The following is a 128,274-nucleotide window of genomic DNA, read 5'->3' as shown; positions in this document are numbered from 1 at the left end:
GTTGCTTATTTAACCTACTTCTAACATGGCCTGTCCTTAGTTTTTTTCAGTATCTATTGATTTGTTGAGGGGTGAGGGGTTAAATAACTTCAGTCAAGGCTGTGATTCTCCAGATTGTTATTGTGGGCTTAGAGGTTTTTTTAAACTTTTCACTTAAATCTCACTCCCCAGGACATAAACAGGTCACTGATGAGAAATGCACCATGTCTCCATTTTTAAGGCACCTAAATGCAAAGCAACGCATATGGACTGCTGCTGATACTGATTTTGCAGCATGTATAATTGGCTGGGTCAGCTATTCACTAGGTTTTGAAGAATCAGCTTGTGCCTACTGGTCATTTCATCTGCCATGACAAGGTAGCTACCTCCAGGATGAGAGCGAACAGCCTAAATATGCAATACTCCACAAATACATGAAGGCTGCAAAGATTTGCTGAAGGCAGAAGAGAGGAAATATGTACTTACCCAAGTCAGAATTTGGTAGGGATACCAGCCTCAGCAGGCTCATGTATTTATTTTGTGTTTCATTACATAATTTCTTTTCTGAAGAAATAAAGAATAGCATCTATGATTCAACTAACATTTAAGTACTTGTTTATATGTACTAAGTGTTTAAGCTTAGATCAGTTTCTATTTGGAAGGCGTTTAAGCAACACAGTTTCATTATTGCTCCCACTGAAGTAAAAACTAATCACGTGATAAGCTTTTGCTAGACTGTGGAATTTAAAGGATTTCACTACTCTGGCTTATTCTTACCCTGCCCTTAAGTGTCTGCCTGCCCCACCTTTCATATTTTGATCCTTATATTTCATGTTATTAGAATATGTCTTCCTAAAAGTAGGTCATATCAATTTTTTGTCTTGTGATCTAAAAACTGTATAATATGATCATCCCTCTGATTCCTGAACAACACAGAAGTGCAGTAGAATTGTCTGTCCCCTGCACCAAGCAGCAACGATATCATAGCAGGACCCCGTGCACAAGCCCATCTCTTGCTATCCTGTCCTCAGCTTATGTTGGCAGAGCTACAAACAAGAGGATCCTAAATCTCAGCCTGCATTCACTATTAAAGAGCAGAAGAACTGGAAGTAGCCTTCTGGCAAAACCACATTGTCAGTAAAAGAAACTGGGCTAAAAGTGATGATGGCAGGAAGAGTAAAACACGATACTGAGTTACTCTAGCTTTTGTTTCATGTGAGACTAATAGAGGCTGTTGACTACTGGGCTGGCGAATGAGCATGTCTATGGCACATCCTCAGGTGAGTATGTAGCTGTGTTTGGGCCCCATAGACTGCACCCTTTGTCTTTTCTAAAGCTGTGCAATCCCATGTGATTGCTAAAGTGTTCCCCTCAGGAACATCAGTTTTGTTGGTGGTTAACTGATGATTAATACATATCAGCATTCACATCTAACTTAACACCCATGACAATGGCATGCATGAGTTTTTAAATTAGTTACAGCAGGGAAACAAGTTGTCTTTCAGCATGTAAATATAAATCTAGCATTAAACACGGCTTTTCATAACTCTGCTGAAGGCTAATTTTATGATATGTCAAGTGCCCTGAACTCCTGACTCAAGGCTTTCCTCTTTAGATAAACAGCACGCTTGTCTCAAGGACAATCCATTCATACATGCTGTAGTGCATGGAAATATGTGAGGAGGAAAAAGAAACAATGCCACTCTGTACTTCTTTAATCAGGTAGATGCGTTAGCAGAAAGCACGTATCCTCTTGCAGTGTCTGGCTATATTATGCTTTTTGGAAACAAGCCATTACTTTGGCCTTGACATGGTGTTAATATGTGTTAGTAGAAGGCAGTAAAGGAACTTTAGGAATTATTACTCACCGCAATCAGCTAATGTGAGGCAGAGGGTCATAAATGATGGAGTTTAAACTTCTTTTCTTAGAAGATCCTATTCTCCCCTACAGAACAGCCTATGCCACTGATGCCAACCACAGGCCCTAAGCCATCTATTTTGGATCACTTGGAAGTGACAGGTAGCAGCCAGGTGGCCAGTCAAAGGACATGTGCTCTTGGTGGTCTAAGCAGTCAGGATGAAGGCTATCCCTGCGCAAGGCAGTGGCAGTATAGAAACTGGAGGGAGATAAAGGTTTCTGCGGTACATAGTTAAAGATGTGGCATACTAACATGGAAGGGACAGTATGGAGGAGTGGTGATATTGCAACAGGTGGTTGTGAGAAACTTTAAGCTGGGGTAGAAAAGGTAACAGAGTCTGCTTTTTGTTGCAGCTCATTCTCTTGACTTGGCAGCCCGTGCTGAGGAGATGCTTCTTGCTTTTTCTACTGCCTCACCTGCATATGCATACTCAAAAGGTAACTCAGGATTGCAAACATAGCTATGATCAGGTTTTTTGCTCAGTGTTTTTGTTTGTTTTGTTTTTTTTTTTTTCCTCAAAAAAGAGCTTCTTTGGGCTTTTCAGACCATTGTCTGGAAAATGGCTGTGTATAGAGCAGAAGGGAATGGAACAGTCTCAGTCAAAGGGAGCTGTTGCTTTCCTGTCTTCCTTGCTAGTGAAATGAAAGGGAATTTACTACAATGGAATTAAACACAGGATCTCTTGGGAGTCTCAGGTTTCTCTCAAGGGGAAACTTAAGCTGATGAAACAACAGTACTTTAGGGCCTCTGTATCCGTAAAGTCATCGTGAAGGATATTAGGCTGTTTGACTAAGGTCTATACTCTGGAAACTTTTACTTTGTGAGGCACTTGTATGTTGCTGAAATAGGCTTTATGTAGATTTTAGAATGGCCTGTTATCAGCAGAAGGACAAAAAATAATTCTTGTTTCCCAATTCTTTGCTGACAAAAGGGACCTAGATAATTTTAAAATATGCTTAGAGAAAGAAAGTGTGAGAAGTGAAGAGCCAGCAATGGTGATGACCACTGATGATATCAAACACTTATATGAAGTCACTTGAGTGAGAAGTAAGCAAGCTAGTGATATCCTACTTATTTTGTGTGAAAAGGACAAAACTGCATCCTTGTTGTCATTGCTTTTTGAGCCCATTGCTTTCCTACTTTAGAGCATGTCTGCTCTGATTTTTAAAAGATCTGCTGAAATGGGTGATTCTGAACACATGCTAAATTAACCCCAAATCAAGCTTTTTATTCCTCTGCCAAGATTGGATCAGATTCTGGGAGCACAAACATTAAGTGATGTTAATACTCCTGCTGCCTCAAAGTCAAAAGAAGTCTGGAGATGAATGCGATTCTCCAGCCTGAAAGAGGTGTCACCCAGGAGGTAAGCAGAGCTCATAGAGAAGCTACAAAGTTCACAGTTTTTCTCCTCTGTTCTGTTACTGCTTTTATACTTAATTTTTCTACAATACATTTTGAGGGACGAATGAATCTGTGTATTTATGTTTAATGGTAACAACTGTATATCCAAATGTCTTTAAGATATTAACATTGAGTCATCCCAAATGATGTGCAGCAATAAAATATGACTGCCTAAAGTAGCCCGGCATTAATGAGGTAAATTTCATATCTGTGCAATTTGGAGAGATAAAGACTAATTGCATAAGCCACTGAATGCACATGAAGTTTGCAGATCTGACTATTGCTTCCAAGGACCAGGAAATGGGTCATGCTAATTAGATCTCAGGGTTAGTGTTTTCATCCATTAAGGTTACAAAAATTCATTCTCAAAATCCTGTTTACAGGACCCACTATCTTCCACTGAATTAATCTCACACTGTTAATGTGATTCTAATGATAATTTTTATTTGATGATTGCCTTATTTAACTTTATTTAACCTTGACCAGCATTCAACAAGCGTAACTTAATGACAAATTTGCTATGTAGCTGACTCTGCTTTCAAATTTATGTCACACTGGGATTGGCTAAAATCTTGTACTGATACAGGAGCGCCACATGCGTGCTGCTGGTGAGCTGCAGTGTAACAGTTCCTTCTCTTGAATGCTCCAGCTTTAACTTCAGTCTTCTCTCTGTGTAAGAGAAAGATTGCTAAATGGCAATTTTTTTTGAGAGTTTGAACAATATAATTTTAGCAATTGTCGAAATATGGAAGTGTGAAAGACATGCATGTCTCATCTTAAGGTGAGAAGTTAAAATGTAGATTTGCATATAGGTAATGAACTTCAGTACCTTTCAGCTCAATAATCCTAAAAAATTATTAAATACAGCAAACTTGAACACAAATCCAAGGCATTAAACACCCCCTCTTTATTTCATTTGGAAGAAAAAGAAGGAACAGGAAGGATACTGAAAATTTGAAGGCTTTATTTGGAATTTTGTCTCTCATGCATAACTGTTGGGATGACTGATACTATTAATAATTTCTGCTATAATCATTATTTTGTTTTTCTTTTTCTTTCTAATTTTCAGCGGTGCTGAGTTCCTCCTACCCCACTTGAAACAGTATTTGTGGGCAAACTCGTGTTGTATGTTGGAGACAGAGGTCTTGCATCTTAGTCATCTTTTGCTGCACAGCAGAAACATTGGGCCTGATCCAAAGATACCCATGCTCAGTGAATCAAGCTCAGTCACTTTAAGTGAATGTAGCTTTCAAGGAACTAGCTTTACAAGAGGAAACAAGAGCAGATCATTTTACATTTCTGGCTCATTTTTTTTTTTTTAAATGTGGGAGGCTTCCTCCATTTCACACATTTGGCATCTTGTCCAGTTAGTCCTCCTTCCTGAAAGGAGAACCTGCAAGTGTAGACTGTAAGGCAGTGCAAGGAACATTTCTTCCTCTGCTCCAAACTTCTGCCAATCCCAACAAATGATTGATCAAAGATGGGATTTGAATTCAGATCATCTCTGCAATTAGGAAATGCTTAAAGGCTTCCTTCCTATTTACCCAAGAAGAAGAAGATTACATCTATTTTGTTTGGGAGTAACTCAGTTCCCCTTGCCAGTGATTACCCTGCATTTCTCAGCATTGCTCTGGCTGGAGTTGTCACCTACAATATATATAGTGTTCAGCGAGTATTCACTGTCATGCAGGTGTTCAAATGAACTCCGATTTTATAATCTCTTTCAGAATCCGAGGGGTTTTTTTTTGCGCTCCAGACAATTGCCATATCCACCCCACCCAGATGCCTTATCACTATGAGACATGTTTCCAAGGAGTTCACTCAAAGCAGATACTTTGCAGAATAGTTATAAAGTAAGCATTTAATACCTTTCTCCTCAAACTAAGATATTTTTATGGCTAGTGCCTCATCATAAGGTCTGCCTTATGCCTTGTATTTTTGTTTTACACTTGCAGCTGAAAAATAGAAGTATACTGAAAGACTTTACTACTACTTCACTTTGGAAACATAGCCTTCTGATTGTGAAACAGCACATGCCAGCACTAAGAAGCATTAACATTAACTAATGTCGTCAGGCAGAAAGAACTAAAAAGAATCTCAGTGTTCTGTCTGTCTGGAATTGCTCACAGGAATGCTGCATGTTGTCTTCTTAGCTCACTAATGCAAGGAAAAAAATCAAGTTATTGTGAAAGAAAAGTGAGGTTTTTTGATCACAATGAAAATCAGTGAAGGTAAGATGAAGCAGGAAGATCAACAAGAGCATTAATTCTTGACTGCAGCAAAAATACAGTTTGCCTGGAGATATGATGATATCCCTGAAGACAGTTGAAGAACGTTGGTGCAGTGTCATGCCATCATGAGCTGGGAATATGGACAGTCATTCCGACGCTCATCCTCATGCAAAGCACAAACATAACATAGAAATAACAGACCCTTCAGTTGAAGATTTTGAAACTGAAATGCTTATTTCTGTGCAGTGTGCCAGTGAAGTGGGATTTGGAGTGACAGACACTGTCAAACCCGGTATCCTAACGCCTCAGTGGCATCTTCCTGGAGAAGGATCAGGTTAGGGAACTTTTAAACAAACTAGACATATGTAAGTCCATGGGGCTTGTTGGGATGCACCCACATGTGCAGAAGGATCTGGCTGATGGCATTGCAAGGCTGTTCTCAATTATCTTTTTTTTCATGGTGATAGGGAGAAGCTTCCGAAGACTGAAAGAAAGAAAATGTCACTCCTATCTTCAGGAAGAACAAGAAGAGTGAGCCAGGAAACTACAGGCCGGTCAGCCTCAACCTGATCCCTTGGAAGGTGATGGAGCAACTTATACTGGAAACCATTTCCAGACACATGAAGGATGGGAAGGTGATCGTGAGTAGATAGTACAGATTTATGAAGGGGAAATTATGCCTAACCAACCCGACAGTCTTCCACAAAGAGGTAACTAATTCAGTGAGCAAGGAGAGAGGTGTGGATGTTGTTTACCTCAACATTAGCAAAGCGTTTGACATAGTTTCCCATAAATCCTCATAGATAAGCTGACAAAGTACAGGTTAGGTAAGCGAACAGTGAGGTGGACTGAAAACTGGCTTGTGTGATCAGTGGCCCGAAGTCCAGCTGGAGGCCAGTCAGTAGTGGTGTACCCCAAGGGTACTCATGCCAATACTGTTTAATCTTTTCACTAATGACCTGGATGCTGGGTCAGAGTGCACACTCAAGAAGTTTGCAGATGATACAAAGCTGGGAGTAGCAGCTGCTGTACCAGATGGGTGCACCGCTGTTCAGAGGGACCTCAAGAGGCTGAAGAAACAGGCAGACAGGAATCTCACGAAGTTCCACAAAGGTACATGCACAGTCCTGCCCCTGGGGAGGAACAACCCAGGCACCCATACACACTGGGGCTGAATAGCTGGAAAGCAACGTGGCTGAGAAGGACCTTGGGGTCCTTCCTGGTGGACACTAAGCTGACCATGAGCCCACAATGCACAGAAAAAAAGGCCAACAGTATGCTGGGGTGCATAGAGCATTGGCAGCAGGCTGAGGGAGGTGATCTTTACCTCTACTCAGCCCTAGTGAGACAGGTGAGCAGAAAAGGCTTCAAATTTCTCTACCCCATAGATGCTGCCACTTAATTAATGTCGTCACAGTTTGAAGTCATAGCATAAAATGCATAAAGATTGCCTGGGTAGACAGACCTGTGTTACTGAATTAGTGTCTTGATATACATGCAGGAGTTTTGGTGAAAAATTGCTGTGTGTCTGGTACTTAAACATTTATTAAAAAAAAAAAAGAAGATAAAAAGAGTTAAAGAAAATGTTATTTTCACTGAGACTTTAGGAGCTAGATATGGATACGATTTACTCATCTCTCTACTGGGAATGAGTTATTAATCTCCTAGAGGAAGATTAAACTCCTGCTGCATAGCTCACCATTTAGAATCCATACAGCTCTTTTCAGCCATGGGTACTACGACCAAGACCCAGGACCATAAGGATGAACTGTTAGAAGAAGGAATGATTGACAAGATTCTCAGACAGAAACAGGTAATCTCAAGAACCTTCAACAGAACAAGGAAAAGAACAGCATGCCAGAGAGAGGGCTTTTATGACAGGCATCTCCTGGGGAACACAACAAAAACTTGTAAACTTTACCATGCGATCGTACAGGATCACTACCAAGGAATAAAACCATCCCCTGCCCTGAGTGAAAGCGAATTTAAAGCAGTCTGTTTATTCGGTCTGCAGCTTTTTTCCATTGTTCATTAAAATATGTTATTGTAGCTAGCACAAGTGGAATCCAGGAGGCGATCTCTCTGGCTGATGGTTTGATTGGCGAGAATATTAGACTTCAACTTTATCTCAGCAAATAATGGGCTCTCTCTGGAATAGCTGAAACTTTGACAGGAAGGAAGAGACATTAGTGGGAACTTCCCTTAGATAACAGTCCTTGGTTTATAGAAATCCTGTTCCATTATCTCTAAATATTATACGAACATAAATATACAGAGCAACAGCATTTACTGTGCTGAATTTGGAAACATAGTGCTCTCTGAAAGAATCTTCCATATTTTTGTTTTACATCCGCTTTATACTCAAAATGACAATCATAGATTTGGAGAAGTTTAGTGACAAAAATACACAACTTCTATTTTAATGGACTCAGTGCATTTTGTAATTCTTTGTCTACTCCAGTTCTATAAAGTGAAGCATATAGTCTACTTCTTTTTCGGAAAATTTTTTTCTAAGAGAGCAGAACAACTATAAACCCAGACCCCACTGTTTTTATTGTTTTTTGTAAGAGACTAGATTACTGTCTGGCTAAGATTCCTATCTATAGTCAACTGTGCTTTTTTCTCTTTGATCAGGACTAGCTTACAATACACCAGTTGGAGGAAATTACCAATAGGTAGTTTATAATTACATTACATGTAGAATGTGAGGGAAATATATACATGGAAATTTTGTTTTATGTAAACATTTTCTGAAATTTCTGTATCATAAAGCACACTGTTATTTCTGTATCAGTCCTGTTTTTGTTCTATGACATTACAGCTTGAAACCTGAGGGAAAATAAGCGTTGCAGAAAATACAAATAATTTTCCCTGTTATTTCCTTTATTGGTGAATATTACAAAAGTAAAATGCTCCGCACAAGGTCAGTATTAGCTATGCTTCACTAATTTTTATTACAGTTCTCTCCTTATAATTACATTAAAAATATAAAATAAGGAAGTTAATCAGTTCTCCATTGGGAAATGAAAATTTGCTGACAGATCCAAAGCACATTTGCTTTTATTATAAGACTTTACACTATGAAGCAATTCTGACTCAAAAGGACGCTTGTCACCCTTAGATGTTTTCCTTACTTGTTATAAATTGCTGTTTAAATAGGGATGGTATGCTGATATTACCATTTATCTTATTACACACTTCATTTAAGATAACGTGTATGAGAGCCTGTTAAGCAGTCCTTATTCAGGGAAAACTCCTAATCTGACAGGACTACAAGACAATTTGAGATTCACTGTGTAAAGCAGACTGAAGTTTGACATTTGAGATGCAATCCAGCAATGGGCCTCAGTAAAATGTTCTGATGATTTTACATTCATTGTACAGTATTTCCTTTATATTTCTACAAGTTTCTAAAATTAAGAAGTTTATTTCTAAAATTTTATAATGTTGCAAAAGGAGGGATACTATTAAAGCCCATGACTTCCAAAAACCTGGAAAAATACTTTTTAAGAATATCTGTTGCCGTAATGGTGAGTGAATGAGCTCAGTACTCCAGCTTTCCATGCTGCCTGTGCACATCTCTCATTGTTGGTCCACTGGGGCAGGAAGGAAGTGCCTGGGTTCAGTTCTTCGTGTTCTGTAAAGCTTCTATGAGAGCTTTGTTGTATTCTGTGACCAGCTTTCTCACGTTCTTCATTATTGGCTGGTAGTCACTCTCCTGACTTTTTGTGGCTATGACTGATTAAAAGAATTAAGGAAAAAACCTGCCAGTATAAATACTAGCATAATTAGAGATCATAAGGGAACCACAATACAGTAAGTTTCCTTCTGTGAAAACTGTCAAGGTTGCAAATAACGGAAAAAACTCAAATTGGGCCTAAAAGATTTACACCAATTTACTAGCTGCCATCTCATGACAAGCGTGGTAAAAAAAAAAAAAAAAAAGAGAGATTACATGCCTAAGTCAGTTTTGTTTTCACATATATAGGCAATAGGTCCCTTGTGGAAGACTCTGCCCATTGTTACACTGCAAACAAAACCATTTCAAGGCACTCAGCTACTTAGAGCCATACAGTTTTGCACTGTAGAATGCCGGCTATAAAAGTCCCAGTTGAACAAAGCCGGACCTTTCTTTCCACTAGCTCAAGCAGACATAAAACTCTGTACAAGTGTCTGCACTTGGACAGGTAGTACATTGTAGCAAGGTAGGAGTCGCTTTTAGTATCTTGATCAACTTTTTCTCTTGGTTTGTTTTAGTTTTTTCTGTTAGAAAAAATAGGATCTAAGATTCTTGCCTTAATAAAATATTCCCGTAGAGCCTTCTTCATAGAGGAGGTGGCTCCAATTGCATTACGTTGTCCAAGGCTTTTTTCATATTTTTTCTAAGAATTAGAGCACTTACCATATAGGACAAATGGCATATTTGGTATATGAAAAAGATAACGCTATATGCAGATCCTATATTATTATTTTTTTTCCCTTGATGGCTAGGCTGTTACAGAATTGCCTGAAATATGTTCTTGTGCCATTTTCTGAGACATGTAGCAATGTCTGTTGTCCAACACACAACACTGGATGATACTGTCTAGTTTTGCTGTTACTCTTTACCAATTACATTTGTACTATAACCATATAATAGCAATTCTATGCATCTTTGAGATTTCAGATTTTTTGTTTCCTAAATAATTTTAAAGAAGTGAATTTATTGCAGTGAAGTCAAAGTCCCTAGAATACAAAATAAAAGTGCAACTATGCTCTACTCAGATCTCTACAATAACTATGGAGAACAGTACAAGATAACAAGAACCATCAATTCTAATTAAAAAAACTTCAGTGCTTTTGTTCATTTCAAAAACTACCTTATGAAAGTCACTTGCAGCAGATAAGATTTTGCTGATGTTTTGGAAGCTCTTATATGATTAGTGGAATGTATCTCTTTAATTAGCATCACATAATGAGAGAGCTACAGTGCAGTTCCCCCATCCCACCCCATTTTGCAGCTAAGGCATCTCCTTGTCATATCTTACCACATTTATCTGATTTTTTTCCCTCTAATATGCCATTCTTCTTTTATTTGATAAGAAATACATTAAATGCATACAATTTGTTGTTTACTTTTTCATCATTGATATTTATGGTGTTTCAAAACTGCAAAATACCAAGCAAAGTCATCATGCTATACAGATTTTCAAACAATGCTACACTTGCTGGATAATTTCATATAAGACCGGACAGATGTGAAGATGATCTTCATATGAAACTGATCCAACAGGAAAAAGTCCAGACTGCAAGACAAATCTTATGCTTTAGGACCCTGTAAAATTGTTTCAGACACCACCTGCAAGTTTTGCTATATATAATATCTATCAGCTAACCAGACATTTGCAAAGCATCGCCTTTCCCCTCCTCCCCTGTCTCCTGCTCCCCATTCCGTCCTGTCTTATTCTGCTGGAGGAAACAGACTTCTTCCTCAATTAATACAGTGCATGAATTTTACTGTATTTCTTAAAGAAAAGGATACATTCCTTCATCATAAAGTTATTTTGCTCATGGTGCTGCCACTTCCTCTCCAAATTTGTAAGCTGAAAACACAAAAAGAGCCAAAAATGAAAACGATAATTACACATGTACTTTACACAAAGAATCTCCCGAAAATGTTGTATCAATACTGTGTACTCTATCACCTGATAAGATCAAAGTTATTTCACAAAAAAACCCACAGACATGAGAAACAATGGCAAAATGATTTTTAAAGCTGCCAATTATTAACCTGTATAGAATTTAGCACTTCATACCTCTATTTATATAAAAGCACTGCATGCAACTGCAGTGGTAGATGGAAAAAATCAGACTGAGAATTCAAGACTTGTCATATAGGGAAATGTGTAAGCAAGTCAGAAGTAAAAAGGTGGAACACTGCAGGGAGACACTAATTCTCATTATACTTCATATCATTTAAATGATCTCTTCTTAAAATCAGTAAGATCTAAAATCACCAAAGATACAATATTTCCTGACACTGTCTTGCACTTTGAGCTATACAGAAGAAACTTCCTTACTTCCATAGTTAAGTTTCCTGTCTGATGCCAGAAACTGTGATAAGAACAGAGCTGCAGCGAGAAGATTGTAGGAGTGTGGGTTAAGTGCTGGCACTTCTTCAATACTTTCAGCATCAACAGGAAACTAATGTGGACATTATATCGATGGCTGCTTCCTTACAATACAATTTTATAATATTTGTTTTTCTGATGGTACTGTTCAAAGTTCTGCATTTCAAGATATGCAGATGTTATTTTTAAATGCAAACACTAAAAATCATTCTGAGACTAAACTTTCAGTGGAAACTAAGGTAAAAAATTAGGAAAATACTGCAACGTTTTACTTAAAAGTTTGTTCTTAAGCTAGAAGATATGAAAATAGTTGCTATATTACTCAAAATAAACCTTACAGTGAAGAATCAGTTATCTAGTGTACTGGTTCACAGCAAACATGGCAGTCATTTATTTCCACAATACGATACTTCTGACCAATTATAATTTTTACTGCCCCTTAGTAGATGTTGCTACATGCAATAGAGCCAGTAAAGGCACCTAGGTTTAAAATACTGTCCGATATATACCAAAGGAAATATTCAGTGCATTTTTATAGTAACTCCTCGAATGCCACAGCTCATACACTTGACTGCTGCAAAATTGCCCAAACTCTCAAGATATGTAAACGCTATTTGTACTTCAAAATGCTCGATGCATGTCAACTCATCAGCTATTTTAAGATATACCTTTATTCATCCTCATGACATTTACACTCATGACATAAAAAGTAAAGAAACAGATCCTTTTTGCACACATTGAAATAGAACTGCCACAGCTTAATGAACTGAAGAAATGCCGTGCAACTACCATTTTGTATAAAATTTTTAGCATCATTATGCAATGATTTTAACACTGGCTAGGTATCCATTTCTGATTTACATCATCTCTAGGAATGAGAATCTGATCTTGGCATAAAAAAATATACAATATCTGAAGTCTTCCAGACTTTGGCATGCAGCTTTGGGGATTTATATCATCACCCTAGAGTTAGCCCACAAGGATCACATGCTATGAGTGTATATGTATATCTCCTCATTTAGAACTATGCCCTCTCATCCACTCCATAAAGTTCACTTCAGAAGAAGGTTAACTTAAACATGTACAAATATCACCTTCAGCTTTTGACTGAATTAGAAAAAAGTAACAGTTCTAAAGGACAAAGATCTCAACAACCTGAAACAATAAAAAACAGTGAAACGCAGAGAAAATAATCAATTTCCATTTTCAGCTTATTTTTAGGTTATCCATTTCCCTTCTGTGCATTCAAACCTATATGCCAGTAAAGTTATGTTGCCAAAATGACAGCAATTTATGGTTGTTTCTAACGGAAGAATCAAAGCTGCTCAAGAATTTATAAACATCTTCTTTCCTGATTCACTTTTGAAAGGTAATTGTAAATATACTCATATACAAAAGTTCCTTGGGTTTAAAGAAGTCTGAGCAAACCCTGAAACTTCAGTGGTCTGCAAGGAGCAGAAGGATTGGAAAAAGGGAAATGGAATTAATAGTACAGGTTGCAAGAAAAAACTTACCACCATAACTCTAAAAGCAAAAGGGATCTTAACTAATTGGTGACTTTTTTTTCCTGTAGTTTCTTTCTAAGTTGGTTCTCAAAACTCCTCAAGCAAAGGAAGGGCAAAAGGGGGAGAGTTCTGAGCAAGATTAACAAACAAAGATTCAGACACTTTTTAAGCTCAGATGGACCTCTGCCTAGTAGCTTTGAAATCCAAAGCTCACAAAACATTTATTGGCACAATATTAACTTTTGTTTGAACACAGAAAATATGGCTATGCATTTGCAACACATAACTTTGAAAACTCCCTAAGAAGGAATAAACTGATTCTGTCCATATAATGCTTCATGTGTGTGAGAAAACCGCAACTGCAACAGAAACAACTGAATAGATAATATGTAGCTTGAGCTATACCTGAGAATGTGTCTCATTCTCTTGCAGCTCTCTCTTTAGTGTCTCATATTCTGTATTCAAGTGTTCCATTATTTTCTTGAAAGCATGGCTACGTTTTGTTAATTTTTCTTTGTCATCCTGGAGTCTCTAGTTGAAAAAAAAATGACAAAAAACTGATCAATGGATGAGTTCATTTGCTGTGGGCTACAGACAAATTATTTTAATTCAGCTTTCAAGATGCTACCTTTTCTTCCTTTCAGAACATGATCATATGCATGAAGAACTCATAAGGTTTTTCTCCAGCAACGCATGCTCTATTGTAAAGATAAGATTCCGTGGTTATGACCAAGTTGTAGGCTTAGACCATACTGTATCAGCACAAGTGGGAACGCTGAAGTTTTTAACAACTAAGAACGTTCTTAACAACGTTAAGAAGTTGTAGGAAATTTATCACGAAAATTTATCACGAAATGCGAAATGGGAGAGTGCTCTAGATGGAGTTTGTCTTAGAGGAAATACATGCAGGATAGATTTTTCTTTCTTGCTTGGGTTCTGTGGTTAGACTGCTAAATTCAAACTTATGGGTAGTCCTAAGTTACAGCAGAAAAGTTCAGACGAATCACTAAAATAAATGGGAAATTTTGTGGAAGGAAGTTATCAAAAGGTATCCAGCTGACAGCCTGCTACGTGTACCCAGTTAGTAAGTCACATATATAAGCAGAGAAGCATAGACCTGGACTTCCCTCCACTAGGTGCTCAAAACCATGCAAATTCTGTATAATCCAAGGTGTCGTTCCTTTCATTACCTTTTTCTTCTCTTCTCCTGATGCTTTCAGCGCTGGCAAATTATTATAGACCTCCAATTCTGTTTTTGTTTGTTCAATTCGGTCTTTAAGAGAAGCCAGTTCATCAACCATCTTGCCCTCCAAGAGTTCCATCTTCTGTAGGTCCATCTGCAATTTCTGACTCTCTAGATCACCAGATACACAATCACTAATTAACAGTACTTTTTAGTTCATAATACATTGCCCAGTATATGAAGGTTTATGCTACACTTAAGCAATACAAACAGCTCCTGCATATCTTTCAAATTTTGATATTCATGGGAATGTTACTGTGAATGAAAGAAAAAAATTTGATCTTCACAATCATCCCATAAGTCAGACTCCTATATTACAATTACTTTATTATACTCCATAAGTGAAAAGCAAGAAAATATGGTGATTTTCTGTATCACAGTGTGGTATTTCTATTGATAAAGTTGTTTATAACATCAGTCAATTTCAAGTTCTAAAGCAGTGCTGATACCTTACAAAAAGTTGACTGCAATAATGCAGACAATTTAAAAAAAATTATTTTTGTTATTTAGTATCATGTTGGTTTTATTTGTATTGATTGTATATGATAAGACTTAGTTTTATGAGAGTAAATAGCCAAATTTGCTTTAAACAATCACTCTGTACAGGAAAACACCTCCATATCTCCACAGAATCATAATTGTCATAGCTTATAAAATAAGCATGTGCTACAATATAGAGCATTTACTTCTGACAATCCTTTAAAAAGAAACAACAGAGATACAGGTAATTAAAGGAGTTTGAAGTATGGATGGATTCCTGTATGAAGACAGATGTAAAGAGTGAAACTGTTCAGGCATGAGATGCTTAAGGGAAGACACAATAAAGATACACAAAATAAAAAACATACTCTGATCCATTTCTGGGGATAAGTTATGCACCCTGATTGTGGAAGGACTAAATGTGGCTAGACTTGTTTTGGACGGTTTTCTGACCTGCAGCCTTGTCATTCATGTTCCTGAACATTTAAACACATGGCTACATAATCTTATGTTTCAGAGCTGTGTCTAACTCAGAAGAATGATACAAATAATGCTGGGTTTTTTTTCTACATTCTAAAATATCAGGTAAAGTGGGCTATTGGAAGGGACGAGACAGCACAAAGAAACTTCTCTCAGCATAGACTGTATATTTTGCTCACACACTCAGATTTGTGCTGATCACCTAGAAAAAGGGTAGGAAAATTTCCCCCCAACTTAACCAAGGCAGTATAGATCTTTATGGCAGAAGGGAGTGGATGTGCATACGTGACAGAGGGAGAGTTCACCTTTCCAAAAACTGTGGATATGGTTTCCTTAGTGGAATTATTTTGGAAAATCTCATCTGATTAAAACCCTGTCATAGCAAGATTTTGGTACTCATCTCTCCTCTTGTGTATTTATGCCAAATACTCATTTTTTAGAGTGAAACACTGGCTTTAATCAACACTTCTGGCTTATTACAGAGTGCTTTGGTGATTTCTTTAGGAACCTCAAAATAAAAAAAAAGATAAGCCAAGAGTTTTGTGTACAATATGTAATTATCCTGAGGAACACACTTCTATAAGGTAAGATTGTATGTGGAAAGAGCATTTATATAAATACAAAAAACTTCCATACCGGTAAAAAGAAGGGTTTAAAAATAAAAGGTTTGGAACTGCATTGCATGTCTGTGATTCAATGTTTGTGCTTCCTTCCACCCTAAAGGTCTTAAGAAAACACTTTCCCTGTGTCTAGAATATTTCATAACTGCCCATAGTTTCACTTTGAAGTTCCTGGTATTGGTCAATGTCAGATCTTAAAACACGACTGAACAGACCACAGCTCTGCCTCTCTCGTTCCTACAGCACTGTGGTTTAAAGACAGACAAATGCTTAATGACCTCAGTAAATTAGAGCTTTAACATTAAAAACAGTGAAAAATAGAATTATAAAATAAAAATAATTCAAATTGGAGAAAAAGAGCAGAAAACAACTTTAGATTTTCTTAAGGATTTATTTAGGCCTAATCACAGCATTTTTGCTTTTTATACACTTGTTCTAATACTTATATTTTGTTATTTTAAAATAACACATAGTTGACTAATTGGGATTTATTTTACATGTAAAGAGTAATAAAAACATAAATGCCAAAAAGTCAGAAAGGATTCTTAGGCTGTTCTATCTATACACTGATAAAAACTATGGTGAGATAGCAATTGGTTATCGCTATCCATTCACACTTTCTGGAGAAAAGGGAAGAAACTGGAAGGGGTGAATTTTATCCTTATCCAGCAACAGCCTCAATGAAAAAAACTCAAAACTGAAAAACCTCAGAACTTCTCTAGGGGAAGAGACAGGAAGAGGATGCAGCCCAGTTCCTTCTGATACGCCATGAAGTTGCAGCGTCTAGCAGGCAGTGTGTACACAGTAGCAAACTCTCAGACCAAACTACAGTGACCCAGGGAAATGTTTTTGGGAAACTATGCCATCAGCACTTTTGTTTACTCTTCATGGTTTCCTTTTCTTTTTTTTTTAAGGGTTCTGCTGGTGAACTTTTTATATCTTTGTTACAGCAAGAAAATTTGGAAATCTAGATTTTAATCACAACAAAAGAATCCTGAAGATGACTGTGCTGTAATTCAAGGGTTAGGAAGAACTTTGTGCAAACGGAACATTCACTGTATTTTTGAAATAATCTTAAGTTGTTCATTACAGTATCTGTGACTCCTTGCTTTCAGAAGTTTATTTATGAATCATTTAAATGATCTGCTGAAAATTATGTGCTGTAACTTCCTTCTCCTCGCCTTATGAAGAAAGAAATATGACTTTCAATAATGTTTCTACAGTGCTGTGTGCTTCTGGAACATGCTTATATTGTAAGGTAATAAGAACTGATGCTTACACGAAAGAACAAAAAGCTATATTTGAAATTGTTATGTATGGTCCAGCTTTTTACACTACGCCAGAACTGCAAAATGAGTATTTGCAAAATGTTCAAACATACACAAAACAATGAATTTCTGTAACAATTTGTGCATGACAACTTCTTATTTGCACATAACTACTTTGAAGTTACAACACAGGCTTCCATTTTGAAAATTACTACCAAGTACAGCACGTAATACCCTTCTAACAAAATGATTTATGTTTCTTAATTCCTGCCCCTTCCTTTCAGCCAAACAAACAAGGAAAGGCTTGCTGAACCAATAATGATATTGGCAAAGGCTTAGAATTATGAGAACAATTCAACTATGAACAGTGCAAATAAAGACCTAAATAGATACTTGTTATGGAAATGAAAGAAAAATACTGTCTGCTTTTTGAAATTACAGGCAAGATACTGCAGATTCTTACACTTAATTTTAAGTATTTGGGTATTTCCAAAATGAAGTCAAAATGAATATTCACTTTGCAGAATCAAAGCCTGAGAATTTGAGAGCTATTCATTGTTGTTGCCAGTTATTCTCCCATGGTACATACCCCTTTAGAAAAGCACAAACCGTAAGTAAGTGATACTAAGAACTACATTTACAAATAATACATGGTTATATAACTGTGGAAGTCTCTACTTCAATTTATTAAACACTATTTTAAGATTGTGAAAAACATTTATTTCGACGTGATTATTAGTAAAGTAAAACTTCTAGCTCAAAGAACTTCGTACCCCCTGTATAAAAATGTATCTGTTTAATGTATATCTGTGCAAGTAAGCTGATCGTTTACTGATAATACTAAGTGAAATACTCCTGAGGAATATAAATAACTTGTTACCCACAAGAGTTTCAATTTGTCAACTTGCCACTGTATTTTAATATTTGGAGATCACTGATCTTGTACTTTTTATTAGTGTAGTAACTCTAGTAATTTTAATTTTTTTAAGGAATGAATTTGAAAATGAATTGCTCATCTCACCTGTAATCAGATTCTTGGCAGTGCTCTGTGATTTCTGCATTTCATTTGATTTGAAAGTGAGGTCTTCCTGCATAATCTTCAGCTCTTGATTGGTAACAGATGAAATTTGTTTCATACGATTCACATTCTGTGTCACCAATAACAATAATGAGAACATGCTGTACCTTTGAAACAATAAATGGTAACTGGACAAATCAAAAGCTCTCCTGTCCTAGTACATTGGCTATTATTTGGCTTTTCTACTACAAAGACTGAAAATACTGAAAATAATCTGAATTGATTTAAATGTGAATGATTTTCATTTTGCCAGCTTTTGATAAAAGATATACTGATAGGCCAGTGAAGATGAAACAAAAATGCAGCAAGTATAAACTGTGTGGCCATATCAATCTCTCTTAAACTAAGTGTTGTTGCCTAAAATGTACCTTATGGTATACCACACTGAAAGAGCTGGAAGACAATTAAAAGTGATGATATAATCAAAGTATTACTCAGCTGAAAGATTTCTATAAGGTAAAAAAATCCATGGGAACCAAAAGTGTTAAAAGAAAAAAATTTTTTGAAAGTGAAAAAAAAAAGTCAGACTGCAAATGGGAACAACTTCTGAAGTGTTTACATTAAGTATTACACAGCAGGGTATTCCAGACACAATTTCAGTAGATCAGAGGGATGACTAGAATATCGTCAGTTACTTAATAGTAGTGATAGAATACCCATGAACTGAGATGTGCAGACTTTAGGTAAACAAAATGTTGCAGTAGTTTTATTTGCAGCATTCTGAAACGTTTATTGTGAATGGAATAATGTTGATTATAGCAGTGATGGTGAGTTATGGCAATTATGCAAACTTTTGTTTTATTCTGGGCACAAGTATTATCTAATATTCAAAATTCTTTCCCCAGAAATGAAGGGAAACTAAACATTTTTTTTTTTTAAACTACAGCTGTACATGGTTTAATGTTTAATCCTCTTAAGAGATTATTACGCAGCTACTGCCTGGATAATGTATAAAACCCACAATCCTTCTTTATCCATTCATTCTCCCGTTCTGCGCTTCTAATCCACTAGCTTGCCACAGGAGGAGGGAAATGCACTTACCCTGCTTGAGTGCTCCAGTAGTGCAACAATGTTGGCTTCTATTTGGGCCTTTCGTTCCAATTCCTGATTCTTCACCTCTTCAAAAGTCTCAAGAAAATCTAGAGATCAACAAACATTAGATAAAGAAGGCTGCTATTTGCATGGGTACAGCATAAGCCTTTGCTGTTTCCAGTCAAAACTTTGTATTAAATTGATAAGCTGTACAATTTCAGACAGGTTACTTTAAGATTAATAGTTTAATTAAGAGGCAGGTGGTAGAGTCCTTGGAACTTATCAACTTATGGGTTGACATGAAAAAGAGGACAATTTTTCCAGAGGCACATATTTGACTGATTAATGACATGAGGTCACCATCTTCTTGAACTCCGTTTAGGTCAGGGTTGCCACCCAACGGGAAAGGAGTTTCACCACCATCTTTTCTGACACCCTTCTGAATGGTGGTATACACTCTGTACTCCTGTACACAGGAGCACTCAGGAAACGTAAGAGTTTACAAACCTTCTAGCTGGATGAAAAAGGGGAGAAGTGCTTGTTTGAGCAAAAAGGATTAGATAATAGTAAATTAAAGATGGATTATTTGGGAAGAGAGAAAGAAGACAGGAGGAACCACTTAATGGAAATACTGACAAATCCTGAAGAGATGAGGACTGACTAGAGAATTGTGGATCCCAGAGCATCCAGGATTTTTTAAAAATACCTAACTTTTAAATTCTTTACTGATAAAACATTTATGGATAAGAAAACTATTGTAATATCTGACATCATCTGCAATGCTGTCCATGAAAGAGTTAACAGAGAGGCTTCACAGAGTACAGCTTCTAAAACTTTCAGAGGGGAAAATGTGCATTATTGGAGCCAGGGGACAGTACTAAGATACTACAAAGACTATCTCCGAGGCACAGGTTTCAGGATGAAAGACACTTGGAATTCTTAGAGGTCAATGAATGGCAATAGAGAACACATTCCTAATATGCACAGCTGATTGCTAAAAATAATGACTAGTTCTGATGCAGATTCAGTTGGCTCAAAAAGTTGAAATAAAGTTTTGGTCCACCTGACACTGACTAGTAACTGCAGAGAACAGCACTGGGCAAGAATGTAAGAAGGTTTACCTTTTGCCAACACTGCTGTGAACCAGTAACCGGACACACAGTTAAAATCAAAGCTTAAACAGCCTGCAACTGAAAAAAGCTAGTCAAGTCCCAGCTGCTGAATAAGACCATTGCCAGGTCTGTTTTTCTCCAGTACTCAGGCTGCAAATGAAGCTACCCTTAGAACGGGAAGTTTTATTTTCTCTCTGTGATGTTCTTTTCTTTCAGGATGAACTTGTCTTGTTTTATCTTAAAGATAGCACAATTATACTTTAATAAGAGGAGTAACAACGACAGCTCCAAAAAGAGCTCCTTCCTCAAAGGGAACTTACTGGATATTTCATACTACCTGTTGCTGTGAAATACAGAGAGCAATTTTCTATGCTAAGAAAATACCTGAGCACAACAGAAATAAGGAAAAGGCAGTAAGGAAAGTACTAGTATTGAAATTCTCAATGTTTTGTGTTTAAAACATTGGAGCTGTTCTTTCCTTTTTGGTTTAAAAAATTAAGTGGGTAATTTTACAAAGAGAATCACTCAGATAACCTAACACAAAACTTTCAATCACACTTAACTGTTTAGTGCTCTAGTAGTGAGCAAAGGCTTCATTAACATCTGTCTCTTATGGGGGTCTGAGCCACTTCTTTTCAACATAACAGATGATGCCATGGCCTTTGACACATCTTAGCAAGAGGTCTTAAATAAGTTGATTGCAGTATCTTGACAAACCTATTTATTTGCTTCTAAGGAAGCTGTAGTCAATTAGGATATTGAATCTTCCAAAGCATGTATGTAGGGAAGGCACAGGAGTGAAATAAAAGCACCATCATGAAAGAAAAGCATTCTCACACATTCAAAAATATGAAACAAGAGAGCAAAACTAAAGCACTTTACATCCACAAATACATAATTTTATAAAACTGAGCCCGGAACAGTGGAATTAGGACCTAAGAATTGTATCTATATGATTTGACTAATGTTTTTCTCTTTTTGCATTCTGGACCTTTTTAGGTGTTTTTTTTCAAACCTTCTCTGAATTTATTTAGAAACAATAAGTAAGGTCCATATTTACATCTCATCTCATTGCCTTTCTGCAAGCAGCTCTCCTTTTCATCACACCTTTCTGACCTTGTTTCATTTGAGTGCTATGCATTTCACAGATTCATAAAAAATTGAATGGAAGAGACTGCAAGAGGTCATCTAATTAATTCACTTGCTCCAGGACAAAAACAACTGTAGTATGTCAGTAATTCAAATGTTTCTCTATACTCTTCTTACAGACAGCTCATGATAGATACTCCACAATCCTCCTGAACAATCTATTCCAATGCTTGGTGAGTTTTAATGTTAGGAGTTTTTTTCTAATATCCAATCTGAAATCTGCCTGCAATTATTTGTGTATTACTCCTTTTCTGTCCCCCGTGTATATGCAGAGATGGATTATTTGCTTACTATTTGAAACAGCTTTTTTACACATTTGTCGACTCATAAATTCTCTAAAATAAAAGACTTGTTCTTTAGTATTTCCTTGCAGGTCATGGTTTTCATGCCCCTCATCAGTCTCTCTTCAGGACTGCCAACCTCTTTCTTTATGTGCAGAACTCCTCCTTAATGCACAGAGAACAAGATTACTTCATGTGTCTGACAAATTACACTCCTATGTATACTTACTGCTGTGGTATTTTCTCTTCCATGCTAGTGTGATACTGCTGAGCCATGTTCACTTTCTCTTTCACTATAACTCTGAGCCATATCACAGAGCTGTGCCTAATGAACTGCTCCCTATTCTGTATTTTTGCTTTTGATTACTCTGCCCAAGTGTATAAACTTACACTTAATCCTTTTTGAACTTTTTGTACTTCGTTTCTAATCTGCCATAAGTATTTTCAATTCTAACCCTGTCCTCCAACATGATTTCAGCTTTTCCAATGTAGCATTTTCTCTGAAACTACATATTTACTCTCTCTCCTGTCATCCAACTGATTAATAAAAATATTGACTAACTTGAACATCCAACACACTGCAAACTCTACTCAATACATCCTTCCGTCTTGACAGTGAATGCTTCATAATTAATAATTTTTTAATCAAATGCACAGTATAGATTAATAATGGACAATATTTCCCTAGCTTGCTTCTAAGAACACCAAGAGAGAGCAGTAGAAGATCTACTGAAGTCAAAGTACATATCATCTGCTGCTCCGCCCTTATTTTGCAATATTTTTCTGTCAAAGAAGAAAATTAGTTGTTTGCTCTTGACAAATCATTACTACTGTTATTCATATTCCTGTTTCTGTAACGTTTACAAATTTTTTGCTTGCTTATTTTTTCCACAATCTTTCTGGAAATTGATACTAAGCTGACTGGTCTAAACTTCCCTGGCTCCTCTTCTTCAAGACAGGTACCATATTTACTCTTTTTCCATCTTTAAGATTCCTGCATGTTCCCCCAAACCTCTCAGTTAATCTCAAACACCTCTGCAACTGCATCAATATCCTCTGATGAAGGGCAGAAGCAGAACCAAACCCCAAAAAGTCAGAAGGACCATGAGGCCCTGTTTTCGCAGTCTGTATTCGTTCTGAAAATCAAGATCAAGCAAGCTTTTGCCCTTCTGCTTCTCAGGAAATCAGATAATGTGAAAATGCAGAAATTAAGTAAATAAACTAATAAAGATAAGACGTTTAATGTTTGATGAAAAGCCTTGAAAGATGCTCCAAATATTTGTGACTGTCCTATAAGTCCTAAGATAAATCCTAAGATATAAATTATCTTGTCCTGAGGTAGATCACAGAAACTTTATGCAAAGATCAGGACATCAGTTCTTTTCAGCTCTAAATTAACTGAGTGTTAACAATAACAAGAACACATGTATTTTAGTGGAATTAGGCCTAATTAAAGTATATTAGACAACTTACTGTCCATGCTTTCTTCCCTCTTCTTCAGCTCCTTGTATTTCCAATTTTCCTCTCCTGCAAGAGATGTAACATTGATTTAATTTTATGTTGTCTCAGTCCTGGATTCCTTTAGGTAGGCAAAATGTCAGTTATAAAAATTCTACATGCCTAGAAACTACAGGACTCATCCCATGTCATTTAATGTAGTCACTTCAACTGACTATATCATATACAATTCTGTATTAAAAAAAATAAAATTAGCTTAATAAAGCAGCCTCAATGCAATTGTTAGAACCTTTTAGAGGTTAGAATTTTCAATAAATAAGAGTGGGATAAATACTTGGTTTGAACAAAGGAAGTTCATACGATTTTTCTGAAGTCAGGTGAATTTCAATAATAGGGAACAAATGCTTTTGTGTATTTGGGCACCATGGTTGGTTAAAACTTTCTGCAGCTCTGTTTAACATATGGGCCATTTCAATGGCACTTTCACATATTAGAATGGACTTCCATAAGGATACACAGCTTCTAAGCAACAGTGTGACAATCTCAGGGAAATAAACAGGAAAACTGTAAAAGCAATGGTATAGGAAAATAAAATGCACAGAAACTTTCTACAATTAATTTTAAAAGAACATTTCCATACACATTCTTTATAGTGGTATTAGGAGCAATGAATAACACACAATACATAATTCACTTCATTTTTAAATCCAGCTACTGACTATAAATAGCTCTTAATTAAAATGTACTAGTAAAGTGGGAGACCTGATATATTTTTCACAAGTTTCAAGAAGATGAGATGTTTCAACTCCTAAGAATAATTTTAAGTTTCAAACATTTACATTGTTAATTGTTTGAGTCTTGGTCATTGATTACTTTTCAGCATAATTTTTTAAGTTTAAAGACTACAAAGCAAAAGAATGAAGTAGATACAGATATAACCAAGCAAGCAAATTTCTCCAGGTCTTTTTACATGTACACCCCCATGCTTTCCTTTTTATCTAGTATATACAAACAATAAGAACATCCGTGGGCCCCTAAGGGACTGTGATTCTGCTTCAGCTTCCTTGCAGCTGTGGCTTTGTTCCTTGCTGGACTCCCTCTTTCACTTTGCAAGGCAAGTCTCCAATACTTAACAACTCAGTCTGTTCTACTCTCAAAAAGTCTAGTTACAGTGAGCCATGAAGCAGAGAGGTACATGAGCTGCCAAGTGTTTAAAGAAAAAAAAAATGAAATAAAGACCACAACCTTTAAAATGTCTTTACAGAGAAGTTTTCTTTAAAATATGGCATTATTACATCAATATCTTAACACCTCATAAATTGCATGAGAGGCTAAGGCTATTCCATTATAAGTTGATGTTGATTTTGACTCATCAGTTAAAGGTAATGGCTAATATATGGAACATATAATAAGTGGGTGAAATTTTTACTTATTTAGATTTTCTTAAGTGAAAACTAAAAATAGTTATTTCTATTTATGGTCTGTTTATTTTGGTTTTCATGCTCAAAAATGTTCCTAGCACTGAAATATTTTCCTGAAACATTAAAAAAATCCTTATTTGTGATTTTTTTTTACTAGCTATTTTACCTTAAATTTAACCAAAAAACTTTACCAGCTGAAGTTTTGGGAATGCTTTGTAATAAGAAGTTTAAATACTGAGCCAGAATTAAGCTGACTAGGGAAGGAGGGAGGACAGGAATCTTGGGTACACACACCAAGATGCTGATTTAGAGCAGAAGTATGAATGGCCCCCAGGGATTCTCTCTCCATTCACTAGAGAAGAGGGCATTGGGAGTTTAGATTGCTGTTTCTTAAACCTGCTCCCTATGAATATCTTCTTTATTACTTCTACGTTATACCAACAGATATCATTCCCTCTACGTTATACCAGAAGGTAACTTTATTCTGAATATCCTGACTATTCCTGATATATTGACAGAGAGCGTGTGCTTTCTCCCACATATGCTTTAAACCCTCTTCTTCAACAAAGGTCTTCTTCTAAAACAGCGAAAGGCATACAGTCCAGCAATGAATGACTGTGTGTGCAAACCTAACTATAAAATCCGAAAAGCAACTCACTTCTTACCTTCTGCATTTCTCCAAAGATAGAAAAAAAGAGTTGCAAGCGAAACAAAAAGGAAAAATTAAAGCAGAATAGTGAAGTTGGCAATGATATTAACTGGAAACAAGAAAGGTAATATAAGAGTCTTAAATTATTTGCACAAAAATAATGAAATATCTGGAGAAATATGAAATATTTTGTAACGCAAAAGATAAGAAACAGATGTATCAAATTTAGAAATATTTGTTCACCTTGAAGAAATTTACACCTAAATTTTACACTGATCGCCCAAGAAAAGGTATAAAGTAAAAAGGACACAAACACATCAAGTCTCAGTCCTACAGAATTTAAATAACTTGTTACAAAGTTATCCAGGATGTATGCACATATTTATGTAATCCCTACCTAAACAAGATTCCTTTTAATTAGAAGAAGGTTTTCCATGGGATGAATTTCCATTTTAAGGAAGATCTTCCACAGCTGTTGAGGGCCTATGCTCAAACTAAGTTACTTCCTCCAGAACCATAACTTCTAGTGCTAGGACAAATCCCAACCTAACGTAGCCTAATGTATGACAGCAGGTGTTTGCTGGAGGTAAGTTTCTAAGCTAATGCCATTTCTAGGCAGCTCCCAAAATCTTCCTGGAAACATAAACCCAAGAAGTTTCAAAGAGATAAAAAATAGTACTGCACGCTGTCTGCTTTACACATTAATATTAAACATTCTCAATTCCACATTCACTGACAGTCTATCAGATCACGTAAAAGGTAAAATAAATAAAAGCTTTTCTAAAGATGAGCTTGTTCTGCAGTCTGCCAGTAAGACAAACTTCCATTGCTCAGGTAGTCCTAAAAATAAAATTGGGACACAAAACCAGACAGCTGTACTATTATTTTATATGTTAGTTTTACTACTCAATATGAACTTGATGAATGTGCCACTAAGGGTGGGTACTCCTCATTTCTCACATTTGACAAAAGCGCCTGCACACTTAGATGCAAAACTTTCTTCTGATGGTGAATAATGGACATTTGCATAAGCCTAAAACTTTCAAGCAACTAATGTGCATAACAATATGTGTTATAATACGAACAGATGCAGCTCCACATAGTCTGCTACAACTCTAGTCATATTACCTTGATGATTCTCCAGATCCATATCAAGTCGTTGAATAACCTTTTTAAAATGGTTTGTTTTTTCTTTTACTTCTGTCAGCCTGACAAATAGATAATGAAATCCAAGGTTAAAAATGTGTTGTAAAATACCTACTTTTTTTTAGACAAAAATGGAGAGAAAAATCAAAAATAAAAATAGCAAACTTAAGTTTATCAAAACCAAAAGAATATCAGGAGGATTCTGTTATTATAAAAGGTATATGTAAAGCACCTGTCACTTTAGTCTCTATTAAATATAAGCACTGCTGCTCTTTTTTATTAAATCATTTTTTCTTTTGAACTACTGAGTCATCAGTAGTTCTTGACTTACTCAACTGGTCCCTCTGCTGGTTACTATGCAGCTTTGCAGACATACAACATAACTGGTAAACTGCAACAAGGAACTGTATTTCTTAAAAATTACCTATGTGTTCACTAGAATCCATTAAGAAATTGCCAAGTAAAACAATGTATTACATAATCAATCGAAGTGAGAAAGGAAACTACCTTAAAAAAACTTCCATGTAAATTCTCAAATATAATTATCTGTTATTGTTTCTTTCCAAAAATTCCATTGATCAAATTATTATCCAGTCAAAGGTGTCAATGCATTTGAAATTAGCCAATGATTACAGTTGAGAATACTGCTTAAAAGAATTTAAAATTATTTCTAGGAGATTTCAGGAATTATCTCAATTTTTCTGTGAGGAGAGAAAAATCAAAAGGCTCAAAATCACAAAAATACTGTACTGTTTTATCTGCCCTCACCAATACATTACTATTTATTATAACATTTACCAGAGTTTCTGGCAAATCTTCAGAAAGGTCCAGTACCCAAGAATCAAGATGCAATGCCCTATTACTCTTCAGAATTAAACTTTCTGTAAGCAACTTTGTAACTCTTAGGTTTTAAGAGCACCTAACAAACAAACTCTTCAAAATGTGACTGCAGCGTAATGTAGGCTCAACTTCATAGATGTCCCAGATGAGTAGCTCTTATGGTTGAATGTCTTCTTCAGCCTTAAAGAAGTTTATGTCAGTGCTATTACCAATTTATATTCTCAAGGCGTGTTCATAAGGATAGGAACTATCTCATGATGCAGCCTGAAATGTCCTATCACTATAAAAGTTGTTTAGCTGAAACAAGGATATATTCTGTTCTCTGTGGAAGGTTAACACTAGCAGAGGCTCAAAAATGCGGTGAGTTCTAAAAGTCCGCAGAAGTATGTGATGGAATTCAACTATCTGTCTTTAGGGTCTAAATGCAATTTGTAGCAACAGTATAATGGGATTACTCACTGTCTTTCCATGCTTGCTATTTCTTGACTATCGTCCTTAACCTATAAAAAAGCATAACAACTTTAACATATGAAATAAAGTCTACAAATGAAAAAAGGAAAATAAAAAATGATTTCTTAATTCAGTATACAGGGAATAGAAAGTCAGCGTATGAAATCACAAACTTGCTGTCACATTGTCCAACAATGGCTCTTCACTGAAGAGAAGTAGTGATGTGATTTAAGTGTTATATCTTCCAAATGTTCTCCTGCTAAGATGCACTTAGCACTGTCATTCAGTCTAATAATCCATCTACTATATAGGTATAGTTACACAACACAGCATAGACCCTTAACTAAATTGTTCCTGGATTAGTATGTCTGCTCAGTAGCCCATAAGGATACCATCTGGAGTTACGTTATAAAACTGTTCAATAGGATCAGTTTTCCCCTACCAACATGACTGATGAATTGGAACAAGTCAACCAGTTGAAAAGCTGACTGTGCCAATTTTGCTTTGGCTGAACTTGAAACATGCCATCCAATTCATTAACTGTTCTTAATTTCAGATCATTTGTACTACTTAAAGAGCAAATAAAGGCAAGATTCAAAACCAAGTGTTTTCAAATATTATCATCCCTTAAAATACTGACTGAGAGAAGCTTTTACATGATAACATTTTATGTTCTTGCCTGCTTTAGTAATCTCTCTCTTTCCTCCTGTGGAGATTCCATGTTCTTATCCTCAGCAATCATTTGATCTCGACGTTCCTCGAGCTCATGAAGCTTTGCATACAGCTGCACAGCCTCCTGTTTCACCTGGGAGTGTGCTATTTCCTGTTGGGAAAAGCAAACACCTACTAGCTATTTTCAGGTGGCAAGAAAGCATTGCAGAAATTGTGTTTTAGTTAAACAACACATATCTACACATTGAAAGTGAAGCTTATTTGTTACAAACAGTACAGAGACACTATAAACAATAAACTTTATAATCCATATTCTCAATATTGCATTTTTTGGAATGGAATATCCCAGTCAGCTACTTCTTGCTTTATGAGTTCATTCTCACGCCAATTTTCTGAGCAGATTTACTACTTCATCATTTCTAGGGGATCACAAACCATACACAGTATTCAAAATGACTTGAAAAATGTCTAATAGTATTTGAAAATTATACTTTCTGAATATATACATGACTATATGTTTCAGCTCATAGATCCTTTTATCCATGAAAGGCCCATTATGAGAAAATTCTCCTCAATCTAGCAATACGACAGTGTATTAGAAGTGTGTGTTTATGCATGTATGTGGAATAAAAACTATCTTAGCAGGTAACACTTTGCGCTTCAAATGCCAGTTGGTTTTGCAATTGAATGTAGAACAAGAAAATCATTCTCACACATGCTGAAAGTTGAAAACATATTGAAAAATTAGGTCTCACAAATCCTTAAGAAGGATGTGAATGATAATTTCATGTTTATCTTCAGAGAGCAATTGCAAAACAATCAAATGTCACACAAAACATTTGAAACCACGTAAATAACTAAAAGTAGGAAACCTCTCTATTGCTATAAAAATTTTGTACTTGGCATCTAACAAAAAGAATTTTTACCCACAACTGATTAGAAATTATTGGTGGAAAACAGAAAAGCAGCTTTGCCTTTCCATTCTAGGGCATGATCCTACAGTATCTGAAAATTTAAGGAGAAAGATTATAGGTATTTTTCTACTGTATTATTTTTTACACTAGAGTTCAGTGAACATTGGTACAGAGATCACTTGTTATCATACATACAGCTCTTAAAGCCTCCTCCTTTACATTTAGTGCATCCAATTCCTGCTGTTGAACAACCAATTCCTAAAGAGGAAAAAAATGCAAAGTAAAAATTACTACTTGATGAGATTACTTTTTTGTTCTGCAACTCGGTATCATAAAATGCTGTAAAACATCTCATTGCTGCTCTCAAAAATTTAAAAGACAAAACTGTGTCCTGCTTCTCCAAGTAACTCAGATGTAATATCCACTTACTTTCAGCATCCAACTTTTCCAATAAACTTGTTATTTGCAGTTAGGCTATAACCAAAAAATTGCTTGCCCTTTTTCCACTGCTTTTCTTAAATTCAGTACTGAGTGTGGAATTTATCATTTCTACTTCAGAAGTTTAAAGTCAGATTTTAAAATCTGAACTAGCCACGACAGTTTCTTCATAGTCGAGAAAGAGACAGGTAGGTCCTGACTAGTGATTCAGCTCATCCTAAGACAGCTGTGAGGCACTGGCCTCAAAAGATGCCTGTCTCTCTGTACAGACTATACAGAGAAACTTTCTAAGACTGTATGCCTGGAACCAGATGATCCCAGAGAACCTAGAAATCTTATTGCTTCTGTTAACTTTAGGATTAGTGAACAAAAATTTTACAAAGCCCAGTTCATTTTTCTGATACATTCAGATGTACAACAAGAACAAAAACCCCAGTCAGATTCAGTTTTGCACACAGGAAGAAAACTTTCTACTCAAGTGAATTAAAAGAATTGCTGGGGTTGTTTTTCCCTTTTGCTTGCTTTTTACACATGATGAAAGATCTAAGTGCTACAGTGGCTTTTAAAATCTGCATGTCAGTCCCCAGATTTAAAAGGAAAACTATTATCATCATTTGTTCTTAAAATAAGAAATACAAAAAGACAAAGTATTTGGTTTGAGTCAGTTGCTCTATTTATTTTTCAGACACTTCTACAATTGATTAAGGTACCAGCAAGCTTTTTTATTCTTATTACTCTGTTCTCAAGCTCTTTAATATTTAAATTGTATCTGGAACCAATGGATCCAGATTGAGAAACATTTTAGGTAAGTACAATCAAACAAACCAACCTGGGAGAGTTTTTCATTGGCAGCCTTCATCTCCATATATTTAGCTTGATTTTCCTGCGACATGTCTTTTATTATGTCATCTGCTACAACCTTTTCACGTTCGATATCTTCTTCTACACCTTGAATTAACTTTTCTGTGCTGTAAAAATAGAATGTTTTTGTAACTTTTACTAGTCAATGTTTATTTTAAGCACCCATTAAGTACCCATACCAAAACTCTGGTATTCTTTCAGCCTCACTGAAATGGTCCTTTAACACAATGTGCTTGGACACATTACAGAGCAGCCTCTTTACCTGAGGCACGACTCTTTTTCTTATGTGATAGGGACTCCTGGCTAACTACTTCAAGGTCATCCAGTATGTCCTTGAGACTAGAAATGTCTGACTTAGCTGTGATGCATCTTCTCTGGCAGCAACCTTTTGACAGAAGGTTAAAACTCAGTGATTTTCTAGGAGGCAATAAAAATATGAGCAATGGCTGTCACAGGAAGACAATTCATTACCGCAAGTAATTTCAAGACTACTGATGAAGCTGAATCAGGGATGATGCTTGGAAAAGTTGCAGAATGTTCTCAGATATTAAGCAAAAAATCAAAGTGGCAATAACATCAAAGAGGGATAGTGAAGTAAAATGGTTTCTACAGCCACGTATTTGAGAGCAACAGAGAATGAGAGGAGACTGAACCATTTTGTAGTTTGATGCTGTGCATTGGACAGAATGAAGCTTAGAGAATGAGCACCAAAGCAAGAAAACATTTAGTGGAAATAGTGTTTGTGTATCAACACAATCCCTTTTTCAACCCGCATATAGACATACTCTCAAATCAGAGCAAGTAGCATTTGTTTTTAGAATTTCTTCCTGAAATATAGCCTATATATAGATGTCCTTAAGTGCCTGTAATTCTTTGTAAATAATGATATATTATTTATAAATTATATATCACACCCTGCAGCTCCTCTGATGCTGACATTTCCAAAACACAAGAATTTAACACAGATTTAACTATTAGAGATCTTTAGTATGGAAATATCTTGATGTTTTCTTCGTTTGATGACTGATCACCTAAAAAATCAAATCTTTTTCTGTCTCCAGCATTTCTTTAATTGATTATAACCCAACCTGCTTGTAAATTCCTGGTGGCATTTTAACTCAGTGCTTCCTATGTGATCTGGAACTTGATACTTGAGCATACTACTATTAGACTTCCCTATTGGGTGCAGATCCAATTAAACCCAAGACGATTATAAGTTGCTCAACCTAGTCAATCTTTTGCTAAGGGTTTTCTAGGTTTATTATTTTTTTTTTTACACTGCCTGCTTATTCATCAGGTACAAAGGTTGAACAAAAACAAAGTGCTGTTGCACCATATTATTTCTTGTCAGTGCACTGAAAAGTCTACACATGTGTACATATGCTGCCTCTAAGAAGCAACAGAAAGGTAAGACGCTTGGCACATCTTTTTCAAAATGTAGGCAAAGATTTTTTAGTATAACTTTGTTTCTAGACTGGAACCAAATACATCCTGAGATACATTAAAAGTTCAGGAATTACCATGAACCTTGGACATGCCAAGCTGTTAAGTAAATTGTACTTCAGTAGAAAGCCAGGGAGCAGTCTGTTTCTTCTCTGAAAAGCAGACTTACCTGATTATATAAACTCCATTACCTCCACAAATCTGCCGCCTTCTTTACAAATTCAAGAAAAACAGTAGGAATTACATTACTATTAAATGATAAAATCTTTAAAAGTTCTCAGAGGAAAACTTTTTAAGAAAACACTTCTAATTACACGGAAATGTCAAGGTATTACCAATGTATTGCCACGCTCAGTTTCTTTCCAAAGCAATTACTTTAAACAGCAATTCTTAAACTCTGGTTCTAATAAAAAGCTAAACTACAATTAAAATCATAGATCCTTTCCTGGTCTTCTACTGATTATACGGGTTCCCACACACACAATGCAGGAAATCAAATTTGTAAGAAAATCCCTAAATTTTCAGTAGAAACTAAAGTAAAAAATAGGAAGTATGTTTTTGACTTAGACATATGTAGAGTGAATTTTTAGACAGGAAAAGGAGTTTTCAAGTTAATGGCATTCCCTTCATTCAGACATGTTAACTTTTTGCTTGAAGTTTTGAAAAACTTTTAAATTAACTTTCATTTTCAACGTGATTGCTATTGATTAACTTATAGACTAACTTTTAAAATAACATTTTAATATATTTTTCCCACTCTATTAAAGACAGTATTTTTCTTGAAATCTGCAAACTACAATAATACTATTAACCTGTGTTTCTGGACTGCCTGGTTAAGGCCTGCTCTGTTTCTGAACATCTTGGAAGCGGTATCTTTAAGGTCCAACTGTTAACATAGTCTATATTGGGAGTTCTCAAACTGTATCATGCTTTCCACTAGCAACATACAAACTGGTTCCAAAACATATGCAGGCCACCAGTACCATCACTGACAAAAACAATACCTAATACAGAACATAGTATCACAGTGGCTGCCCACTATCTTTTCTCTTCAGACACTTAAGAAAAAGTATAAAAATGAAGGGATAATCTATCTTTTACGTAACATTTTAATTCAAGTCTGGCATAAACAGGGACTGATTTAACATCTGACAGAGATGGTTTAACATTCCTGTTCAAAATGAGTAGATCTTGCAAATAACACCTGATTCAAAGGGGATGGATAAGTGACACTTTCTCTGAGAGAAGTTGATGTCATAGTGAATACTATTTGTCAGAAAAGCTTTCCTGACTCTCAAAAAATAAGGTTCAGATCTGTACAAAAACTCCAGCACAAGAGATTGAACCATGTTTACTTAGTTCCAAAGATCAGACCAAGAACTACACCTTCATAATACAGAGGTCCAGGTTTATGTCATATATGTTATATTATAGATAATAAAGAGATTACAAGATCAATCTACTAATTAAAAATTCACAAAAACTGCTTAATAACTTATGTAAGAACTTAAGAGAAATCTGACTGGATAAATCAATGATCGATCTAGAACAGTATTCTGCCTCTGTCAGTGGCAACAAGACAAATTATTTAGGGAGAGCATGCAAGCCTGAGTACTTTCTGCAGTTCACTCCTATCATAGTCCTCCAGTACCCATAACTGCTTTAACAGGGATATTAATGAGTACACCCCTACCTACGCATTTTATCCATTTATGAAACTGTTGTCTATTAACACATCTGATCAATCCCTTTTCTATTTGCTGACACAGTCTGCCCACTGGATTTCAGGTTTGGGTCAATTAAGTGAAAGCTGAATGCATTAATTCTGATAATCTATGCTTTTTCTCTTAATTTTACATTTTGTAGTATCTATGTGGAACAAAATTTATTATTGAATTGTGGAACAAAATTATCATTGAAATAACTATATCTATTGATTTGTTAAACTACCACTACAGAAGACACTGGTATTCTCCTCTTGGTATACAAAAGTGTTGTTTTTTGCTAGGCTCTAAACATGAAACTCCCTTGGCTTGTGATCTGGGCTGGAACACTGTTGTTGAATCTAGTCACTGCTGACTGCAACGTTACTTCTCAAACTGTAAGTTTTATATGTATGTAAATTATCCTTATTTTTGAAAGATACACTAGAAGCTAAAGGCATTTAAAGGCATTTAAAAAACTACCTTGTAAAAAAATTCCTGAAGAAAGAAGCACATAGACACAAATAAGATGTGGTTTCCTGCAAAATGGACAACTTGCTGCTGGCAGTCATTGTAAGTGGGTGAATAACACTGAAATATATTTGAGATGGTTTTATTTCTCAGTCAAATCTCTCTGCAGACAACAGAAGTGCCTCCTTTACCTTTTTGGAATAGACCTAAAAAGCAACAGTTATTTGGATGAGGCCAACTACTGCTCAAGTTAGACAGATTTATTGAGTCAGCACTTGCCCAAGTCAGGTCCAAATGTATATAAGAAATTTAAAAGGTTTTTTTCAGAGATTAATTTAATGGATTTTGTATTTATTGGGTGTCATGGTTGTGCCCCCTTCCAGCTTCTTGTGCACCTGGCAGAGCATGGGAAGCTAAAAAGTCTTTGACTGGTGTAAGCACTGCTCAGCAGTAACTAAAACATCAGCGTGTTATCAACATTATTCTCATACTAAATTCAAAACACAGCACTATACCAGCTACTAGGAAGAAAATTAACTCTATCCCAGCCGAAACCAGGACACTGGGGAACGAAGGGGAAGGAAGAAGTCTTGATTAACAGTCAAGTGATGAAACTGGTATTGCACTATTTGCACTGACTCACTGCCTACAGGTCCAGTACTGTATCTACTGCTTGTTTGTCTTTGGGACAAACATGAAGAACAAAAAAATCCACACAATGGGTATATACAGTGTAGAAAAGGCACTTCACCTACGTATGTTTTTGAATAAGCTAACTAGACTCAATCTGGTCATAGCAATAACAAGCTGAACACAGGCTACTTATTTAAGAAGATGGATAACACAACCAATCTGCTTCCAGTACGTAGAACCTCCTTTAAAGCCAGTTCAACTATCTTGACACTAAACTGTAGTCTGCAGTGATGCATACGTATACATATAAAGAAATCTACTCTTTTCAGAAAACAAAAATGTTTCAAGGTATTGACAGTAAACACGCTCAAACCTGAAAAGACTGCAGCTATGCTAAACTTCCAACCCTGAATACCAAAATGAATTTAAGTGCTATGTTTATAACAAAAATATATACTAAATGTTTTGTTGAAGGTCTTCTCCAAAGATGTTTTAAAAAGTAAACATAGCTGTTTTTAAAACAAAACATTTGAAAAAGCATATTTGAATTAATTTTCAGCCTTGAATCCACTTCCTCTATGACACCTTCTTTCCAGATTATGTGGGAAAGGAATCCTTCTTCTACCCAGCCAACTTTCACATAGAATTCTAAAACAGACAGCCCTACTAATTCCAAAATAGCATGCCAAACTGGTTATATTTTGAATGATCATCACATAAGAGCCTTGCATCTCACACAGAGTTTAAGCACTAGGTGATCTGGAACTTCAGGGCTCTATACACCAGAAGGATTCACTCCCTTGTACCACACACCACGAGTATATTAAGAAAAACATAACGTAAAATTGCATGAAGAGCAGTAGAACTCTTCTTTTAAAGTGCCGGCATTAAAAAATACAAGAAAGATTTTTCATGCCCTTAATAGTCACCACTGAGATACCTTCATCACCAGACTTCCCTACAGTATTTAATTGTTGTCATTCTCTTTTTTCCCAACAGGTCACTTGTGAGGAGTCTGCAAAGAATCTCTTTAATATCCCCACTAACCTTTTCCAAAATGTTACTAAATTAAGCCTCAAAAATAATAAAATCACTTTAAAAGATAGTGACAAAGAGATTCTCCAAAGCTTTATTAACCTCACTGAACTTTATCTGAATGAAAATATGATTACTGTACTGCATAATAACAGCTTCTACAATCTGACAAAACTTGTAATCCTGGATATCAGCAACAATCATATTAGCACAGTTCATAAAGCAGCATTTGCAGGATTAAATCAACTGTCAATGTTGAATCTATCCTATAACATGATTACTCAACTAGATTCAGATGTATTTACTTCTCTAAAAAGTCTGACAATTTTAAATCTACAGCACAACTTTCTGAAATCTTTTCACATAAAATCACCTTTTAAATTGACTAAAATTGTTTTAACTGGAAACCCATGGACCTGTTCCTGTGACCTCCTTGATTTACAGATATGGCTAACTGCCTCCAATGTGACAATGGGTAAGTTTTGGTAAGAGCAGCATTTCATACTTGTTTACATTGAACAGCCTTATCTTGTTTTTTCCTGATATGGATAATATCCACCATCAACTTATCTGTACTTTGCAGTAATACATTAGTTATCCATGAAAATTTTTTAGATTAGAGTGCCAATTAATTATTAATATCTCATAGCCTTTCCACTACTCACATTCACAGAAAATGAAAACAGCACTACATGTACATTCCCAAACACCAAGAAAAAATTCTCCATCAAGACAGCAGATATCCAACCAGCTGACTGCAAAACTGAAAAAGCTTCTTTAGAAAACACTATAACTTCCACTTCTGCCATTAAGCTTAAAAGTAGTGCCTTACTAACACCTCTGACTCCAAACAACATCACTGGAAACAATGGAACACATGCAGGTAATACACTGATGTTTCACTTTACTGCTTACAAGCTGTTTGATTTGCTGTTCCATGATTTCATACTGTTTTGTATTCCTAGCACACTGTAACTCTTCCATAAAAGCCAGGGCTACAGAACAAACATACTTCCAGGTTTTGGTAGACTGTACACACATTATGGTGAATGTTAAGCTCTGCTGAGTAAGTGTTCAAAATGGATAAATGACACTTGAATTCTCAAATGATACTACATACTGATGATGAAATTTCAAAGGCTTGAAGTTCAGGTAATTGTCCAGGTCTCTGCCTAACAGAACTAGGGAAGCATCTTTAAAAAAATTCAATTACGTTTTCCAAACTCACTGCTTTCTAGATGTAGCTGTCTTCTTAAAATGTGAAAGAGTGAGCCTATTAATTTTACTCCTCCCCTTGACTGTGTTCAGTCTAGAGGACACAGATGTGCTCATCCCATATTCTTTGAAAATTTCAGTGATAGTCTCCTTACTTTTCTGTACCTTTTGATGTTAATTCTATCATCACTCTGTAATACTCTAGCTTTTCTTTTGGTAAGGTACTTTTTTTTTTTCTTAAATGCAAATGAATGTTGTTCTCCACTCTTCCATACTGAAATGCTTTACTTCTTGCTTCTGGCTAAAGCAGAATATCAGTCACCAGATACATACACAAATTGTAAGCCACCACTGCCACAGACTTCTTTTGCTGTAGCAGCTCTAATCTATTTTAGGACAGTGGCCAGCACACAAAACCATCTTCTAAATAAAGACTACTGGCGACTACAGGCTATTGGAATTTTTATTATCAAAGAAATACAATTGAAAGGATATGCCAAACAAAAGATGGAATATTTTAGGGTGCAGACATCATCGCCATGCAGAAATTCAAGCCTGGGAAATAGAATTTGAAGTCAATTACTGATTTTTTTTTTCCAAAGCCCAATTTTGGAATTTAAATTTTGAAAAAGTGATCATTTTATCATTTATGTGTCCCCAGAACTTTATCTGACTTTGAAACTACTATTTAATTTTGATAAATATGCATGGTGGATTTATATTGCAAGGAAATAAGAGATGTACGTGCATTTTTGATCTGAGTGATGTTACTGACTCCCTAACAACATAGCAATAATATTCCTCTAAAGCTTTGGAGACACTCAGTAATTCCCCTATCATTGTTTACTTTGTGCGCTCTCAACCTAACTATGAAAAAATTGATACTAGAGTTCTTGCTGGTATTCCTCATGAGGATGACTTTTTTTCTTTTCTGTTTTAAAGAGTTACCACTGCTTGGCAAAAGTTGGACCTTCCTAGCGGGTGTCCTAGGGTTTGTCCTAAGCACTACACTCCTGATTTTTACTGCTATAAAATGCCCGACATGGTATCGCTACTTGATCAGCTACAGTCACCGTCGTCTGGAAGAAAATGACTCAGAGATGTTTCAACAGGAGTTCTCAGCTGACATAAGTTCTTTTTCTACGGTATCGGGTACAAACAATGATGATCCCATAGTAATATTTGAGAAAATTCATGCATTTGCGCCTGGGGAAGATGGATTTATTGAGGATAAATACATAGATTCTTATGTAACTGAGGAGAGTTAACGTCTTAAACAATGGATGATGAGCTGACTTTTCAAAACTGTAGTACACTTGTACTTCCATATTACGCTACTTATGTACAATACACAATGAAGCTAAGCAGTCCATCTCCTTTCATCTCATCAAATCCATAACAAGGTATAGCTGCATGAATCATGAAGCTAAAAAATGTGGTGATGTGCATGCATTAGTATCACGACAAGTATTTCATAACATGCAAAAACCCCTCATAATCCACCTTTTACAAAAAGGTTATTTATGGCAGTGGGGGGAGAGCTTACTGTATATTGCTTAACATGAGCAAATCTTTACAAAGCAGCTTGTAAAGCTGGCATAATCACTAATGCTTTATATGTGAAGAAGTCCAGAAAGGAAAAATAATTTCTCTAAAATGTTGAAGCAGACCACAGCCAGCCTGGGGACTGAATCTGAATCCATGGTATCACAGCTCAGTAATCTATTAGGTAAAACTAACACAATCAGAGAACAGAGCATTTGTTTTTTTTTTTTTTTTACCCAAATTAGCAGAGCAAGACAGACCAACTGCTCCATTCCCTTAAATGTGTCTACATACAGTACAACGATAAATTATCGTTACTGCGTATCTTATGCCTTTATGCCTTAGTTCGCTACTGAACCAAGTTTTTTCTCTTCATATTTTCTTAACACCTAAAAATGCATTCAGGAGTAAAATAGACACATTTGTGAGCTGTTGAAAACTGAAGTATTATCAAAAAATGACTTATTATTAAACGGTAAATTGTTTTTTAAAAGTGCTTATTTATACATAAAACCTCATCATTGAGATTGCTCTTAGTGGCAACAAGCAGGATTATATCTCTTTCTCTTGCACATCTCATGTCCCTAAATTAAACATCTCAGAAACTCACCCTCTCAGCCTATCACTACACAAGCCATTCTCATGGCTTACAAATTCTTACTGCAAGCATCTCACTGTCCTCATCTTCCCCTCCACACACCCTTACCTTACCAGACGGGAATCTCAGTTCTAGTTCCCACTTCTGCTTGCTTGCCCCACTCTGCTACTCCACAACACAACCTTCAAAACTCAGGAACTTGACAGCAGGTAGCCAAAAGACAGGAGTCTCCACTGCCACCTAGCTCCTCCTAGATGATACTAGATGGTAAGTATCTCCACAGCAGTTACTCAGAAGAGTTTAAAGCTGGGAACTCCAGCTGCAGCCTGGCACTGATGTATCGTCTTGAAATTGCTCAGGTATCACTTGTGGCATGCATTGCACTGTTAAGGAACTTCTGAATTAGATAACACCTCGATTTTGCCAAGTTTAGTTATGATTTTGACAGCTTTGGAGAGGCATACACTTCATGTACTTACGCTTGTCTTTCTGTGAAAATTTTATCCACACTCTGAGCATCTCGGTCATTCTGAACCTTTAACTTAAAAAAAAAAAAAAAAGATATTTTGATATAATATATAATAATAAAGATACACATTTTATACACAAATTCAAAGTTTCCTTTAAATGAGCAAGAAGCTGCTCAGAATGTAGTAGAGGAGGAAGCAGCAGAGGCTGCTTGCTCCAGAGGTTTTTCGCAGTTGATACTGAAGAAAGACCTCCTGAGATAGCAGTCTCCCACTGGAAACCAAAGGACATAAGAAGGCATCTCTATGTTTGAAAAAGAAATACAATCAAGTTTGTAACAAATCAATTCACTTACTATTACTGTGGGACCTACTCCTGGAACAGCTAGTAAAATACTGTCTAAGCCTATAAACAAAATGAAAATGTAACACTTGGAAAGCATTCTTCTCTTTATGATACAGACATTGTGACTTTATTTTTCAATCAAATGCAGGGGAAAAAAATGTTTTGACCAAGAAATACTCAGGAGGTTTTTCAAGCTACCAAAATAACCTTTTCTATAAGTAGTTTCTCTTGCTTATGGACAAAGTGACCATAAGAAATTGAACATGGTTAATGTCACTCATGCCTTAATACTTAGAGGAACACCCTAACTGTGTTAGAAAATAAAGAAAGAAAGTAAAGGAAGAATAAAGCTCATTGATTTTGTGGTTGGCCATGTCAAAGACCTGTTTAATATTTATTACACCGGAGTAATTTAAAAGGCAGAAGACAAAAGAGAACTAAATTTCCAGAAGACCAGGCAGCTTTACAAGGCAGTGTAGTCTAGTGAATTTGCCTTTTCTAAGACATTTGTGTTCTATGTTTCCAAGTAGAACAAAGAATATATTTTAACACTCATAATTTGGGTGGGGCTATTAATGCACCACTTCAGAGAACGGTATCACTACAAACACATTGCCAATATTATGGTTAATTTAACTGGAAAAAAATGGGTAAGTTTTAAATTAGTGATATTGTTTTTTATATATGTCATACGTTCGAAGCACCAAGAATGTAACACACACCATTTCACTATTCAAACATAGCAAATATCTCAATTCATACCATATTGTAATCTCGAATCACTTCTGCCATATCTGTATTGGTGTTAAGCATATCCACAACCTGAAATGAGACAGAATTCCAACCTGTTATTGCTCTCCTTTTTTTTAATTACACACAAAAAAACCCACATAAATAGGTAGCAACTCACAAAGTGCTCATGAAAACACAGCAATTTTCTGTTATTGCAAATGAAAAAAGCATGATTTGGGAATCTTAATAGATTACATGCAGTTTTCAGAAGTAATCATCATTATATGTAGCTGTACAAAACCCACAAATATTACACAGCAGTAATTTCTTAAATCCATATGCAACTGCTTCTCCTAATGTATAGTACACTTTTTTTTTAATGTTTTCCTTAGTTTCCATCTTTTTCCTTTCCAATAACTGAATAAAAGGCAGTATTAACCAGTATATTTTTACAGAGAAATATCAATAAAAGAGATGCTGAAGTAAAGCAAAAGCAGTACAAAGTAAATGAGAGAAGGGACAGCATTCGGTATCAAAAGCTAACACCAGCATACCATGTTGTAGTCTGCTAGTTGACCTTGAAATTCTTTGATTTCACCAGCTAAAGCCTCAGCCCTAAATACAAAACAAAAAGCCAAACTTAATATGGGAAGATTCATATACATAAAAACACAATAATGAAAGAAAAGAATTATTTAATGGTTCCTTGAAGCCTGCACAATACCCGAGGATACTCTTGTGACTGAGAAAGTTAGCACTTTATTAGTTGCAATACATCTCACCTTTTTTCATATGACAAATAGACAGATTTCTCTTGCTTGTACATTTCTACTTCTTCCTGCAGCTTGTTAATTTCTGTTGTGAGTTCATTTGTCTTGCTTCTGCAAAAAAATAAACAAAAAAGAATCATTAACATTTGAATGTACAACTAAAACACAGATAGAACAGACATTATATTTTACTACAAGGGATGTGCAAACAGTATCTCTTTATCACACTGCACCGTGTTTCAAATCAGTATTTCAAAGAAGAGCTCGATGAGTGAGGAAAAAAGCAGAGTGGTTCTATCAGATAAAATCATATGTAGGTGTTAGAAAATATAGATATGAAAGAAAATGTTTCAATTAGCTTTTTGCCCCCTCTGATGAAACAGATGTGAATTATTCTCAAATGGACTGGAAAAAAGATCATAGTATCATTTCGCAGAATGTGGATATCATCCATATTTAAGATGACATCTTTTTGGACTGATTATTCAATACTGCGATATGATCAACTGACAAAGTAGCGTACACAATACAGTTACCAAAAGGGCTTGCCTGTGTCAGTGTTAGCTCCATATATAATCCAAGAAAACCACCTGAAACGTACACTAAAAAGTGCTTAGTTTGTGATGCTACTTCTTACAAATGGAGCTATCAGACCTATCAAGCGTTATGGGTGGAAGCTCAAAACCACTGACTCTCCTTTGGAGCTATCAGACCCATCAAGTGTTACAGGTGGAAGCTCAAAACCACTGGCCCTCCTTTTACTAATGCTGTGGGAGTGCATTTAACTTAGCAAGCCTAATAACAAAATGTCAAAGGAATCTACTTGTACTTAGACATAAGCATAAAATTACTTTCCTCCTACAAAGTATATGCAAAACAACCGTAACTCTCATAACAGGACATATTTCATTTTATGTGAACACCACTTATTCCACACTATTGTTAAGCACAACAAACTTCATGTCAGAAAGGAAACAGAGCATTAAACCTTCTACAGTTTGAATGTGTTGTTAAGACATACCTCAGCAGTCCAAGGTAATATGTTTTATCCATTATCTGTCTCTGAGGACCTGACAATGGAGAATAAGATGAAATTTTGTTAGAAAACAACTAATTTTGATGAACTGTAAAATATGAAAACACTCTGCAGAATTCACAGGTAGAAAACTCCCATCTTCTCAGTGTTCTTAAATAGATTTTACCTCATTAAAACAAACGAAGGAAGAAATTCATTTCAGAATGTTGTGAAGATAAATATTACTTTTTTCAGTCTCTGACTGCCAAGAGCAAAGCAAATAAAAGAGGAATGCTTTAATCTTCCTTTCCTTTCTCCTACTCCTATTAATCATAGCTATTCACTCTGCAATTTATACAGCGATGAAAAGTTTTCCTTTAAAAACCTAAATATTTCCTTAAAATGTTTGCAGACACCTTGATAGCTATTTTCAGTGAAAAATACCTTTCATTGCAGTTTTCATTCCACTTAATCCCTGTTGAGTCACTGGACGGTCTGCAACTTTAATCTGAGATGATAAGACTCCTCCAGTAGTCGATGAACCACCACGAGAACTGGGTCTTGATGTACTAGGAGGCATCTATAAAAAAGCAAAACACAAACCTCCCAACTCTGAGTTATGAATTTATTATCCTTATGCAACTGCCAAAGCAATTAAAAACTTAAGTTAGTCTCTATACTGTTCCTATAAGAATCTTTCAGCATTTACATCTCTTCAGGTAAACAAACCTTCAGTCAAATGTCCGCTGCAGAAGGGTAAGAGATTACCTTTGAGCAGCTTTCATTGTTCCCTCTGTCTGCAACATTAATGCTATTAAGGTCTTCCAGGTGAACTATTGATGCAAGACCTCCTTGACCCCTTTCAGTCAAAATTAGAAAATAAAACCCTCTACAAAATTAAAATCTTAAAATTCTTCCTGAGAAACTATCACTCCAGTCATGGTACTAAAAAAAAATTACCAAATAATGGATAAAAATCTAAATACATCAAAGTCAATGTTCAAATTTTTTAATGTACCCCTGTTCCTATTCTGGTTGCTGATGGAGTCCTTGATGAAGAGGTAGGCCTTGCGGTCAGCCCTATTCCTGCTCTTGAAGAAGGACGAGCTATCGGAGGTCTGTGACTGCTGGCCATATTTGTTCCCTTTTGAACTTCTCCCTGGAAAGAAGGATAGGAAATAGTCCTTGAATTTGCACAAGTTCTTAAAAACTACCACAGATCAACTCTTTAAAGCTTAATTCTTCCCCCTATTAAAAGGAGTTTAGTTTTCTTTAGAAACTGCAAAGCACTTTCTTACTGGAAAAGCATGGTACAAGACAGAGACAGTGCTCAGAAAAGACCACAGAAAGTCCATCAGTAAATTGAGACAGCAGTCCCTCTTCAGTGCTTACCCAGTCCTCAGTTTATATTGTCAAACAGCTAACTCCTGCTAATTCTTGTGGCATTTATTGTTTCAACATCTGCCCACAGGATTCAAGTCTCTCATGAAACAAACTGGAAGTGAACAGCTGTTGTAAATATCAATTTAGGTTATGCGGAGACTCCTTCAGGCATCACCAGTCACCAATGCAAACCCAGAGTGTGCGGCCCCTGATAAATCCTGGTAGCCTTCAGCAGCCTCTTGAGGAGCTCCTCCTCAGCCCTAGCATACAGGGACAGCTTTCCGATCGCTGAAGCTGCCAGGAGGGGCCTGTGAGATAGTGGTACCGTTGGCCATGACCCAAACAGGCAGGAAGCCCCCCTGTTCCCCCGGAGCGATAAAAACCCGCCCTCAGACAGGCTGAGGGCCTCTGGAGCCAGGGAGGAGCGGATGTCGCGGCACTAACGGCCCCTGCTATAGAACTGGGAAACGCCGCAGACCCCGGTTCCCGGGCGGCAGCAGCCCCTTCTCTCACCAGACTCCCGAACCGCCATTAAGCCTCCGCAGACAACGGAGACGGTATCGCAGCAACCACCCGGCCAAACAGCGCAGCGCCCAGCTATCGCGACATTCAGAAATCCCGTTCCGGACGCCTGTGGTCCATGAAGACTACACCTCCCAGAGTGCCTCGCGACGGAAGTGTGGTCGTCCTGCCCCTGTTCTGGAGCGCGGTGCCTGCCGGGACATGGAGTCTCGCTGCGGCTGGACGGCGTGCCCTGTGACACCTCTTCCGGCGCGGCGCTTGGCGGTTTCCGGTAGCGGCGGCGGCCGCGGCGGGGAGGATAGTTGCTGTGTCAGGACGGCTCGGCGGCCTCTCGCCATGGCGGGCGAGGGCGGCGCGTACCGGCTTCGCTGCTCCCTGATGGGGCACGGGCAGGACGTGCGGGGCCTGACCCGCGGCCTCTTCCCCCAGGGCGGTTTCGTGTCCGTCTCCCGGGACCGAACTGCGCGGCTCTGGGCTCCTGACGGGTGAGTGCCGGGCCGCGGCAGAGCTGCCGGCGCTGGGCGGGCCTGGGCGGCCGCTCCGCGTTGCGCTTGTGGAAGGGTGCGGAGCTGCAGCCGCTGGGGGTGCCCCGCCGGGTTGGTCCCCGCCGCCGTGTTCTCTCTTGGAACTCGCGGCTGAGCCGGCGGGGGCCTGGGGCGGTGCCGGGCTTGTGGCCGGCGGGGGGAGTCTCTTCGCTGGAGGCGTTGTGATGAGTTTGCGAATGGCTAAGGTATTACCGCTTGCATGCCTGCCGTTGGGGAAGGTTGTATTTGCTCAAACAGTTAACTGCATGTCGATATTTTTAGCGTGCTTTGCAGACACTAATAGTGTCTATAAATATGGGTGTCTTTTTTCCAGGTGGTATTAATGTTATTTCCACCTCTTGGTATTCAGTACCAAAGTACAATGCTGCATTTTGACAGTAAAGCCATATGCTTTGAATATTTTTTAAAAACTCTTTTCTCGCCCTTGCTGAGCAGAGTTCTTTGAACACAAAATGGAATATAAACCAAAAACTGCACAGAAAAGAAATACACAAAGACATTAGAAAAGGAAAAAAACCCAACATTATTTTCTCTGATGTTTGTGTTGTATGGGGTTGTCTCCTACTGGATTTGTCTTGCTGAATTCACTCAGTGAATTTTTCAGCATATCATTATGACCAGAAGAGGTACTGCTAAGTGATGTGAATAGGAGATGATGGAGATGTAAGGTATTGCAGGAGGCCACAGGACATATTTCCTCACCTGTCTATACTTTCAAATTGTGAACCACATTCTGAAGTTGCCAGGCATGGATATTCTTTCCACTGGCTTCCAGTGAAACAGATAATTGGCAAATTTGCCTGAATGCTCACATGCGTGTTTAAGCTGATCTCTGTAGCTCTGCAGCTGAGATGGAGGAAGACTAATCTCATTAAGTGTGTCTTATTAAGTCTCTCATCACAAGGGAAAGAACTTGTTAAATGGCATAGAAATTTATTGCAGGAAAGGAAGTCTAATTCTAACCTATAATTTTTGAGGGCTGGTGAGGAACACATTGGTAACTTATGCAGAGCCATAGCATTGCTAATGATTATCTCTCTCTGCTTTGAAGACTCTGGGATTACAGTAGGCAGGGTTCAGTGGGTAAGCAAACTCCTGTATGTTATTTTTGTTATTTAAATTTTGCAGGAAGGTATGTTACCTTCATTTGTTCTCTGTACCTTCAGCAGAGAAGACGTTTTAGAATTTAGAAGAGCATCATGATTTCCCTACATATACCAAGCTTTCCAAGCATTAGAGTATGAAGGATGACAGTGTGATATGATATGGGTTTTTTGAGGGGAAAAAACCCCAAACCCAAACACCACCACAATGCACACATTTATTCTGCAGGGATAAGTAGCTTTTTCCAGTTAGTGCTATAACTATTGAGGCTGGATCATGATGAAGAAATAAGGGTGCTGCTTGAATCAGTTGTAATGTATTTAACTATTAAACCTCTACAGTGCTCCTAATTAAGAACCAGTGAGTAGATCTGGCAGGCAGTATACTTTATTTGCTTATGTGCTCCATTATTTTAGGGTGTACTGGGTACCTATTTGAGTCTTGAGACAGCAAAAGATTTCATAAAGGCAAACTGCAGCTACTTCTGATCAAATTGAGCACAGTGTTTGCCAACGAGCAGGTGAAAACAAAACTAAGTCCTTCCAGGCCTGCCATTACTGAAAAATTAGTGGAAAGCTTTAAGTATTTCTTACTGGGTTGGAATGCTGGGATATAATTTTTCTCTTAAGTTTCTCATTCTTTCTAGGAAATCCATAGTATTTATTCAGTACAATGCAAGCATAGTTATTAGTTCAAGAATTGGAGTATAAAACACGTGTTGTAATTCAGTACCTCAAATAAGTACTGTTTCTGTCATGACTCTGAACTGATTATCCTATATGTTCAGTCCTAACAGGGGTTTTACTGAAATGCACTGTATGAGTGGCCACTCAAATTTTGTATCTTGTGTGTGCATCATACCTCCAAGTGACCTCTATCCTCGTGGGCTGATTGCAACTGGTGGCAATGATCATAATATTTGCATTTTCACAGTTGACAACCCAGCTCCTCTTTATGTCCTTAAGGGTCATAAGAACACAGGTATGTAGTAATTTTATTTTGGCGTTTGTTGCATAAAAGTTAATGTGATTTGTTATAGAGGAAATTAAGTTGAAGTTATAAAACTCAAGTTTGATTTCTTTGGTATTTAATGTAGAAAATTCTTAATTATGGCCTCTGCAAGTAGGATTTTATAGTCTCAATTCATGCAGTGACTTCATTGCACAGCATTCCAAGTTTACACTGATGAATGGTTGAGCTTTTACTGTGTATGTGAACACATGGCAATTTACAGAATAATTACCCTTTTTCCAAGAGTTGCATTTTTAAGAAGCAATTAATTTAGTTCTCCATGTATTAAGCTTAATTTTTATATCAAAGTCGATAGCAGTAGAAAAAGTGAGCTTCCTAAGTAAACAAACTCACTGCCTATTTTGTTACCTGGATGGGGAATCTAATATTAATTGGTGCTTTAAATACATAGTGAAGACTAAAAGCTCACTGCAGAAATTTCACCTCTCTTTGGTCAGGTCAGTGCAACATGTGACATGTTAAACCAACTTTGTGTACCTTTTCTTGAGCTATATAATAAAAGATTCAGCAATTTTCTTATTAGCATACGAAGTTTGTCTTTTCATGAGCTGATTTAGTATTTAACAGACCTTTGAACAGTCTAATTGTTTAATTATAGGGTGTCAAAAATAAACATTTCAAGTCTTGGAGGCTTTGGGGCTTTCTTTAAACTGTGTTAAAGAATATTTGTGGAGCCCAGTTTGAAAATACTCTGAACTGCTAAGCAGTACCAAAACTTTATTTTTGTATTAAAACCTCTTGGCTTTCTATGAGAAAGAAAGAAGATAATGTCATTGTATAAGGAGGCATGGAGTAGCTTACATACTTCATCAGAAACCTGGGATGGATGAGTAGTTAAAATAACATGTGACATGCTCCCTCCAGAGAGGTAAAAAGGAATGAGGTGTTCTAGGCAAGTTATAGATTCCTCTACAAAAAGGTATTTGTAGCCATTTTTACAGTAATGTAAAACATGAAGAAAAGTAAAATTACATTAATTGTAAAGTCTGTTTTAAAGTGGAGAAAAAGTAGGACAGGACAAGTGACAGGGTAGAATACTGTCCAGTTGCCACTGTCGAGTCACAGGAGCAAGAAACATAAGGCCATACTTTGCTTTTATGAATGATTAGATGAACAGGGTATTCTCTGTTTATGACTTAGCTCTTTCTATAAACTTACTAGTATAACTGTATTAGCACCATGTGTCTTCAGTTTTATTACCTGTGTATTACTGGAGCATTTGCAGATTAACATTTTGCTAAATCTTTAAATGTTACCACAATTTCTTGGTGGTAGTATTATTTTGCCTTCCAAGAAGATGAGCTAAGTACTTTTGGTAAGAAATATTGCTTCTTGAGGATGTACATTAATACATGTTGATGAAATCTTGGCTTTCTCTGTAATCTTAAAACTAAACCTTTGCATTAATTCTGTGTCTTGACTAGTTATCTAACCTGCTTGTCAACATATTCTAGTCTAAGGAGACAAGATCTGGTACTAAGAGAAATTTAAAAATATGAATGTCGAAAAGATGTGAAAGTTTTGTAATCTAAGGTGAAGAGATTTTTAAGCAGCTCCTTTCTAGGTTGCAGTGCAACTACAGTTCTACTTAATTCTTCCTCAAACTCCTCAACACTAAATATGCTCCTAATACGAAGTAAATCTCCTTAAATACATCTCTCTAAATTGCTGGCATAAGATTGGTGGGAATGCAGGAAACTTGTCAGTGCTGATTTGAATGTTCATTCCAGTTTGCAGCCTTTCATCTGGGAAATTTGGCACATTATTAAGTGGATCATGGGACATGACAGCCAAGGTCTGGTTGAATGACAGATGTATGATGACATTACAGGTATGAAGTTCCTCTACATGAATATAAAATAGGTACTCCGAATTTGATTCTGACAAGTCTAACTATTGTTTGTTTTTTTTTTTTTTTTGCAGGGTCACACAGCTGCAATATGGGCAGTGAAAATACTGCCTGAACAGGGATTAATGTTGACTGGTTCAGCTGACAAAACTATTAAACTGTGGAAGGCAGGCAGATGTGAAAGAACATTCACTGGTAAATGTTGCTGCAGTTGGTAATTTCATCAGGGTCATTGCTCTTTTAAAAATAAAAAAAAAAATTAAAACCCTACAAAACCATAGATAAACTGAACAGGTTTTAGGCAGGATTTCTTAAGTTTCTCAAGTTGTATGCCCAGAAATCACATCACTTTTAAAAGAATTAGATTTTTTTCAGAAAGTAATGAGCAATGAACTGCTTTTTTTTAAACTGCTCCCATAATGAAGATTGATTGCCAGGATTTAGATGTGAGCTAAATAGAAATGGTATATTGCTGCTAATGGAAAGAAAAGCTGCATTAAAAGTTTTCCTTTCTTTTATAAAGGACATGAAGATTGTGTGAGAGGTTTAGCTATTCTCAGTGAAATGGAATTCCTTTCCTGTGCTAATGATGCTAGTGTTCGAAGATGGCAGATCTCTGGCAAGTGTCTGCAGGTGTATTATGGACATACAAATTATATATACAGCATCTCTGTCTTCCCTCAATGTAAAGGTAAGATGATTTTTCTGACTATTACCCAAAATTCTTCCAAAATGAAATTATAAAGTAGGCATTCTGTAGTTCTGTGGAGCTGCCACAACTAAAGAACTCAGATAGCATTTAATTTACTTCTTTCCTTTAGCATAAATAATTTTAAAAAATACCATGATTGACTCCAAATCACACCTCTGGCAGTAGGTGAGATGAAAGGTCCTGAGTTAGGCCTAATTGTAAGGCTTAAGTGAAACTTTAGCGAAACAATAGGCAAAACTATCATCTAGATTGCCACCTGTATTTCAGCACCACTGCGGAGTACTGAAATGGGTAACACATGGCTTACCAGTTTGAGGTGATGTAAATTTAGATACTTCCACAGAAAGTTTTCAAAGTATATTATAAATCATTTAGGTTAAGAATTTTATGTGCAGGGCTTAATTGCATTTGTTTTCAGAGCTAGAGGTTCAGAGGTTCAGAACTAACTGTTGCAGACAGTTGCAGTAGAAACTCCAAGTCAGTGACCTTTGTGTGGATTATGGGACACTTGTGCATTTGTTCAGCAGGTAAAGTGCATGTATACTAGTGGCTGTCATAAACCTGTTATGCCTTAAAATTCCTCATGGAGGAGTTTGTAGACTTTTGAGTGCTTTATACATGTTTCCTGAAAAAGCAGACCTACCTTGCAAAAAATCTGAATTTAAAACAAATGTGAAACTATGCAAGTATAGTGTAAGATAAAACAGTGATAGTTACAAAATTGTTCAAAGTTCTTTGTTTAAACTCTTGGAAGGAGGAAAGAATCTTTTGTTTGTCTTGAGCATAATTTCATTCCCTGTCTGGCTGCTTAGTCTGTAATTTATGCACTGCATTTTTTTTTGAGAAGACAACTATGTGGTGCCTTTCTTTTAGCTCTCTTCTTGCAATTGAGAGAAGTATTAAATTGTAGAAAGGTTCTTTTACTGTTCTAATTTTTAGATACCCAGTTGCAGAATAGCATCTAGTATCACAGTACACTAAAAATATGCTTTAAAAGTTTTTATATTTTTTTTCTTTTCAGATTTTGTAACTACTGGAGAGGATAGATCTCTTAGAATCTGGAAACAAGGGGAATGTGCTCAAACAATCAGACTCCCAGCTCAGTCTGTATGGTGCTGCTGTGTGTTAGACAATGGTGACATCGTAGTTGGTGCAAGGTATCCAGGTTTTACTCTCAGTGTATTTTTAGATCTAAATCTGCAAACCCTTGATGAAATTGCAAGCATCACTTTAGATATCAGTTTCATCTATATTTAAAAATACAGCCATCAAAGTGTCTATGGGGATTTAAACACGTGAAGTATACTTCATCCAAAAAGTCATTCATTTGTTATGTGGATCACAAAGGTAGAGTGAGTTCTTTGAGAATGTAAACCATGAATAGACTGAAAATGGACTTACAAGTACTGTATAAAGAACCCTTTTGATAGGCATATCCTGTGGGAATAAATGAGATAGTGTTTTGCTTTGACGAGATGCAGCTGTGCCCTTTGGGCTTGTTACAAACAGGTTCACAGGAATGCAGCTGTGGCCTTGAGGCTTGTTACAAACAAGTTTGTGAAACTTAGAGGCAGAAAAATAAGGATGAGATTGGATACATCCCTGAAAGAGGAATTCACATGCACCAGCTTGAAGAACCAATAAGTAACGCTGAAGAGACACGTGGATGCAAGACAGTAGCCAGTGAAATGGGTTTTGCTTGCTCGTGAACGCTAGATCATATTATAAAAGGGATAGATTGTAAAAATAAAGTGTCGTCGTCATTTTCGCTTGTCTTCGCTTGCCTTCGCCTAAACTCATATGTGGAGTCCGTGTTTAATTGCCACGGTATCCTACCTTGATTTTAAAATTATACTACAGATAGGATTACCTGCTGAAATCCTTCTCTGGGTGTTTTTAGCATCAGAGCGAATTCCTTTCATAAAAATAATTGGGAGGGGTTGTTAGAAATAACGATGGTTTCTCATGACATAGAAATCACCATTAGAATGTATGTAATCATTTTGACATTCAAAATAGTATTTCTGTTTGAATGTTTTCTCTCCATTCAGTGATGGAATTATAAGAGTGTTTACAGAGTCTTTGGAACGTACAGCAAGTGCCGAGGAGATTCAGGCTTTTGAAAATGAGCTTTCTCAAGCATCCATTGACCCTAAAACTGGTGATTTAGGAGATATTAATGCTGATGACCTTCCTGGAAGAGAACATCTTAAGGATCCTGGTAAGTTATTGTACTTTTGTGATGTTAGAGATGCCTCCAAATCTTGGTTTGAGATACTGAAACTCTCCATAGTTTCTAAAATTAAGGCTTTGATCACTTACAATAGAGTTGCTGAAGAAAACAGCTTAATTTTCCTCTACTATCCTTTCATTGATTCTTTTGGAGGCAAGACTCTAGTTTAAATATATAAGTGTTTTTGTAGACTAAAATGGTAAAAAATATTTGTTATGAGATAATTTAGAAGAAGGTGGAATTCAGGATGCTGCAGCATGTTCAGGATGTTTTGGATCTGTTATGCCAGCTGTGCCAATAGTATACGAGACAGTTACGTAGTGTGCAAAAGGACTACTGAATGTGGAGTTTTCTTCCTAAAAGAAAAGTAGATGCAAATTTTCTGCTTTAGCTTTCCGCTTGAAAAATAGTTTGTCTTGACTCAGTTTACACTTTCCAGGTACTCGGGAGATTACTGAGAATACAGTGGAAACAGTGGTAGTTAATCATAGAATCATAGAATCATTAAGGTTGGAAAAGACCCTTAAGGTCATTGAATCCAACCGTTAAATTTACTCATAAATAGACAAATTACTCATAAATAGACAAATTACTCATAAATAGACAAATTACTCATAAATAGACAAATTACTCATAAATAGACAAATTACTCATAAATAGACAAATTACTCATAAATAGACAAATTACTCATAAATAGACAAATACTTTTTCCCAAGGTGAAGTAACCAGTGACCTCAGCCCTTGGCTCTGATCAGCAAGTGGCATAAATCTTACAGTCGTATGAAGCTTCCCATCTTGTTAGACCATGGGAGAATATCACCCTTGATTGCCATCTCCCTGGGAAAATGGTAAACTTTTGAAATACTTAAGGATTGCTTTTGCAACTTAGTCCAGTGACAGATACCATTACTCTAATAGTAGAATGCTGTTGTCAAGATTTCTGCTATTCTTGTTGCAACATGTAGTATCTAGTTACTTTCTGTGCTGTGAGTTTAAATGTGGGTGAACTATGTTTTCATCTTTAAATTGAGCGCTATTTGAAGACTTCTTTCTCTCCTAAAGTAAATTGTATTCTTGAATTTGTTCAAACTCTTAAACACTCCTGTCTACAGGAACAAGAGATGGACAGACACGGCTTATTAAAGATAATGGGAAAGTAGAAGCATATCAGTGGAGTGTCAGTGAAGGAAGATGGATAAAGATTGGTGATGTTGTTGGTTCTTCTGGAGCCACGCAACAAACATCTGGAAAGGTTTTATTTGAAGGAAAGGTATATGCAAACTTTAATTAGTTTTATTCGTTCCTAAGTAAAATGCTTAATTTTCCATTAAAAATTTATTCCAGTCTTTGCTTAGATAAAATATAATTTAGAAAGTAGATATTTGTTGGTACTTCTTTGTTGTCTTTGATCTATTAAAACTCCGAGGTAGAAGTATAAGTAAGTACTACTTGCTTTATGATTTTTGAAACACATTTTGTAAAATGAGTAAGCCAATGGAGACAAATTATTTTGGAGAATTGTAAACTATTAGTAGAGAAGTGATCAAGTTCTCTAGTATTTATTGCTAATACCTTGAAAAGTTAGTTTTAACCTCCTTTCCAAAGGAGGTGAACTGTACAATATATAATGCAAGGCTTACCTAAAATATTAGGTACCAGACTTTCTGTACCCCTTTTCTGTAGTAACTTTTGAACCTAAAGACAGATAAGCTGAAAAATGTTTCCTTTACTGAAATACACATAGAAAAGTCTGTGTCTAGTGCCACCACAGAAGAAATGCCTTTGACATACTAATTTTCTCTCTCGCATGGTTTACAGAAACCTTAGGAATTTGTTGTTTTCTAGTATTAGAAGTGTGCTTTTAAGACAAGTTTTTTGAGGCATCTGACTGCCCTATAGCTTTGCAGGCAGCCAGAGCTGTCCATGAGAGTTACCTGATGTGTCTGTTATTTTGTAATATATCTGCGCACACATTATCATGATATGTGTTGTTCTAGCCCGCTCTTCTTGAGACAGAGAATTCTGGCACAGGACATGCCTTAAGTATTTTTTACTTGCAGCCTGTGTAGGAGAGTGTTATTGATACAATCTGCAAGTAGCAGTATTCAAGTTTTTAGGCTTAGCCCTGGGCCATTATTAGTCTGCATTTGATACATCTTTATGTAAAAAGTGCTGACAAACTTCTAATTGTTTTTATTTTTATTCTGCTTAAAGGAGTATGACTATGTTTTCACTATTGATGTAAATGAAAGTGGGCCTTCCTTCAAACTGCCGTATAACATCACTGATGATCCTTGGCTGACTGCATACAACTTCCTGCAAAAGAATGATCTGAATCCTATGTTTCTGGATCAGGTGGCCAAGTTTATTATGGACAACACTAAGGGGCAAACACTGTTGAGTACAAGTGCTCAATTTTCAGATCCATTTACAGGTAAAAATTTTAAACTTAAATGATGACATCAGTCACTCCTCCCAGTTTTGCGTCATCAGCAAACTCGCTGGCGGTGCACTCTGACCCATCTTCCAGATCATTAATGAAGATGTTGAACAGGACTGGATACAGTACTGACCCCTGGGGTACACCACCAGTGACTGGCCTCCAACTAGATATTGTGCCACTGATCACCACCCTCTGGGCCTGGCTGTGCAGCTCCTTTTCAATCCACCTCACTGTCTGCTCAGGCAGACTTCAGTGTCATAGCTCCTGCACTTCTTGTACAGGACTTTCATGTCCTCAAATGAAGAGGGCAAGGCACAGATACATCTGACAAGAAAAATATGAAAACTCGACAAACTTGTGAAGTATTTGTCAGAACAAATCTTCAACAAAATTTTAATCAAGCCAGATGTATTTTTCAGTCTAGTCTTTTTTTCCAGTGGAAGAAAACTCTGCTTTTCATATTAGTCCAAGAAGTGGCCAGGTGCTGTTAATACAATTAATAAAATACAAAAATTTAGCTAGAGAATGAACTGAAACTAGGTGAAATACATAAATGACCCTTTTTCAGGCAGGAAATGGAACTAGAACAAGTTAATTATTCATAAGCTGAACCGTGTTAATCAATGACGTCTTGCTTATCACATTTACAAAATAAACCAGTCTTATTTCAACTGATTTCACAAAGGTCAAGTTAGGAGTAAAATGTCATCAAAATAATTGAGCTAAATCTTTTTCTTGCAATGAACTAGAAGCGAGAATACAGGCTGTTAATCAGGTTCAGATGTAACTCAGAGCCGCAGTCATCTGAACTTACGCACATACTTTTGATCTGGCTGTGTCCAAATGTGTAATGCATATGCTCAGAAAACAAATTTCTGACCCTCAAATAATTAGGAAGAATTTGTTCAGCATCAGGAGACTTCTGTGTGGATAGGATCAGATTTCTTACAATGCCACAAGAAACAATAAGACGTATTTGATATTTGGCTTTATTTTTGAGCTGCTTCTGTCTGAAAAGCATTGAAATTTAAAAACATCAAGCTGTGTACAGTAGTCATTGCTTTTCTTATGGTTTTACTAGGTGCTGGACGTTATGTTCCAGGCTCTTCCTCTGGATCAAGTACAATACCTGCGGCAGATCCATTTACTGGTAATGTGAAATTTATAATCTGTCTTGCTAGCATTTAAGATGTGTATTTTATTGTGTTCAGTTGCATTCAGTGTTTGGCTCCAGAACACTGTTTTTTGCAGTTCTGCATTTGGGGCAGTAGTGTGGGACAGACTGCTAAAGTGGACTCTGCCACTGTCAAAGCATGTCCAGATCTGTTCAGTAGAGAAGAGCCCTCTGCTCTCTGGTCTGCCTCTTGTCACTGTCCTCTACAGCAGAGGAGTAGGTCTTAACCTCATGTTTTGTCAAACTCTCATAGGCATGGCCAACATGGGAATGGGTATATTCATTGAAATAGTTTTCTTTTTTCCTTATTATTCCTTTTTTCTTATTACATGACTTTTGTTGGTGCCTTCTGCCCTAAATTTCAGATTCTAACCCTCCCTGGTATAGCTAGTTTAAAGTCCTCCTCTCTAGTTTAGCAAGCCTGTTTGCAAAGACATTCCAGCCCTGATTTGTCAGTCTTATCCCATCCTTGATCGGTAGCTCTTGCTCCTCAGAGAGGGTCCTGTAGTCAATAGATGCCAAAGTCCTGCTTGCAAAACCAGCCATGCAGTGAGTTGCTGACCCACTTGATGAGTCTGTTTCTACTCAAGTGTGTTTGCTTTGCTGGCAGCATCAAAGAAACACCACCTGGGCCCTTCACCCTTGCTGCCAGAGGCCTCTAATCACTCTTGATACTCTCCAGGACTTCCTTGGCAGTATCACTGATGCCAATATGGAAGAGTAACAGGGTAGTAGTCTGAAGGCCAGGCAAGCTGTGGCAGTTTCTCTGCAGCATCCTGGCCTCCAGCAGACACAAACCTCCCAAGATACTGTGTCATGTCAGTAGATGGGTGCCTCCATACCTTGCAGGAGGAAGCCTCCCATTACTGCTGCTTGCCTTTCGCCTTTTTGCAGGCCCGAGGTGCAGTCTCAGCTGGCTCTGATGCATCTCCTGTTGGGTGTTTGTCCTCACCACTGCCAGGGCACTGTTCCTGTTCCACAGTTGCAGATCTCCAGGTGGAGCAGAAGCCTTTGCTGTTGCCAAAAGCCACAGCCTTCAGCCTTCCCTATCTTGAGAGTCTTTCTCAGTTCCTATTCTGCTGTCTCCAGCTATGTCTCCTCCCTTGCTTTGGTGGCTCTGGCTGTGGTATCTGCAGATGCCAAGACACTGCAGTTCCTTCATCTGAGGCCTCAGTGTGACAGAGTCCACTTCCCATAGGAGAGGCCACTGCTGCCCCCAGGCACAGAGAGAGACCAGGCGCGGGCAGCGTTGTCCTCCCCCTGGAGCTTGTCATGGATAAGGTATCTGCTGTGCTGAGGGCCTTTGCGCCAGTGGGTGCCGGAGACCATGCCAGAATGTCTCCCAGCTGTGGGTCACTTAGCTTGCCAATGCCATCATCACCACCAGCACCACCCTCATGCATCTGCATAGATTTAATCCTTAAATTTCACGAAGTGTTGAAGACTTCTTAATTCCTTTAGTGCAAAATAACACCTTTAATAGTGATGTTTGAAAGTTAGTAACTAAATACAGGTATACATTAGTGTTTAAAAAGCCTAATGTCTCCAATCAGGTGCTGGTCGCTATGTTCCTGGTTCAGCATCAAATGCAGTGGGTGGGGTTGATCCATATACAGGTAAGACATGATGCCTGCCAACAAAAAGCATTGCTGATCTTTTGCTTCAGTTTTTCCTTTGACAAGGATTCTATATTGATGCAAATTTACACTTGATTAAAAATAATGAGCTGATTGAAGCTGCTTATACTCTGGAAATTATTCAGAAAATAGGGATAACAGAGCCTTCCTTTACACACAGGAATCATGCACAGAAACTTTAAGATATACGATAGTAATCTGTTTTTCAGAGGATTTTTGTTTTACTAGTAGTTGTGTTGTTGATCAAAGAAACTGGTAGAGGTACTTAATGGAAATTAGAGTATCAGCCACTAATTCACCTATAATTCTAGGAAATCATTATAGATCATAGATTAAAGCTTTTCATTACTCTTTCTAAAGAGATTTCAGGCTACTATTGCATGTGACTTAACTTGTTCATATCTGCAAATCTTCCAATATATAAAAACTTTGCATATTCATTATGAAAATAATCAAAAGATAAGATTGCAGGGGCAGAAGGCATCTTTGTTCTAAAATGACCCTTGCCATTTTCATGTCTTAACGTTCCTATGAATGACTATCTATTTAGGTCATGTAATTCAGAAATCACAGTTGATAATTTACAGTTGTATAGTGCATTTTACATTGGGGAGAACAGTTTGTGAAGGTATTACTTTTAAGCTTTAACCCTTGAATATAAAAATAACATAAGGAATGAAGCTATTTGCATAATTATTCAATTTTTTTTTTAAGATATTTTTCTGAGTAATGTCCAGCAGGAGGGACTTACTAATAGAATATTGTTCTGTGTCAGACACTTTGGTACATTGTTGAACTTCTCATATTTCTTTTGTGTAGGAATGGGTGCCTACCAATCAGCTGCAGCAAAAGTTGAAAATATTTATTTTCCGAAGAAGGATGCTGTCACCTTTGACCAGGCCAATCCTACACAGATACTGGGTCAGTGTTTTAATTTCAAGGATGGTTTTATTTTTCATCTGTCTGAAGTAACTTCACTTTTGATCTTTTCAAAAAGCTAAGTGATTGTCCATAGCTTCCCTACTATTTCTTGGTTTTGACCTTTTAAAATTGCATTCATCACTTTAATGATGCATGTATTTGAAGGCTTATGAGTATGAGTAAATTTCACAAGAACTCTTATCTAATATGGGATATCCATTTTTTTTCCCCTTGGCTTGTGTCTACTGTTGTTCAGCATCTTTTTAATCAAGCTGGTACATTTGAATACCGTACTTTTTTTCACCTAGCTGCTGGGTATGTAGCTCATGTGCAATCCCTTTCTGATTTTGCTCATGAAAGTTTTAGTTCATCAGATAGCCATACAGTATAATCTATGAAGTTTTAAAGTAAGGCACTCTGCAATGTCGTGGGTTGTAATAGTCACTTCTATATTTGAGCAGAAGTCTCTGCATAACAGAAAAAGAAAACAGTGTACAATATTTAGTAATTATACCCATTTTTGGTAAATGTTATTATTGGCTTGTTATTGCCTTTCTTTTCCCATGTTTTCTACTCTCTTCTATATTTTTCTGTAAACGTTCCAAAGAATCTCTACCCTATTTGTCACTGATTTATTTCAGTATGTTTTCGTAGAATGCCTTAGTACATTTATGGGTTTTGTAAAACTAGTTTATATTCACAATGTACCTGCCTTGAAGATCTCAAAAATAAAATTCTCTCACTTCCTTCCCTCCCCTTTTTATACAGAGCTTAAAAATATTGTAGTCTTCTGACAAGAAAACTTAAAATGAGAGATTCTACTTTTCAGAAAAAGCATACCTTCACATTTATTCAGCTTCTTGAAGAGAAGAGGCCTTATAGTCATGGAATCACAGAATGGTTTGGGTTGGAAGGGACCTTTTGAAGGTCATCTCATCCAAACCCCCTGCCATGGGCAGGGAGATCTTGGTGAAAGCCCCATCCAACCTGACCTCAAACACTTCCAGGGATGGGACATCCACAACTTCTCTGAGCAACCTATTCCAGTGTCTCTTTTGGTTTAAAACCAATGCCCCTTGTTCTGTCAATACAGGCCCTGGTAAAAAATCTCCCTCCATCTTTCTTACGAGCCCCCTTTACATATTGAAAAGCCTCAATAAGGTCTCCCCGGAGGCGTCTCTTCTCCGGGCTGAATAACCCCAGCTCTCTCAGCCTTTCCTCATAGGAGAGGTTTTCTAGTCTCTGATCATTTTTGTGGCCCTCCTGTGGACCCATTCCAACAGGTCCATTTATTTCTTGTGCTGGGGACCCCAGAGCTGGATACAGTACTCCCGGTGGGGTCTCATGAGAGTGAACAATTACCTCCCTCGACCTGCTGGCCACACTTGTTTTTCATGCAGCCCAGGATACAGTCAGCTTTCTGGGTTGCAAGCGCATATTACCGGCTCGTGTCCAGTTTTTAATCCACCAGTATTCCCAAGTCCTCTGCAGGGCTGCTCTCAATCCCTTCATCACCCAGTCTGTACCAATACTGGGGATTGCCTCGACCCAGGGGCAGGACCCCTTGCACTTGGCCTTCTTGAACTTCATGAAGTTTGCATGGTTCCACTTCTCAAGCCTGTCAAGATCTCTCTGGGGCCTTCTGTCTGCAGTATTGCTCTTCTACATATTGTTCAGGTTTCATTTGCTGTTTAAAAATATCAGTCAGAATCTTCAGTCAGCCTCATCCTGTTTCCCTGAATTTTCTTGCGCTCTGCTATTTGTTCAGGGAGAAGATAAAGGATTCACAAACTAGAAATTTTTTTTCTGGAGGTTGTCACTAGTGAATAGATTTAGCCTCCTCTTAGTTTTGCACAGATTTTACGGTAAAATTTTGTCCAGAACTTACTGAGAGAGAGAACAGCAAGACTGGCTGACTTTCATTCTGCTATGTTACAGCAAAGTAGAGACTTTTACTTAGTCTTAAAAACATACTTCGTCAGTTTATTTTTGTCCAGTATTCTTGAAGGATAACTGTACTAGCCACAGTTTTAGTGGCTTGTTTGGTTTTTGAAGCTTAGAATCTGATAACTAGGTTTACTGAGTTTCCTGCAGTTTTGTAACAGTGCATGGTTAAATACACTTGCAAATATTATGACTGGACTGCGATAGATTTAATAGCTGTATGTTTTTTTTCATAAGAGGCCCACAGTTGATTTTTGTGCATACTGTAAAACTCATAAGGGTGTACTGATGCAATGCTGCCTGCTTGTGTGCTTATTGACGTGGCCCTCATCAATTCTGGAAGAACTATGATTGACAGGTGCTTAATGCTAGATCCATTTTAAGCAAAATGCTGTACATGAAAATAATTTTTCCAATACTTTGATTTTTCAGTCATATTGAAATTTTAATATAGGACGTGGTGCAATCATATTTTCCTTATAACACTTAAATAATAAAAATACAAAAACTGTGATCACACTAAGAACATACAGTTTCTTTATTGTTTTTACTACCTAGTAATAGAAAAGACCAAAAAAGGAATCATGTTTCAGTTATGAAAACTAATGGTCTTGTGATCCTTTCCTGCATTTTTGTTTGCATGTAGGCTAAGATGTGAATTCTGAATCACTGTGTTGCAGTATTAGAGGGAGACTTAATAGTAGCAATCATTGTGATGATTAGAAACTTAAAATTAGAAAGATGATGAAACTAGGAAAATTAATGTTTAAAAATTTGAAACCTCCTAAAACAATTACAATAGTTGTAACTTGTTTGTAAAGTGTTTTTGTAGTATTTCATTCAAGATCTGGATTTGTGAAGTTCTGATGTTGGAAAGCCATGCCTCTTCTGTTGGTCTTACAGGCAAATTAAAGGAACTTAATGGCAGTGCAACTGAAGAACATAAGCTTACAGAAGATGACTTGATAATCCTAGAAAAGTTATTGTCTGCAACATGCAACACCTCTGCAGAAACACCTACAGCACAGCAACTCCAGACTTTATGGAGAGCAGTTAACTGGCCAGAAGGTAGACGCAATTATTTTTTGTACCATTATCTCACCAATACTTCACCATGAGCCAGAAGTCTTGTTATGCTGGCTGTTACACAGTCTGTCCCAAAGAGTTTATAACCCAAGTAGAAATCAGAATATGATAAACAGATGCTAATAGCACTCATCAGTGGCAGGGGCAGTGGCCTGAATTGCAAAATTGGGAATCGGTTGTCAGGTTTTGTTGTTGGCACAACAATAGAGGAGAAACTTGATATAAACATCAGTCATGGTTATTTCATTAGCAGAAGCATCCTCAAGAGCTTTGAGGCTTGTTTGGAAATAGAGCAAAGAAGTGTGAGGTTGAAGTCCTAAGTTGTTATCAAATGAGAGATGAAATTATGGAGCTAAATTATTAAAAAAAATCTCAAAAGTAGCTCCTGTGTAATATGGTAGAAGTTACTGAAGCTAGGTTGCGTGGTTAGAACTGCGTTAGTGAAATAACATTCTGAATGAATGCAAGTGGAGGTGATACAATTTCATTTGATAATGTATCATTGTCAGCACTGATGGATTGGAAAGGCTGGTTTGGTTGTTACTGTACATTCTGGAAAAATGGATACATTGCATATACCGATATCTAAATGTGCAGTTAAAATGAACTGCTTTCTTGAAGTTGCAGTTAAAGATTTATTAACAGGAAGAATATTTTGGTATTAAAAATTCATACTTGTTATATAACATCACTTAATCAAACTATGCTTTGCACAGCTGGGAGCTGGTGATGGCTAGTGTCTTCATACCTTTCAGACTCTGTATTGTACAAAGTGTTAATTCTCAAGATTCTGTGTATCTGCAGGAAAAACTGCTCAATAAGTAGCTAAGCCGGTTTAGCTTTGATTTAGTTATAAGCGTGAGGTACTGATAGTAGACCCAAGGAGACAGATACATTTGACATTTGGTAAAGTAGGGGGGAACTACTGAACAAACTCTTGAGTTCAGTTTCCTTACAATGATTTCCAGCTGATCAGTTGAGGACAGCTTTTTTTTTTTCTTTGCAAATTATGTCTGAGAGTTGAAGGTAGTCTAAAATTTTTTTCTCATTTTTCTTTCTGTAAGCAGTTTTGTAGCTATACTAAACTGTAAGGTATGTAATGAGGACAAAGGGAGATGCTGCCTGTGTAGGGGTGTTCAGTCACTGGGAAGCTTTCAGAGGCCTTTTTTGGATTAGTTACACTTTGTGCTTGGCTTCAGTGTTAGCAATTAGAGCTTTTAGGAAAGATTTTAAGATTTTTTGCAAAGCACTGTGTTTATCCTAAACGAAGGAGCATGTTTTTCGTGATTAATTGAAGTGTTACTAGAATGGGTTTGTCAATACTTGTCTTTATGAATTTCAAGCAACTTGTGCTTTACCTAAATCTCTTCCTGCATGAAACTGTTACTGTTTCCAAAGCTAGGGGTTCAGGAATGTCCGTATCTGGAAGAAACTCACCAGCACATTTGCACATAATGCAATATTAACACTAAAATATTTTTTGTTTTGTTTCTTAGATATTGTCTTTCCAGCCCTAGACATTCTTAGATTGTCTCTCAGGCATCCCACTGTGAATGACAACTTCTGCAGTGAAAAGGATCACGTACAATTTATCGTCCTTCTCCTTAAATTTCTGAACCCTAAAGGAAAGCAAGCAAACCAGCTGTTGGCACTTAGAGCTCTTTCCAATTGTTTTGTCAGCCAGGCAGGCCAGAAGCTCATGATGGAACGGAGAGATGAAATAATGACACAAGCAATAGAAACAAAATCAGGCAATAATAAGAACATCCACATTGCGCTTGCCACACTGACGTTGAACTATGCTGTATGCTTACATAAAGTCAACAACATTGAGGGCAAAGCTCAATGTTTATCAGTAATCAGCACAGTTATGGAAGTTGTTCAAGATTGTGAAGCCATTTTTAGACTGCTTGTGGCTCTTGGGACGCTAATCAGTGATGATACAAATGCTGTGCAATTAGCTAAGTCTCTTGGAGTTGACTCTCAAATAAAAAAGTATGCCTCTGTATCAGAACCGGCTAAAGTAAAGGAATGCTGTAGGTTTGTTCTTAATCTGCTATAATTGTTTGTTTTTCTTAGCACTTGGGAGAGACAGTGTATGCAGAAAAAAAAAAAAGACGCTTTTGTTCATATTTTGTGACAGACTATGAGAAAATACTGTGGATTAATTACACTTGATTTGTTGCAAGACACAGAGCAAATAAAACTTTTTACACTGTTTGTCATTTGACTGCTTTTCTGAAGTCTAGCGCGCAGGATCTTCAGAGGAAGTCCTTCTGATGTAGCTCAGATCAGAACAGATCACCAAGAAGTCAAACCATCTCAGTACTTAAAGGTCACCTAGGTGGAAACTTAGGAAATGGCAGTGATTCAGTAACTGTCAACTCCAACACCCACCCCAACGGCACAGTGAGTGTTTCTTGACTGTGCTTTTTGTCAGCAGAGAAGGTGCCCTGAGAACTGTTAAGGTCAATGGGGTTTCTCACAAGCCTATTGGTTAATGGTAATCCTGGTCAAATATCCTGGTAAGGAAATGGCATGTACCTAATTTTCCGTCAGCTTTTTTCTATTTCCTTTTAGAAACCTAGCTGTTTTATGGCTCCTTATGTTTTTAACCTAGAACTGTGTGACTTTTTGAGGGGTAGAATCTTTAACTGACATATAGATGTCATGCTTCACTGGTAAGTGAGTATGTTGTAGCTTGTAAAATGGCTTGAACTTCTATAAAAGCTTTTACATGACTTTTAATGACAGGAATACTCCACCAGTTGATAGCAAGTATCTTACTGTAAAGTATGTTGTAAAATATTAGATGATTTAAAAAAAAAAAAAGGTATCCTGAAGAGTGGGAGAGAAATTTAGGTGCAGAGAACAGATTGAGCAGCAGAAACTGGAAGAGGCTTCCTAGAGGTGGTCGATGCCCCAACCTGTCAGTGTTTAAGAGGCCATTTGGACAATGCTGTTAACAATTTGCTTTAACTTTTGCTAAGCCCTGAAGTGGTCAGGCAGTTGACTAGATATCATTGTAGGTCCTTACAACTGAAATATTCTATTCTGAACTGTACAAATGTAAAGTCAAGTTTTACGAAGTAGCTTTAAGATAATAACTGTGGTAACTGTAAAAAGGGAAAACAATACTTTACAGCTATTCCAGCAGATCCAAGATGTTCAGCTCAAAAGGGGAATGTTATTTCCTACTAGTCCTGCAGATGTTACACGTTGGTCTAGAATTAAGATGAAGTCAAGATGGTCAATGTTCAAGTTAGATTTTTCATTAGACTAATAGAATGGAAAACATGAAAAAAATGGGCATCACATGATACCTGTCTGCCTCACCTGTGCCAGGTGTGAAGGATCTTGTGACCAAGAGCTCTGACTTTTTTTGCTCAGTTTACCTGAACTGTCTGAATTACTGCATTACCTCCAGCAAACCTTGCGTCTCAGATCCTTAGTTGCACACTTGTACTGTTAAACTTCTGATGAATTTCCAGATATGTATCCTCACAAACAGTCTTGATCATGGCCTCAGTCACAGGTTTTCTCATTTGGTCCATTGCAGGTTCATGTATAAGGCAGTCCAAGTGATTATTCGGTATTCACAGTGCTTAACAATGGATCATCCCCTTCCTGGGAAAACATCGAAGAAGTTACCTTTAGGAAACATGTCTGTGAAATAATGTGCCTGTCTGTTGAATTTTGGTTGCCTACTATACTGTTCTTGAAGCTTTAGCTTTTTAATGTTGTACTCTTTAACTCTGTTTGTACATGTGCTATTTTAAGAAATCTATACTCATCTAACATTTTGGTTTTGTTATTGTGGGATTGCTCTGTTACAGATTACCTCTTTATGTGAAACTTGTCATGAACTTCCCAGACCAAAAATTAATGTTTATATTAATAAACATACTCTGGCAACTCCAAGAAATGGTATATTAAGAGATACTACAAAATTCACTTAAATTTGCAGGGAAGTGATGGGGCATAGCAAAAAATCCTTCATCTGGGGACGTCAGTGCTACATGTTAGGCAAGATATACAAAGCAGGCCAGGAATATGTGGATAGAAGGACAGCTGCTGCTACAGGGTACTGTGATACCTGAGCGTTCCATGAGGTAGCATTGTCTGAGGGAACAGAGGGAGTGCAGGACGTTGGATCCCATCCCCACAGGAATTGTCCTTGGAGTGTCTGTCTCCACAGAGACATGCGGTGGCAGCATAGGCAATGGAGGTAACGTGCAAAGGAGGTAACGGGGGGAAAAAAAAAGTTACAACACAGAGCAAGATCTTACAGTCTGTTGTAAGATCTTACAACGAGGGTTTTGGGTTTTTTAATTGACACAGAAACATGTTGGCATTCTTATGCTTTCATGCATTTGTACAGTAGCTTTCAGTGACGATTCTCGCAAGCTAGCAACACAGAGTGAGTGCAAAAAAGGGAGAAATTCACATCTCTTACAAAGCTGTGGATGTTTTTTTCTGTAAAAATATGTTTGTGAGATTTCAAGGGCCCCTTGATGAGAAATGGTGTCTTCTGCTAAGAATTCAAAGCTTCCCGGTGGATGATATAATTCTGTTTGCATCTTTTTCGAAGCTACAATGGAAGCTCTTAGAAAGAACAGCAAACAGCATGTCGTAGCACTTCACAGTGAACCTTTGTTGTTAGGCCTGCCTTGGGTTTTAGGAAGTGGGAGTACCTGGGATCTACTTAGGCCAGATCTCAGCATACAATATAGAATGCCTTACTAGGGAACTGAATGAGGAATCAAAACTGACTTAGGTCAGCACCAACTGCTGTATGTGCCAAGACAAATGGTGACTATAGTCACATAGCCTGGGATACATGAATCACAAGATTTCTGTAATGATTATTATTATGATGCACCTTGCTCTCATCAGGGCCTAATCTTGTCTGAGATGTCCGAGTAAGACATGTAAGTAAACATGGCTGAGTAAGACATGTTCAGGTTGCAGACAGAAATAGACTAACTTCAGTCTGCAAACCTATTTCATTAAAAAGCACTATATATTGAACTATACATTCATGAATTGTTGAATGCAGTCACTTCTCTATAATGTAATATGCTAAAGTTACCTACTATAGAAGAGTAGTACCATAGATCAGTTCTAAAAGACGTAACTGTAAATGCTTTAGGAAATGTTGTAACCTGCTGGTTCCAATCGTGTGAAGTTTTTTGTTTAAAAATATTTAGTTAAACTGTCTTAGCTGAATTTGATCCATTACTGTATGCTGTGATCGCTTTCCTTTTTTATTCTCCCTCTCTTTAAACTATCAACAAATCCAAAGTCTAGGAACAGTGGACATTTCCCACCTTTTCAAAATGTGTAGTGAATAGACTGATATTAAATGTTCAGCAACAAGATGCCATACGTGACTGTTGAAAACCTAGAGAAGTATCTGGGCATTTTCAGATTTCCTGTTCTTCCAATGGATTTTTGATGTTTATTGACCATAGAGATTGACCTTTCCATTTTGGTAAGAATTTTTTTTTTTTCTAGACTTTCCAATTGCAAAGATGAATTTGCAAATGTGGACCAAGTCACTGTTGATCTGTATCAAACACATGGAAAAAAGAAGTGTTAAGTATGAGCTACCCCTTTTTGAAAGTAAATTTTAAGCCTGACTGTGACCACATAAATGCCAATATTGTTAGAAATCGTTTTATCAACACATCCAGTTAGCTTCTGTACTCTGTGTGAATAGATGCTGCATTCATTGAAAACATAGTCCACACAAATAAAGGTGCAGGTTTTGTACAAAAATAACAGCTCAGGCAGTTATTAGGTATTTGATTATTCCTAATTCATCTTTAACACTTGTCCTTTTTGCATGCGTAAGCATATACTGCTTAACCTTTTATTTTCCGTATAGTTGCTCAAGGGATCTCATTTTCATGTCAAACTTGTACACCCCTCATCAACATTTCCTAATTACATTACCTCTGACACCTTCAGAGTACACTAAGGCTGTCATTTTGTGATGATAAATATTAAGATCTATTCCCACCCATCCAGGTAATCTAACAACACAGACTAACCAGGATCAACTCTGACCCTGTGAATGCACATTATCTGACTCTGCAAGGACTCATGCTTACTGAACAAAGAACAGATGACACTTAATAAATTCTTCCAACCCTTTTGAAAACACAATGTCAAGCACTGTATTACCTGTATTGGTTTATTTCTTTTTATCATCTGGCCGCAATGCTTTTGATCACCGCTAGCTTTGTACAACTTGCATTTGGTGGACCTTGACCTAAATGGGGCAGTAGCACCAATGCTGTTTGAAGATCCAACACAACATGGAATGTATCAAACTGGAAGCAATGTGTTTGAATCTGGGAAAAAACAGACCTGGAAGAAAAACAAATGGACACTCTGGTGCATTAAATAAAGAAGGAAATTGTTGCACATCTCTGCACAGAAAAGGAGGTTCTGAATACAAATTCTTTCTGTGTCATGATGGACATTTGTCTACCCCGGTCTTTATGTCAAGTTAACTATCCTCTTTAACTGGCATTTCCCTCTATGGCCAATCTTGGGGCTGGTGGCTGAAGGCTGACCATTCTCTTACTGAATTGCACAGAGTGGTCATCTGCCTTCAGTGGGCTTCTCTGCCATGATTCCCACTTGTTTGCATCCCATGAAAAATTGTCACGCTTCTGTGATACTCATGAAATAACACAGAAAAACTAAATTTATTGTTGACATTAGCATTTACTGGGATATGCATATTTGATTGTTTATTATGGCTATTTCCATGCTTGAACCATTTTTAGTGGAGCATATCTCAGTAGAACTTAGCAATACATCAACCACATCGGTAAGAACAAGTTTCTGGGGACAAAAGGTTACATGAGAACCAAGTTAAGGTGATTACTGTGATGTGTAACCTGTTGCTTAAAGCTTCATACCAGGGGCTCAGAAGAGCAGCTCTAACAATTTTTAAGCAAGTCTGAGATGTGACTCTCCAGAACAACAGAGAATTAAGTCGAATGTACCTCTGCTGGGCAGACTATATGGACTATAGCAAAGACTAGAACCAGACTAGGCAAATCAGCATTAAACATTGTTTTTTTCCCCAGGCAGAACATCTTCGCTGAGTAAAAAAACAGATGGATGGCTGGGCCCAAAGAGTTGTGGTGGAGTTAAATCCAGGTGGCAGCCAGTCACAAGCGGTGCTCCCCAGGGCTCAGTGTTGGGACCAGATCTGTTTAATATCTTTATCAACGATCTGGATGAGGGGATTGAGTGCACCCCCACTAAGTTTGCAGATGACACCAAGTTGGGTGGGAGTGTTGATGTGCTGGAGGGTAGGAAGGCCCTACAGAGGGACCTGGACAGGCTGGATTGATGGGCTAAGGCCAACTGTATGCGATTCCACAAGGCTCAGTGCTGGGTCCTGCACTTGGGTCACAACAACGCCATGCAACGCTGCAGGCTTGGGGAAGAGTGGCTGGAGAGCTGCCTGGCAGAAAAGGACCTGGGGGTGTTGGTGGACAGCCGCCTGAACATGAGCCAGCAGTGTGCTCAGGTGGCCAAGAGGGCCAATGGCATCCTGGCTTGCATCAGACATGGCGTGGCCAGCAGGACTAGGGGAGTGATCGTCCCCCTGTACTCAGCACTGGTGAAAGACATCGAAGTGCTGAAGTGTGTCCAAAGAAGAGCAACAAGGCTGGTGACGGGCCTAGAGCACAAGTCTTATGAGGAGCAGCTGAGAGAACTGGGGTTGTTTAGTCTGAAGAAAAGGAGGCTGAGGGGAGACCTTATTGCTCTCTACAACTACCTGAAAAGAGGAACTACCTCCCAAGTGAGGAAATGGCCTCAAGTTGCACCAGGGAAGGTTTAAATTGGAAATCAGGAAAAATTTCTTCACCAAAAGGGTTATCAAGCACTGGAACAGGCTGCCCAGCGAAGTGGTTGAATCTCCATCCCTGGAGGTATTTAAAAGACGTTTAGATGTGGTGCTTAGGGACATGGTTTAGTGGTGGACTTGGCAGTGATAGGTTAACGGTTGGACTTGATGATCTTAAAGGTCTTTTCCAACCTAAACGATTATATCCTACAAATGTATTCAGATGTTTTGCAGGTGCTGCTGAGCACAAAGACAACGTTACCTGGATAATGTAGCTTGCTTGGATTTTAGGTCATCTACTTGGGTTTGCAAAAGGCTTCGGACAGGATTTTTGGTTCCAAAGAGCTGCCAAGGGAAGAATGGTGGGCCACACATTGTTGAAACAGGTTGAAAGCCAGGGAAAAGCAGTCAGATTAAGTAGTAATTACTGAGGACCAAAGATAATTGTATAAATGGGTGGCTTGCCCACGTTTGGAAAGTTTTATTCCCACCCCTCTACTCGACAAAAAACACGCAACAAAATTAAAGCATCCCAAGACCGCTTCCCACCCGGGCGGGCGGAAAGCCGAGATGCGGGGCAGCTGCCGCCGACAGCCGCGCCCGCGGCACAGGCGTGAAGCAGCGGCCCCGGCCGGAGCCCGAGGCGTGCGGGGGCTCGGCAGAGAGCCGCCAGGAAGGGCGCCAGGCAAAACTCCCGGGGAAGCGAGTCCGGCGGCCGACTGCTATCCGCCCGGGGGCGGCGGAGCTCCCCCGCGGCCGGGCCCACCCGCCCCACCGCTACCGGCCTGCCGCCGCGGCTCCCCGCCGGAAAGGCCGCGGTCGCCTCGCGAGGCGGCCTATCAGGGCCTGCCGGAAGCACGCCTCGCCCTGGGCGCGGGCCTGCCCGGCGCGGCGGCGCGGATGTGAGGGTTGCGGGGAGCGGCGGGCCCCGGCGGGGCCATGCCGGGCAGGCGGTCTGCGAAGGAGAAGAAGCGGCGCCGCTCGCGTTCCTGCTGTCCGGAAGGAGCCTCGGGGCCGGCTGGCAGCGAGAGGAAGCGGCGGAGCACGGAGTCCAGCCACGGTGCCCTGGAGGTAGCGCGGGAAGGAGGGGCGGGCGGTCGCTTCGCGGCTCTGGCCGCTGCTTTCCCCTCTCAGCCTCGGCGCGACGGGGCTCAGGCCCGCCCGGGCCTTCTGGGGCGCCACCCGCCTCTCACCGCCGCCCCCCCTGCCTTCGGCGGTGCCCCGGCGGGCGAGGCCTGGCCCTTGCCGCTGCCGTGAGCTGGCTGCGGGAGGGGTGGGGAGGCAGGCGGCTGCTCCCTCTTCTCGGCCGGAGGGCTGCGGCTGGCTCCTCGCCGGACCTGTGGGACAAGCAGAGGGCCGATTGCGTTCAGGCAGGACTTGTCGGCGTGCAGCTGCATAGAGGAGAAAACTCGGACGGCGAGCGCGGGGGGCGCAGGGCACAGGCACCCAGGGCGAGGGCGGGCAGTGCCCAGGTGCTCCCTGTGCACGTCCCGGGGAGACCGGTCTGGGCTTTCCCGGGCGTACGGGGTGAGGGGCACGGGCTCAGAGGTGACCCTAGTCGTGGTGCTTGTGCTTGCAGGGTTGTGAGTCTGTTCTAGGCGGTGTTGGTGCACGAGTACAAAAATTTGCACAATGTGCACTCCTGACTGAATTGTGGGGCTGTCAAAATGTATTTCTAGCTAGTTTTTTTTTTTTTTAACTGTAGAGGTCTTCCACTGATGTATGGAAGATGTATTTTCTGATACGAAGCCCACTTCTGTTCTCAGAAGACTGTGCCATGCAGTGAATTATATGCCAATTTCCTTCTTAGCAGGGTAGCCGTAAATTATGAGATTAGTGATCTAATTGTACATCAAATCAGAGAGATGGACTTCTTCTGCCTTAAAGCATGCCTTCATGTATAAGCAACAGCTAGGTATTTGCAGATAATATTTTCCAGTTAATATGTAAAGTACTTTTTGCCTCTTGAAGCATTTAAAATTTCCCCTAGCATAAGAATGGTTTCAGTAACCAAAAATGTAGCTTCTGTAATGCAGCTACCTTGCAAACTAAAACACTATTTCAAAGCTCAGAAGTCTACCTTAAGATGTACCTTGCAATTATGAAGGGAAAATTATTGCAAGCACAAATGAAGCTGTAAGTTTCCTTTTTTAGCTCACTACAAAATGTGAAATTTGTAATTCTTTTCCTTGATTTTAGGAAGACAAGTGCAATGTACCATCTGGAGAAAAAGTAGAAGAAGCTGAACAGCCCAGTGATATAGAAGAAGGAGGATTAGATCTCAGCGTGTCGCTCAAACCAGTCAGTTTCTACATTGCAGACAAAAAAGAAATGCTTCAACAGTGTTTCTGTGTCATAGGGGAGAAAAAGCTACAGAAGATGCTGCCTGATATTTTAAAGGTACTGAAATACACTTACATTTATATACTTTTTATGAGCTTGAATGTTTGTGTAACAAAGCACGTTTATCTCTCAAGCCTAGTAGACTTCCAGCTTAAAAGCTGCCTGTATATGTCTTAAATAAAGTTTATATCAAGTCTCTGAAAGTGAGACTTTTTTAAGATTTCATGTAGTTATTCCAGCTTACTCCTTTTTCCACTGCTCAGCCACTGCTGAACTGCAGGCTGCTTATTTTCATACCATCTGTACTGGCTAGTTAAATGCAGAAAGAGTTTCATAATTGCATGGAGTAAATTCAGTAGTGTTGTTCACTAATAAATATGCTGATTTGTTAATAGAAGTTTGATTTCTGTTCATGTCAGCTGAATTTCTTTGTATGGTATTAAATTAATGTCTGAAATAAGGCAATAAAATGCCTTCTTGATAACAGCTTCTGAAGCTGTAACTTCTGTGGACTTTAGTGGTAGTATTACTAGAGTTTTACTGGCTTAGAACGTATGCTTTTTGAGTCTTGTGAACTGCAGGACTTGGTAATAATAAATTAGGCTAGCAGCCTGTGCAGAAGAAGAGGTTGCAGGTGAAATGCCATTTGTATGATGTTTGTTAAGAGTTTTAAAATTTTTGTCTTTAATTTTTATCTTTATGAGTCATGTTATTCATATAAGTGAGGCAGGACTTCTTCATTTTAAGCATGTAATGAATTGCATACAGTCTCATCCATTTCTCATCTCTGGGAGAAGTCTGGTGTGGCTGGAGGCAATGACATTACTGAGTTTGAAAGGAAATTGCCTGATGGTGTAGAAACAAACCTACACTGGGGTCATGAATGTTACAATATACTCAGCACTTTCTAATTTTGGTACTTGTACGTGGTATCGTAGTTCATTTGAAAGCGTGAAATTATCACTTTATTTCACCAAGAGGACACCAAGTAGTATGAAAGATGTAAACGTAACTGGAATACCCATAAAATCTTTGGCAATGTGTGGTAGTATCAAGCATGAGAAATGGATCACAATTTACATATTTCTTATGTTTTCTTTATTATGATATACAACTGTTGGTGTGTTATCAATAGCAGTGTTTGCTTCAGTTGTGAACTTGGATTCAACAGCTGGCTCTGGTCTTTGCAGACTCAATTATGCAATCCACTTGCTCCTGAGTGATGGAGAATTAGGAGTAATCAGGGCTATGGTGGTTGTTCCGTGCTTCACACATACATCTCAGTATTTCTACTGCTCAGTGTTGCAGCTGCAGTGAAAACACCAAGCCATAGGTTAAGTAACTGATAGTGTGTATTGCTTAATTTTTCAGAAAAAGTGACACACATGCTGTTTCTAGTAGTTGTCAAAACTGAAACACCTACCAGGTGTTCTTCAATAGTTGCATCAATGCAGGTCACAATAGGGAAGGGACTTGCAATCTAAGTTAGCTCTTCAGTCAGCATAGTTGGAGTACTAACCATTCATAATTATTCTGTCATCAGAAATTTTCAGTAGCTTGTGGTCTGTCTTATCTGTCTTCTTAGAACTGTTCCATGGACGAAATCAAAAGGCTTTGCTTGGAGCAGTTGGAGATGTTATCTGAAAAAAAACTGTTGAAGATACTTGAAGGTATGAATGAAACTAGGCATGGCTGTACACCAAAGAACAGTCTGCCTCTAAACTGGACTTTCACTCTTTCACTCCGTTTCTAGCTACTTATATATACACACACACACACAAAAAAAGTATATATTAGTGTGTTTTTATATATATATGTGTATATATATGCTGGTTTTTGATCTTTTAAGCTTGGATGAAATTGACCATTGATTTAGAAGCTATTAGGGACACATTCAGAAAACAGTAGTATAAGCTTCTTTTCATTAGTACCCAAACTAAGAACAAAACTTTTGACTTGGTGGAAAAAACAAAGCTAGGAGTGTAGAAGTATTGTTTGAAATCCATTATTTCAGGTAAACTGACATTAAGTTGCCTCCTGGTTCTCTGCAGGGGAAATCTGACATCCTGCAATACCAGGTCAATTGTATTAGCAATTGCACTAGAGTATTTGGTTTAGTTAAAGGATTCTTGGTGGATCCCTCTGCTCTGCTGAGACACACGGTTCATGTACTTTGATTAAGGGTGTGATATTCCAGCTTTTCAGTATCTTATTGAACTTCCACTTGATATTTAAGGGCTATAGAATATATTTGTAAACGTATTACTCTCTTCTCAATTAAGTGGAACTCTTTGAATCTTGGATGCCGCGAAGTACCTTCTATTAATCCTGTCTCCTGTGCTTTATTTTTAGTGCCTATAGTATTGTACTAGCAATAGCTATTCTGGTTTTTTTGTAATACAGTGTAACTGAAATGAGGTTCTGGGTTTTGAGTAAGTCCAATTTTTGAACATCTACTTTAACTGGGAAAAAATCCACTTCTGCTGATTATTGCAATAGAGTTAACATTAAGAGTAAGCCTAACTATACAACATTAATTACATTACCTGCCTAAATTTTCATGTTTGAAACTGTGTATATCTAGGCAAGATTGGAGCTGATTCTGATACTGACGAGGAGGCAGATGGAGGAGACAAGACTGGAGGTGAATCAGTCAGTCAGTGAGTAAAAGACAAAACACTTAAAAACTTAATTTAAGAATACTGAACAATGCTGGGATTTTTCATGAGAAATGATCATACTTAATAAACCTGTGAGACAATTCAAGACAATACACCAGTGTTGGGCAGATTAAAGTACCTCTTAGTTGCTGGTTTGGTTAGTTCATCTAGATTAACTAAATAGGAACAAATGGATGGGAAAGGTAGTGATAGTAATCCAAATTTCACATTCTGGTCAGTATTTTTGATTTAAGAGAGACCCAGTTTCTGATCCTGTCTTTGATTCAGAACAACTTATGAAGTTATTGAATGAAGTAATTTTCTTTGATCACATCTCATCGTATATCATACAAATATACTAGAAAATGGAGCGATACTAAGTTAAGTGATGTTTCAGTTTTTCTCGTGCGATACAATTTTATACCCTCTGACACTATTTCTCCTGGGGTTCTGTTTGGAGCTGTTTTGTGACTCTGTCCTTCCCCCTTTGCGATTTGTTGCCTGTATGATCTGTGAATGGTACCAGTACACCCATTTATCATAGAATCATAGAATCATCAAGGTTGGAAAAGACCCTTAATATCATCGAGTCCAACCGTTAACCTATCCCTGCCAAGTCCATCTATACCATGTCTTCAAGCACCGTATCTATCCATTCTTTAAATACCTCCAGGGATGGAGACTCAACCACTTCCCTGGGCAGCCTGTTCCAGTGCTTGGTAACCCTTTTGGTGAAGAAGTTTTTCCTAATATCTAACCTAAACCTCCCCTGGCGCAGCTTGAGGCCGTTTCCTCTTGTTCTATCACTCGTTAGTAGGGAGAAGAGACTGACCTCTACCTCACTACAACCTCCTTTCAGGTAGTTGTAGAGAGCAATAAGGTCTCCCCTCAGCCTCCTCTTCTCCAGGCTAAACAACCCCAGCTCCCTCAGCCGCTCCTCATAAGACTTGTTCTCTAGACCCTTCACCAACTTCATTGCCCTTCTTTGGACACGCTCCAGCACCTCGATGTCCTTCTTGTAGTGAGGGGCCCAAAACTGAACACAGTACTGGAGGTGCGGCCTCACCAGTGCCGAGTACAGGTGCAAATGTGGACTAACGTGGACTAATTTTCTTATTTTGGACGTTGCCCTCTGCTGGCTATTTAAAAAAGCAAAATTAAAAATTCAAAAACTACAAAATACACTAAATATCAGGTCTGTCTACATAAAGGAGTCTCTGTTAAGTGATCAATGTTTTGTCAGTGAACTTCTAAATAGAATGAGAAGACAAACTTTTTGGCTAAGGAAGCCATGATAAATGCCCCAGGAGTTTGATGTCTGGAGAAATGATACGATTTTTTAAGGCCTAATTCAGAAACTCTCTACTGCTGCAAAATACATGAAATATTCTTTGTCTTAAAGAGATACGACAGGATTAGTGCTGCTAGATTTCAGGAAGGGAGCTCTGTGGCTCTAAGGTGTTTCAAAGCTACTGTTGAAGCATGTATTTATGACGCTTAGCTACAGTAGACTGAGTAAAGTCTTGCTTATATGCAAATAAAGTAATGACTTGATCTGGTAAAAAAAAACTAAAAGGGGGAAACTGTTATTGTCAATTAATGAATACAACCACAAAATAAGGAAAGCAAGCAGGATTTACCATTTTTTAACTAGAGGGTATCTGAAGACACTTAACCCATTTGCCCATGGCAAGTAGGAAAGTTTCAGGAAACCAGCATCTATAGGATCTGAATTGCAGTTTGAAAGTATACTGTTTTTACACTGTACAGGTAATATTCCAGGCGTAAGCAGTAAATAAACCAAAGTGAGTTAGTTTTGTCTGCCTTTTCACATAGCTGTGTTGAATTACACCAGAATTAAAACTGACCAAGTTCTTTAACCATTACTGCAGTTACCAAAAAGTGACAAAGCTAGGTCACCTTACATCACTGATGAGAAAGATGTGAGAAGTAACTGAGCAAAATCAAGAAGAAATTGTTTTTAAAAAAAAAGTAAAAGAAACTAAGAGATGTTGATCAAAGTTATAAAGCAGATTGCTTCCTTTGATGAACAGAATGGTTGAGGTGTCCCTGGTTTTTGTATCTCTGTCTTCATCCCGACAGTTTAATATTTCAGACCCCTCCAAACTGGTCAGGCAAGACATATTGGTGTAGGAATTGTGGCTTTTCTTCTTTTAATGCAGTGGGTTAAAAAATAGTATGCTACACACAAAGGTGCCATCTCAGAACCTTGGCTTAGAGGTTCAGCTATGTGCTAGCTTTAACAAAAAACAAAAAAGGAAAGCTGTTTGGATGACAGAAATAAAAGGGTACAAAGAAATAAGTGAAACGAGAAAAATTAAGGTTTTATGTTAATCATTAAGCCCAGGGCTCAGTAAGTAGCACAATATTATGCTTTTACAGCTGTAAAATGTCACAAGCCCTTTTTACTAAATAGGTGTAATCTTTGGGCATTTAGGTCAACTTTTTTGCAACCTGTGTGTAAATAAATAAAACTGCAAGTTTGCAAAACTTCAGAAAACTCTGTTTCAGCCAGAACAGCAACAAGTCAGTCAGTGGGCAGGGAGATGCAACAGTGAAGAAATAGTGAAAACTGCATTGCTGAGCTAAACTTTGGTTGTTTGTAATCATTACTATGTTTTTAATTATCATCTGAGTTTAAATGGGTGAATTTGTTTGCCCTTGGAAAAGACTTTTCAGAATGAAAAAGACAGTTTCTTTGTTTATATTCTGACTGTTCGATCTTCATAGTTTGTCTTTATTACTTGTGGTTTTCTTGTACATGACTACTTTTTTCTGCATTCTATTAATGATGCAACATTAAAGCTTTTTTGTTTTAAGTCTGACTTGTCTTAGTTGTTTTCATGGACATGTAAATGTGGAAAGGGAAAATGCGGATAGCAAGTCTTACTCTAGTCAAAAATCTGTTAACCAATTGAAACATCAGTTTGTTTCTTTCATCCTTGTTCTTTAAAAAAAAAAAAAATCTGCAAACTTATACCTTCAGCAATATGGATATATCAATAGAAATCCAGAAAGCTGAAATCAATACATCTGAAGAAATTAAAAGTGTATCAAAATATGCACGCTTTCTTAAAACGGTATAGTTTGTACTGTGTCTTTTTTTCCCAAACTATGCAAATACTTATCTGTCTCTAAAGACCTGCTTCCTGTGTGTACCTTCTAAAAGTAGCAGGGATTTAGAGAAGTTTCTTCAGGTACAGGGAAGATTGCAAAAGTCAAATCTTTATCTGAAGCTTTTGAATAGTATTGCATTTGTAACTGTAGATTGAACCTGCATTTTTCTGATGCACATATCCTCATTCTGTCACCAGAATCGGAAGTCCTGAGGCTTTTCCTAAATTTCAGCTCTGTAGAAGCTTCAGATGCTTCCATTAGCATGTAAAACACTTTGTTATTTTGTCACCAGCTTCTTCTGAGTTAAACACTAGAAATCCTGGAATAAGCATGCAGAAGAACTGAAGAAGCAGGGCTTATGTTTGCCAATAACTGGAAATTTCTGTTACAATAGATACGCTTCATTACTTGTGAGTGCTGTGTAGATTTTTAACTATGCAGTTCTCAGATTTTTGTTATTGTTTCTGTGTTACTGTCTGCAATGGAATACTATTAAACCAAGATAATTGCTGTATACTGAGCTTCCAACTAAATGACAGATATTTAATTGAAAGGAGTTAGCACTGTCCTGCAAAACCAAGTAGGCATTCTTCCCATCTCATTCAAAAGGTATTAGCATGTTCCTGAGCTATTTCTTTCCTGTTCCCTGAACTGGCATTTTAAATACCCTCCAACAGAAAGATTGAAAGTAAATTATTTGCTGTAGTAATAAAACACATATTAAAAACAAGCATGCTAATATCATTATAGAGATCATATGTTCATGGGTATAATGTGAGTAAATGATCTTTTGCTTTGAAAAAATCTAATGTGCTTATTTTTTTCACTATGTGAACATTTGCAGTTAAGTATCTACTCTTTCAGGAATTTATAGGCTTTTTACTGCTTTGCAGTCATGAGTGCAGTATTTGCTTGTTTTGTTTTAGAAAGGTTAGCAGTTTAAAAGCTTGCCTTGTTTTAGCATGTTTTGCTCCTGGGTACTGGTCTGATCACAAGCATGCAATTGCCATCTGATATTTACCCCTCTAGGACAATTTGGTTATCCTCACCATTTGGAATCACTGAAAGAACAGGCTACATGAGCCACTGAACAGATACATTAGCACTTGGCATCATGTTCACTGTCTTCTGTTCCTGTGGTGTCCTCAGACTTCACCTGTAATTGGACTGATGGACCTTTCATAGCGCTTTAAACTATTGGATTAGCATCTGTCATTTGGGATACCTTTTCTGAGGAGCACTACTTCATATGGATTTTTTTCTTCTTTTTTTTTTTTTAAATTGCTTGCTGTTAATTATTTTAGTTCTCATTTGTCGTGGAAAACTACCCTTGGAACAAAAATTTGCAGAAAGCTTATGAGGACTTGGGACTTCTAGAAATATTTTTAGACTTGAAACTGCAAAGGCAAATTTTAATTTGGGAAGGTACATCATCTTTATGTCAGAGTAGCAGAGGTACTGATCTCCAGCCTCACTCCAGAGATTTAGGTGAATGTTTCTTAATGACAACTAAAAGCCCTGTAAAGAAAGGATCAACATGACTGTATCTCATGTTGTCAGACTGTCCTCTAGACCAGCATTAAGATATTTTTTTCTGTCACAAAACTCTTCCTGCTGCTCTCCAACCCCAGTTACTGCTGATGCTTGAAGTCCCACTCACTGGTATTGCAGTGCTATTTGTCTTAATCCTTAGCCATCCACTCCTTTGACCAGTACCCCTTTTCCTAACCTGTGCTGCTGTCTTACCGCACTCTGCATAATGTGCTGAAGTTGTGGTACCAAATCACCCTCAAACTCAGATTTCTTGGACAGCTATGCAAATTCCTGAAAGTAATAGGTTCTGTACAGAATCCACATGCATGAGCCCAGGTAAGCATTGCACTCCTATGGAGCATGGCAATATGAAAAGCTAGGATAGGGTAAATTCACAACGTTTGTCACCAACAGTTGTAGTTTAACCTCAGCTGGCAACTGAGCACCACGCAGCTGCTTGCTCACCCTCCCCCTCTTGCCCCAGTGTGATGTGGGAGAGAATCAGAGAAAAAAAAGTAAAACCCATGGTTTGATATAAAGACAGCTTAATAGGACAGCAGAGGAAGAGAAAATAATAATGATAAAAGAATAAACAAAACAAGTGATGCACAATGGAGTTGCTCACCACCCGCTGACCGATGCCCAGCCCATCCCTGAGCAGTGATCACTGCCCCCTGGCCAGCTCCCTCAAGTTTATATACTGGGCATGACGTCATATGGTATGGAACAGCCCTTTGGCCTGTTTGGGTCAGCTGTCCTGGTTGTCCTCCCTTCCAGCTTCTTGTGCACCTGGCAGAGCATGGGAAGCTGAAAAGTCCTTGCCTGGCGTAAGCCCTACTTAGCAACAACTAAAACATCAGTGTGTTATCAATATTATTCTCGTACTAAATCCGAAACACTGCACTATACCAGCTACTAGGAATAAAATGAACTCTGTCCCAGCCAAAACCAGGACATCAACAAACTCTAATACTTAGCTTCTTTCTGCTGAAAAGAATACACTGTGCAAATGTTGTTCCATTAAAAAAAATGCTGAGTTTATCTCTTTGAAGAGTGACTTTGAACTTAACTGTCACCCTGAGGGAGAAGTCTCTTTAAAGACTGATAAAAAGAAGGGAGTTCTAGATTACTGTGGTTACTTACTGGCATGGCATGAAAGAAGAGTGATATTAAATTTGTATACTGTGCCTTAATTTTAGATTAGCATAGCTTCTGCTCTCATTGTTTGGAGACATGATGTTGTGCTACCCGTTCTTAAATCTATACTGCAGTATAGATAACTGGGAGAAAATACTTGTTACCAACAAATTAAACAAGGTTAACAAGTCGAGAGCAAAACTGAACTGTGAACTGAAATGCTTCTGCTTGGCCACAAGATGGTGCAAAATGCCTGCCTATTAAATGAAGTAGTGAGGGTTCACCAGCAATACGGTCCAATCTAATAAATTCTGAAAGAGTAAAATGTGCTGTAAAAGTACTTTTGGGTTCTAAAAATTCTTCTGCTGACAGTAGGTAGTCTTTAAAGGAACGTGGTTTTGCTGTAGTCAGTGATAGTGTCAAGGCAACAGGAGGAAACTTTACAACAAGTTTTGATGTGTGATTTTTCAACTGATAATTTTTTTCTTGGCTGTTAAAATAGGTGTAGGTAATTTCACAGCCAGTGTTTGAGCCATAGAGGTCACTCTGAGTTCTCTGTCAAAGAGGTGATTGTAATTCCTCAGTGAAATTTGGCAATGGAGCTCAGGGTGATACCACAGATGTGAAATTTCTTGCCTGGGTACTATTTGTGCAAGATCAGACTTTCCCAAGTGACACATTGCTGTCCAGTGCAGAGATGACTACTCAGTTCAAAATGATGAAGTGTATGTGTGAGGAGGGATGGGGTAGGGGAAGCCTAAGCAGCTTTTGCTCTTAGTGATAAGCAGGGTATATCACAACCTTATTTTGGTCAAGATTTGAGTGACTAAGTATAAAAAATTGTTAGAAGTTGCTTAAAAAAAAAAAAAGTAAAGTAAAAAAAAGTGGATCCTTCCAGATCTGTTGAGCAGTAACTGGTCCCAGATCCACTGCTCTCCCCAGTTGCTGGTACCCAAACATACAAGTCTGCAAGGTTTGCATCCCCACTCCAGTTGCCACTCAGATGTCCTTGTGCGCACAGACGTCTCTCATAGCTGGTGCAGACCTATGATCATCCCCAGTAGCTGGCACTCAGAATTTGGCCTTTGATCTTACAGTCTTGTCTGGTACCTGACTCCTAGATGTCTCATCCTACTTGCTGGCTAGACTAGCCTGAGGTTTGCTGATGAATTACAATCATCTGCATACACACTGATGTATGACATTGAAGTTCCCTGAGGAACTGTGCACATGTTTCATTCTGTCTAGTTTCTGGCAGCACAGTCCTGCAGGCCTCTACGACCTATGGTCCCCTTTGCAGTTGCTGGCACTGAGACACACACACATACATGCATGTATCCAGAGAATAGCGTCATCTCATTTGGAAAAATAGTTAGTATAGCAATAGAGTTCAATAAGAAGGCAGGACAGACTGTGGTGATCAGGTCCAGGGCTCAGCCAGACAAGCGTATGGACCAGCAACCTGTTTATGCTTTGCTGGCCCTTTATCTTCGTTTTTTCTCTGGTTCCCCCCATGCTTGTTCTTTCTCAATGTGGCTCAGTCTCTCCCTTTTCCCACCTTTGGTTTTACCTCTAAACATCCCGTGCTGCCTTACACATTCCTACACTCCCCTTAAAAACATCCACCAGTGCATTTTATGTAATCCTGAAATGCTCTTCCCCAGCATCCTATACAGACCCCCTTGCTCCTGTAGACAGTAACGCCCTTCAGCCTATAAGGTGATTTCTCTAGCTGATTGCTCTTACAAGGTTTCGTTCCCAGAAAATGGGCTGGTTCCTCGCCTTTCACAACTGTAGAAGCAACTGAGGCAGGGTGATCCTGCTGCACTGATGAAGTTACTAGGGGTCCTCTGCGTGCAGTTTTCCTCTGCTCCACACTGAGCCTTTGTGCTTATAGTGACTCACCATTAAATGCATAAGCTAATGGACAGGACAGTACAACGGAGCACTGAGTGTGATAAGCCTTGGCAAGTGACAGGAGAGCAAAACCTGAAATTTCTGGGAAGGTGTGCTGTGAGAGCATCATGGACAGATTTAGCTGGTGGTCTGTGCTCGCATCTGGCCTAACCCCACCCAGTAGTGGAGGTGGGTGGGGAAATGTTGCTACCCAGGAGTCTGGCACTGTCTCAAAGCAGAGGACCAGTTAGGCTTTGGTCCTAAGCTGTGGTCTGGAGCCTGGCACGGTGAGTGCTGAGGTGTTTCTCCTGGGCTAGGTTGTGCAGGCTCAGTGGAGTGGTAATGGGGGTGGGTCTCGGTTAACTCTGACCTTATGGGTGTGTGTATAAGTGGAAAACTTTTCCTCACAGCCTATCCTCTGCTCAACCCGCTTAACAAATTAAACATGGTAATGTCACGTTGTCTGGGGAAGATTGAGACTCTGGTTAACATGTCTGAAGCATCACATACAGCAGACCTAATTTTATTTGTTGAATTTCTGGGCTTATTTTACATCTAACAGGTGAGGGCTGTAATCCGTCTTGTAACACCTCTGGCCTTTGTAGTACAAAACTGATGACTGGAACAGAAAATAAATGAGCAAACTCTCTCTGTGAAGAAGCAAAGTTTAAATAATTTTCTAAAGGGGTTAGCTATATATACAGAACTTCCTGCTCAGCATAGCTATTTGAAGATCTAGTTTGTATCCATTCCTTCTCTTTCAGCCCTGCCTGGGAAGGGAAAGTCCAACAGAAATGAAAAGGTTGGGAGAATACTTCTTGAGTTGACCATGTAGGAAATCAAACTGAAAGGATACATATCACTGAATTCTGAGAAAAATGCATCACAGTAGTTTTTTATAATGGCATTGAACAGTAACATTTCTCTTGGTATTTCCTTACTTAAAGTGCAGAACATTTAAAAAGCTTTTTTTTCAGGTGCTCTGTGTACATGAAAACAGCTATGCATTCTCCTTAATCAATTATTGCATGCTACTATACACATTTATGTTGCAATGGGTACAAAAAGTGGGATAAACAGAAGAGTCTGTTGATTTGTAACCTTTGCTGCTACAGAAAAGGAAGTAGCAATCACAATAACTCTGTCTCTCTCAGACCAAGATGGCTAGAAGCATTACGGTGTTCTCCCTCCTGATGTAGCCATTTGACATCTGAAAAAAATTATGTCTTTGAGAGCATGGGGAAAATAGATCTGTATTCAATTTTAGGAAAAACCTTCAGGCCATTACTGAAAAATAAATTGTTAAAGTTGTTATATTTACATTTGTGATACCAGAATACTGCTATCCTTTTCATAGTGCTGTTTACTTCCTACAGGCAGGACAGTTGCATTGATTCCATATTGATATGTATGAAACCAATGCCATGCCAACATTCAGGGTAGGAAATTGGCAAGTCTACTGTCAAAATGCTCACTAAACACAGCAATTGAACTCTTCCTGTGATTCTGGGTCCTTCTGCCTTCCTTTATATTTCACAGTATTTTCACAGTTTATGTAACTAGTACGTGTGAAACGTCTGAAGGACATGAACATTTCACAAAAGTTTATCTTCCTTATCCCTTGTACAAAGCAGTTGAAACGTTACAGGTCAAGGGTAGAAATCTTTAAATAGTAGAAATACAGAAATGCAGATACTGAACACAATTTAAAAGTGCATTGCATTTCATTTTAGAAAGTGGCCCTTTGTGAAACTATGAGATTGTGATGTAGGAGAAGTGGATGGTGGTGGGGTGATGGTAACTTCATGAAAATAGCTTCTTAATTTCAAAAGAAAACAGTAAATAGTATTTGAATGAAACTGAAACTATATTTTTTTCAAATAATTTGTGTGACAATTTATTCTAAGTTTTAGAGAAAAGCTCCTAATATTAGGGAGAGGCTTCCAGTGAGGATTGTTACTCTGAAAGGCTGGGGTGTAGTGGAAATATTTGCTTTATCCTTGTGTATCGCTAGGCAAAGCAAAAAAAAGCTCATTCCCAAGTGCTTAGATTAGCATTCTGTGCATTCCTTTTGCCTTTATTCGTACTGTAGCTGGCCTGTTGGCCTACCACCACATGATTTCTTTAGTTAAAGTAAACGTTCCTTAGAAAAGTTCTCTTAAATTCTAAAAGATGTAGATTAAAATGTCTTCTTATTTGTTTCTAGACAGGACAACAGTATAGACTCTACTTCTTCTCTGAAAGAAGACAACCAGCTGGAAGGTCAGGAATCAAAACAAGGTATGTAGTGGATAAAGCTGAAATTTTGTTTTCTTGATGTTGGGCAGTGACTAATTCCAGTTTACTGATAGCTCTCTTCTGAACAGTAGCTGCAATCACAGAGAATCATCCTCTTAGAAATCATCTGGTGTAGGGTTACAACCTCTCCCTTGGGCCCAATTCCAGAACAGGAGAGGGGAACATTGAAGAAGACATTGTAGGAGCTTTGGTTTCTTAATTCTGTGACACTGAAGAGTTTTTTGTGGCTAGAAGCAAATTGCACCTCTTCAAAGTTTTCTAGTTTACCTTCTGGAACATGACTGAAGCTCTTGCAAGGCTCATTTGGCTCTTCATATCTAGTTTTTCAGATGAAGAGGAACTTCAGTAATTTCCATTTCTTGGTATATAGGTGATTGCTAATACTGCTATTACCAGTTGCTGAATTCTTTGAGAGTCAATTTTACTTTCTGTTGAGATGATCGTAAGAGTCTACAATACTCTGTTTTGACATTCATAGAAATCCATTATAATAATTGTTTGCCAAAAGACTGCTTGAAATTTAATAATTTTGTTCAGTCTTGATATATGATACCTTGCGTTGTTTGATTGTGCAGAGCTGAGGTCCAACGGAATGGTGCTTAACACCCACCACTCCTGATAACTGGCACGTTTTACTTGAAGTTAGTGCCAGTGGAAGTACAGATTCAAATCTTTGAATCTCTGAGGATGAATGTTTTGTCTTATATATTTGCTCTTTTTAAATGCAAAATGTAGTGGGTGAGACATTCAGGTGCTACAGTGATTGGCAGAATAGAAAATGCAAAAGCAGGTAAGTTAGTGGTACACATTTGAGTACCTGCTGCATAAGGAAACAGTTTTCTTAACCTGCAGCAGTATTTGTTTTATTCCAGTCATTAAATCAGCACCATATAGCAACTGCCAGTATTACTTTGTACATAAAGCACTAGAATTGTAGGCGTTTCTGTCTCAGTCTATTTATTTTCATTTTGACTAGCTGTGTACAGTAACATCAGAAATAGCTTTTCCAATCAAAGAATGCTGCAAATTCTTATAAGCTGTGTTTCTCTTCTGTGAAGATCTAACGTTATTTGCTTCCTGCAGCTTCTATTTCACAATTCAGAATATTGTCTAGAAGATGTCTCTTGGAATAACTTTGTGAAGCATGTTTTTTTTTCTGAAGTAATTACTGAGGGGAATTAAACACAAAAGTAAAGAGTCATAATAAAAGCATCAAAACTTTTAGGAGCAGGTAGCTATGGCTTTGTGAGGAATGCTTTAAATGTTGCTTGTTGTACTATATGGAGTGACTTTAGAACTGACAGATTTCCTGCAGATTTCTTCCACTTTTGTATTATCAAAGGGAATTGATGACTGTTGCAGGTGATTGCTTCATTGTTGTTTTTTATGACTTAATCAACCAGAGTATCCTGATGGCTTTCGGCTATAACGGTGGCTTCACTCAAGATGTTAGCTTTAAAGAGCTTTTGAGAATATCAATATAAATGTAAAAATATAACTCTAATCAATCTGCTGAGCTGCAGCCTGTGATGCTATGGGGAAAAAAGAGAGAATGAGAGGATAAGCAGAAGTGGATAAAATAAAATTAAAAAACAGAATTAAGTGTGCTAAAATGATTTCGCAACTGTAGCTGAAGGAAGAAGTGAAAATTATCAAAATGAAAAAGATAATGAGAAATGCCAACCATGATCTTTATTACTGGGTAAAATTACAACTGCAAAAGAGGGAAATAAAGCCCATCAGCTAATTAAGCATCTTTAGGCCTATGAGCTTGTATGAACACTGTAGTATACATTTTTGGAGGCTCCGAATTCTGAATGGAACCCAAGGTGGCTTTGCCTAGCTTCCCGGTCCATACTAATTCTGGGAAAGACATGAATGACTGTTAATATTATGTTTCTGCTTAATATGTGACCAATACCAAAAGGAATCCTGTGGTGGGTTGACCCCAGCCAGCAGTAGGCAGTCACCAGCCGCTCAATTACTCCTCCCCCAGTGGGATGGGGGAGACTATCGGAAGAACAAAACTGAGAAAAACTTATGAGTCAAGATAAAGACAGTTGAATAAGTGAAGCAAAAGCTGTGCACTGAAACAAAGCAAAATAAGGGATGTATTCACTACTTCCCATTGGTAGCCACATTTTTAGGCACTTGCTGGAAAGCAGAGCCCCAGCATGCATAACAGTTACTTTCCTCCTTTCCTTGAGCTTTTATTGCTGAGCACAATGTTATATGGTAGAGAATATCCCTTTGGTCAATTGCTCATCTGTCCTGGCTGTGTATCCCTCCGAACCTCTTGCCCACCCCCAGCCTACTTGCTATGGGGTCAGCGAGAAACAGAGAAAGCCCTGAGGCTGAGCAAGCACTGTGTAGCGCTAGACAAAACACTGGTGTGTTACCAACACTGTTTCAGAAACAAATCCAAAACACTCTGCCATGAAGAAAATTAACTCCATCCCAGCCAGACGCCGTACAAAGTCAGTTTCTCTGAATTAGAATGAGCAGGCTCAGAAGTTAACTTTCAGGCTTTGAACTATGATCCATTGATGCACCTGTTTTTTTGATCCATGGAAATGCTGCTTGGTTGAGCAGCATGTTAGGTAAATACTGACTGATGCCATGCAGCAAGGCAGAAGAATTTCCATTTCCTAATCCTGTTGATTCCCACTTCTTTTGATCTTTCACATTGTGTCTTGCAAGGTAAAGTTGAAAACAGTGTTCAAAGTCAATTTGATAGTGTGGGAAGTAGGTAAAACTGCATCTGAAACTGAAACATTAATCTTGAAGTTACTGTTTCAGTAGGAACAGGGCAAAACTAATTAGGATTGAAGAAGGCCCTGGTATGTTCATCTCTTATGAGTACTTTTTACACACACTGCTGTGAGGAGGATTTTTCATACCTTCAGAATCATTTATGTTTTAGGCTTTCAGTTTTTTATTGCTTCAAAATCATGATTTATTTTACAAAAAAACAAAGACCAAAAGTTCTCTGTAAACTTTATCTATATAGCTTATCGTATGTTTTCCAGAGTTGAATTTACTTTCTTGTCAGCTTTGATCAGAACGTTGGAGGTGCCACATACATTAGCTGTATATGTTCCCATATGTGCTGTATTTAGCTGTATGATGGCCAGTTTTTGCAGTCCAGTAAACCAGTGTTATGAGGTAGTGGATTGATAACTATGTAAGATCCTAAATCAGGAATGCATTCTCAGTCAGGGTAGCATGCAGAATTCCTGAATCGGGACTTAAATGCTGTGACAAATCATAGCCTGTGATCAAGAGTGAATATCTGAATATCTTTTTTTAAGTGTCTATAGTAAAAAAATTTTTAATCCTGAATCAATAAAACCCTTGCATTTATGTTTTAAAATGTTACTATTGTTTATAAAACCAATTTGAGATTTCTTTTATCAGAAAAAAAAATATTTTCCCTCCTTTCCTCCCTTTTTTCCTGCGTTCCTGCCTTTTTTTGTTTTGTTTTGTTTTGTTTTTTAAGCAGAGAAAGTGCATTTATAGCTTTCTTAGTAGTCAATATTGATTTTTTTTCGCATCATCAGGAGAGCAGGAATATCATAAACCCCACGAAAAACAGGTCTTTCCTAAGGTTTTTCTGCACTGCTCATGAATTAAAACCACATGCATGCATGTACCAAAAGGCATTTTAAAATGTTTTAAAGAAGAGCAATATTCTTCTAAAGCCTTATTTGTCTTTCCTTTAAAAGTAAAAGTGGTCTTTTTTAAGGTTGTTTAATTAAACTGATTTTGAACAAGGAACAATTTAATTTTTCTAATCCATACTCTACTGCTAATCTTTGTACAGAACTTCCACCTAGTGTGAGGGGTTTGCACAAAAACTAAAGAAGAAAATAAAAATCACTATGTGGATGGGGGGGTTTTACACTTCACACTTGTGTTTTCAAGAAAAGTTTCACATTTTTTTTTGTTGCATTTTTAAATCTTTTCTGTATAGTAAGACACTGAAACATTCATAGTGTAAAACAAATATTTCTAAAAATGTAGTTTGAAAGATGCTTTACTCTTTTGAAAGGGGAGAGAATTATTTGTATTGGATCTGGAACCCACGTCAAAGGAACATTCTTATTGAGAAGAATTAATAAAAAAATATTTCCAGGAGTTTTCTAACAGTAAAACATTAAATGTGAAGATCTTGATCAAAAAAGCCAGTGATAGGAAGATAATTAGTTTGATAATTATAGTCTGAATGTCAGTAAGATTCTGATTGCCTGATATTAAAAAAGAGCAATTCACAGAGGAAGTACTTGCTTGGATTTCTGGTATATTGGTTATTTTGTTGCTGAAGGGCAACGAAGCTGTTGAAGGGTCTAGAGCACAAGTCCTGTGAGGAGCAGCTGAGGGAGCTGGGGTTGTTTAGCCTGGAGAAGAGGAGGCTCAGGGGAGACCTTATTGCTGTCTACAACTACCTGAAAGGAGGTTGTAGCAAGGTAGGTATTGGTCTTTTCTCCCAAGTAACAAGCGATAGGATGAGAGGAAATGGCCTCAAGTCGCACCAGGGGAGGTTTAGTTTGGATATTGGGAAAAATTTCTTCACTGAAAGGGTAGTCAGGCATTGGAACAGGCTGCCCAGGGTAATGGTTGAGTCCCCATCCCTGGAGGTATTTAAAAGAGGTGTAGATGTGGTGCTTAGGGACATGGTTTAGTGGTGGACTTGGCAGTGCTAGGTTAATGGTTGGACTTGATGATCTTAAAGGTCTTTTCTAGCCTAAATGATTCTATGATTCTGTGATGAGCAATCCTTGCAAATCAGTACTTCTAGCCTTGCAGATTTGAAGTTCAGGAACCAGAGGTATGAATGGATGAAACTAGGAATTCCAATTAAAAAATCAACAGTTTGGTGAAAGAGAACCTTTTAAAGCCAGATGTGAATATACTAATTTTAAGAATCGGAGAGTCACAGGATTGTTTATGTTAGAATCATAGAATGGTCTGGGTTGGAAGGGACCTTTAAAGATCATCTAGTGCCATCTAGAAGGGGTGTTTTGAGACTATCGAACCCAATCCCTGCTCAAGCAGGTCAGCTAGAGGACGGAGACTCCACAGCTTCTCTGCGGAACCTGCTCCAGTGTTTGACTACCCTGACAGTAAAAGAGTTTTTACATGTGTTCAGATGGAATTTCATGTGTTTTAATTTCTGTCCATTGCCACTAGTCCTGTCAATGTACAGTACTGAGAATTTGGCTCCTTTGTCTTCATGCTCCCCATATTTTTAAAGGAGAAATAAAGAAAATTAAAAAAAAAAAAAAACAGGTTTGCCATACTGTCTGAGTATATATTAAAGAAAGAATATTTTTGATATATAGAGGATCATTATAGACTAAAGTGGCTTACATGGTAATGTAAACTTTCTTTGAGTCTTTGTGGTAAGAAATTATATGTATTCCAAAACCACAGATCTTTAGCTCTAAACCCTCATTATTAATTAACAGGGAACACAGACATACTTTTGGATAGTGGTACTACGAAAAGCAATTATAAAGCCTTTAGAATCAGTAGCTTTACCATCATTTGACTATAAATTGTTCATTTTAAGGAGGAGCCAATCCTACCGTACGTTTCCACAGATACAAAGGTTGGTGAAGGACTACTAGTTTCCGAGGCCAATGTGTCAAAAGCAATAGTCTCCCTGTAGCCAAACTGTGAGAACAGTTACTGAGGTTCTGTTAGAGTTTTGCTTTTCTTTTGTTGCACTGCCTTTTCTAGTTATTTTTTAAAATAAACTCCAACTTTTAGCCAGCATTAAAAACCAATGCCATAAGTTTCCCCTTGTTTTCACTGAGTTCAATACATCTGAAATACTTGTGATAGATTATGAATAGTTGCCCTATGAGTGGAGTTTCTATTAATTTTTAGTATTGTGCCTGGCTGTAGTGTCCCACTCCTTTTAAAATATATAAAGTAGTTTTAAAGTATCATTTTTAAAATTGCATTTTGAAAACTAAGTTTACTTTAAAGGTAATAAAAAATAATCAATTTTGCATTGCAGAGGCTTCCTTGTGAAATATAACCTTATGACATTTTAATTAGGAAAATAGATCATGTAACTCCATAGGATGGAATAAATTTTCCTGGTACTGCTGCTTTGCTATACTGCATGTTCTTCTAAATTGGCATAAAAATGCATTAACACTTGTCTAAATTAGATCAGCCTTAAAAGTTGGAGGAGAAAAAGAAGAGGAATTAGTTGTCTTAAATTCATAGATCTTTTTGCCACTCTCTTAATCTGCAGAGAACCACTTTAAGCAGAAGTGATTTTGTAAGTTGAAAGAAAAATGGTTCTGTTAGGCAACTGTATGATTGTTACATTTGTGTTACAGGCAAGGGAGAAGATAGTGATGTCCTCAGCATAAATGCAGATGCATATGATAGTGACATAGAAGGCCCATGCAATGAAGAAGATGGCCCAGATGTGCAGGAAAACACTGTCAGAAGTGGAGCTGGTCAGATAGATGACCTTCAGAAGGACATTGAGAAAAGCGTGAATGAGATACTGGGGTTGGCAGAGTCCAGCCCAAAGGAGCCCAAAACAGCAACCTTAGCCGTTCCTCCGTCAGAAGATGTTCAGCCGTCAGCACAGCAGCTGGAGCTTCTGGAGCTCGAGATGAGGGCCAGAGCTATTAAGGCTCTGATGAAAGCTGGTGATCTAAAAAAACAGCCCTGATATTGTTTAGATTTAATTTTCAGTATTTGTTTTGAAGGATGCGATGTCTGTTCTCTTCAGTGCTAAAGCATATTCGGGTTGAGTATGACATTCTTCATTCAAACCCTATTGTGTATTGTGACCTGTGGCTTAAGCCATTGATAGTTGGTTTCATTGCCTTTAGTGTGCTGATACAATGACACGCACAGGGTGGTTTGATGCTTCACTGAGATCAGGTCTCTTTGCGCTGGGTTATCTCCTCAAGGAGTCACACAGTATATAGAGCTATGCCAGGAACCTGGTACCTTCCAGAAAGGTTAGGAGAATCAAGTTCTTTATAACCCCATGTAGAAATTACCAGCTATTTTACTTATTAGCAACTTGTTAAACTACTTGAGGAACTTGATTTATATGTACTTCATTAAAAATACAATTTTGAAGAGGTCTTTTGTTGTGTGACTGCTTTCAGCATTTTGTGATGGCATTTGAGATTTCTTATTTCTCCTTGGGGCCCGGCTCATCATAATGTACCTTTTCTAGTTAAAATGAATGATGATTCACTTAAAAGCATACTTAATTTTTAGAAAGTTGAATTCCTAAAGGAAGGGACTTTTTCCTTTCAAATAAACAGTTGAACTGTGTTCAGAGTTTTCAGTTATTTTCAGAGTTATGAAAGTGCCTGAAAGTGACAAATACCAGAGTTTTTGTACTGTTGGTCATTTAATTTTGTCACTCTGCTGTTTATCTTTGGTGTCATAACTGAAATAAAGAAAATAGAGTTTTTTCTTGACTATGAAGCTTTTTTGTTGAACATTTGGCATAATATGTAGGGCAATGCAGCAAATCAGACTATTTAGAAGACCTTGAGTTTTTAATATTTAACTGACTTACTCTTTTCATGTCTCCATAAATAGGAAAACCTAATTTCAGTCTAAATGTGCTTTTAGAAAAGTAATTCATTTTATTTATATCTACTATATAAGGCTTTAAAATCATAATTCTACTTTTATCCATTTCAAGGGTATTTCTTTGTAAGTAAATTGTATTATAGGATTAATATTCCTGCTATGATTTTTTAGAACAATTAAAATAATTCTGATTTTGTTTAGAATTAGTGCTGGTTTTATACTTGGCTGCTAATCAAATGCATATTAAAATATTTCTGTGTGTGTTTTGTTTACACACACACACACAAATTGATTTTTTTTAAGGTATGAAGTTTTTGAATGTCATCCTTGTTAAGTAAAATGATGTATTATATATTGTTACTCCTGATTTTCCCTTGGTTGTTACTTAGAAACCAAATTAGATACTTTGCAACAGTAGCATAGATAATTTCCACATGCTATTTTGTAATATTACTGCAGACCTTGTTCCATTGAAATATTATGTCTTGAGTTCTCTTGCAAGGTTTTAATTTTCTTTTTTCTTCTTCCTTTTTTTTTCCTTTCCTTTTTTTTCTCTTTGTTCTCTTTTTTCCTTTTCTTTTTTTTCACCTTTTTTCCCCTTTCCTTTTAACCATTTTTCTACCCTTTTCCCTTTCTTTGTTGGTAGTCTTTAGTAGCAAGCTTCTTATGTATTTCTTAAAGTATGATGGGTTTCCTCTAGAATCAACAGTATTGTAAGTAAAATAGTAGGAAAATAGTGCAGTGTAAATTTGATTGTAAACTAAAACCTTCATTAAATACAGCTAAGAAAATTACAGTGTGCCTTCCCTAAATGATGGCAGTGACCTGAGTAAATTTCACCTGACTGTAGTCAGTTATCCACGGCAACAGCATTTTTCTATTATTTTTTAGCAAATGGAGGATGTAAGTTAGAATATGTATATCCAATTCAAAAGGCAACTTAACTGTCTCAGGATATGTGTCTGTTGTCTTCAGTTAATTTAATTTGGCTGTTTGGTGAACTTGTGATTTATTTGAGTACAGAGAAACAAAAGCAGGTAATGAGAGAAAGACAGTTGGCAAAACCTAGATGTGCTGTCTTGTTCTTTGTAAAGTCATAGGCTAGTGGAACTATGCTAGACTGTAAAAATAAGTTTTACTGCTGCTATACTTAGATCCTTAGGACACTGAATACCTCACTTTGCCTGCTGTGGAAATGAAAAATCTCACGTGCAAGGACATTTGCTTCCTAGTCCTACTGTGCAACCCCGTGTATCTGGACCAATAGGAAAACTTGTTCCTTATTGTTTGCCTCTCTTCTTTCACATCAAGGTTCATTTGCCAGTTCTACAATCTGCCGTAGCATTGATGAGGCTTACAAAAGCCCAAGCAGTATGAATAAACAAAAATCAGTCCTTAGTATTGAAGAATAATGTACAATACAGTAATAGCTGATTGATTGGACAAATGTTTCTAGACCTCTATTTTTCCTTTTTGACTGGTACTCTCAACACCTGCGGTTTTATCAGCCACAGAGGTGATTCCTTCCTGACTGCATACTCCTCTGTGGCTCCCATATATTTCTGCCAACTGCTGAACAGCAAAAGGCTACTTCACGCAGAAGCCGTGTCTTGGTAAGGCATAACTTAGGGTGTCTTAGGAAAGCTAAATGTAAATCAGGTTTAATTAGAAATATGTTTCCTACACCACCAGCAGACTGACACAGTCAAATGTACGAAGTCCATTCAGTGATGTCGCAGAATAATACGTTTGCAGTTGTTTGGCAGCAAGGAAATAGTGCTAGAAGTAACGATAAACTAGAATGTAGTTCTCTTCTACTACCTACTTGCTGGAGATATATGGCATTTATTTCTGAACTGAGCTTCATTTTCCTACTGGTTTTCCAGGTCACCTTTAAAAGTTCATTTTCTAGTGTGTTGAACTGTCAAAGGTTATTATTTCAAGGTCTGTATCAAGAAGTTGCATATGCTAACTTTAATATGTTGCGTGACAAAGATGAAAAAGGTTTACTATGCACATGACAGAGAAGATTTGTAATTACAGCCCAATTAAACTGGAAATTAAAAGAGGAGAAGAATTTGAAGAAAATTAAATTAAGCTGTTTACAAAAATAAAATAAAATATAGATATATCATAAGAGTAACTTCATGTGATTGATTATACCAGTGCTAATTCATTTTTAAGATATTGTACTATTGCTGCTCAGGTTAAAAACAGATCAGCTAAATTATATGGGTTCCTGCATTGATTCGTATCACTGCACAGTTAAAAAAATCCAGTGTATTTAAAATATTTATCATACAACTGTTTTGTTTTTATCACTTTTAAATATCTCTGATTTTTTTCTTGAAAAGTAAATTTAATATTTCACTTGGAGGAGGAGGCAATTTCTATGTAAAATGCAGTCATGAATTATTTATGAAACCTTAAAATAATTTTATTGGTTTTTGATCGACTACTTTGTTGGGAAAAAGTATTATACACTGGGTGGTGGTCAGCATGGGGAAAAAGATCCTCATTATATTCTGGACTGCAACAGAAATATGTTCTAATGAATTTTGGCTGTCCTTACAGATGAAGCATAGTGGTTTTTTGAGAAGGAGGGTTGATTGTGTTTGTATTAGGTAAATAAAAAGGCATGACTCCCCAGAGAGCCAAACGTATCTATTATTTCTATTTAGAGGCTTTGATGTTTTTATGTTGATTTCATAGAGAATAATAATTAGACTTCAAGATGCCACTTTTGAGAAACAAATCACAGGCATTTCCTCCGAAAAGAATTAGTTCTGTTTGTAACACTCTTGTCATTACAGTATTTGCTCTCAGAAAAATATTTTGCCTAAGATACTTAGTGCCTTGTGGAACTTTTTTTTAAGCTATGTTACAAAATATGTTCTTTGCTGTTTAAAATTACTGTAATTATTAATCACAGTGAATGGAAGTTTTGATCACTGACTTCAGGTTGTTTCTAAGTAGATATAAAGGTAGCATGTAGGGAATCAAATAATCTGTGTAGATGATTTAAGGTGCTGCTGTTCTAACTGGGTACAGTTGAAATGCCACATTAAGCATGAGCAGTATGGCACTGCATTGTGAATCTCGCCAAGTGAGGCAGCTGGATAGCATTCTCCTGCACCGTTGCCTGTATTTGAGGGAGCACGGTTTCACAAACAGCAGCCACAGTAGGGGAACCCTGTAATGGGACAAAACATCTCTTCACTATCTGATTCCTTAAACAGTCAGAGCTATATAGATCGTAAACGGTTGCTTGGTTATTACTATTATTTTTTAAATATTAGTCTACAAAAGTGCTTGTCTTCACTAAAGTTACTTCATATTCATCTGTGCATAGCTTTAAAGCGTCAAGGGTTTTCTAAAAAACAGCAACTGAAAAAAGGTTTTGTACACATGAATGCATGGTAAGTTGTATAGCATTTTACATGCCCATCTTAAGATTATAAGCACTGATTTATCTTTATGAGATCACTGACTATGGTAAACTTGCCATTTTCACAGAAGATAATTGAAGACTAATTGTGAAATAGGCCTTTTAGTCAGGAAGGGAGATGAGGTGGTTAATTGATGCAGAAACATAAAGAAGAACAGCATAACTTTAGAAACACAGGCACCAAATTAAAAACTGATTATGAAGTCCTGCAATTTAGTGCCAGTAATATAAACCTTCATGTTTATTGCTAAGTCAATCTGCAATATATGGAGAGAAAAAAATGTTTGTTTACCTTATTTATGGCCAAATTTGAATGTTAAAATACTGTGGGGTTTTTTGTCAAGTCTCATGTTTCATGGGCCTTTCTTGGCATTAATATTAAATTATGTAAACAGAATACATAAAAGATGAAGAAAAATCTGAAGCTTGTAAAAAGGTTCAGTCACATACCAGTTAATCAAACTGACTCTGTAGTCAGACAGGGAAAGACCCCAAAAGCATAAATGTAAATATTGCATCGTTATTATATTGCAGAGCACAAGTAATCATCTCTGTTAAAAAAAAAATGCATGTTCATTCAGTGCATCATAGCTTTCTTAAGCACGTGGAAAAATGTCATCTTTTTTCATGGGATCTGTCTTGATTATTGTCAGACTCAAAACTGAATTTTCGTCTTTTGTATTTAATGGTTCTGCAAAGTTGTTCTAGATGAATATCTTACACCGTGAACTGTTGAATCTATGGTCTTGCATCTCATCTTCAATTTTCAGTCTCCAGTCAATCTTACTTTACTTACAAAATCTCAGCTTTACTTCCCTGGAATACTGTGTGCAGTTCTGCATGTCTGTATCGAAGCCGTATCTGTTGCGAGTGGAACAAATGCAGGCAAAGACTTCTAAGGTCACAGGAACGGAGGACATGAGACATGACTAGAAAAACTTGTTTAGTCAAAACATGTTGAAACTTGCCTGGAAAGACAAGGCAGAAGTGGAGTACTGGGAAAGACATTTAAGCTGAATGTGAATACTGGTGAAGAACTACGAATGTATTTTGATTAGGTTACTTCTTCCCAGGCTGCCTCCTTGTCTCCTCCCTCTCGTTCCACTGTTGTGCAGCTAGTCTTTATGTGGGTACGTAGAAAACCACATCAGGAAGCTCATTTGAGCAGGGAATCCTGTCCATTTGCTCCTCCCAACCTGGGTCAGCATCCTGATCAAATTTGCTGTGTTGGCACAACAGAATGAGTAGTGAAAATCTAACTGCTCAAAATGGCTCTGGATTGTCTTACACAAGTGATACCCCAGGTTCTTCCAGTCCTTGAGATATGAGGTGTCAGAATTAAGGTCCATGATTTAATTCCATCTTGTTGAAGTGATGCAGATCTTCACTCAAAAATGGTAGCTGAACTGCTCCAAACGTAAACTATTTTAGCTATTAAATTTGCCAATCTACTTACTTATGATTATTGGTATGTTTTTTTAAGCTAAGTCACTGTAATTGTTACCATGTGTAGTTTGGTTAAATTTAGTGTCTCATAATTGTATGGAAATTAAACTTTTGAATTGTGTCCACACTAGGGGGCTGTGTTGCTTTAACAATGTCCCTTTCAAAGAGCTATAGACTAAGAGCAGAACCCAAGCTGTATAAAGGGGTTGTAAGCACTACTTTTCCCTACATAAAAAACGGGAGGGGAGCAGAATAGCAAAGGGGAATGACTTGCAATTTAGACAAATATAATATAGGAGCAAGGAAATTTTGTTGTATGTATACTTAGATGAAATGTTGAAGTTTAAGGATGTAGCGATGCTCTTATTGTCTTGAGATGAGTGGAAAGGCTGAGACCAGCACCCTTGTTACTTCAATCCTAATGTGGCCCTTCAAATCTAGGATGCACGACCCAGTTTGCTGGAATTGGGGATAGGTAGCTTTCTCTTCATCAAGATTTAGCAACTGTAGCATTTTCTCCTCCATAAAGGGGAATTTCTATACACTGCATATCCCAGTGCTTCTGGTTTAGTGTCCTATTTCTTTGGCTGCACCAGTTCCTGTATCACTACAGGCTGTAGTATTGCTTTGTTACAAATACAGACAGTCCTTAAACTATGTTTTTAGGAAGCCATCTGCTCTATATCCTAAGCAAAATTAATTGTTTGATATCTTCTCCAACTTGCTTTCCAGGCCTTGTCAGGACATTGACGTAGAGGTATACTGAAACTCGAGTGGATGCAGTATTGGAAAATTAACTGAAGGGAATTCCTTCCATTGTAAAGGCAGGTAATGTCTTTTCTATCTTCAATTTCTACTAACCCTTTTAAATGCTCAGTGGATCTAAGCAACTCTATTAATGGATTGCCTTGTTTAACTGTGCAAAAAAGGGTATTTTAAAGAAATAGGCTTTTTATGGAAATTATCTTTGTACTAAAATGCCATAGAGCTATTAATATTGTTCCCAGGAAGTTAAAATAGGTAGCATCTACCATAGTAGGGCCCTATTTAGACAATCTAAGTTCCCTTTAAATTCCTGAGCCTATTCTGTCATATTCTGTAGCCTCTGAAGAGCTACAACCCACTAATAGAGTTAGGTATCAGGATTTAGGTGGAATTTAGGCCATTCAGATATGCCTCTTGCCAAATATTGGTGTCAGGTCACATAATACTAGAGCTTCATCAGTTGTTTCACTAACTAGTCTGCATATCCTTTTCAAAAATACAATAGTTGTATCTACTTTGCAGGAGAGGCCATTGCGACAGTTTCTATGCTTTCATTGTATTAAGAGTATGCCTCTATACATGTCTTGGCATGATGATGTTTATCATTGCTAAATTACTCGTTTGGTGAAATAAACTGATACAGGAATTGGTAGATCATAGTTTTGCTAAACTTCCAGTTGGTGAATCTTGGTCCTGTAGCAAGAATAATGAGGCTTTGCAGACATCTATGTCTGGTTGTAGGCTAGAGTAATTCTAGACTGATGAATCCTGTTCCTTGCACTTTTGCTATGTTGGGATGTTTTAATAAAAACATTGGCTGTCTGAGGACTGAGAAATGAAGTTTACTAAGATTTTTATTGTCTCATGACAAGTATGACATGTCAAAGATGTGGATGTCTGAAATGCTTTTTAGTGGACCAGTTACTGAAAATACGTTACTTCACTGCCACAGTCCTAAATTAACACTGAAATTTGTGTCAGGAAGCCAAGCTATAAACACCAGAGTGGGAGAACAGGGAGCCACTGGGCCCCTAATTACACCTCCACTTGCTGCAGAAAAAGATAATGTTGCCAGTATTGTTCACTAAATATCAACAGGCCAAAGGGAATGAACTCAACTGAAGTGAGAGCTGTGGTCAGTGAAGAATGACAGCTCGTAAAACTCTTAGGGTATAATACATGCTTATCACTGGAAACTGGAATCAAGGTCAGGAATCAGTGGGCAGTGTTTGACATGGTTGACATGTAAACCTCGTTTGAGTTGCAATTCAGACTATTCCTTTCATGTTGGAAAAGGATCTTGGGTAGAGTAATTTATTGTTACTTTAACAATGATAGGTATTAAGCAAACTTCCAAATGCCAAATTTTCTATGGGCCACTAGATTTTGTATTTATATTATTTGTTTTATGTTTTATATTTATATTTATAAGGAAGGCTTTCCATGTTAATTGTACCGTTAAGCAAAGAACAGTGAATGCTGTCATGAGGAACAAAAATTCTGTTATCTACCCTTGTCATGTCTTAAACAAAGGACATGGATGCAGGAGGAAAGGCAGTACTGAAATGTCTGTGAGTTTTTTTGTACATCTGTGATTATATTGTGAGATGGCATGTACATTTACTACTAACGTTATAAATGACATACATGCCCATCTATAAAAATCTGGAGTTTTCATTTCTTATTCCTTTGTATGAAAAAGGGAGAAAATATTTGCTGTTTGCAGCTCCCTGTATTTTTATTGATAAAATGTTGTAATCAACACTTTGTCTCACTACTTCATTGTACTTTTATAATGTCCTCTCTCTCTGCTTTTATCTTTAGCTGCTGAAGAAGATTAATAACCCCCATACCTTAGCTGCAGAAGTTTAATAAACAAAGCTTAATTAAAACAAGAGAAGCGCAATAAACTCAAAAGGTTCTGCTTTATTACTGCAGATTCATGTCATTTTTCTTGTTTGTTGTGTGTTTTTAAAAATTGGGGTGGGGGGAGGGCTGGAAGGGAACTTCAGGTTTTTATATTTAATTGAACTAACAGCATGTGCTGATAAGTAATAAATAACAGCGACACAGAGTGACTAAGTAAATTGGTTTCCTCAACCAATGATTCATTCGCTGTCTTTCATTGCCATCAGGTTAAGAGACAGCTTCTTTTGTCAGCCTACAGGAGAAATACTTGATAGTGTTAACAACCTCCTTTCCATTCCAGCCACAGCAGCCTTTTAAATGCATTGAATTAATATAAATAAAAACGCAGCAATTAAACAAAACTTGGGCTGCTCATTGACTTACAAAAAAAAATCCCTTCAGCATCAGTTATCAAGAAAGCATCTTGCAGTGATTCAGTGCACTTTGCAGGAAGGAAACACTGCTGATAGGCAAGGTTCTTGTACTTTTGCAGGAAAAGGATTGTTGGTATTGAATCATGGATAAAGTCCCTGATCTTAGTAGGCTTCTGGTAAGCACTCATCATTCAAGAATAGGATAAATACAGGCCATGTTCTTGCAAAAATTCTGTGCTGTCAGTCATGTACCCACTTATGACACAGACTGGTCAGTCCTTTAAGTGTGCACCATTTGGAATACTTTCGAGTAGCTTAATGTATTGTGTGGTTTTACTAACCTTACATTGGGTCATTGCTACAGAGACTGGAAAACAAGAAACTAAACAGAAAAACTGAAAATCAGCTTTTCTGACCTTCCCATCACATAGCCCAACAGCAGGATGATAGAGTAGCCTTGGGGGGATACTGCCAGAGTGAAATTTATGGGGCTACTATAACTTGCACATATAATTCATACCGAAGAAGTCACTGCATTCGTTGTACTGATACTCTGCTCATTTCTTCAACTGTATTGCTTTCAGGATTTTGTGTCTGAGAAGCCTAGCTGTTCAAAAGACTATTTTCCATCAAAGATAATTGGGGCAGCTGGGAGAATATACTTATAGAGGAGATGGTGGCAGTTCAAGAGCTGCTCATATGGCAGGCTCCTTGTTGCACGGCTCTTTGTTAGGAACCTTACCCTGACTGTCTGCGCGGTATGGTAAGCGATTGATGTGGTACTGCATGGCGTCACCCAGCCTCTGGCCCACTAAGTATCCATGCAACACTGAGGAAGCAGGAAACATTAATGAAAAGCAGGGAATTAAAATGTACTAAGCTTTTTAGATATACTGAATCTTGCCACTTGGCTGCTTAAGTGTTATGAAAGGTATTTTCAATGCCTGGAAGGCATCCTCAAACTTTTGCACACCAGAAACCACGCCTACTAGAAATTAATTTTTTTGGATCAGCTCTCTAGTTTCCCTTGTCAGAGCTGTTTTCTCCACTCGCTTACCATACTAACACCCCCTAATGTAACTAAAGCAGCATCCAACATATGCTGTAATACAAAGAAAAACATTTGCTAGTTATTTTCTATGTCTTTTAAAAGAGTGAATCTGATTTGATCAGGAAGTACACTCCTGATCACACTGAAAACTGACTGTTTGTAACATGTTCTTAATGCCACTACGGTATTAGGACAGGCACTGACTGTAGCTTCTGCTTCTAGCTCAGCACCGGACCTGCATGCGGTATTGAAATTTCTCATTAATTATGCCATTTCTCCCAAACGCCTGTGCTTTATACCTACAAGTATTGTTAGTGCATTTTCAGCTAATTATTGCTCTCTTCTGTTGTGTTTGTACTACTTACAAATAAATTTTAACCCTGTGCAGGCTGTTATCTGTCTCTGTCATTTATCTAACCTTCTGATTCACCTTTCCATCCAGTTGTTATGGAACTGTAAAGTGTGGTTCTGCCCTGCACAGCATTGGTTTAAGACCAGGACACAATAAAGGGCTGCTCTGCATGTGCATCCAGAGTCGGGTATGCTGCTGACAACAACGGTAAATTGTACTCCTTTAATGGTACTGGCCAGTGGCAATACAAGTGGCATAACACCTTCTCAACACAGAAGGATGGTTCCTGCCCCACATAAATTTCCTTCTTGTTATGCACTGCAAAGTTAGAGACCTAAGTCCTGATTTGCTGATGATCTGTGTTTTTGTTAACCCTGCAGAGCTATCACAAGAAAGCCAGAATGAACTGAATTAATGCAAGTCTCTCTTTTTTTCAATCTTCCATATAATGTCAGCTTATAGTTGTCACCTGTGCAACTCCATACTTTTGTTTCCTTTAGACTTGGGTTTCTTTCCTTCCATAGGCTCTCTTCCTACACTTTATTTTTGCATCTTCTCAGTAAACGGCTGATATGCATCTTTCATTTTTTTGGTCAGAGAAAACTCTATCCTGTGTTGATCCTTTTTGAAAAAGAAATGTTATTCAGTGGTCAAGGTTCCCAGAATAAAAAGCTCAAATGCCAGCTATAATTGAGCCTACTTACATTCTGTTGAGACTAGAGGATTTCCACAAATTAAATACTTAATTATGTTCATTTTAAAAAATGTCCATGTTTTTTATTTCCGAGACTTTCTTTGTCTCAGTCATGGGATCCTGTTATACCTTCTCCTGGCACTGAAGAGCCCTCTGTTATCAGGTTTGTGCTTCCTAAGTGGTACTTAAGGACAGTGATCAATGCATCCACTAACCTGCTTCTAATGAGATAAAAAGATTGAGATCCTTAAGATCTTCCTCTGCACTGCACCTTTTCCAGTTACTTAATTCATCCTTAATTAGGTCTCCAGCATTCTGATGTCCTCCTTGAATTGAGATCATTGGATCATCATAAGATACTTCAGGTCACCTGGGACCTTGGGTGGTCTCCAGTCCAACCTTCCACTCAGAGCAGGCTCAGCCGTGGGGTCAGACCAGGGCTCAGGGCATTATCCTGTGGGGGCTGGAAACCTTCCAAGGGGGGCAATGGCACCACCTCCCTGGGCCAAGCACCACTGCCCAGCTGTCCTCATGGGGAAAATCTTTCCCTTATCTCCAGCCTTTCTGGCCCTGCTCAGCTTGCTGCCCACCAGCACCCAGGACCTTATCCCCAGAGCTGCCCCTGGCCCCACTGGCATCGCTGCTGGGACTTTGCCTGCCTGGGACATGGCTGCACAGTGCTGCTACCCCAGGTGCATGGGGGTCCTGGTGGACCCTTCCTCCCACCGATCCCGGTCCCTCTGGGAGGGACATCAGGACTAGAAAGATTATTTTAGTATCATTAGCACTCGTGCCAGTTAGAGAGTACATATCTTTTCTCTGTTCCTTGGTACTTTCTTATTTTTACTCCACAGGCACCTCCTCCTGCAGCAGTGAATTACAGCTGTCCTGGACCTGGGATCCCCAGCATTTTTTGTTGACTCTTTGATCTTACTTTTGGGTGCCCATGGTGAAAAAGCTCACTCTACCTAATTCAGGCTCTTCATTTAGAATGAATAAGAATCTTAATGAACTGCCCCATGGAGCAGGGCAATCCTATGATCTTCTTTACTGAGGTGGGAAACTGAGGCATAGACATGTGAAGTTCAGTCCACAAAGCTACTCAGGTATTGTCATGCTGACTATTAGAATGACTACCTTTTCTAGCTGCTGCTCTGAGTTGGGTTTAAGGTTCCCATCTTTATTTTCCCAACAAAATGGGCATCAGGCATCCTCTTCACTGTTCCTTGTGTGATCTCTTGCTCTGCTCTCAGTGTAGTGTTCGGTAGTGGTAAAGGTACCTTTTTTATATCTATGGGAGAAAACTGACACTCTCTTATAGGTGAACTCTGATAATCTACAAAATTTCTTGGTTCAGCACATTAATTTTGGTCCTGCAGACTTGCCTCCAAGGCTAGAGCTGTTGTGCAGTTACTGTAAATACTAATGAGGTTTTCGTAAAGACAGAACTCGTGCACCTTCACAGGGAAGTTGTCTCTACACTTGTTTTCAAATTAGTTTTTCTTTTTTCACTTTTCCTGCACTTGTTTATCATGCCTCCTTGCTCCTGTCTCTCTGGTTTTAGGCTGTGGGTCAGTCTCCCTGTGAAGGTTTCTGCTAGCAGTGTTTTGCTCTCTTAGACCACCCTATTTGCCTTCTCAGATAACCAGAAATTTCTCTTTTGTTTTTAAAAGTACAGGCAGTTATTAGGGTAATCCTGAGGCTTGTATGGAGGAAAGCAACTACAAATAGCATCCTTAGCTGCCAGACACTTTTCCTGACCCTATCCCTTTCATATCCTTTTTCTCTTCCTTCTCTGATTGTGAAGCACAGCCTAGTTTTAATAAGCCCAATCTTTCCCTCAGTTAATGAGAACAGAAAGGATTTGTGTTGTTTACAGCCAACAAGTGTTTTATTGGCAGCAACTAGAGGTTGTTAACATACTTTGTGGTCTGTGGGGAAAAAAGTATTTAACTGGTGCTTTATATATATTATGAAAAGAAAGAGGGAGGGTATATTATTTTATACAGAGAATTGGTTGGTTTTGTGACCTAGGTTATTAAATCCAACGAAGCTGCTAATCTGATTTCTTGGTGTTTTGTTATAGTGTTGTCCTTAAAACAAAACTGACAAAATCCAATATGCATTTACCTTTGGAAAAATATACTTTCATAAGTTCTTAGGGCAATAGAGCTTTTATCAAAATCAAGTATAGAAAGTTTTTCTGCAGTGGGTATCTGACTTGACGGTGTTCAAAACACGTTTCAGTACCCAGGTGTTTCAAAGTTCCAAGCTAAGAGAAAAGCTGATCATGATGTGCAAAAGTAATGAATAACATTAAAAATCTCTTCATTATTGAAGAGTCTACATTACTAGTAGTAAAGAATGGAAAAGTGAGGGAGAGTGTTTACAGCAGCTCGGCACCCTTCCTTTTGAAGAACTGCATGTTCCACATTAGAGGCTTTGTAGTGTGTCAACCCACTGTAGCATAGCATGTCCTCTTATTCCACATAAGACCAAATATTTCTAAATGACTAGCCTATCATGGCTGGACGGATGCACTCTTCACTGGGTAAAAAACTGGCTGAATGGCTGAGCCCAGAGAGTGGTGGTGAATGGAGTCAAATCCAGTTGGTGACCAGTCACGAGTGGTGTTCCCCAGGGCTCAGTATTGGGGCAGGTTCTGTTTAATATCTTTATCAATGATCTGGATGAGGGGATTGAGTGCACCCCCACTAAGTTTGCAGATGACACCAAGTTGGGTGGGAGTGTTGATGTGCTGGAGGGTAGGAAGGCCCTACAGAGGGACCTGGACAGGCTGGATTGATGGGCTAAGGCCAATTGTATGCGATTCCACAAGGCTCAGTGCTGGGTCCTGCACTTGGGTCACAACAACGCCATGCAACGCTGCAGGCTTGGGGAAGAGTGGCTGGAGAGCTGCCTGGCAGAAAAGGACCTGGGGGTGTTGGTTGACAGCCGCCTGAACATGAGCCAGCAGTGTGCTCAGGTGGCCAAGAGGGCCAATGGCATCCTGGCCTGTATCAGGAATAGTGTGGCCAGCAGGACCAGGGAGGTGATAGTGCCCCTGTACTCGGCACTGGTGAGGCCGCACCTCCAGTACTGTGTTCAGTTTTGGGCCCCTCACTACAAGAAAGGCATTGGGGTGCTGGATCATGTCCAAAGAAAGGCAATGAAGTTGGTGAAGGGTCTAGAGCACAAGTCTTCTGAGGAGCGGCTGAGGGAGCTGGGGTTGTTTAGTCTGGAGAAGAGGAGGCTGAGGGGAGACCTTATTGCTCTCTACAACTACCTGAAAGGAGGTTGTAGCGAGGTCAGTGTTGGTCTGTTCTCCCAAGTAACAAGCAACAAGATGAGAGGAAATGGCCTCCAGTTGTGCCAGGGGAGATTTAGATTAGACGTTAGGAAAAATTTCTTCACAGAAAGAGTGGTTAGGCATTGGAACAGACTGCCCAGGGAAGTGGTGCAATCACGGTCCCCAGAAGTGTTCAAAAAACATGTGGATGTGATGCCTAGGGACATGGTTTAGAGGTGGACCTGACAGTTAGGTTAACGGTTGGACTCGATGATCTCAGAGGTCTTTTCCAACCTTAATGATTCTATGATTCTATGATTCTCCATCCTGTATGTATAACATGCATTTATAGATTATTAAATAAAAATAAAAGAATTGCCTCAACAGTGTTGTGCCTATTTATATTGTATGATGCTCTGACTCAATATTTCCTTTTCATGTGATGTATTTTTGTTATTGAAAATGTTTATTTTGCTAACACTGCTAATGAATGCATTGCTGTCATATCTGGATACGATTTGCAGGGGCCATCTGCAAAAAATGAGGAACAGCTTTCTGAATAGTTTATTAGACTGCCTAAATTTGTATGCTAGTCATACTGGAAAATTTAATTGAGGGGTGATTTCTTTTGTCAAGTTTTAGGCCTGCTGTTATTACAGGGCTGCAAGTTTTTCTGACTCAGAAATGCAGCAACACTGTTGTGTTGTGAAGATTTTACAATGTAGCATAGGCGGTTTCCGTGTGAATAAAGAGAAGTAGAAGCACCCTGCTACTATTTCCTGTGTGTATGTATATGCACAACATGTACGTATGTACATATGTATGTACATAAATAAGCCTGTTTTTCTTTTTTTACCAGCAGATGGAGGTAACAAAGGCCATCCATGGGAAATGAATAACTGGAAAACATTAGGGGAGACTGGATGGATGAGGTCTCTGCACAGAAATTCTTGGAAGAAAAATCACAGATAAATCATGGCAAGTATTGATGAAATCAGTGGCTGTCAACATTTTCCTCAACTAAATGTTTTCATTCCATGAAAAACCACTGTCCGTGTACATGAAGGCTGAATGGACTCATTCAGCGAGTGTGCCTGAACTGAAGGCTTTTTAGGAAACAGGCTTCTCTTCTGAATCCCTGCCTTTTGGTCAGGGAGTTGGTGAGCATTGTAGATTCCATGCCAAATTCTGTTTTTTCCTAGCTGCCTACTATGAATCTCTCTATAGCTGAATCTCTATAGACAAGGCATTACAAGGGACTTGGTGGACGTTTTAATTTCTCCATTTGTAAGTGGAAAAATTCTAAGTAAGGGCAGGAATGAAGTTTGCTTATGTATTTTTGATGGGAGGACATGTGCAAAGCAGGATGTATTTCTTTAGTAATAAAGTAATTTTCTGCCACACAAATTTGTGCCTAAGTTTTTAAGAGCTAATAAAAGATTAAAACAGTGCTGAAGCCTTTCTGAGAAGATTAATTTCTCCCCTAGAGTAGAGACCTAGGTTAGCATAATCCTGCAGCAGAGCTCCAGGTAGACTTTCCCTGGACATGGCAGTGACTGAGGCCTTTCTGCTGCTCTGAAGCATCCCTCCACCTGAAAAGCCAGGCTCAGCACATTGCAGCTGACATGTTAAACTGGTTAGTGAGCTAAGGGATTTTGAGGTACACAAGATTTTCCCTTTTGACAGGGTTGCTTTTAACCCAGGCGCTGCTCACTGTGCAGCCTTACTGAACGGTTGTGTCAGTGTAACTGAGGGGCAGCACAGGGATAAGAATAAGACCCAACATCCGGGGCAGAAACTCCTTAAACTGACATTTCTTCTGTGACAAAAGCCCATGACACTGTGTCCTAACATCTGCAAAGCTCTGTTAATACATGTGTACTTCATGGAACATGTACATGCATCATGTACATGTCTTACCCAATGACAGCAACGGAGGAATTGTTAGTCCATTTCTTGCACGTATTGTTTCTGTAACATACCAAGTTGCTAAATTATGGGTAAAGTTCCTGAAGTAATTCCTTGCTAGGGTGACCTGAGTGATAAAAGTCACAGTCACTTTTGTGAAAACTCTGAGGTCATTGAGGTCTCTGGAAAATGATACTCCTGGCCATGCATTAGTCAGGTCAAGTCTTGGTAAAATTTGCATAGCAGTCTGAAGCTGTCTCTTGAAGGAACTGACCGAGCTTTCTCATTAACCAAAAAACATCAGCAGTGGAAATGGAAGTAACAACAGGAAGAGCAAAGTGGGGAGAAAAGCAGGCAAGTGGCCAGGACCCACAGATGTTGAACTGCATACAGTGGTGTTATAACCATGCTGGCCAGCCCTGCTGTAGAGATCGGGAGCTTTCATCCCCAGCAGCAGTGGATGACCAGCGCAAGCCTGCTGTGAGCACAGACTGTGAGTTAGGCAGCTCTGAGTCACTCCTGGCCACGGCAGCGGAATGCAGGATTTAGGCAATTCACAGTGTGTAGCTGGAAAAAATGTGCGTACCTTGACTGGGAGCCCCTCTTGGCTTTGCAACGCTGTGCCTGAGGGGCTTTATTGTACTGTTGCAGGATGCACTGAACAATTTTGCAGGCACTATTTGTAGCGATGTTCCTTAAGCATTAACAATCAAAACAAAGTTGTATTGTTAGCAGAAGTATTACAGGAATTAGCATATAAACAAATGCAGGAGAAAGACGAAAACGGTGCAAGCTGTTTTGCTTGTGATATCATTTTCTCAAATGAATTGACTTCAAGCTCCAATCTTGGGGCTGTGCCTGAGACCGAGGCCCCTCATTGGGCCTGATCCTGACCCCTGCCTGCAGGCTGATGTTCCAGCCCAGTCTCTCTGATCACTGTCCCCAGGGAGGTGCCCGATGCCCAGGGCTGGGACTGTCCCTGCTGCCCCTCATGTTCTCTGCTCCCTGGTGGGGTGGTGGGACAGACCTGGCTGCCAGGTCCTGCCCTGCCATCCCCTGGGGAGCCCTCAGTGCTCTTGTCCCCAGCAGTCCCTAGCCCCGGCAGCACCCTGGTAAAGGTGATTTTTTGACTTTTGCTTTATTTTCCTTTTGCTTTATTTTCCTTCTTCAGTGACTTCTGGCTGGACTGTATAATGACATGGCATTTATTCATGTCTACGCCTAAGAAACATATTGGCTCCAGGGGAAAGCAAATAATTACATATTAACATGAATAAGAATCAACAAACTGTTCTGTGCCTGTCACAGTCATTTGAGAAGTGTCCAGCTTCCCATCTCCTTATACACCAAGAGAAATAATTGTTGCAAGTAGGATCTGAAACCCACAGAAGTCAAATATCTTCTTCCCACCGATAAGTCTATATCAGTCCACCCATGACTAGATTAACTGAGGTGGCTTCTCAGGTCTTTCTGGTGGCACATTTGCATGCCAGGAAAGCCTGTGACCCTGGGTGTGCTGCCCTGCAGAAATACAGTGTGTAAGGAGCTTTGTACTAAATGGGCCACTTGGGAAAATGGCTTCATTCTGTTATTTTTATCAATACATTTTTCTAATCTTTTGAAAAGACTTGACTTTATTCTGCTTTAACTGGTGTTTGCAGCTCCTTTACATTTAGTATAATTTGCAGCTTTCACAAACATAATATTTATTCCCTCTAAAAAACTATACAAGGGAGGCTTTAAATAAACCAAGCCTGACACAGTTCCTTTTCCCTGAATATCTGTGTGCCTTTGAAAATTTATATCGCTATATTTCACTTTTGACTCTGCCATTCAGTCTCTGTAAAAGTTTGTCTTTTATCCAAACAAATTTGAGCGAGATTTGAGATAAGTTTTCATAAAAAATGCTGAAAGCTGTACCAGCATCCAAATACAGTTCATCTAGTCCCATGTTCCCTTTATTCCCTAATCTTAGAATTCAAATAACAGGAAAAACCAGTTCAGTTTTTTGATTGTATTTGATCTTTAAGTCCTCTGTCTGGTGCTACAACCAAGGAGACATAGATATGACCCTCTGTGCTAGTGCAACCAGTTGCTTTCTGAAAGCAGAGCAAAGCCAGTGTCCCTTCTCTGAAGAACTGCTAATACTAGGAAATAAAAAGGTATAGAAATCCCCTAGCTCAGCACTTTTGACAAGTGTTTTGCACACAGAAGCCTCTATACTGTGAAACAAGACCTTGCTTTTTAAACATCAGTTCCTGCAGTTTTGGAACTTTCTGCATAATTTTTTTTTCTCCCTTTTTTTCCATTGACCAGATTTATACATATGAGATGGTATTGGCAAGACAGTTTTTTGTTCTGGAAAAGCAGTATGGGACTTGTTAGCTTTTCTCTCCAGGAGATTTGAAAAAGGAGTGAAACTGAGGTCAAGCATAACAAATCAAGATTTCCAAAATCTTGAACGTGACATTCTTTAAAAAATTTAAAACTTTTTTTTTAAACATTAAGTTCTTTTTATTTGCTTTCTCCTCTTTTAACCTTGGGCTGATGTCACAACACATGGTGAACAACACATTTTGTGATACTTGTGATAAAATCACACATATTCCAGCAAACTTGGCAGTTAATTCTCTTAGTGCCCAGACTTGCATATTAACATCATTAGGCTGTTACCCTGTGTCCTGGTTTCAGCTGGGATAGAGTTAATTTTCTTCCTAGTAGTTGGTATAGTGCTGTGTTTTGGATTTAGTATGAGAATAATGTTGATAGGATACTGATGTTTTAGTTGTCGTTAAGTAGTGTTTATACTAGTAAAGGACTTTTCAACTTCCCATGTTCTTCCCGGTGCACAAGAAGTTGGGAGGGGGCACAGCCAAGACAGCTGACCCAGACTGGCCAAAGGGCTATTCCATACCATATGGCATCATGCTCAGTATATAAACTGGGGGGAGTTGGCTGGGAGGCGGGGGCTGCTGCTCAGGAATGAGATAGGCATTGGTGGGTGGGTGGTGAGCAATTGCATTGTGCATCACTTGCTTTGTATATTATTATTATTATTATTGTTATTGTTTTTATTATTATTATGAAGTTATATTTTATTTTATTTCAATTATTAAACTGTTCTTGTCTCAACCCACGAGTTTTCTCACTTTTACTCTTCCGATTCTCTCCCCCATCCCACTGGGGGTGCAGGAAGTGAGCGAGTGCCTGTGTGGTCCTTAGTTGTTGGCTGGGGTTAAACCACAACACCCTGTGCTGAAAATCATCTGGGCAGATAAAATCACTGACGATTCAGGAAAGAGGCATTTAAGGTAGTGGTTTGGCCATCTGGCTCTTACCACTACTTTGAGGGCTATATCTATGTTTTTTTTTCCCTTTTCACAGTTTTCTTTCTTTCTGTTTGCTGAAGATGCATTTTACAGAGAGGACTTTTATGTCTGGATTATTTGGACTGCCTGTGCAGTTGTACAAAAGACACACTTAAGAGCTTGACTATCTATGTTGCAGTCCCAGGACAATAATGTACCCTTTCCTCAGTTCAGATTTCAAGCCACCTTTACTCTTAATTCTGTCACCTTACACTAATCCTTGCTTTTGTTTTGTTGCCCTTATGCGTTCCCCTGCAAGCTTAAACTAACCTTCAATAGTTGTGACTCTTTCTCCCATGTTCGTTTTTTTATTTGCTTGTTTTTCTTCTTCAACTTCTGGGTCTCTGAGCAGTTCATCCATGGCTCTTGGGTTGATTGCCCCTTCCACTCTTTTTTTTTTTTCTTTTTGCATTCTTCTTTTTGAGAGAAGTTGGTGTCTGCTGTGTTTTAATTACAGAAGTTTTCCCCAGCTGCTTTCTGCACACCCTGCTCCCCTCCACCTCCTACCATTGTCTACATAAGGTTACCTTGCTTTACTTAAAGCTATTGTCCACTTGACCAACACCATCTGCCTCTGGACTCCTAGTCATGCTCTCTGAAATCATTCCTGTAAATGGAGGTGTGGCAGGGTTGCTTTTTGCTGTAGCCTGTTTGGGGGACTTGGCATCCCTGGTGTCCCTCTGACTGTTGGAAGCAGAACTGATGGTGGCAGGGATGGGGAGGCATTAGCTATTTTATGCTTTTACTTGTTTGCTGAGCACCTGTCAAGTCAGGGCTGTTGGAGGTTGACCAGGATCATGAGATGTTACACTGAAACAGCCAAAGCAGAGGAATAACAACTACAGATGACCACATCTGGAGTGCTATGCCCAGTTCTGGGCTCCCCAGGAAGAGAGATGCATGGACATACTGGAGTGAGTCCAGAGCAGAGCCACAAAGATGATGAAAGGACTGAAGCATCTTTCCTATGAGGACAGGCTGAGAGAGCTGAGACTCTTCAGCCTGGAGAAGAGAAGGCTCGGGGGTCACCTTATCAATGTGTATAAATACCTCATGGGGGAAGTAAAGAAGAGGGAGCCAGACTCTCCTCAGAGGTGCCCAGTGACAGGACAGGAGGCAATGAGCACGAAGTGAAAGACAGGAAAGTCCATTTAAACATAAGAAAATACTTTTTTACTGTGTGGGGTTTTGAGCACAGGAACAGGTTTCCCAGAGAGGTTGTGGAGTCTCCGTCCCTGGAGATATCCAAAACCCAACTGCACACTCTCCTGAGCAACCTCCTCTAGCTCAGCAAGGGAGTTGGGCTAGGTGATCTCCAGACATGCCTCTAGTCTCAGCCTTTCTGTGATTTAGTAGCATTTCTAAGCATCCTCACAGTGGGATTTATCATGCTCTCAATTTATCACAGTGAAATCATCAAGGAATCTCACTGCAAGCAAAAGGGTGTTCCCAGATTAGCTTTATTACATCTGCATAGTGATCTCAGATGAAGTCCCTTTAGCCCTGTTATCCTGATCTGCTGTGCAGATATGCTGTAAGTGATTCCTGCACATTTCTCCAGGGAATCTTGGAGCCCTGTACCCACAGTAAGCCTTGTGGTGAGGAGAGAAAGGCTCCATAGAGCTTTTGCAGAAATGTGGGAGTCCCTTCTGCATCCTTTTGAAAGTAGCTAAAATGCTTGGTTGGCTGCTGATCTTGTTTTTTATTCAGTCCATTATTGATAATGTTCCATGTGGCAATAACTTCACCAAGAGATACTTAATGAACTTAAAAAAAGTTTTGAATATAAAGGTTATATTATCAACAAATGGTAGTTTGAAAGAACTAAATAGGATTACGAAGATTATTGTTCTTTAACAATGCCTTAAATTTTTATCTCCTTATCCCTTCCTCATTGCTTTCTCTCTCAAGACATTATGGTTTATTGTGTCTCCACTAGGTACCTTGCATATGATTTACACACTGAATGGCTCTGCTTTCAGAGCAAGGTAATGATATAATATCCCCATTTATATTCAGAGCAGTCAACACTTCCTAGCTCTCTGAATAATAAAACCACCTGCATTTAATATACATGGAAAAATAGGAAGGCAAATAGCAGATATGGCACAATCAGATAAGTGTAATCAGATAAAATATCACAATATTATAGCAGATCAGCATCTGGTAATGACTTGAATTTTAAAAGACTGACAAACAGCATGGCCTAAAGCAATCAGGCATACCTCATTTGGAGCTACTTATCCCAGATTTGATTGCTCTTCTCATATGTTTCTGGCAGATTAAACATTCAGGCTTTTTTATTTTAACTCTTCCTGTACTGTGTCTCTTTAAGTGGAAAAACACTAGCTTTTTACCTTTTTCTTCCAGAGTGAGAAAGCAACAATAAATTATGCAGTGGAGGAAGGAGCCCAGCTGCCCTCAACAGTTGCAGTAAACTGAGCCAAGCAGCCCTTCTTCAGTGTGCGCGCAGTTGCACATTGGTCTGTGTCCTCTGTCTCTGCAGCTGCTGCCAGGGCTTTGGCATGGGTCCTGGCTACCAGAGACCTAGTGGAAGCTGACGGGTTTTTTTTTGTGTCTGGCAACCCCTGGATGAGTGGCCTGTGGAAGACTTTATTCATGCATGCTACTGCACTCTGTGGGACCGCGGTCCCCTTTGGGGCATCCTGCAGTTGTTGTAAAGGAAACAATACGAATCAAGCAACAACACGATAGAGCTCATGCTCTATGGAGGTGGGACATCACCTGTTCTCTAGTTATTTCTATGTCTCTGTCAATAACAAGTCTCAGTTTTTAATGCAGGTGCTGGAGTAGCACCCAAAAATGATGTTAGGAGCATGTTCCTCACTCCTCCCCTCTCCCTTGCCTCCTCCCTGACCTTTTAATGGTGTATTCTCCTCTTATTTGGATAAACACTTCTGGTCCTGTCAGGACTGCTGATTACATGCAATAAAATATAGCTGCAAGCTCTCTCTTGTACAGCTTGGTTTAATGCAAGCATTGGTGGTGAAGAGCTGCTCTAATTTTTCTTTCCGTGTCCCAGGCAATGCTACTCCAGGAAAGCATATCCCTCACCACACATCTTGGGTATGGGGAGTTCATTTGCTCCTGAATACTGAGCTTGTGATTGGACTTTGCATGCTGCAAATTAAAACACTGCCTCTCTGGAGTATATTGGGAGCTACATGCTTGCACTTGAACTGAATGTTATGCAAGTCTTTTGTCTTTTTTTTTTTTTTTTTTTTTCATTTACGTCACAGGACTCTGTGCTTACTGTAGCACCAGAAAACTTTTTGCTGTAGATAAAAACATGCAAAAATAGAGCGTCCAATGAAGGAAGGGAACATCCTGCAGCCATGTTTTTTCCTCATTGATCACACCTGAGATTAAACAATATCTCGGATATTTTGCATGTAACTATGAGAGAGATTCTACAGTCAGAGGACACCAGCATGCTTTATAAATGTAAAATCTGAAAGATAAATGGCAGCATTGGCTCCCACATACACATTCAATATTAAGCTGCATGAGCCCTGGAAGAAATCTTGTCCAAAGAGGGGTGTGCACCTTGGAGGGGGTCCCATGGAAGATATTATCCTAGTAAAGACAAGGCACTTTTAATATCAGCACAGGTTAAGTGCTCATTTTAACTCACCAGTCCTCAGTAAATAGCAACAACTGTTACTTTTACTTCAAACCTTCTTTTGATGAGGAACTGTCTTGTCATCATTTTGGCTCCCATGACTGGATCATGTAAGAACACATGATCCTCACCAGTAACTGTGGAACTAGAAAATGACACTTTCCTGCCTTTGTTTCCTCTCCTGCTTTCTGGGGGTTATAGGTGGAAAAAGCAGATTTTAGAATGGCACATACAGCTTAGACCCAACGTAGTTCTTCCTGTAAAATCCTGCCCCATGGTTCATTCACCTCTTTCTTTGTTCTCTTTTCTGGAGATGGAACAAACAGTGAGTGGGAATGAGGCTCTACCCTCTCCCTTGACTGCTCGTGTGCTCACGTAGTATCAGCTAGAGAAGAAAGAATAACAGAACTAAACACATGATCCAGACAGTTCAAGAAACTGATAATCACAAAGCTTGGTGTATCCTATACAAATTCACTTCATCTATGGGTAAAAAATGCATGGAAGGCATGGCCAAAATGTCACAGCAAATCAGGAGCAGAGCAAGGAAAAAATGTTAAAATATAAGTATTGCTTCCTGTCATATGTTTAAAGTTTATGAAACACAAATGTAGACTTTTTTTTTTCCTCTCTTTTGCAAAAAACACAGATTTCTTCAATTTGGAGGAGGAGTCACAAAGTGTTCCTTCCATTATATTCACTGTTATGAGTGTATATCCTTGTACTGTTTCATTACTGCAGGGGATCAGTGACCAAATATATTAGGCATTCATTGTGTACAAGGAAAATAAATGAGAGATGATTTGTCATGAGTTCTTTCTTTGTATTAATAAGATGTGTGGCACAGAGATGAGATATGATCTGTGTTTCCTTTTGTCTTCCATCCTTTAATGCTTCTGATTCCCATTTCATTGTCCTCACATCTTTATTAGGCTTCTTTGGTTTGCAGTGTTCTGTTATAATGACTTTGTCTTTCACAGGTCACTGCTGTTGATGGCATTACAGCTGGCCCGGACTGCAGCTGAATCAGTTTTGGGGGACCCAATATAAGGTCACTGCTGTTACTGGCAACAGCGTGTTCTTTGGCACAAGTATATATTATTGCTGCTTAAAATTGACTAAAGCACATACCAACCAGAACACTAAATGTGCTTGCCAGGGGCTACCAAAATTCAGAGTGTGAAGCCCTGGCCACAGTGAAAAAGGAGACAAATCTTTCACTTTTTCATTGGAGACAAGACTTTATGGAAAATGTGTGTCTGTCAGTGCAATGTGGCTTTAGAAAGGTAGTCCAATGAGTATTGCAGGGACCTTGCCTCTGGAGTTATTTCATGCCTGCATTGGGGAGATGAGGAGGGAAACATTTTGATCTCTAACAAGTGAGAAGTTCTGATTTTCACTCTATTTTTCTGTCTAAAGGATGAAAAGTGAGAAAACTCCAGCAACTTTTTTTCTATTTGTCAGGCATACCTGGAGAATTTATCCCCGTTCACAAGCGTTTCTCTTTTGCCTTCTCTTTATAGGTTGAGAAAATTATGTGTTTAGTTTTACACACAGCTCCAGGCTAGCTTTAGGTCTTGACTTAGGGTTGATTCAGAGGTCCAGCAGGACCACTCACAGAGGAAAGTCCCCCAGTGGGGCCGGAACCTGGGCATAGGCTTTCCAAAGGCATGGGACATGAGGGACCTTCTTGCAGCATTTGATACAAACCTTGTCCTTCACCCAGTGTTGGATGCTTGCCGTCATGGCACAGTCAGGCAGAAATTCTGTTTGAGCTCCACATGAAGTATGAATGGTTCAGACCTTCTCAGCAGGAGCCAACAAGCAATTTAAACTCAGTTTCAGATCAGTTTTATAAGAACCTCTAACACATTTTCTTTCCCAAGCTAAGGTGTAACAACTAGTAATCAACAGAAAGATACTACAGCTTTTCAGATATAAGTCATCAGCACTGTCTGGTTGGGCTTGCGAGTGCCCCTGAATGCGCTGCTGTGCAGTAGCTGTAAATTCATTAGCTCTAGCTGTCAAGGCCTCAGATTGAACTGTTTCAGTCTGCTGGGATTGCTGCTAGTCTAAGAACACGGGTAAAATGGCCAATTTCCTCTTTTCTCCTGCTTTTTAGGAATTTCTTCTTCCTTCAGAGCAGTACCACATAATGCTGTGAAGACTCTACGTGGACTGTAGTATTTATACATGTGTATTTTCTGCTTCTGTTTTCTGCTAAAAATAATGTTGAACTCCACGCTTATTTTTACAGATGTGTGGAGTACCCGTTGTCTCTCACAGCACTGAGAGTTGCTGAGAACTTCTTGAATATCTTATATGCAACTTAGCAGGATTTGAGTGCCAGATTACCCAAAGGTTTCTTTGAAAATCTGAGCCTAAATGCTTAAGATGCAGAGAATTTCTAGATTACACATACTGATTTCCTTTGAGAACAACTTGCAGGAGCAAAATTTCCCCCTCTTGAAATTCTGAAATCATATCTTCCTCTTCTACCACTTCCTCGGATGATTCTTTTTCTTCTTCTTCTTTGTCTTTGGTTTGTGATCTGGAGTATTATGTACATGAATTTGTGCAAAGTGAATGTGGTTCGGTGTGCTAAGAAGTGAGATTTATCTGCACCTCTTGGGTAAATACTTTCCCCTAGTGTCAGAGAAGGGTGAGGTACAGAAACCTGGCGAAGAGTAGAGACAAAGGAGTTATAGCCCATAAGATGATTGTCACTCATTTTAAAGACAGTACAAGTGGCAAAAATGATCAGCTTTAGCATGAGCATGCACAGACACACACACACTCATTCAACCTTTTGCCCCTCTCTTGCTCTCATTCTCTATCAGGGAGACATTTCCTGATTTATTACTCAAAAGGCTGACATCTCTCTTCAACACTTGAAAAGGAACTTTTTTTTTTAAAAATGTGTGTAGATAAGATCTCAGGCAGTCCAAAAGATATTGCAGCCTACAAACGAAATATCAGAATGGGCAACTTGACATCTAAATGTCAAAAGAGCTATTACTCCATACACATCCAATAAATGCCCACTCAGTGTCCTCCCAAAAGCTAAAATGGAGTAGGACCCTCCAGTGTTCCAGGTTTCCACAGAGAAATTGGAAAATGATGCATTAAATCACAGTTAATATTCATTATGCTTCCTTATACACACTGATATGCTGTAAGACTGTCAATTTGCAGTCTGAGAGGCATATAGAGTCATTATTGCACAGGCATGCCTATATTAGCATCGGCAGGAATCCCTCAGGCTTGCCGGGGAAAAAAATATACTCCCTTGCCTACTTCCCATTTTACAACTACCACAGATATATTGCAACAGAAGTGTGACTGAACTGTTTGCAGCTGTTCTGAACCCAGGTTGAGAACTGCTGGTACTGAAAGCTAGTTAGCACTTCTGCAGAGTTCAGATAGCTGATTTTCATTAGTAACTGAGGTTGAAAAGCAGTTGATAGTGTGTACCAAATGTACATTATCTTCTATCGCTCGTGATTTCTCTACAAAAATCCTCATGAAACCTATTTTTCAATTAGGAAAAGTCTGGCATTTCAAAGGAACTCAGATATGGTTTTTAAAATGTTAAAATATTTCCCATGACTTGTATTTAGGAAAGTAGTATTGGAAAGTAGCTAAGTAAGCTGAATAATGAGAAAGACAATTAACATATTTTCAAATGCATCAATATTATGGCTTGGCATGTCCTTGATCCTGTTTAAAATTAGCAATGACAGATACTGAGATCCTATTAATTTCTTAATAGGCTGATAGGCACAGCCAAGCATGCAGGAAAGAATAATATAAATTAGTACTTGGGTTTATAATCTGTAAACCCTATTGGGGATGATGTAGCATAGAGCAAGATGCAGAAAGAGAGAAGACATATGTCGAAGTCAAAGCCCTATATCTCAGCTTTCTGTTTTCTTTCTTCCAAACCCTAGGGACACTGGAATCAAATTCCAAAATAATTGCCTAGTTTTTCTCTAAAAAAGGATGTTGAGCCAAATCCAAACCCCATGTTGCAGGCCTATAAGCCTAAGTTTCTTTATTTTCTGTTGTTAATTGAGCCTTAGGAGATGTTAAAAATTTAGAAGTTCCTGGGTATTTTTGTATCTCTAATTCAAGATGTGCATTGTGATGTCACAGTAGGAAAGTAGGTGCTTATGGGAAAAAAACATTCACATAATTTATAGAAATTTTAAACATATTTATTTCAGCTTTCATACTGCCTGTGTGTACCTGCCTTCGCCAAGCTGTTCCTCTTGACACTTAGCAAGAATGTTTAGAGTGGTGAAGGTATTTTAGTTAATCTTGGAGACCCGCAGTAACAAGTGAAGAAAACAAAGTCTAAAGTCTTGCCCATGGAGACAGTGAAGGGGCTAATTGGACCAGCCTGCATTCATAAAAATCCCCGTATTTCATAAAAATTCTTCCTTTTAGAACTCATATTTTTTTTGCTCTCAGTATAGTTTTCGAAGTGCAATGGGGAGGGAAGAAAATGGTTTTAGCAGAGAGGAGTGGAGGAATAAAATTAAGAACAATGCATCAAATATTCCTGGGTCTTGATGGGGTCATGGGGGACACAAGTTAACCAAGTTAGCACCAAGTTAACTTGTGACAAAGGTGGCCAACAACATCCAGGGCTGCATTGGGAGGGCTGATGCCAGTAGGTCAAGGAAGACGATCCTTCCCCTCTGCTCTGGAGTGCTGGGTCTGGTTCTGGGCTCCTCAGTGTAGGAGAGACCAGGCATATTGGAGTGACTCCAGAGGAAAGCCACAAAGATGATGAAGGGACAGAAGCATCTCTGAAACAAGGAGACTGAGAGAGCTGGGACTGTTCAGAAGTGAAGGCTCAGGGGGATCTTATCCATAGTATAAATATATGATGGAAGAGCAAAAGGATGGAGCCAGACTCTTCTCAGTGATGCCCAATGACAGGAAATGAAGCAATGGGCAAAACCTGAAATACAGGAAAGTCCATTTAAATGCAAGACAAAACATTTTTACTATGAGGGTGTCCTGGTTTCAGCTGGGATAGAGTTAATTTTCTTCCTAGTAGCTGGTATAGTGCTATGTTTTGGATTTAGTATGAGAATAGTGTTGATAACACACTGATATTTTAGTTGTTGCTAAGTAGTGCTTGCACTAGTTGAGGACTTTTCAGCTTCCCATGCTTTGTCGGGTGCACAAGAAGCTGGGAGGGGGCACAGCCAAGACAGCTGACCCAGACTGGCCAAAGGGCTATTCCATACCATATGACGTCATGCCCAGTACTTGAGCTGGGGGGAGTTGGCTGGGAGGTGGCAGCCGCTGCTTGGGGGTGGGGTGGGCATTGGTTGGCAGGTGGTGAGCAATTGCATTGTGCACCACTTGCTTTGTATATTATTATTATTACTATTATTGCTACTACTACCACTACTATTTTACTTTATTTTATTCCAATTGTTAAACTGTTCTTATCTCAACCCACAAATTTTCTCACTCTTCCGATTCTCTCCCCCATCCCACTGGGGGTGGGGGGAGTGAGGGAGCGGCTGTGTGGTCCTTAGTTGCTGGCTGGGGTTAAACCACAACAGAGGCTGGTCAAAGACAGGAGCAGGTTTCCCAGAGTCTCATCCCTGGACATATTCAAAACCTGACTGCGCACAACCCTGGATCACCTGCTCCAGCTGACCCTGCTCTGAGCTGGGAGAGTAGGACTAGGTGATCTCCAGAGTTGTGTCCAACCTCAGCCATTCTGTGATTCTGTGATTCTTGACCGTATCATCCATTACTTCCCTATAAAAAGAAGTGCATGATTGAATCTTGATAATTTTTTTCATTAAAAGAAATCATGTATAGCAAAACTCCCCAAATCCTAATATTCTCAAAACCTCCAAAAATCCTAGTAGTAAAATTTCTTCTGGAACTGAGGTGTAATTTCTTAATGGAAAAAAAGTTCTAAAATGTGATATATATATATTAGTTCCTGAAATCTCCATGATAAATAGAGATCAAGTAGATATGCAAATAAATTGCTTTAATGAACAGGTTCAAAACAGCATCTATTTTTAACTAGATGCAAGAGGCTTGTATTTATTTTAACTGGAGATATCAGGAAGAGTCTGAAGTTAAAGCTGATTTTACCTTTCACTCTAAGTAGTGTAAGCAAACATTAATGACATGATGTAGCTGTCATTTCATTCAGTTATTTAAGAAGAATACTTAAAAATTCACTGTTTATCACTTAAGTTCTGTTATTCATTGTAGGACTGGTGGACATATTTCATTCTTTTGAAAGCCAATTCAAGCCAATTCAACCCTGAGGTCTGTTTTCAACACAGTTTGGTTGCAGGGACACAATGAACACCTCTATAATTTTCTTATGTTTTGCTTTAATTTATTCCAGATTTCTATAGTACTGAACTTAAAATCAGATCAACTAGACAGAATGTGTACTTGAAAAGTGATTTTGGGTTTTGTCTTCTGACTCTTTTCATGCCTTTTCCCAATGCTACTGCATGGGAAAAGCATCTGATCCTGGATGAATATCATATGTTGCAGTATTTTACTATATATTTATGTTAACTTTTCATTTACTCCATCCTGAACTTTTTTTTTTTTTTTTCTTGGCAATGTAAGAGCTGAGTAACCTGGAGGGCACATTCCTAGTCCTCATATGGACAAGTGACTAATTCCAAGGAGAAGATCGGTGCTGGTCTAAAGTGCCGCAGAAGAAGGTGTGGCCCAAGAATATTTTCCATAATAGACTTGTAATACAGCATTAGGTACTAGCATGATAGTATTTGTACTTCTACTCCTTTTCTGACCCCATAAGAGACAGTGATTCATTGATTTCTCTCAAGAGCTATGCCCTGTAATTTAGCAAGGCACAGACCCCTTGTTTCGCGAAGATTTTCTGATTAAAAATGTTATTAATTAAGGTAAGAATCAGCAGTCACATGTGAGTGAGTGCTTTATTTCAGCTGTGGTGAAACTTGAGGGTGTTTGTGATGCCTGCCATAAAGCTTCTTGGGAGTTTAGTCATTAAATGCAGTCACTCTGATCCTGTTTTGTTCATTATTTGTATCCTCTCATTCCAGGTGACAGAATCATTTTTTAAAAGTACATGCCATGTGAGCTGGCTGAGTGGAGAACTGTGAAAGACTTTAATAAATTGCAGGTGGATTTATTAATTCTGCTCAGGGACATGCTAACAGGGCTGAATTGAAGGGAAATTGAACTTGTCCTTTTAGATGGGAGAGCACCATTGGTTTAAAAAAAAAAAAGAGAACGTAAAAGTCAAGTCCATTTCAACTGCATCCCCATTTCAAGGTTAGAAAACTTCATTTTCTTATCTAGTGAACAACTATAGTTACCCTCCCACTCAGTAGTGGCAGCCTTTTAACAAACTAAAACAGCAGAGAAAAGAAAGATGTGATGGGCCTGACTGAATGCTGACAAAAAATGATGTCTTGAATATTGCGAAGTAGCATGCAGTTTCTTAAAACACTTTCTTCTGAAACCCTCTAAGGCAATAATGTTCTACTCAAAAAATATTCAGAGGACACCACTTGTGAGGGACCAAAGTGAAAAGCTCATATCCCCTCACCAAAGTGTCAGATTTGAACACTAATGTTGCAGATTGCTTGGAGTAGTAAATTAGATGAGATATACAATCTGAGGTGCTTTTTCTACTGGGTATAATAAGCAATTTATTTTCATTTACATTAATTTCTCTACATGACTAACTACCAGATGCATTAAACTGTTAAATACAGACAATTCCCAGGTGATTTGTTGCAAAATAGAAATGCTGAATGAATATATATACATATTTATCTACCTATCTATCAATCCATCTATATACCTACCTATCTACCTGCCTTCCTACCTTTATATATAAAATAAACCACTTAACATAGATGTTATTGGTATGGCAAGTGGTGGGATTATGTTAATGGGCCCTGCTATTGGATTTTTTGCAGAGGTCTGCAAATGTTTGAAGGTTTTGGTTTTTTTTTCAACTGATGATGTGTTAGTGACACAATGACTGAAGTACTAGGAAACAAAAACCTACACCAGCGTAATCCCATTGCAGGACTGGGAAGGCAGTCAGAAAAGTCCCTTCCATTTGGTTCTGAAACATATTTTACCAAAGGCAGCAGAAGGTAATGCTGCATTTAATTTGCGCGTCTCATTGTAATACCAATTACATCTGTTTATACTTGACTATTACTGGAGTAGGCAGCTAGGGAGCAGTGTGCTGTTGTAAAATATAGTAAGTAGGTGGTGAACAGATTTAGTAATGAATCCATTGGCCATGGAAAAACGAGACTGTTACAAAGCCTGTGTTTAAAATGACAGATAAGGTTAAGCCACAGAGATCAAACAAAAATTACAAAACTTCTCTAAGATTCAGGGTGCAGAATTTGTATTGTGAAGGTGGGCTTTCCTCTATTATGACACATAGCTTATCTAATTGGGTTAGAAGATACAGTCAATGAGATTTCTGATCTGATTTTATATTTGTATTGAGTCTTGCTTAAAGAGTAGCAGTAAAACTTTTTGAGCCACACATTGATTCCATGGATACTGCTATAAATTAAAAAAAATGCCATTGGTTTCATTGCATTACTCTGAATTGACATCAACAAGAGTGGAATCTGACCTGCCAGTTCTACCAAATGCACTTCTTTCCTTCAGAGAAACTAACTAAACATGAAATCGGTTTTGAATTTGTCTATAAGTATTATTTATCTATAGAACCAATAGAGATTTTTAAGTCAGGATCTCTGTGGGACAAAAAGTGTGCTGATACAGTTTAAAATGAGTCTGAAAACATGTTTAACTTACTAATATTTACTGAAGGAAACTAGGGGCAAAATACCCTGTCTCTCATAGAATTGAAAGTCTAAATTCTTGTGCAAATCTGCAAATTGGTCCCTGCTTTAAAAAAAAAAAGGGAAAGTCTAGGGAAAGTCTTTCCCAACATCACAAGTTGAAAATTAGTTATGTTTTCCACAGAAAAAATACTACTCAAGTTTTCAGTGCAGCAAGTAGAAACTCTGTGATCATACAAGGCTATTCTATGTTTTTGTGTGCATTGTTCTTAGTTAGAAATAGTTAGTTATATTCTATGGAGCTATTCTGATTTATAGATATATATCTATATATATATGGCATGTACATTTTTTCTTCTTTTACTAGAAGAGGCAGGAAATGCCTTCTTCTTGTTAAAGAAATGCCATGGGTTATTCAGCTAACACCAGAAGTGAATAAAACCAGACCTCATCTTTAATTAATGAGTTCTGCCTTAATGTGATCATTATAGGTGGATGTCATTCACCTAGAAGCTATCTCCTAACCTAATAACACCAGGAAGAATTGAGTTGGCATGACATTCTCCCTTGGTCCTTTGGAGACTAGGGTATACCTATAGGGTAATCTCTTACCTTTCATTCTTTTTAAAATGTAATAGAGTGTAACATTTTGGACTAAGAAAAGAACACACCTCTTTTCTAATAAAATTATTACCCTCAACTGAGTAGAAAGTATTAGTTTCTGAAGCAGCATGTAATGATTTAAAAAATGATGTTCATACTTATTGTCACACCCACTCAAATATCAGCAACTGTGTATCTTCAATAGCCAAAGATTTTGTTGAAATCCTCTGGATAGTGTGGAAAGATGCTGTGGTATCTAGGTAATGTTTTGACCCACTTTATCCCCATACGTTGCAGTTGTTACAGTCCTTTGATTTAAATTCACTTCTGTAGGGTTCTTTTCACTGCATTGCAAACTTCTTTTTTTGAAGTTGGTTACAGTTTGAGGTGGAGATACGAAAGAAGTGATTTCCAGTTCTAGATGACCTTGGAGGGGTTGTTTGGAGTTTAGCTCAGCTCCCGCTATATTTAATGACATAAACTATCCTTGACTTCTGCAGTAGGATGAAGCCTGTAGGGTACAGTCCTTCTGTCTATTGAGTACTTCAAGTTAGTGCTAAGTGGCCTTATCCTCCATTAGAGTGAATCAGTGTTAAATATGAGTATTTGCTCAATGTAATAGTGTCCTAATTAAGACCTATTGTGGTGATTTAAAAGATACACAGGGTTTTTTTCTGCTCCCCTGCATCATAGTGAATATCCTCTCAGCTGCATTGTAGCATGAGAGATAGAGCTGACAGACACATATAACAGAGGAAAAAATGTTTCAGATGTAACCACAACAAGATACGAGAATAAAAATCTTACACAACATACTGAACCATCAAGCCAGACAGCACTGGGAGAGGTACAAAGCATTGTCTTAAACTTCATTTCCTGAGGTGATATAAATGGGTCCAGTATTTTCAAGCTGACTCTACCTTTATGATGCTATAAATCAGAGGAGAACTAGAGTAACACATAGGTATGCACTTTGTTTTGAGGCTCAGCATGTATTAGACCTAAAAACAAATTGTCACTTACTGTATACAACAAATAGTGTCTTGCCAGCTTAGTCAACATCTGTACTCATTGTGTTAGGTGTTATGATGACTCAGAACAAAAAGGAAAAATTCTGTGGTGAAAGGTTTGCAAGCCAAGCATAAGATAAACAGCAGCAGAAAAGATGTAGTACAAAAATGCTTAATTGGATTATAAAACTGGGGTTGGCAGAACTTGGGAAGTGTTATACTACATGCTTCCTCAAGAAGTTATTCCCACAAAAAGTTCTCCCAAGAACTCATTTTGCCTATTGTGCTAGATTTTGTACGCCACTTTTGCAGCTTTTGTGTTTTTAGATTTTGAGTTGTCATGGTTTAACCCCAGCCGGCAACTAAGCACCACAGAGCTGCTCACTCACTCTCCCCTGGTGGGATGGGGGAGACTAAAAGTGAGAAAACTTGTGGGTTGAGATAAAGACAGTTTAATAGGTGAAGCAAAAGCCACACAAACAAGCAAAACAAAACAAGGAATTCATTCACTACTTCCCATCGGCAGGCAGGTGTTCAGCCATCTCCAGGAAAGCAGGGCTCCATCACGCATAACGGTTACTTGGGAAGACAAATGCCATCACTCTGACTGTCCCCCCGTTCCTTCTTCTTCCCCCAGCTTTTTATTGCTGAGCATGATGCCATATGGTATGGAACAGCCCTGTGGTCAGTTGGGGTCAGCTGTCCCAGCTGTTTTCCCTCCCAACTTCTTGTGCACCCCCATCCTACTCGCTGATGGGGTGGTGTGAGAAGCAGAAAAGGCCTTGACTCTGTGTAAGCAATGCTCAACGCTAACTAAAACATCCTTGTATTATCAACACTGTTTTCAGCACAAATCCAAAACATAGCCACATATTAGCTACTATGAAGAAAATTAACTCTATCGCAGCCAAAATCAGCATGAGTGCATCACAGTTTTGCACACAAAGTGTAAAGACCAGTCCCAGCTACCTGATTTGAAAGCAATAGGCTCCATATATTCCCATCACTGGACCTACTGAATGTACATATATACACATAGATAGACTAGTATCAATGCACACGTGTGAATTCCTTGAAGAGTCCAGTTTGGTCTGATGAACCCAGAGCACCCTGGAGCTTCTGTGGGTATATCATAATGTGTACAGAGCAGCAGTAGGCTAGGGCAGAATATCACATGTGCAGAAGAGCTCTTACATGTGCAATGGCCATTTCTGGACACTCTACCTGACATACAGAAGCCTGGTAAGGTCCATCCCGCACCCCAAAGTGGCAACATAACAATGAACCAACAGGCAAAAATTATATTTTGCTGCCAATGCTGTTGAGGTCAGTGGGTCTGGAGAATTAACCCTTCAGGCAAAACTGATAAACAAGGACTTGATAGAGAGGTGAGCAAAAGACAAACCTCTCCTTCCTTTATTTTTGAAGGAAACACGACCCATTTAGAGCCAACTCTCCTTTTCCACATGTGTGTGGTGCCACTGGAATGGCTGGAAGTTGTATTTGCACTGGAAGATTAGAATGAAGGACCCGATGATATAGGAATAGAGCTGTACAGGTGGAGGAATCACATTCTTCTCTTGCATGACTGGGATATGTGAGTGCACAGGTTTGTGTCTCTCAGCCTCAGTGCATGTGAATTTTGAATCCTTGAGCCCCTCCTGCAGATCTTGTGAGGCTGTGAAGTACTTCTAAAATCTTCAGAGAAATTTATTTGTATATGAATAGAGTGGAGGGAATTGCACTGAAAAGGGTTCCAGTAGCAGGGCCAGAAATTTTGACTTCCCTCCTCTTTAAGCTACTGCCTGAGCCACACCTACAGAAAAACTACACTGAAAGCATGAAAAAAAGGCCAGGCAGCGTAATATAGCACAGTGTGTAGGTAGCTAACTACCTACCATTAATCTCATTCTGAGTCCTCTTTCCTGAGATTCATTCATTTGTTTTGTCCCTTCTTGACATTCTAATTGCCTTAGAAGAAGTGTGCAGAGTGCATATTGTGCTTGTCACTATCTGCTTGCTTCACTTTGAATTAGGGGTAGAGGAACCTGAGGATGTTCAGAAAAGAAGATGTTTAGCCAAATTTTCAGGTTGTCTCCTTTAATGTTCTGGAAGCTCAAAAGCTTTTAATTGTGAAGGGAGGCTCTGAATGCAATTAAGAGACTCTCACTGGTAATCATGGGAGTGTACATGGTGTGGAAGGCCAGTGCCTGCGCCACTGGCTTATTTAAGGTCTGTTCCAAAATTGAGGGTGTGCCTATTAGTCAGGCTTGTTGTGAGCTGCCGGCAATCTCCCTCCCTGGAAGTTGCAGTCTCTCTTGCTCTCTCTGTGGTTACATTCAAAGACAATTAATAGGAACAAACACCAGTTTGAAAGCCATGCCACTTCATTAGCCTGATATGGTGTTCTTGGCAGGGTTTTCTGCATTACCTTAAACATTACCTTAAAGTGTTTTCAGTGCCTAACAATATTGGAGCATAATGAGTGCATATTTGCAAAAAAATGTAAGTGCAGGTTTGTCTGCAAATACTGTGCAAATATATCAGATGTACAATGTCCGTGGGGAAGCCTGGCTGCTTACTATGCACTGATCTTTTCAATTTTTCTACTTGAAATGGAGCACAAATTCAGGGTTGTAACCCTTATGTGAAGGCAGCTATAGCTGGATCAAATGCAATATTTCCAGTTTTCTGTAGCATTACTTGTTTTACAGTACCAGTTTTTAGCCTGATCAGAGTGACCTACTGTCCAAGCGTCTTTACTGTCATACTGCCACTGAAAAAACCTGTCTCATCAACCAGGGAAGAAAAGGTCTCACTCTGAAAAGTAATCCCTACTCTGCTCAGCTGCACCTGAATGGCTGTGAATATGGGAAATTCCAGGTTCAAACATAATCTTAAAATAGCTGAACTCAGCTGAGAAATTCAGTGCTCACTGAAATGATCACAGGGTCATATTGTTTTAGTAGGGCCAGGATTCAATGCTTCTGGTTATGGTGTATTTACTGTGTTGCACAGGCTGGTTAGTTTGGGGCCAAGACTCTTGGCCAGCAGTACTGGAAGTGTTCTCTGTCATATCTTAATGAATGGTGACACTATGCTTAATTTTAATGCCAACAATCAGCCAAGAGTGCTCCACGAACAAACCCTGCCCATGTTTTCTCCATATGCTGAGCCACAAAACCTAGTCAGGTGTTCTGGAGCCTGCTCAGCTAAACTGAAAAGAAGATACAATGATTTGATTTGGTTAGCATGTACAGACATGTTGAAATAGGAGCCTGTATTCAACTTGCTCTTCCTGACCGAAGTTGGGTAAAATTTTCCTCAAATGAGCATGGAAAAGTTTCTTTGTTCTTTAAGACTATGCATCCCAGCTTAAATATTTGTGGGGAGGCCATCTTTTAGTTAGGGACCATAAAGATCAGGATGTTCAGCTGCTGAGATATTAATGGATGAAAATTTTACTTTTAACTTCTTATGGTGCATCTTGTTGGTGGTGCATCTTGTTGTTCTTATGGTGCATCTTGAATGTTGCCCACTTTCAAGTAGGTCAAGATCATACCATGAAGCATAACCACCAAGGAAACCTGGCTTATGTGCACAATTTTTATAATGCTGCAGGAAACCAATCTCCAGAAATAATCTTTGTAGTGATGCTACTGCCAGTTCCAACATGCTTTCTTATATTTGAGTACATCTCTTGACACTTAAAGTAATACCTCTACAACCAAAACAGGCCCACACAGAAGTTATGCTGAAAGTGCTTGCTATAATTAGAAACCGTCTTGGAAAATGATGTGGATCAGTGGAGGTATTAAAG

General features: G+C 38.4%; 4 protein-coding genes across 10 annotated transcripts; 3 read left to right on the top strand and 1 right to left on the bottom strand.

Annotated features, from left to right (window-relative positions):
• Positions 1-8,460: 8,460 nt before the first annotated feature.
• Positions 8,461-44,753, bottom strand: IFT74 (intraflagellar transport 74). Of its 5 annotated transcripts, XM_087741383.1 has the most exons (22): positions 44,607-44,720; positions 44,103-44,205; positions 43,729-43,869; positions 43,155-43,290; positions 42,717-42,765; positions 41,708-41,806; positions 41,480-41,540; positions 40,956-41,015; positions 39,860-39,921; positions 32,350-32,391; positions 30,706-30,844; positions 29,634-29,696; positions 28,532-28,675; positions 27,862-27,902; positions 26,545-26,624; positions 23,362-23,415; positions 19,356-19,453; positions 18,258-18,384; positions 14,336-14,499; positions 13,551-13,676; positions 11,052-11,112; positions 8,461-9,268 (listed from the first exon to the last, which is right to left on the bottom strand). In XM_087741383.1, the coding sequence occupies exons 3-22, from the start codon at positions 43,843-43,845 to the stop codon at positions 9,153-9,155; spliced, it is 1,839 nt and encodes a 612-aa protein (XP_087597509.1). In that variant the 5' UTR covers positions 43,846-43,869; positions 44,103-44,205; positions 44,607-44,720; the 3' UTR covers positions 8,461-9,152. The 5 variants fall into 5 exon arrangements, with proteins under 5 accessions (XP_087597509.1, XP_087597507.1, XP_087597508.1 ...); XM_087741381.1 differs by lacking the exon at positions 44,103-44,205 and having other exon boundaries at positions 44,607-44,753; XM_087741382.1 differs by lacking the exon at positions 44,607-44,720 and having other exon boundaries at positions 44,103-44,600.
• On the top strand, positions 32,062-39,852 carry LRRC19 (leucine rich repeat containing 19). Of its 2 annotated transcripts, XM_009466194.2 has the most exons (5): positions 32,062-32,144; positions 34,189-34,281; positions 35,987-36,497; positions 36,696-36,905; positions 38,180-39,852. In XM_009466194.2, exons 1-5 carry the CDS (start codon positions 32,118-32,120, stop codon positions 38,503-38,505), a joined length of 1,167 nt encoding a protein of 388 aa, XP_009464469.1. In that variant the 5' UTR covers positions 32,062-32,117; the 3' UTR covers positions 38,506-39,852. The 2 variants fall into 2 exon arrangements, with proteins under 2 accessions (XP_009464469.1, XP_087597513.1); XM_087741387.1 differs by lacking the exon at positions 36,696-36,905.
• A 42-nt stretch (positions 44,754-44,795) lies between the features above and the next one.
• PLAA (phospholipase A2 activating protein) lies at positions 44,796-65,072 on the top strand. The gene is made up of 14 exons (XM_087741380.1): positions 44,796-45,100; positions 47,052-47,245; positions 49,027-49,127; positions 49,220-49,340; positions 49,669-49,836; positions 50,879-51,014; positions 51,909-52,078; positions 53,204-53,361; positions 54,306-54,525; positions 55,616-55,684; positions 57,262-57,324; positions 58,165-58,266; positions 61,114-61,278; positions 62,793-65,072. Exons 1-14 carry the CDS (start codon positions 44,817-44,819, stop codon positions 63,356-63,358), a joined length of 2,517 nt encoding a protein of 838 aa, XP_087597506.1. The 5' UTR covers positions 44,796-44,816; the 3' UTR covers positions 63,359-65,072.
• A 4,758-nt stretch (positions 65,073-69,830) lies between these two features.
• On the top strand, positions 69,831-91,646 carry CAAP1 (caspase activity and apoptosis inhibitor 1). Of its 2 annotated transcripts, none has more exons than XM_087741923.1 (6): positions 69,831-70,243; positions 71,372-71,572; positions 73,101-73,185; positions 74,100-74,175; positions 84,086-84,159; positions 90,534-91,646. In XM_087741923.1, the coding sequence occupies exons 1-6, from the start codon at positions 70,112-70,114 to the stop codon at positions 90,875-90,877; spliced, it is 912 nt and encodes a 303-aa protein (XP_087598049.1). In that variant the 5' UTR covers positions 69,831-70,111; the 3' UTR covers positions 90,878-91,646. The 2 variants fall into 2 exon arrangements, with proteins under 2 accessions (XP_087598049.1, XP_087598050.1); XM_087741924.1 differs by lacking the exon at positions 69,831-70,243 and adding an exon at positions 70,555-70,699.
• The last annotated feature ends 36,628 nt before the right edge of the window (positions 91,647-128,274 follow it).

Source organism: Nipponia nippon, unplaced genomic scaffold, assembly GCF_047370975.1.
Source record: "Nipponia nippon isolate SJK-2023a ecotype South Korea unplaced genomic scaffold, ASM4737097v1 scaffold_8, whole genome shotgun sequence".
NCBI classification, from domain to species: Eukaryota; Metazoa; Chordata; class Aves; order Pelecaniformes; family Threskiornithidae; genus Nipponia; species Nipponia nippon.
The sequence above is the reverse complement of the archived record's forward strand: the minus strand, read 5'-3'. Positions and strand labels throughout refer to the sequence as shown.

Bases quoted from the DNA above. Each gene is read 5' to 3' on its own strand.
- CAAP1 (XM_087741923.1), top strand. From the start codon at position 70,112: ATGCCGGGCAGGCGGTCTGCGAAGGAGAAGAAGCGGCGCCGCTCGCGT. The intron at 71,573-73,100 runs GTACTGAAATAC...CTGTCTTCTTAG, and splicing joins TGCTGCCTGATATTTTAAAG to AACTGTTCCATGGACGAAAT. The intron at 84,160-90,533 runs GTATGTAGTGGA...TTTGTGTTACAG, and splicing joins AGGTCAGGAATCAAAACAAG to GCAAGGGAGAAGATAGTGAT.
- LRRC19 (XM_009466194.2), top strand. From the start codon at position 32,118: ATGCTGCCTCTAAGAAGCAACAGAAAG. The intron at 34,282-35,986 runs GTAAGTTTTATA...TTTTCCCAACAG, and splicing joins GCAACGTTACTTCTCAAACT to GTCACTTGTGAGGAGTCTGC. The intron at 36,498-36,695 runs GTAAGTTTTGGT...TCACATTCACAG, and splicing joins TGCCTCCAATGTGACAATGG to AAAATGAAAACAGCACTACA.
- IFT74 (XM_087741381.1), bottom strand. From the start codon at position 43,845: ATGGCCAGCAGTCACAGACCTCCGATAGCTCGTCCTTCTTCAAGAGCA. The intron at 43,291-43,728 runs GTACATTAAAAA...GCTTTTTTATAG, and splicing joins CAACCAGAATAGGAACAGGG to ATGCCTCCTAGTACATCAAG. The intron at 29,697-30,705 runs GTTGGTTTGTTT...TTTCCTCTTTAG, and splicing joins CCAATGAAAAACTCTCCCAG to GAATTGGTTGTTCAACAGCA.
- PLAA (XM_087741380.1), top strand. From the start codon at position 44,817: ATGGAGTCTCGCTGCGGCTGGACGGCGTGCCCTGTGACACCTCTTCCG. The intron at 49,128-49,219 runs GTATGAAGTTCC...TTTTTTTTGCAG, and splicing joins GATGTATGATGACATTACAG to GGTCACACAGCTGCAATATG. The intron at 61,279-62,792 runs GTAGACGCAATT...TTTGTTTCTTAG, and splicing joins AGCAGTTAACTGGCCAGAAG to ATATTGTCTTTCCAGCCCTA.